This window comes from Dendrobates tinctorius, unplaced genomic scaffold (genome assembly GCF_039654945.1).
Source record: "Dendrobates tinctorius isolate UK_male_01 unplaced genomic scaffold, ASM3965494v1 ptg000213l, whole genome shotgun sequence".
NCBI lineage: Eukaryota > Metazoa > Chordata > Amphibia > Anura > Dendrobatidae > Dendrobates > Dendrobates tinctorius.
The window spans coordinates 6191231-6335409 of record NW_027361880.1 but is presented as its reverse complement, the minus strand read 5'-3'; the positions used below and the strand labels follow the sequence as shown (position 1 = coordinate 6335409).

The window sequence follows — 144179 nt, the reverse complement described above, 5'->3', positions numbered from 1 at the left end:
TAAGTTCAAATAAAGGACAAAAGATCGTATTCCCTATTGAGACCCCTTGGAGATAGGGTCTCCAGCTCGTGTATCCAGTAAGCCTCTCTCTTTTTTAGAGTCTGGATCCGGTTGCCCCCTCGTCTTGGCAATGGGATCTGTTCAATAACCTGGAATTTCAATTGGGGTATCGTATGTCCTGCACTAATGAAGTGATGGGGTAGGGGTAATAATGTGTTGCTGCATCTTATGGTGGACTTGTGTTTACTTATGCAGTCTTTTATGGATTGTGTGGTTTCACCAATATAAAGGAGGCCACATGGGCACTTGATCAAATATACCACGTACGACGTTTCGCAGGTGGAATAGTCCTTAATCTTATAGCGTTTACCTGAATGTGGATGATGGAAGTAATTCCCCTTGAGGACATTGCTGCATTGATTACAATGTAAACATGGGTAAGTACCTGTTCTTGGTTGTGATAAGAACCTCTGTGTGGAGGGGCGTGGTCCTGATCCTATATCAGCTTTGATCAGAGTGTCACGTATGTTACGAGGACGTTTGTAACACGGTAGGAAATCTTGTTGAAATTCTGGTATATCAGTATTTGTCACGTCCCGACCCTTCCTTCTGGATCCCTGACCTCTCCTCATCTCGTTTTTCTATTTCTCCTATCTCCTTACCCGCTGCCTTATATATACATTATAGTTTGCTCTAAATATCGTATTCTTCCCAATAAATAACATTTCTCATACACTCCTTTGTCTGTGTTTGTGCCATTGTGCCATGTACACTACTTATCATGAGGGATCTCATGTTTACATTCCCTTTCGAGTGTCATTTGACACTATCACATAGCGCGACGTCACTTCCGGTGACGTACTTCCGGTTTTACGGCCGGATTGTTAGTCCCGCCCCTAATGTTTAAAAATGAGCGCCTTTCACTGTCACCTTGCCCATGAACAAACGGTGGATGCCGAGTTACATTGTGGCAGGAGACACTACTATCTACTACTGGTAAGGGACCTCACTAGTTTACCTTTTCATATATTGTCATTCCTTCAGTAGGGTCGCATTTTGACCCACATTCTCTTATATAGACCGCATTGGTAATCAGAGTTCTGGACCCGGGCCTCATTACCAAGTTCATTGATGGTGGGTACACATTTTTCTTGGGACATGCTCTTTTACGCTGAATGTCAGATATTTATGACTTATTCTGGCTGAAAGCCAGACATCTAAGACGTAGAGGTTCTTATCACAACCAAGAACCGGTACTTACCCATGTTTACATTGTAATCAATGCAGCAATGTCCTCAAGGGGAATTACTTCCATCATCCACATTCAGGTAAACGCTATAAGATTAAGGACTATTCCACCTGCGAAACGTCGTACGTGGTATATTTGATCAAGTGCCCATGTGGCCTCCTTTATATTGGTGAAACCACACAATCCATAAAAGACCGCATAAGTAAACACAAGTCCACCATAAGATGCAGCAACACATTATTACCCCTACCCCATCACTTCATTAGTGCAGGACATACGATACCCCAATTGAAATTCCAGGTTATTGAACAGATCCCATTGCCAAGACGAGGGGGCAACCGGATCCAGACTCTAAAAAAGAGAGAGGCTTACTGGATACACGAGCTGGAGACCCTATCTCCAAGGGGTCTCAATAGGGAATACGATCTTTTGTCCTTTATTTGAACTTATAACAATGGGGTATCTTCATTATTTGCAAATCCCTAACGGACTTATTTCACCGATGTGAGGACGTTATAGATACTTAACTCATGGGTAATGCATAGTTTTGTGTTTTACCAGGTATATTCTGCAGCATATATATTATACATTGGAAACACTGATATACTACTACTATGTAGTCATTTATACATATCCCCTTTTTTTATATATGTTCATTGACATACAGTTTTGTCTTTTACAGAGCCGTCGCTATTGAATAGACAACATGCAATTTGTCACGTCCCGACCCTTCCTTCTGGATCCCTGACCTCTCCTCATCTCATTTTTCTATTTCTCCTATCTCCTTACCCGCTGCCTTATATATACATTATAGTTTGCTCTAAATATCGTATTCTTCCCAATAAATAACATTTCTCATACACTCCTTTGTCTGTGTTTGTGCCATTGTGCCATGTACACTACTTATCATGAGGGATCTCATGTTTACATTCCCTTTCGAGTGTCATTTGACACTATCACATAGCGCGACGTCACTTCCGGTGACGTACTTCCGGTTTTACGGCCGGATTGTTAGTCCCGCCCCTAATGTTTAAAAATGAGCGCCTTTCACTGTCACCTTGCCCATGAACAAGCGGTGGATGCCGAGTTACATTGTGGCAGGAGACACTACTATCTACTACTGGTAAGGGACCTCACTAGTTTACCTTTTCATATATTGTCATTCCTTCAGTAGGGACGCATTTTGACCCACATTCTCTTACATAGACCGCATTGGTAATCAGAGTTCTGGACCCGGGCCTCATTACCAATTTCATTGATGGTGGGTACACATTTTTCTTGGGACATGCTCTTTTACGCTGAATGTCAGATATTTATGACTTATTCTGGCTGAAAGCCAGACATCTAAGACGTATTTTTTGATCATGGTTTCAGATAGAAAAAGGAAATTACGGGGCAATACAGATTTGAATTGACAAGTACTTACAAGGATATCATGATCAGGGACATACAGACTTATCTCTAGTGTATTTATGGTCCGGGTCCCATCACCCTGCATATAGAGACATATATGGTACGGTTTTCACTATATATCCTCTGTATATATATATATTTTTTTCAACAATCAATGTATGATCTGGAGAGATCTATTCACACCTTATTTATTGCCTAGGTACATTTATACCAGTGACCCATGTCGCAGGACATACGAAATTTTGTATGATATACCACAGGTTGGTTATTTTCCTCATACACAGATTGCTATATATACTTAAACCGATGCTCCTACCATAGTCAACATATAATAAGGCTTATTTTTTCATATCGACTTAGGCCTCATTCGGACCGTAGGCAATCGATTCACGGACCCTTTTGCTCCCTGTTATACCTTTATGTAAGTGATCCCATATACTGAACATATTTACCTCACCCCGGTTTCTTGTTTTGACTGACATGAACATATGTTTAAATCTAGATATCTGCCACACAATTTTTCTCTACATCTCAAGAGCAGTCGGGTATGTTTCATACTTTATTTCCCCCCCCTCCTTTTTTTCGTTTTCTGTGACTTTTACCTCTTGTTCACATTTTATATCTAGGTCTTCCCACCACTCATGCACATGATTTTGATGTCTTTATTTCTTGATGTGATGATCATACATTATTGTTCATAGTTTTGATTTATTGTTATTATATATTCTTTTCAACTTCTGTACCGTTGCAGTATATTGAGAAAGGTCAGAATGAATTGACCGAAACGTCTATTATGACTGCGAATAAAATTCTACCAATCATTTCAAGTTGAGTGCCAAAAATTTATTTTTTATATATTCTCTGGTGTGGGAACCTTTTTTGTGCACCATTTCAGCTGTGCCACGGTATACATATCTATAATACTAAAACTATTGTCACATAACATATGGGGCTGATAAAATAAGGAGGAAAGACAGACAAATGGGCGTCCCCATTAATGCCTTATGGATGTCAAACCAAACAAAATATAAAACCCATAAGAGATTCAAGGTAGATCAGACCAGAAACCTCCCACAATCCATGCTATATATGCAGGTTCAATACAAAAATGTGGCACTGATAAGCAATATGATCATAATAGAGAAATATACAGTTAGGTCCATATATATTTGAACAGAGACAACATTTTTCTAATTTTGGTTCTAGACATTACCACAATGAATTTTAAACAAAACAATTCAGATGCAGTTGAAGTTCAGACTTTCAGCTTTCTTTTGAGGGTATCCACATTAAAATTGGATGAAGGGTTTAGGAGTTTCCGCTCCTTAACATGTGCCACCCTGTTTTTAAAGGGACCAAAAGTAATTGGACAGATTAAATAATTGTAAATAAAATGTTCATTTCTAGTACTTGGTTGAAAACCCTTTGTTGGCAATTACTGCCTGAAGTCTTGAACTCATGGACATCACCAGACGCTGTGTTTCCTCCTTTTTGATGCTCTGTCAGGCCTTCAACTGTATGGTTAGCAATATCTGCAATACCAGAAAAGATTCATTTGAAAGAATACAAACATGCCACATGACCTCAAAGTTGCTCAGAGGTTGCTGCCAAGTTTATTTCATGAGGCCTGGGAGATACATGAACTCCTGTGAAGGGGACCCATGGAAGGAGAAAAAGTAGGTGATGTAAATGGAAACACAATCCAGTTATATTACCATCTTTATCTCTTATTTATTAATCATTATAAAAATATAAGCCAATAACTCTCCCCCAACCTCCCCCCAGATAAAATACTAGCACAAACTACGTACATATTTCAATATACCACATGTATCCTGAATTGACTGACATTCAAGAGTCGGCCCTGAACTTTATGACCTGAAGCAACCCCTTTTACCATTATCAGGGAAATAGTAGGAGTCTTTTAATCAGTCACAGTTAAGGCCCCGTCTCACTAAGCGACTTACCAGCGATCCCGACACCGATATCAAGGTGTCAGGATCGCTAGTAAGTCGCTATGTGATCGCTGGTGAGCTGTCACACAGACAGCTTCACCAGCGATCAGCACAGCGATGCCGAGCGCCCGGCATCGCTGGCCATCGCTGTAAAAAATAGAATCAAAATAAAAAATATAGTTATTCTCACCTTCCGACATCGCGTTCAGTCATCCTGCCTCTCTCCACCCTCCGGTCCCAGTGATCCTTTGCACGAATGACCGTGAGATGTCACGGTCTCGCGGGATAACAAAGTCTCGCGGTCATTCGTGCAAAGGATCACTGGGACCGGAGCGTGGAGAGAGGCTGGATGGCTGAACGCGACGTCGGAAGGTGAGAATAACTATATTTTTTATTTTTTTTATTATTTTTTTACACCTGATCGCTGGTCTCCCGCTGTCACACACAGCGATGTGTGCTGGCCAGCGGGAGACCAGCGACCAAAGAAATGTCCAGAGATTTCTTGCAGCGATCAGCGATACCGGCAGGGGGGCCGCTCGCTGATCGCTGTCACACACAGCAATCTCGCTGGTGAGGTCGCTGTTACGTCACAAAAGTTGTGACTCAGCAGCGATCTCGCTACCGAGATTGCTTAGTGAGACGGGGCCTTTAATTGGCTAGGACTGACCCCTCAGATTCCTTTTGTCACTAATAGCCTTGTGGGGTTTAATTTTTGTTGTCTACTCTTTTTACCTATATTATACAGTATTTTGCAGATGGAATAGTATAGAATTAACACACTCCCATTTATCGTTCTTATCACTGTCTGACAATGACTGCTCCCAGTCAATGTTCTGAAGTGCAGCCTTCAACCTACAAAAATTGGCCTGTTTAAAATAAAGTTTTTGCCCCTCTGCCAGAGTATTTTAAAAAAAATTTTTTTAGTGTATACAAAATGAAATTATATCATTGTCACATTTCCACTAAACTCTGCGTGGTTAGAGCATATCCTCTTATCGGGTCTTCCACAAACTGTCCCAAAAAATTATCCTACTAAAAGCTAACTAGAATTTCTCCCCTTTGCAGCTAAGGTAGAATCATCACCTCTCAGTATCTAGGTAGTTAACATCTCCCATAATCACTACTGAAGCAGCCTGGGCAACCCATGCCAGCTGATTGCTTTCAGATCTTTCCAAACATGCTCCTCTTCCTTTTCTATTTGACCTTTCTTTACCAAAGAAACGAAATCCAAGAAGATTTAAACCCCAACAATTTGAAGAGTCTAACCAAGTCTGAGCAAAACCAATTACATCAATGTGCATCTCTCTCTTTCTCCATATTCATATCTACTAAACATAATCTGTTTTCCTTTATCTCATTCTCATTTGTCTGCCATCAGATGCATAACAATCACCGGTGCTCAGTAATTGGTCGTAATTTAGTATGTAACATCAAGTGTCTATGTAACAAGAGTATAATTAAATAAGAGAATTTATTGCTATCAGAAAGGATATGTGCAACACACCAGAAAAATATGGAAAATTACTAGATAAATTAAATTAGGAAGGAAAAGGAAACTTAGAATGAACAGTAAAAATAGTTTTATGACAATGATGGCTCGTTTGTATCAGATAGAGATAAGGTTTTATAATAGAAACAATCCCCACTTAACTCTGGCTCTCCCGAGGCAGATACGGTAGTAGAGAAACCCAGTACCAAAGAGCAGTAGCATAGCTACCAGGGACGGTGACCACAGGCCTACTTACACAATGGAACCCACCTGGATCGACCTCCACTCATAACTGTATTAGCTTGCATAGAACACTGATACAGTTAAGCCCTTCAGTAGAGTAGGGAGCCATGGGCTCAATATCCTGCCACTTTCCATTTTGTAGACTGCAGGTGGCATACAGAATCGCAGGGGTATGCACACAACATGTCCTGAAGCAAGTGGATAACATCACTGCATCACTTTGCCTCCATCAGGAATCTGACTGTGCTATTGGATGGTCAGGATCTGGCGTTAGTTGAATATATAAAAATAACATATTATGTTCTGGCCGGGCTTCAAGGCAGTTTTCAACTGTCCTGTTCCCACCTGAGGCGAATGGAGATGTGGTTGATAGGGGCTGAGAGAGTTCCTACCTCCTTTTCCTCAATGCAGAGCAGACAGGACCGATGCTGTTCAGCATCCGGAGAGATGATGCATACCAGGGAGTGTGCAGTCCAGACTTGTTTGTTTGGAAATCTAGACATACAGCGTATGATTGGTAATACAGTAACTTCTCCAGGAATGCAGGTGTGAGCAAAGTGGTACAGCAAAGTGTGACAGCAAGTGTGTGGTCGTAAACTGATGCCTTCCTCTACTCTGCTCAAGGGTGTCTCTTCCACAGATAATGAAACTAAAATGACATGGCTGCTAGGAGGAAAGGTGACTCTTGAACCGGAAGTGAAAATCACTCCCATAAGAATTAATAACAGACTGCTATGCAGGAAAAGATCAGTAGGTGGCAGTAGAGCAGCATGTAAGAACAAATACCATACACAGCACGAAAACAACACAATACATAAACCAGTCAAACAAAACAGCACAGCGCAGGAACTGGTGTAAGGAGCTAGGGCCCACAATTCTCGGCGGCGGTAGCACATGTGCCTTCCCAGGGTCCAAATCAGTCCCAGCATCCACAAGGTTTACCCTGTGTGCCATCATTGAAATGTAGCATCCCTGGCCACAAGCACTTGTCCACGTGTCTGTCATTAAGTGGACCTTCCCAGTAACTGCGTTGGTCAGGGACTGTTGATGTTATGGGACACGTACTGGTGTAAGGTGGGGACAAAAAAAACCCAGAATATTAGTGGCAGCTGAGGAATGAGCACTGAAGGACAGGCGCTGCTATGAGGTTGCTGCGGAAAGCCTCTGTGTCCACAAGCCTAAATGGCAACATTTCCAAGGCAAGCAGTCTGGAAATATACCTGATTAATGTTTGGGCATGTGAGTGGGTGGCTGGATATTTGCATTTGGGTTCCAAGGCTTGGTGTAGTAATAGCTGAATGCTGTGCTGAGACAAGGTATTGAACGTGGTTGCTGATGGTGGGCGTGTATGTGCAATGACAGGTACAGGGTGGGAGGTATCCACGCCTGCATCCTGGACAGGGGATTAGCAAGCATGTAGCACAGGGGAAGAGGCAGTGGTGTCTCCCACAGACACTGATTGTGGACTGAGGAATCCGGCTCACCTAGTCGAGTGCTTTGATGACATGTGCTTAAGCATGCTGGTGGTGATCAGGCTGTGAGTGGTCAGATCTCTGCTGATCTTGGTACGGCACAGGTTCAAATGACCGTTCTTATATCCTCCACAGTCTTTAAAAAAGCGCCAAATAGGGGAACACCTAACCCTTTGCCTGGAAATTTGCTATGTGAGAGTGCTCTGGGGAACAGTTGCCCGCCTTCTCCGTCTGGCAACCCCACTGCCTCTTCCTGCCTATTGCTGTGCTGCGGATCCCTCCCCCTCTGTGCTGCTGTTCTTGCTCTGCATGGCACCTTGCCAAGGTTGGGCCAGTGAAATCATTGTCCACCATCTCATCTTCCACTTCCGCACGCTAGTCCTTCTAACTCGTTGACTTAAAATCACTTGTTGGCAACTGTGTCTCATCATCATCTACCTATTGCGACACTAATGGCTGTTCCCCACCGTCATTTTCTTCTGAGTGTCGCTGCTGAAATATTTGGTCATCACTACACAAGATCTCTGCCTGTCCCTCGTAAAATGTGCAGGGTGAGAGGCCATAATCAATAAATGGAGATGTAAGGAGTTTCTTCGGAGTGTCATCCCGGAATGGAGTCACTTGTCTTCTGGGACTCGCCGTGCTGGGAGGAAGGAGGATCACAGTGATGATTTTGTGGTCCAGACTCTTGGTTAGTGAGACTGGACTGTTGTGATGCTGAGAAACAGACTGAAAGCATTATCTGCCACGTAACTGACCACCTGCTCGCACTGTTTTGGCTTAAAGAGTGATGTTCGGCCCCCCCTGCACAGTGAGACAGGAAGCTATGTCTGGTGGATGAACATGATTGTTGTGCTCCCGCAGCAGGCAGAGCTTCACCTGGCCCATATCATCGGCCTATGCATGTGTAACAAGGACGACCGGGGTGGTAGTCCTGACCAAGTTAACCCACAAAGCACAATCCACAAACATCCCGGCCCCTTGTACATGTGTAAGGGGGTGGGATATAATGTCTTTCATGCTTCCCTTCCCTCTGATTGTCTTCTGGCTCTTAATGTTTACAAATGTGTTTTATGATAATTGTCTGCAGTACTGCTACATGTATAACTATGTATTACCTACCGCTCATTGTTTATGATATTGCCACATGAATGTGTTACCATTTTATAGAAAACTGTAATATATTGCCTTGTATTTCTGTATTATAGTATTTCACATATTGTATGCCTTTTGTACATGTACAGTTAGGGAAAGTTAGTGCATCCTTACTTGGGACATTAGAGGAGGGCACTCTTAGTACATAGTTTCCCCATAGACCGGGTAGATGTAATTATGTTGTGGGCCACTAGATGGGGGTATACTAGTGGGGCCTGATAGGATGTTCAAAAAGGGTTAATTTTAGGAGGGGCTGCTGGGAGTGAAGGTTAGTGCTGAAGAGTAATTTAGTCAGACGGGGCCAGGGCGCCCAAGTGTCCATATGGGCTATAGGAGCGGACAACTTGGCAGCTACGTAACGTTAAGTCGTTATAGCCAACATTACCCACGGCCACTGCGGGTCTTGGCAGTGGGCCAGGACAGGAAAAGGAAGATGTGGTGTCTGATCACCTGGGGCAATGCTTTTAGGGCAGAAGATGGCTGGACTAAGGAGATGAAGGGAGTTGAAGCTTCAATGGGAACGGTACAGACGGGCTGGATGCTTCACCAGGGGCCACCAAATGTAGTGACTGATGAATTTGTGTCTGGAGTGAAACAGGCTGAAGGAAATGTCATTAGAGCGAGGTCAGGCCAGGAAGGAACTGGGAAGCAGTCTTGATGGTCCGGTCTGGGGTGTGTACTGCACAGAAGTGACAGCAAGCAAGGGAAAGATGAGGAAGCAAGCAAATGTTATAATGTACCAACTATGGATGTAACGTGCAAAATCCTAAGTACAGTGTTAAAATTGTCTCGGACTGTGCTTCCATTGATGGGGGTCACCTAGAAGAGGGACCTTTTATGGCCTGGGAAGTGCCCGGGTGAAGCTGAGTATGGAGAGGCAGGCATGCCGAGGAGAAGAGTGCTGTTTCATGTAGGGGAAGGACTGGACACAGCTGTTACAGTAAAACAGGTCACGACTACAGTCCTGGCCCTCCCTTACACATGGATGGACACAGCCTCCTCACAGGTTACCTCTTCTTCCCAGCTACTTCAGTACAGGCAATCACAGTCCAGGGTCACAGGAGTAATCCAACAGGGATAACTTTTATTATTCTTTGTAGGATAAACGAGGTAGAAAGAGGTAACTGAATAAAATACGATCTGCGGCCGTCTCTATATCAGCCACAATAGCAGCCACAGTCTACAATCAGAGGTAGTGACGACTCACTCACCGGAATTTGGATGCTTATAATCCTTTCGGCGGGGCACTCGCACAGTCCTGTGCCCACCTCCCTGTCCGTGGGTCTCGAGACAACAGAATTTGTCCCCTCCTGGGGCTCTGGCAATGTCCCGGTCGGGGTTGCATGCATCCTCTGGGCAGAGGTGCCTGAGGAACTGCTCCAGCAGCAACTTCCTGCTGCCTTTTCTGGCTGCTAGTCCAGCCCACATGTTAACCCTTCCTGTCCCTGCCGCTAACATGTACAGGGCAACACAATACAGTTCAACAGTGATATATTACAGACATCACACGTTGCATTAACACACGGGAAACATTGCAAACACAGCATATTACAATACAAGTACCCCACACGTGTACCGCATAAAGTGCTTGGGACCAGCACACGGGAGAGGGGAAGCAATGAGATTCTTCACCATCTCCTTACACCTACTTCCAGTCAGTTGCCTGGGCACGTTTGCCCTGTGCAGGTGCTCAGGACTGTGATGAGGAAAAGGCTCCCCTGGAAGGGAGAGAAGTGCTGGCCTAGACCCATGGCCAGTGAAGAGGGCAACAGGACTTTGTGAGAGCTCTGCCGAAGGGACTATAAGCATCCAGATACCGGCCACTGAAGAAACTCCACGTCTGCTGCTGCTGACACTGCAATGACTAGCAATAGGGACAAAGCAGGAACTTGTATTGGATTTATTGCAACTCCTTTTTTTACCCTTTTCTACATCGTTTGTTCACAAATAAATAATCTCCCTGTAGGGTCATAACTGTGCTTCTGGATCCTGAATGCCTGGGCTACAGTGAGCGAGCATAAGAGGTAAATTTCCTGGGGTTGTATCCGTCCTGTATATTCATGTGCAAGGGGCCGGGGTGTGGACTGATTGTGCCTTAGTGACCTCGCCTGCGACTACCACCCCATGCCACCTTGTTACACGTGCACCATTAGAATCTCCACTCCCCCATCCCTTACTTCATGCCTTGCACATTTTAAATTAGGTATATAATATATTCCTGCAAAAAAAGAATATATGTAGCCCTGAAAAGGAATTTTTAGGTTGCAGTAGCAGTATACCTACAGGATGACTGTAAGGCAATAAACCCTACATACTGTATTTTACTCTAATCCTAAACTATCCCTCCTCCACCAGCTATCCCTAAACTGAATGCAGTTAACAGTGAATTTACCAGAGAAAGAAAAAGAACAGTATGTAGCCCTCAAAAGGCTTTTGTTTTAATGGTGCAGCGGTATATAGTACAGCAGTAGTAATATTGAATATTGCCTATATGTCTGCTCTAAAATAAGCTCTCTCTCCTGTAACCACTCTCCGTCCTTGAACTTCTTCCAGAGGAGAATGTGCCGAGCATTACGTCACAGGGACTTTTATAAGACCCAATGCGGCCAGCAAAATCACAGCAACTAACATAGCTATGGCATTACTGTATATGGCAGGTAAATCCCGCATGTTTATTGGCTAACAGCTGCAAAATATGCAGGCGGGGACTTGAGCATGGCGCTCCAGCACCCGTGATACTCGATTGCGAAATGCGTGTACCCAAGCACCCCGATGCTTGATTGAGTATCGAGCAGTAGTGAGGACGCTTGCCCATCACTAATCAATGTATCATTTTATTCAGCTTCCTCTGACCTACATGCCCATATAGACTGCTTAGGAGTATCTATCCTACTGACAGATTCCTTTTAAAGGTGAACATATATAAGTGGTAAAAATTAAGATACTAACTCATAAATTACATATTCAATTTTGTTTGGTGTGCTTTCTGTAATCTAATAGGGCAAAGGGTAACATTGACAAGCATTGAACAGATATTTATGGATCAAACGTAAGAAGAGCACAACATAGAGTTAGGTAAGCATACTATACTATACAAGAACACAAGCAATAAGGAGAAAAGACACTGACATGGCTACAAAGTTATTGACTACAATACAGTGGGTAGGAAAAGTATTCAGAACCCTTTAATTTTTCTCTTTGTTTCATTGCAGCCATTTGGTAAATTCAAAAAAGTTCATTTTTTTCCTCATTAATGTACACTCTGCACCCATCTTGATGGAATAAAACAGAAATGTAGAAATTTTTGCTAATTTATTAAAAAAAGAAAAACTGAAATATCACATGGTCATAAGTATTCAGACCCTTTGCTCAGACACTTATATTTAAGTCACATGCTGTCCATTTCCTTGTGATCCTACTTGAGATGGTTCTACTCCTTCATTGGAGTCCAGCTGTGTTTAATTAAACTGATAGGATTTGATTTGTAAAGGCACACACCTGTCTATATAAGACTCACAGCTCACAGTGCATTTCAGACCAAATGAAAATCATGAGATCAAAGGAACTAGCCAAGGAGCTGAGAGACAGAATTGTGGCAAGGCACAGATCTGGCTAAGGTTGCAAAAGAATTTCTGCAGTACTCGAGGTTCCTATGAGCACAGTGGCCTCCATAATCTTTAAATGGAAGAAGCTTGGGACCACCAGAAGTCTTCCTAGACCTGGCCATCCAGTCAAACTGAGCAATTGTGGGAGAAGAGCCTTGGCTGAGCTCCGCAAATGCAGTAGGGAGATGAGAAAGTTCCACAAAGTCAACTATCACTGCAGCCCTCCACCAGTCTGAACTTTATGGCAGAGTGGCCCAACGGAAGCTTCTCCTCAGTGCCAGACACTTGAAAGCCCGCATAGAGTTTGCGGAAAAAAACACATGAAGGACTCCCAGACTATGTGAAATAAAATTCTCTGGTCTGATGAGACAAAGATAGAACTTTTTGGTGATAATTCTAAGTGGTATGTGTGGAAAAAAACAGGCACTGCTCATCACCTGCCCAATACAATCCCGACAGTGAAACTTGGTGGTGGCAGCATCATGCTATGGAGGGGTCATTCAGCTGCAGGAACAGGACAACTGGTTGTAATTGAAGGAAACGTGAATGTGGCCAAGTACAGAGATCTCCTGGATGAAAACCTCTTCCAGAGTGCGCTGGACCTCAGACTTGGCCGAAGGTTCACCTTCCAACAAGACAATGACCATAAGCACACAGCTAAAATAGCAAAGGAGTGGCTTCAGAACAACTCTGTGACCATTCTTGACTGGCCCAGCCAGAGCCCTGACCTAAACCCAATTGAGCATCTCTGGAGAGACCTGAAAATGGCTGTCCACCAACGTTCACCATCCAATGTGACTAAACTGGAGAGGATCCCCAAATCCAGGTGTGAAAAACTTGTTGAATCATTCCCAAGAAGACACATGGGAATGATACTACTCAATATTGAGCAAAGGGTCTGAATACTTATGACCATGTGATTTCAGTTTTTCTTTTTAATATATTTGCAAAAAAATCTACATTTCTGTTTTTTTCAGTCAACATGGGGTACAGAGTGTACATAAAAAAAATGAACTTTTTTGAATTTACCAAATGGCTGCAATGAAACAGAGAAAAAATTTAAAGGGATCTGAAAAATTTCCTTACCCCACTGTATGTGGAAAGGATGTACAGAACTAATCTCCTGCATTCAAAATTAATTTTAGAAGTCAACCCTAAATCATTGTTCTCATGGTACAGTTTCAATGCTGTATAGTCCATTTCTTCTGTTTTGGATCCTCACTGGTATGAAATTAAATAAGTAAATAAAAAAATAATAAGGTGCAGTAAGGCTGTGTGCCCATGTTGCGTTTTTTAAGCATTTCCTCCGCGTTTTTGCTGCTGTGGAAACGCTTAAAAAACGCATCACATTATTTTCAATGCAATCCGCAATTGCTGTGCCCATGCTGCGGATTTTTGCGCTGCGGAATTGCATTGCGGAAAAATCTGCAGCATGTCCATTAATTTTGCGGAATCGCGGCGATTCCGCCCCCATAGAATTGCATTGAAACGCTCACTTTATGCATGTGACTCTCCTCCAGGCCCTGGGTACCATATTCCTTTAAAAAATAGAATTAAAATAAAAAATAGGGATATACTTACCCTCTCTCGGCCCCCGGAGTTGTCTCGGCCCTCAGTGGCGCTGCTGACAAGTTCCGCTCCTAGGGATGCATTGCGCGAATGACCTCTGATGACGTTGCGGTCACGCGACTTCATCAGAGGACATTCGTGCAGCGCATCCCTGGGAACCGAACTTGCTGGCAGCACCGCTGAGGGCTGGGAGGACTCCGGGAGCTGACAGAGGGTAAGTATATCCCTATTTTTTATTTTTTTTCCATTATTTTTAACATTCTATCTTTTACTATTGATGCTGCATAGGCAGCATCAATAGTAAAATGTTGGTCACACTTGTCAAGCACTATGCTTGACAAGTGTGACCAACCTGTCAATCACTTTTCCAAGTGATGCTTCAAATCGCTTGGAAAAGCGCTAGCATTCTTGCAAGCTAAAAACGCTTGCAAAACGCTTGTGTTTTGCAGGAAAATGCATGCGAATTCCGCATGCGTTTTACCCGCAGCGGGGAGTTGTGGAAATGCTGCGGACAATTCCCATTTCTACAACGTGGGCACATAACCTAAAAGTGCACTTTGTGAACTTGGACATACATGTAGGAAACAGCTGTGTATACTTCATCCATATGGCAACATAAACATATACTGTGTGCACAATTATTAGGCAAGTGAGTATTTTGATCACATAATTTTTATGCAGATTTTCCTACTCCAAGCTGTATAAACTTGAATGCTTATTGGATGAAGCAAATCAGGTGATTTGTATTTGTGTAATGAGGGAGTTTGTGGCCTAAGGATATCATACAGGTGCTTCTCACAAAATTAGAATATCATCAAAATGTTAATTTATTTCAGTTCTTCAATATAAAAAGTGAAACTCCTATAATATTGTATATAGAGTCATTACAAACAGTGATTTATTTCTAGTGTTTATTACTTTTAATGTTGATCATTGTGGCTTTCAGCCAATGAAAACCCAAAGGTCATTATCTCAGAAAATTAGAATACTTTATAACACGAGCTTGAAAAATGATTTTAAAATCCAAAAAGTTGGCCTACTGAAATGTATGTTTAGTAAATGCACTCAATACTTGGTCGGGGCTCCTTTTGCATCAATTACTGCATCAATGATGCGTGGCATGGAGGCGATCAGCCTGTGGCACTCCTGAGGTGTCATGGATGCCCAGGTTGCTTTGATAGCAGCCTTCAGCTCATCTGCAGTGTTGGGTCTGGTGTCTCTCATCTTCCTCTTGACAATAACCCATAGAATCTCTATAAGGTCAGGTGAGTTTGCTGGCCAATCAAGCACAGTGATACTGTTGTTTTTAACCCCTTACCTACAATTGACGTAATATTCCGTCCATGTGACCATGGACCTAATTACCATGGACGGAATATTACGTCACCATGATCAGCGGCGCCCACGTGGTGAGCGCCGCTGATCGCGGCCGGGTGTCAGCTAATTATCATAGCTGACACCCGGAACAATGTGTCAGGGGCGGTCACGGACCGCCCCCGACACGTTAACCCCTTGCACACCGCGATCAAACGCGATCGCGGTGTACCGGGGGTTAAAGGGAAGCATCGGCAGGGAGGGGGCTCCCTCCGTGCTTCCCTGAGCCCCCCACAGCAGCGCAATGTGCAGCGTTGCTGCGGGGGGCTCCTTTCCTCCAGGCCCCCGAATCCAAGATGGCGACGGGGGCCTTCGGGGGCCTGAGGAAGCTGGCTTCCTCAGTGCCTGCAAAGCGCAGGCATGAGGAAGTCTGCAGCAATGCCTGTGACAGATCGCTGATCTGTCACAGTGATCTGTGATGTGACAGATCAGCGATCTGTCACAGAACAGTGATGTCCCACCTGGGACAAGGTAATAAAGTAAAAAAAAAAAAAAAAAAAGTGTTAAAAATAATTTAAAAAAAATCGCTAAATAAATTAGTAAAAAAAAAAAAAAATATTCCCCAATAAATCCATTTTTTCAAAATAAAAAAACCCAAAAACAATAAAAGTACACATATTTGGTATCGCCGCGTCCGTAATGACCTGCCCTATAAAACTGTCCCATTAGTTAACCCCTTTAGCGAACCCCTTAAAAAATAAAAATAAAAAACGAAGCAAAAAATAATGATTTATTATCATACCAACGAACAAAAAGTGCAATAACGCGCGATCAAAAAGACACATATAAATATCCATGGTACCGCTGAAAACGTCATCTTGTCCCGCAAAAAACGAGCTGCCATACAGCGTCATCCGCAAAAAAATAAAAAAGTTATAGCTCGCAGAATAAAGCGATACAAAAATAATTATTTTTTATATAAAATTGTTTTCATTGCAAAAAACCGACAAAACATAAAAAACCGACCTAAATGAGGTATCGCTGTAAGCGTACTGACCCGAAGAATAAAACCGCTTTATCAATTTTACCGCACGCGGAACGGTGTAAACGCACCCCCCCAAAAGAAATTCATGAAATGCTGGTTTTTGTTCATTCTGCGTCCCAAAAATCGGAATAAAAAGCGATCAAAAAATGTCACGTGCCCGAAAATGGTACCAATAAAAACGTCAACTCGTCCCGCAAAAAATAAGACCTCACATGACTCGGTGGGTCAAAATACGGAAAAATTATAGCTCTCAATATGTGGTGATGCAAAAACTATTTTTACAATAAAAAGCGTCTTTTGTGTGCGACAGCCGCCAAACATAAAAACCGCCATAAATAGTAAATCAAACCCCCGTTATCACCCCCTTAGTTAGGGAAAAATAATAAAACTAAAAGAAAATGTATTTATTTCCATTTTCCCGCTAGGGTTAGGGTAGGGTTAGGGCTAGGGTTAGGGCTAGGGCTAGGGTTAGGGCTAGGGTTAGGGCTAGGGCTCAGATTAGGGTTAGGGGTGTGTTGAGGTTAGGGTTGGAGTTATAATTGGGGGGTTTCCACTGTTTGGGCACATCAGGTGCTCTCCAAAGGCAACATGGCGTCTGATCTCAATTCCAGCCAATTCTGCGTTGAAAAAGTCAAATGGTGCTCCTTCCCTTCCAAGCTCTGCCATGCGCCCAAACAGTGTTTTACCCCCACATGTAGGGTATCAGCCTACTCAGGACAAATTACAAAACAACTTTTGGAGTTCAATTTCTCCTGTTACCCTTAGGAAAATAAAAAATTGGGGGCAAAAATATAATTTTGCGGAAAAAAATGTTTTTTTTATTTTCACGCCCAGGCGTTATAAACTTCTGTGAAGCACTTGGGGGTTCAAAGTGCTCTCCACACATCTAGATAAGCTCCGTGGGGGGTCTAGTTTCCAAAATGGGGTCACTTGTGGGGAGTTTCAATAGTTTAGGTACATCAGGGACTCTCCAAACGCACATGACACCCGCAGACCAATCCATCAAAGTCTGCATTCCAAAACGTCACTACTTCCCTTCCGAGCCCCGACGTGTGCCCATACAGTAGTTTTCTCCCACATATGAGGTGTCAGCGTACTCAGGCCAAATTGGACAACAACTTTTGGGGTCCAATTTCTCCTGTTACCCTTGGGAAAATAAAAAAATTGGGGACTAATTGATCATGTTTGTGGAAAAAATACGATTTTTTTATTTTCATGCCTGGGCATTATAAACTTCTGTGAAGCCCTTGGGGGTTCAAAGTGCTCACCACACATCTAGATAAGTTCCTCAGGGGGTCTAGTTTCCAAAATGGGATCATTTGTGGGGGTTTTTTACTGTTTAGGTACATTAGGGGCTCTCCAAAGGCAACATGACACCCACAGACCATGCCATCAAAGTCTGCATTCCAAAACGTCACTACTTCCCTTCCGAGCCCTGACGTGTGTCCATACAGTAGTTTTCTCCCACATATGGGGTGTCAGCGTACTCAGGACAAATTGGACAACAACTTTTGGGGTCCAATTTTTCCTGTTACCCTTGGGAAAATAAAAAAATGAGGACTAAAAGATGATGTTTGTGGAAAAAATACGATTTTTTTATTTTCACGCCCGGACATTATAAACTTCAGTGAAGCACTGGGGGGTTCAAAGTGCTCACCACACATCTAGATAAGTTCCTTGGGGGGTCTAGTTTCCAAAATGGTGTCATTTGTGGGGGGTTTCTAGTGTTTTGGTACATCAGGGGTTTTCCAATCGCGACATGGTGTCCGATCTCAATTCTAGCCAAAAACGTCAAATGGCGCTGCTTCCCTTCCGAGCTCTGCTATGCGCCCAAATAGTCATTTACACCCACATATGGGGTATTAGTGTACTCAGGACAAATTGCACAATAACTTTTAGGGTCCTGTTACCCTTGGAAAAATAAAAATTGGGGGTGAAAAGATCATTTTTGTGGAAAAAATATGATTTTTTAATTTTACCGCTGTACGTTATAAACTTCTGTGAAGCCCTTGTGGGTTCAAAGTTCTCACCACATATCTAGATAAGTTCCTTGGGGGGTCTAGTTTCCAAAATGGGGTCACTTGGGGGGTTTCCACTGTTTAGGTACATCAGGGGCTCTCCAAACCCGGCATGGCGTCCGATCTGAATTCCAGCCAATTTTGCATTGAAAAAGTCAAACGGCGCTCCTTCCCTACTGAGGTCTGCCATGCGCCGAAACAGTGGTTCCCCCCCACATATCAGGTATCAGCGTACTCAGGACAAATTGCACAATAACTTTTGCAGTCCAATTTGTCCTGTTACCCTTGGTAAAATAAAGAAAATTGAACCTGAAGTATTTTTTTTGTGAAAAAAAGTTAAATGTTCATTTTTTTTTTAATATTCAAAAAATTCCTGTGATGCACCTAAAGGGTTAATAAACTTCTTGAATGTGGTTTTAAGCACCTTAAGGGGTGCATTTTTTAGAATGGTGTCACTTTTGGGTATTTTCTATCATATAGACCCCTCAAAGTGGCTTCAAATGTGAAGTGGTCCCTAAAAATAAAATGGTGTTGCAAAAATGAGAAATCACTGGTCAATTTTTAACCCTTATAACTTCCTAACAAAAAAAAATTTTGGTTCCAAAATTGTGCTCATGTAAAGTAAACATGTGGGAAATGTTATGTATTAAGTTTTTTGTGTGCCATATCGCTGTGATTTAAGGGCATAAAAATTCAAAGTTGGAAAATTGCGAAATTTTCAAAATTTTCGCCAAATTTCCGTTTTTTTCACAAATAAACGCAAGTTATTTGAATGCAATTTTACCACTAACATGAAGTACAATATGTCACGAGAAAACAATGTCAGAATCACCGGGATCCATGGAAGCGTTCCAGAGTTATGACCTCATAAAGGGACAGTGGTCAGAATTGTAAAAATTGGCCCGGTAGTTAACGTGCAAACCACCCTTGGTAGTGAAGGGGTTAAACCAGGTATGGGTACTTTTGGCAGTATGGACAGTTGCCAAGTCCTGCTGGGGAATAACATTTTCATATCCAAAAAGCTTGTCAGCAGAGGGAAGTATGAAGTGCTCTAAAATTTCCTGGTAGACGACGGCGCTGACTTTGGTCTTGATAAAACACAGTGGTTCTACATCAGCAGATGACATTGCTCCAACACCATCACTGATTGTGGAAACTTAACATTAGACCTCAAGCAGCTTGGATTGTGTGCCTCTCCACTCTTCCTCCAGACTCTGGGATCTTGATTTCCAAATGAAATGTCAAGTTTACTTTCATTTGAAAACAACACCTTGGACCACTGAGCAACAGTCCAGTTTTTTCATCCTTGGCCCAGGTAAGACGCTTCTGGCGTTGTCTATTGGTCATGAGTGGTTGACACAAGGAATGCAACACTTGCAGCCCATGTCATGGATACGTCTGTATCTTGAAGCAATGACTCCAGCAGCAGTGCTTGTGAATCTTTGCCAAATTTTTTGAATGGCCTTTTCTTAAAAATCCTTTCAAGGCTTCGGTTATCCCGGTTACTTGTGCACCTTTTTCTACCACTCTTTTTCCTTCCACTCAACTTTCCATTAATATGCTTCGATACAGCAGTCAGTGAACAGCCAGCTTCTTTAGCAATGACCTTTTGTGACTTATCCTCCTTGTGGAGTGTGTCAAGGACTACCTTCTGGACATATGTCACGTCAGAAGTCTTCCTCATGATTGTGGAGCATACTGAAACAGACCTTTTTAAATGCTTATGAAGCCTTTGCAGAAATTATTATAATTTGCTGAGATAATGACTTTTGGGTCTTCATTGGCTGTAAGCCATAATCATCAAAATAAACACTTGAAATAGGACACTTTGTTTGTAATGACTCTATAGGAGTTTCATTTTTGCATTGAAGAACTGAAATAAATTAACTTTTTGATGATATTCTAATTTTGTAAGAAGCACCTGTACCCTTGATCAAGGTGTGCATAATTATTAGTTAACTTGCTTTTTTTTCCCGGCAAAATGGGCCAAAAAGAAGATTTAACTGACTCTAAAAAACAAAAATAAAAAAATTGTTAAGTCTTACAAAGCATTTTTGAAATTGCTAAAATATTGGGGTGTTATCACAGAACCATCATAAGAATTTTTGCAAATAGTCAACAGGGTATGTGTTGGGGAAAAAAAGATGCACATTAGCTGCCAAAGATTTAAGAGGAATCAAACGTGAAGCGACCAGGAACCCATTATCCTCTACTGTTGTCATATTCCAGAACTGCAACCTCCCTGGAGAGCCCGGAAGTACAAGGGGTTCAGAGACAAGGCCAAGGTAAGAAAGGATGAAACCCGACCACCGCTTAACTAGACACATAAGCTGAAATGTCAAGACTGTGCCAAGAAATATCTGAAGACAGGTTTTTCAAAGGCTTTATGGATTGATGTGGTGAGATTGAGTCGAAGTGGAGGTCTCTACCCATAACTGATCCAACCACAGACAAATCCATCTGGTTTGTCAAGAATTAAACACCAGCAAGGTGGATGTGAGGTACTGCTATGGTCTGGTATTATTAAAGAGGAGCTAGTTGGACCTTTTTAGGTTAAAGATGGACTTAAAATCAACTCCCAAACCTACTACCAGATTTTAGAAGACACTTTATTCAAGCAGTGGTACTGGGAAAAGTCTACATCTTTCAAGAAAACCATGATTTCTATGCGTATCAAGGCTCCACTTCTTGGCTATCCAGTAAAGGCCCCTTCCTCACTTGACCTAAACCCTATTGAGAATTTGGGAGTCAAGATTTCTTAAATGGGAAACCAGTACACCTTTCTGAACAGAGTCTAGGTGGCTAGGGTTGGTGCTGCCTAAAAAGTCGATTGTAAACAGATTAAGAAACTGACAGACTACATGGATGGAAGGTTTATGACTGTTATTGAAAACAATGGTGGCTATATTGGTCACTGATATTTTTTATGAAATGTCAGAAATGTATGTTTGCACATTTTGAGTATGGTTATTATTCTCATATTAACAGATGAAAATACACAATTGAGATAGGGAAATTAAAATTTTTCATTTAGTTGCCTAATAATTCTGCACACTCATAATTGCCCAATAATTACGAACACACAGATATTCTAAGAAAGACAAAACCTCACGTTTACTTTCTTAAATATCAGGTTTCAGGTTTATTAACCTTTTAGATTGACCAACAGCATTGTAGTTGTTCAATAATAAAACGAGTTATCAAAAATACAAATTTCCTAATAATTGTGCACACGCTGTGTTCTTTCCTGTCCAGAATTTCTAATATTCACTACATCTGCACTAATAAGGTGAAGCAATATATGATAAAATATTTGTTTCAAAAGGAAGCTAAAATTAGGATTTTTAGGGCAATGTTCTTTTTCCAAATCACCATCTGTATTAAAAATAACAAATAGAAATCTTAGAATTTATTCGGACTCCCATGACAGCACCACGAGAGAGGGGATCCGCCCTATAGGAACAGGAAACCTACAGATACAAAAGGGCGGCATCTCTCCCACGCATCAGTTGGTTTCCTGTTCCTGAGGGGACGGGATCCTACAGAAGAATTGGATCCCAGGCGGGCCAGCCGACACAGGTAGCGAGGGGGTCTCCTACCTCGGCCTGGTTCGGATCTCCTGGAAGGCGCCACGGTGGCCCAGGATGGGTGTCACGGCGGTGGCATGGACAGCAGGGAGCAGCGTCCGGAGGATGTCCGTCTCCGGAATTAAGCCGCCGCCGGTAAGTATACCCCCCCGGGGATTCCCGGCTCCGGCGGCGCAGATATGTTGGCAGCGCTGTGCAGGGGGCTGCGACCGGGCGCTGCTCCGGAGCTCCCGGGCGTCCCGCGGGGCTTCCGGCGTTTCCGGGGTAGCGGTGACGTCAGGGGGCGGGCGGAGGAGGCGCTTCCGGGTCAGCGCGCCACTGCGCATGCGCGGCGATTCCAAGATGGCGGCGCCCATCGGAAACACCGATGGCGCGCGGTCGGGCGCCAGCTGGGGTAGGGAGCTCCGTTAAGGGGGGGGGCGCGGCATGGATACTGCTGACCGGAGGAGGGGTGTTTAGGCGGGACCCGGGCAGGGTACCTTGCCTTGGCCACATTACTACATGCAGCAGTGTGCAGCAGCAGCAGTGGTAATGGAAAGCGATCGAGAGCAGCAGCAGCAGCAGCGGCAGAAGCAAGGGCAGCAGCGGCAAACATCACTGCCGCCCCTGGATGACCTTCGGCAGGTCAAACAGAAAAAGAAAGGGTCCCGTGACAGTAATGCGGGACGAAGTGACCAGTCCACTCGTAAGAGCTCCTCCAGGCAGACAGGAGCATCGACCAAAAGAAATCCCCCTCGTTCTCCGGTACTTGATTGTGGCACTGATAAGTGATCTTCGTGAAAGTTCACTCAGTGACGGGACCCCCCTTCTGTGTTTTTCTTTTTCTAGGGAAAAAAAGCTACAAGTAAAAATAAGCATAAGGAATGCGCACTCTGTGCATGCCCATTACCGGACGCGTGCCTCAAAAGATTGTGCCCCCCCTGTATTCAGCAGACGGTGGCGGAAGAGTCGCCCGCAGTAGCGGCGAGTTTGAGAGACATTGTCAGGGTAGAAATGAGGGAAACCCTAAAGTCCTTGTCTCAGCCGCAAAGTCTAAGGGGCGAGGTCCCGGCGGAGTCTGATTCCTCGGTAGAGTGGAGAAAAAGCAGAGACTCCCAGGCTTCATCTCCCTCGTCCTCCTCAGGAGAAGAGGACTCGGGGCGATTTTGTCTGCCTCTTGACCGGGTAGACAAGCTGGTCAAAGCAGTCAGAGGGACAATGGAGGTAGAGGAGCCTAAGCCCCATTTATCCATGCAGGATGTCATGTTCTGTGGGCTGGAACAGAGGAAGCGGAGAGTCTTTCCGTTAAATCAAAAGATACAGGATCTGATCCACAGAGAGTGGAAAAAAACGGACAAAAGAGGGTCGCTACCACCAGCCCTCAAAAGGAGATACCCCTTCGACGATCCGGCAGTAAGTTCTTGGGACAGAGCCCCCAAATTAGACGCTGCCATTGCGAAGGCATCAAAAAAATCCTCGCTCCCCTTTGAGGACATGGGATCCCTTAAAGATCCCTTAGACAGGAAAGCTGATACTTTCCTGAAAAACACCTGGGAGATGGCGGCCGGGTCCTTAAGACCAGCAGTGGCTTCAACGTGCACGGCCAGGTCCATGATGGTCTGGTTGGACCAGTTGGAGTCACAACTAAAACAGGGTACATCAAGACAGACAATTCTTGGGGCCCTACCGACCATCCAAGAGGGAGCAGCCTTCCTGGCAGATGCCTCAGCGGATGCAGTGAGAATGGCCGCCAGAGCAGCAGGTCTCTCTAACGCAGCTCGCAGAGCCCTGTGGCAAAAGTGCTGGCAGGGAGACATCCAGTCCAGAGCAAAGCTCTGTGCGATTCCATGTGAGGGCGAATATTTGTTTGGAACTGTCCTAGACGAGCTGCTTGAAAAGGCGGGAAACACAAGAAAAGATTCCCAAACCTTTCATCAGCGTCCTACCGTCGCCCATTTGGTAGAAGGAGATTTGACCAGGGGAGAAGGCGCAACTCTTCGCCTGTTAGAGATCGACCCAGATGGGAAGACAGAAGGAGACGAGGTACGGGCTATATGTATACACGCTCGTCGAGAGATCAAAAGAAACCAAATCAATGACTAGCGGTTCCCGTGGGGGGTAGACTGTCATCCTTCTTCCCGGCATGGTCACAGATTACGAATAGTGACTGGGCGCGTAAGGTAATATCCACCGGGCTTAGGTTGGAATTTACCCGGATCCCGCGGGACACCTTTAAACTGACCCCCTTAAGATCTTCTCATCTCGAACAAGCGGCTTTAGAAGCGGAAGTCTTGAGCCTATGTCAGAAAAATGTCCTGGTAGAGGTTCCAGGGGCTGAAAGGGGAAGAGGGTTTTACTCTCCCCTGTTTCTAATTCAGAAACCTGATAACACATTCAGAACGATTATAAACCTTCGTTCCCTTAACGAGTTTTTGATTAATCATACATTCAAAATGGAGTCCATTAATACAAAAATAAAAATATTGTTTAAAGGTTGTTTTATGGCAGTCATAGATTTGAAAGACGCGTACTATCATGTACCTATCCATACAGACTTCCAGCAGTTCCTGAGGGTGGCAGTTTCAGTAGAGGGCACAGTACGTCATTTTCAGTATAGAGCCCTTCCCTTTGGTCTCTCAGCAGCACCCAGGGTTTTTACAACGTTAGTGGCCGAAGTTATGGCTCACTTACGAGAGGTTGACGTCTTAATCATTCCATATTTAGACGATTTCTTGATTGTAGGAAAATCGGTGGGTCATTGTAAATCCCAGATAGAAAAAGCTAGATCCAGGTTAGAAAACCTGGGATGGATTTTAAACTACGAGAAATCCCGACTCCAGCCCTTAAAAATACAGAAATTTTTAGGGTTGATACTAAATTCAGACACTCAGCGGTGCCTGCTACCACTAGATAAATTACAAAAGATACAGGAGCAGGTTCTTCGGGCAATGGATAATCCATCTATGACCCTCAGACAGGCCATGTCCCTGTTAGGTTCTCTAACTTCATGCATCCCAGCAGTAAGGTGGGCACAGTTCCATACCAGAACCCTTCAAAACGACGTCTTGATTAATAGCAGGGCCCTTGGAGGCTCCTTACAGGGTCGGATGTGTCTAAGCCCCTCAACAGTTACATCACTGAGATGGTGGCTTGAGAGCGAGAACCTAGCGTCAGGGGTGCCCTGGATAACACAGATAACCCGTATTATAACCACAGACGCAAGTTCCTTCGGTTGGGGAGCCCATATGGGGGACATAATGGTACAGGGCCAGTGGGATTCTAATTATGAAATCTCATCCAACCAGAGAGAACTATTGGCGATAGAGCGAGCAGTCAAGAAACTCATTATCTACCTGCAGGGCCATCATGTGAGGATACACTCGGACAACCAGGTAGCGGTAGCATATGTCAACCACCAAGGTGGAACCCGCTCCAGCGCTCTGATGCAGATAACAGAACGGCTCCTCCAGATAGCAGAGAGAAATTGTCTATCTTTGACCGCGCTCCACATCAGCGGAAAGGACAATGTAAGAGCAGACTTTTTAAGCCGCAAGGCTCTAAGACAAGGAGAATGGGCTTTGAACAAAGATATTTACCGCCAGATTGTCCGCAGATGGGGCCAGCCAGAGGTAGACCTCTTTGCCACCAGAAAAAACAGAAAAGAAAGATTGTTCTGCTCTCTGAACCCCAGGGAAAATCCCCTGGCGGTGGATGCCCTACTGATAAGATGGGACTTTTCTCTGGCATACGCCTTCCCACCATTGAATCTTCTTCCTCTGGTAGTCAGGAAGATCAGAGAGGATCAGGCAAGAGTCATACTGATTGCCCCCTTTTGGCCCAGGAGGACCTGGTTCGCGTGGTTGAGGACCATGTCGGTAGGCGATCCCTGGGTACTGCCGAACCTTCCGGATCTCCTCTACCAGGGGCCAGTCAGCCACCCACAAGTAGCGGGACTTCATTTGACGGCGTGGTATTTGAAAGGTCACTATTAAAAAATAGAGGGTTCTCCAAGAACTTAATTGACACCCTCCTAAGAAGCAGAAAATTAACCACCACTAATATCTATGCTAGGACCTGGAAACGCTTCCTGTCCACCTTTCACTTTGACATCAGAGATGGAATTCCCACGAAACATATTCTGGAATTTCTCCAGAAAGGTTTCGAATTGGGTCTCTCCACAAGTACGCTAAAAGTACAAGTTTCAGCCTTAGGGGCCCTGTTTGCAGCTGATATTGCAAAAGATTATTGGGTAGCAAGGTTCATCAGAGCAGCGGCCAGATCGAGACCTATACACAAAGACAGATGCGTACCGTGGGACTTAAACTTAGTCCTTACAGCCATGACAGAAAGTCCGTTTGAACCTTTAGATTCCGCCTCACTAAAGATTATATCTCTTAAGACAGCATTCCTGGTAGCAATAACATCCGCGCGTAGGGTGAGCGATATACAGGCACTTTCCAGATTGCCTCCTTACACAGAGTTCTTACAGGATAGAGTAATCCTAAGGCCAGATCCAGCATACCTTCCCAAGGTAGCAACACAATTCCACAGGACACAGGAGATAGTTCTGCCTTCCTTCCTCCCTAACCCAACCAACCCTAAAGAGCAGAAACTCCAGGCGTTAGATATTAGAAGATGCTTACTGACATATTTAGCAGCCACGGATCCTTGGAAGAAGGAGAACACATTATTCCTATCCTTCCAAGGTTCCAGGAAAGGATACAGAGTATCAAAACGCACATTAGCAAGGTGGATTAGGGAGGCTATCTCTCTTGCCTACACAGCAGGTGGCGGTCCGGCTCCACAGAACCTGAGGGCACATTCCACTCGGGCCATGGCATCATCCTGGGCGGAGAGATCTGGAGTATCAATTGATCAAATATGTAAGGCGGCCACCTGGTCATCTCCTTCCACCTTTTTTAACCACTATCGGTTAGACATGGGTGCCTCTTCAGACCTCACCTTCGGGCTAAGGGTGCTGCAGGCTGTAGTCCCTCCCTAAGTTAGTTTACATCTCTGTAATTCTCTCGTGGTGCTGTCATGGGAGTCCTAATAAAGTATTAAGTTACGTACCGGTAACGGTATTTTTCGGAGGCCCATGACAGCACCCTTAGTTCCCTCCCTTGTTCACATATAGGGGTGCACTCCTTAGAAGATTGTTCATAGAATCACCTTATGTGGGAGATGGTATGAAATAATTCTGTTAAATAGGGTAGATAGGTTGTATATATCATATGTTGTGTACTAACCATGGTAGCCTCTCAAGCTCTGTAATCCAACTGATGCGTGGGAGAGGTGCCGCCCTTTTGTATCTAGGTTTCCTGTTCCTATAGGGTGGATCCCCTCTCTCGTGGTGCTGTCATGGGCCTCCGAAAAATACCGTTACCGGTACGTAACTTAATACTTTTCACACATGGACCATGGAGCTTTTTAAGACTGAAACTTCCTGTTCTTTCAGGAAACCCGCATGTACATTCGCTACAATGAACAGACTCTGACCCCATCTTTTGTATTGAAGCATTTAGAAAGCATTGTGAAGGGAAAGGTAGGAGGGTCAAGTGTAAAACTATTGTGATTGATGGATCTTGTGTTATCAGCTGTGTATAGAGGTGTTACTTGTCATAATAATCTTGCCTGTGATGATATGAAACCTGCTGAAAACTCTTCCTGGAAGGACAGGAAGTATGTCTGCTATGAAAACTGCAAGGTTCCTAATTTTGTTTTTTTTTTTTTAATAAAAATTGAGATATAGAAAGAATGGCAAAAATTGAATAAAAATACATGTGCTACAAAAACATGATTAATACAATAGGTAATTTCCAGATGATAGCTTCCGTTTAAGCCCAAAAGTATGAAAGGGAGCTTTGCCAAAACATCAATAAAGTGTATATTGGTACTAATATGTTCAAGTAAGCAGAGTATCCCTAAATAAATATTAAGATATACCATATATACTCGTGTATAAGCCGAGATTTTCAGCCCATTTTTTGGGGCTGAAAGTCCCCTTCTCGGCTTATACACGAGTCATATACCTGGGGGTCAGCGGGGGAGGGGGTGGGGGTGTCACAGGTCATACTCACCCATCCTGGCACTCTCTGCAGCCCCCTCGCTTATCCACTGTCTCCCTTCCTGCCTTCAGCGGTCACGTGGTACCGCTCATTAAACTCATGAATATGCGCATATTCATGAGTGGTAATGAGCGGTATCACGTGACCGCTGAAGGCAGGAAGGGAGACAGTGGAGAAGCGAGGCTGCAGAGACGTTCCAGGACAGGTGAGTATAGCAATATTCACCTGTCCTCGTTCCCACGCTGCTCACCGCCGTCTGCTGCTTCCTGTGTCTGTGATGTTTAGCCAGCAGGGGGCGTGGTGACGTGGTTAGTGCGCGCCGTGCCCTCTGCTGGATGAACAGTCACTGACAGAGGACGCGCAGACAGTGGTGAGCAGCGATGGACCCCGGACAGGTGAATATCACAGGTGCCGGGTCCTGAGCAGGAGAGGTGAGTATGGCATTTTTTTTTTTTTGCAGCAGCAGCATATGGGGGCATAATATATGGAGCAGTATATGGGGGCATATTCCATGGGGCAGCGTATGGGGGCATAGTCTATGGAGCAGCGTATGGGGGCATAATCTTTGGAGCGTCTTATGGGGGCATAACCTTTATGGAGCATTATATGGGGCATATTATTCTATGGAGCATCTTATGGGGCCATTATTAACCTTTGTGCAGCATTAGGCCTGTTTCACACTTCCGTTTTTGTGTCCGCCAAACGGATCCGTTTCCGTTTTTTTTACGGTAACCGCTATGGGACAAAAACGGATCCTGCAAAAAAAATGGCGGATCCGTTTTTTTACGGAAACCAACGGATTTTGACGGATTTGAAAAAACGGAAGTGTGAAACAGGCCTTATATGGGGTATATTTTGTATGGAGCATTATATGGTGCTCCTGATTCAATATGGATATTCAAAAACATTTAACCTACTGATGTCTCAATTAATTTTACTTTTATTGGTATCTATTTTTATTTTTGAAATTTACCAGTAGCTGCTGCATTTTCCACCCTAGGCTTATACACGAGTCAATAAGTTTTCCCAGTTTTTTGTGGCAAAATTAAGGGGGTCGGCTTATACACGAGTATATACGGTAAGTCAACCCTTACTGATACACCGTACATAACACGACTTACACAATCCTGATTGTATGACGACTTTCAAAATTCAGTTGTCTCTGCTATAAACTACCACTTAAAGGAGTTGATCACTTTTGAAAAAATTTGATAAAAAGATATGGCATAGTTTCTCTCATTCCATACTGTAGATGCATTGTTGCCCATGGGTACATATGTAAATACTTGACATAGTGATTGCCAACTCCATATAGAGTAAGTCAGCATATTGGCAGCCATCAGATTTGCCCACATGATCCCCTTTTCTACTGCTTCCATTAGTGCACAGGCACTGAAACTATTCAAAGCATTCACAAATACAAGTGATTTTTCTGCCAGTATATGTGCATGTGTGGCATCCCACAAAGTGGCCATCTCCATAGGATACGGTAAGTATGCTGTGTTCCATGTAAATACTCAGATTTCAGTGTAAACTGTATGTTGTAACATCCTGTGAGACTTGTTGACAAGCAGCAATCAAATGGTTAATTTTACCTCTGATATCAAATAGATGAAGTGAGTTCATTGGCTGTGAACTCCAAGGACCTTTCTTACGGCATCGCGAGCATGAAAACTTTCTCGCGCTCGTGGTGCCATCAGACAGGTAATAGCAGTTCACTGGGAGACACTGAGCAAATGCTGCTCAGTGTCTCTTCTGGATGGCAGGCTGTATGGTTGCATCATGCAACCTGCCATCTAGATGAAGCAGAGCTGGACCCATCGTGGGACAAATGGATTATCATCTTCTCTACGGAAAGGTGAAGAATATTGTTGTTTGTTATTTTAACTCTTTTGAAGGAGACAATGGCATCTGTGGAATGGGTGATTTCATAAGTATGGTTTAAGATTTTTTAAAGGAGTCTGTGTCATTCTTTCAATTAAAGGACTTTTTTCTGGGTGTCTTTGTATTTATACAATATGACTATGGGGTTAGTAATGAGGGCATCTTATTGATGCCTCTCCATTACTAACCTCTGGGCTTGATGTCATCTGACAATACAAAGGTGACATCAACCACCCCAACTATCACCCCATTTGCTACTGCTACAGGTCAAGTGGGAAGAATGAGGCTAAGTGCCAGAATTGACACATCTTATAGACGCACCTTTTCTGGGGTGGCCGAGATCTGATGGTTTTTAGCCTGGAGGCAGTATACATGGCCCCTTCCTTGGATATTAATATCAGCCCACAGCTGTCTGCTAGCCTTTGCTGGTTATTAATTATAGGGGGACCCTATGTCATTTTTTGGGGCTCCCCATTTTAATAGCCAGTAAAGGATAATTATACAGTTGTGACCTGATATTAATAGCCTGGGAAGCTCCATGGGAATTACACCCTTCCCAGGCTATAAACATCTGCCCCCTGCCATCTGCTTTCCCTCTGCTAGTTAAGAAAATTACGCTGGAGCCCACGTCATTTTTTTCAGAACAATAATGTTTTAATAATTAAATGTACAGTAAGCTGCACACGCACTGTACTAATTGTATGTGTCACTGACATCTATATATTTCTATTCTATGAGTATATACTGTTTGTGATCCATCTATTCTATCGGCTCCTGCTGTGATTTTACTGTACACAGCAGATAGATATGAAAAGCAATTCATCTATCTATCTTTCTATACATCTATCTCTCTATACATCTATCTATATGTGTATTTTTAAGAATATTTCCTTTGAAATTGATGTGTAAATGACAGAGAATTGCTCCATGTAAAAGCTCATGTTAAAATCACATTGCAATCACATAGCAATTGCACTGCAGTTGGATGTAAATCGGATTCTAGGTGTGAGAAATCGGATTGTACTCGCATGAAAAACGCATGACACTTGCATGGCACCCGTCCAACTTTGCAGGAAAACATCAGACCAATTTTAAATTCGCTAGTGTGACGCCACCCTAACAAAAAGCTTGGCCACCGTGACGCAGTTTATAGAAAGCCAAGAACACAACCCCCACCTTATGCCATACACCACATGAGGTTACTGCACAAATACAGAAGAAGAAACAGCCAAAGAAGTGGTTGTGTGGGTAAATTATGTGACCATCATCATGGTAAGAGATAGGGTTGGCGTCAGGTTATGTCAAAGCTGATGCAGCTAAAATAAGTGATTTTTACTATGTCAGTACACATGATTTTATATAATTTCAGAAAATCCAGTGCATATGCCACAAGTACTTAACATAGGACTATGCATTCAAAGGGATTGTATGGTTTAGAAAAATAATTGTGAAATCCTAGTTTGGGATCCTAATCTATTACCCAGAGCAGATATAGAGTGTCTCCTACTCTGAAGGATCCGCATTCATTACAAGACCAGTACAGTGATCGGCAAACAATGTAATAATCATTTACAAAAGTGTAACATCATTAGTGGTAAACAATGTATAACCAGTGACGTACCCCCAATGGCGCAGACCATGTGGCTGCTATGGGGAACATGAACTGGGGGGGCACCGGCACCGCCCCCCTCATGCAACATGTTTTCAACTCTCGGCATCCTGGATGTCTATACAGTTGAAAACAATCATGAGAGAGCAATCAGCTGTTGCTTCCGCTTCCATAATTTCCCCTCTGAATCTGAACTCTGAGACATCTCAGCGCAGACGTCGCAAAGAAGTCACTACAGCGCTCCCTTCTGTACCGAGCAGTGCAGAGGATCAGAAGACGCTGAGAAGACCGCAGCAGCGGGGAACTGGGAGAAATGAGTATTTGTTTATTGTTTCTGCATGGAGCATTATATGGGGCCCATCATACTGTATGGGGCAATATATTGGGTATATAATACTGTATGGGGCAATATAGGGGACCCATAATACTATATGGGGCAATATAGGGGGCCCATCATACTGTATGGGACAATATATGCGGTCCACAATACTGTATGGGGCAATATAGAGGGCCCATCATACTGTATGGGGCAATATAGGGTACCCATTATACTGTATGCAGCAATATATAGGACCAATCGTACTGTATGGAGCAATATAGGGGGTCCATCATACTGTATGGGGCAATATATTGGGCTCATCATGCTGTATGGAGCATTAGGCGGTCCATTATACTGTATGGAGCACTACAGGGACCCATTATACTGTATGGAACACTATATGGGGCCCATTATACTGTAAGGAGCACTATATGGGGCCCATTATAATGTATGGAGCACGATGTGGCACCCATAATTCTATATGGATGACTATATGGTTACCATAATACTGTACGGAGGACTATGTGGTGCCCCTAATACTGTATGGAGGACTGTGTGTTCCCCATAATACTGTATGAAGCACTATGTGGTGCCCATAATACTGTACGAAGGACTATGTGGTGCCTATAATGCTGTTCAGAGGACTATATGGTGCCTATAATACTGTACAGAGTAATATGTGATGCCCATAATACTGCATGTAGGACTGTGTGGTGCCCATAATACTGTATGGAGGACTGTGTGGTGCCCATAATACTGCACTGAGGACTGTGTGGTCCCCATAATACTGTATGGAGGACTGTGTGGTGCCCATTATGCTGCATGGAGGACTGTGTGGTGCCCTTAATACTGTACGGAGGACTACATAGGAGAAAAATGACTTTGCAAGGGCTACAAAGTTGTGAGATATGCTCTTAGGTGACTCCGCCGAATATTACAGGTTATTTTTTGAAGAGGGGGGCAAATAGAACTTCCGCTATGGGGCTCCATGATGTCAATGTACGCCCCTATGTATAACCCAACTTAAATAATAAAATGGTATTCATATATTTTTAAATCTCAATTAGCATTGACATTCTATCAGTATTATATGTAGTGAGGGACATCATTGTAATATGCTATTTTTTCTAAATCTATGGCACACTTACATAAAACAGTGATTCAATACATCTATCCTATAAGTTACCACAGCGGAGATCTATGAATCGTTGAGGCAAGTTTGTACAATCTCTGTAATCATTTGGTGTCTTTAGTTAATACTTGTGCTTAGAAGTTCATTATGGGCACTCTAATACCACAAGCAACTGGATAATTGATTTATGGAAAGTTCTCGGCACTTACTACATCTCCTGATAATATCCCTCCGAGGCACCCTAATATACAAGGCTTTCACATCTCGTGTAAGATGAGATGGAAGGATGGGTTGAGCAGTAATTAGATTACAAAGTAATGGAGGTAAATCTGAGACCACAGGTCCCAATCTTTATAATTACAGTTAAATCTTGTTATCTACTGAGAAAAATCATTACTTATTACTTCCCTGCTCATGAATCCCCAGAGAATGGGAGTCCAGGACTCTCAAACCGAAAGAAAGTAAGAGAGGGAGGTCCAAAAGAAAGAAGATTGTAGAATGGATATGAAAAGATACATAGATGAGAAGACCTAAACCCAGAAGTAATAAAAAGTGATGAAAAGATGGATAGTAGGATCAAGGGTCACGTAAGAATGTTAATCGCGACCGGCACCCATATTAGTAGGGGGATGAAGGAGATGCTAAAACATATAAAAGTTGTAAGGATGAACAAATGGAAATACATTCTGTTTTACATGTATAAAAAATCATGAGGTGTTAAGGTGCAGTAAGTATGACTAAGGGTTAAGAACATAGGTTGATCATTGTCTAAAAGAGTGTGGCATTGGTTAGCGCTGGTGGTCCAAAGTTGAGTGTCTTTTCCTTGATTCCTTTGACTTCAGTCCAGTTTTTCTGAAGGCAAAACTCTGATAACGCTATCCAGCCCAAATGCTTATCCTATAGGTTCCCATAAAATGGACGGTGCCAGTGATTTTTTTTTGACTACTAGACCATTACAGACAGTTTGACACCTCTATGAAATGTCAGCTTCCTGGTGGGGGGCTTGTCCCATCACTCCATGATTGGTCTTGCTTCTCCTGTTGTGTGATGTCTTTAGATGACAGGCTACTGTCTTTGTATGGAGGATCATGATTGGTGCAGAGAGATTCAGAGATAGCGGGTGAGTCCTGGGGAGAGCTAAGTGTGGTCATTGTTGCAGTATTTGTCTCCTCCAATTTCCAAACCTTTAAAAAGTAAACCAAAGTTACTACTGTGAGAAAACAATGTTAAAGCAACAATATCCAGCAAAACCACAAAATTGTAGTCCAGTAATATACAGAGTAAGTGAAATACTGGAATACCAGACTTTTAGAGTTGGGAATAGTGGTATCTCAGACTTTTGTTCACATCTGCATTTATTGCAATAATTTGTCTGATAAAATGCTGGATACCATGGCACAGTCCACAAAACATAGAGTTCATGTGCTGCCATTGATGTCGGACATGAAAGGTGCCTGACATATCTGTTAATTTCATATTTCTGTCCCTATAATGGAATTGAAGCACTAAACTGAAGATCTTAAATGGTTGTCCCACAAACAAAGTAGATTTTAATCACTAGATCTTGGAATAAAAAGAAGCTCTAAAATTGGATGTGTTAAAAAAATGTTCCTGTGCTGAGATAATCTTATAAATCTGCCCCTATGTACTGTGTAATGGCTGTGTCTCACCATGCCATACATGGTCTGATCATGCCATATCTCCTTTTTTAAACACATCCAGTTGTTGTCCATCTTGAACTATCCTCCCACCTCTCTTCTTGCTCCCTCCTTGACCACTTGCAATCCGGCTTCCGGTCACACCACTCCACTGAAACTGCCCTAACTAAGGTCACCAATGACCTACTAACCGCCAAGGCCAAGCGACACTACTCTGTCCTCCTCCTCCTGGACCTGTCCTCTGCCTTTTGACACAGTGGACCATTCCCTATTACTACAGACCCTCTCATCTCTTGGTATCACAGACTTGGCCCTATCTTGGATTGCGTCATACCTAGCAGACCGGACATTCAGCATCTCCCTATCCGTCGGAGTCCCGCAAGGTTCAGTCCTAGGGCCCCTGCTCTTCTCCATTTACACCTTCGGCCTCGGACAGCTCATAGAATCTCATGGCTTTCAGTATCATCTCTATGCTGATGACACACAGATCTACATCTCTGGACCAAATATCACCTCCCTACTAAACAGAATCCCTCAATGTCTGTCTGCTATTTCATCCCTCTTCTCCGCTAGATTTCTAAAATTAAATATGGACAAAACAGAATTAATCATCTTTCGCCCATCTCACGTGACCCCACCCAACAGACCTATCAAATAAAGTAAACGGCTGCCCACTCTCTCCAGTCCCACAAGCTCGCTGCCTCGGGGTTATCCTTGACACTGATCTCTCCTTCAAACCACATATCCAAGCCCTTTCCGCTTCCTGCTGATTTCAACTCAAAAATATTTCATGGATCCGTATATTCCTCAACCAAGAATCTGCAAAAACCCTAGTCCATGCCCTCATCATCTCCCGCCTTGACTACTGCAACCTCCAGCTCTGTGGCCTCCCCTCTAACACTCTCGCACCCCTCCAATCTATTCTTAACTCTGCTGCCCAACTAATCCACCTGTCCCCCCGCTATTCCCCGGCCTCTCCCCTCTGTCAATCCCTGCACTGGCTCCCCATTACCCAAAGACTGCAGTTCAAAACCCTAACCATGACATACAAAGCCATCCACAACCTGAGTCCTCCGTACAACTGTGACCTAGTCTCCCGATACTTACCTGCACGAAACCTCCGATCCTCACAAGATCTCCTTCTGTACTCCCCTCTTATCTCCTCTTCCCACAATCGCATACAAGATTTCTCCCGCGCATCACCCCTACTCTGGAACTCTCTACCACAACATATCAGACTCTCACCTACCATCAAAACCTTCAAAAAGAACTTGAAGACCTACCTCTTCCGACAAGCCTACAACTTGCAGTAACCACCGATCCACCAAAGCGCTGCACGACCAGCTCTACCCTCGCCTACTGTATCCTCACCCATCCCATTGTAGATTGTGAGCCCTCGCGGGCAGGGTCCTCTCTCATCCTGTACCAGTCGTGACTTGTATTGTTTAAGATTACTGTACTTGTATGTATTATGTATACCCCTCCTCACATGTAAAGCGCCATGGAATAAATGGCGCAATAATAATAACTTATTTTTATTCCAAGATCTATTTATTAATATGTAATTTGTTTGTGGGAAGACCCCTTTAATAGCTGACTAATCTGACTATCAAAAAGAATACTGAACTTCATCTAACTTATTGGCCTCAAATTGACTAAATGGTCACAAAATTGGAAATGTCCTTCTGACATGTCTCTACACTTCCTAGGACATGTCAGAAAATTGGAAATGTCCTTCTGACATGTCTCTACACTTCCTAGGACATGTCAGATTTTATAAAGCTGGAAGCTTTGATAAATTATATATTTACCTTATCGTATTTCCTGATACTGTACATGTGATCTTTGTTCATGAAGGTCAGCAGTATCCAGTCACAGAAGACAGAACCCTAAAGAGACAACACAAAAAACACACACACAAGGCCTTAAGATGGATTTATGGGATGTGGGGTGTATGAAGGGATCAATCCCTAGATGGAATACTTGATTTTTGAATCGAAAATCTGAATAGAATATAATAGCAAACAGCTAAAAAAAAAAAGTCCCCTCCCTAAGTGCTTCTAGACCCATTGTTATATTTATCCATTTATGATTTATAAACCATTTGGGTTTATCCCAAAACAGTAAGTTAACTCCTAGATGGGGAATAACTGACTGATCGCTGCAGATCCAACCACCAGATCCCCCAGCGATCCTGAGAATAAGGGTCTGGAACCCAGAAACCAGGTTCTGCAGAGCGCTGTCTTTAATGGTGAAGAGGAGTATGCTCAGTCCCTCCATTATTATTCTCTGACATTGCTGGAAATAGCCAAGAGTTGTTATTTATTATTATTTATATTGCGCCATCATATTCTACAGCACTTTACATGCATTATCACTGGCCCTACAATCCAAATACCCTATTTGTATGTTCTTGGAATAAGTGGAAACTTGATTACCCAAAGGAAGCCCACGCAAACATAGGGAGAACATTCAAACTCCTTGCAGATGTTGTTCTTGGTGCGATTTGGTCCAAGGACCCCAGCACTGCATGGATACAGTGTTAACCACTGAGCCAAAATGCCTGGTCTGTCTGCCAGCATCCTAACGAAAAATAGCACTGTCAACTGGACAACCAACTGAACCCCCCAGAACAGCTGTGGTCGCATCAAACTATCAATCATTACGGTGTATATACTAATTTATATGTGTGGAATATACTGAAATCACGAATTACTAAGTATAAAAATAGAAACATTAGTGAATGTATAAACTGTAACAGATGAAACATAACATAGCAAATACAAGTTATAATGAAAAAAAAAATACACAGAAGGCCAAGGTTCAACAGCATTACCACTTTAGGAAAATTAATTGCGTCCATACATATGGTGTTTTAGTGGTATGTATCTGTGAGCTGCCAGGAGGGGTGCAAGTATTGAAAAGTAGCATATACTGCTAAACTAGCCGATCACAAGAAATTACAATGGCAAACATGACCATTACAGACAGAAATGTTTCTAACATTTTCTTGGTGGTAAATGACCCACTGAAATGGTCACATTGCATGGTATCATCCAGTCATCAAGGAAAACCAAGCAATTTATAGATATGACCAGGCATACACCGACCACTGCACCATTTTCTTGAAGACCTGTTGTTTTATCAGAGAGCATAAAAATGAGAGATTTCAAAAAGCAGGCAGATCACTGATGTATCAATGCCCTGTCATTAGTGATGAGCGAGTATACTCATTGCTCGGGTGACCTCCGAGTATTTGGATGTGCTTGGAGATTTAGTTTTCATTGTCTTATATTCATGATTTGCGACTGCTAGACAGCTTGAACACATGTGTGGAATGCCTGTTTGTTAGGGAACTCCCACATGTATTCAGCCGGTCTACAAGTCGCAAATCATGCAGCTGAGACTACGAAAACTAAATCTCCGAGCACATCCAAATACTCGGTCACCCGAGCATGCTTGGGGAGATCCGAGCAATGATGCTACTTGCCCATCACTACGCTGTCATTCAAACACAGGAGGCAGATGGAGGAGCAGGAAAAGGAAGAAAAGACCCTACCCTCAGTCCCTCCCTGATGCATGAAAATATCATTACAAGAAAACTTCAAACACAGATTGAACAAGAACCACAAAACAGATTTCTTTACTACAAGTATGATTTAATCAGTATCAGTGTTAGCATGGCCATGTCTTTTAATTACTTAGTAAAGTCCTGCTGACAGGTTCACTTAACCATTAAAGGGAATCTGTCACCCTTTTTAGCCCCTATTAGCTGCCGGCATAGACATCGGGGGCTTATCTACAGCATTCTGTAATGCTGTAGATAAGCCCCCGATGTAACCTGAAAGAGAAGAAAAACACGTTATATTATACTCACCGGGGTGGGCGGTCCGGTCCGATGGGTGTCGCCGTCCCTTCCGGCGCCTCCCTTCTTCATGCGATGAAGTCCTCTTCTCCCGTCCTGTAATGGCTCTGGCGCAGGCGCACTGCTCTGCTCTGTTGAGGGCAGAGCAAGGTCCTGCAGTGCGCAGGTATCGGGAGAGGTCTGGCGCCTGCGCACTGCAGAATTCTGCTCTGCCCTCAACAGGGCAGAGCAATGCGCCGGAGCCGGAGCCATTACAGGACGGGAGAAGAGGACGTCATCGTATGAAGAAGGGAGGCGCCAGACTGGACGGCGACACCCATCGGACTGGACCGCCCACCCCGGTGAGTATAATATAACGTGCTTTTCTTCTCTTTCAGATTACATCGGGGGCTTATCTACAGCATTACAGAATGCTGTAGATAAGCCCCTGATGGCTGAGGCCGCATCTTATAGGCCAAAACCGGGTGACAGATTCCCTTTAAAGGGACTCTGTCAGCACAGAATGACTGTTCAATCCAAGTACAGGTGCTCAGTGCTTCATGGCAGGGCCAATCACCTTCCCGCCTGCTTCGTTTCTATCTATCGCTACCCTTCTCTGGCCCTATGAAACCAGAGCTGTCAATCAAATAACATGAGGAGTAGAGATTGAGGGAAAACAAGCAAGTGGGAAGGTGGATTTAAATGACTGGCTCTGCCATGAAGCACCGATCAGCGGGACTTAGTTTGAAAAGTCATCCTGTGCTGACTGAGACCCTTTATTGGCAGTTGTTTCTATTGGGATCTGATAGAGACAAAGGCCTTCATGTACATCGGAGACCTAGCTACACAGATACTATGTTTTTGTACTCGAGGTCCAAACATTTAGTTCATGCATATCTCTGAAAAAAAATGTTTACTTACTACACCAATTGATGTCAAGGCTGTGGCCAAGTTAATGATGGTCGGGATAAGGCTAAACTTTCCAGCCTGGGTAAAGAGAAACAATTATTCTCCTTAAGTTTTCATTAAAAAAAGGAAAAGTCTAAAAGCATTAAAAGGGTGTCACACATCAGCTGCTTGCATGGCATGAAAATCGATTAACTTCTAATTTTGTGGATACATTTTGGAACTTGTTTGTTCATATATGTTGTGCTTTACAGATTGTTAACCCCTTGGTGACCGAGCCAATTTTTACCTTAATGACCAGGCCAAATTTTTTAAGTGGCGCTTTAGATGTATGTTCCCTGCCCCCAGTCATATACTCACCCTCCAGCGTCTTCACCAATGTTAGGTGCCGCTCCTTTCCCGCTGCGCCATCTTGTGACAGTAGCGTCTGACTGGCCAGAAGTCAGAAGCTACGTCACAAGCTCTCAATACAAGTCTATGAAAGCCATAACCTTGTATTGAAAGTGATCTCCGCCACGCTCCATGAAACACTGGAGCTGTAAGCAGGTCACTTTTCACCGGAAACCGGCAGGAGAGGTGGCAGCGAAAACAGATGAAAATGCTGAAAGTTGAGTATCGTGCAGGGAGCAGGTCACTTACATTTAAAGCAATAAGAAAAACGCTGGAGTAGTGCTTTAAGTAAGAAAAACAAATGTCTACACAGTTGGACATCCTCTTTAAGGCTGTTTTCACAAAAAGTGTATCACACCATTTAGAGAGAGATTGTATGCCTACCTTTAAATACAGTAGATATTAAAGGGGTTGTCCTGTGAAAACAAGTTATCACTTATCCACAGAACAGGCGATTGCTTGCTGCTACCCCCACTAATCAGCAGAATGAGCAACTTTTATCCCCGTTAGGCTAGTTTCATACTAGCGCTACCGGGCGCAGCGCACGGCTACCGCTAAGCTCCGCCCCCAGCTGCGCCCCCTCCGGGCATGCTCCTCCTGTCTTGTATTTTTGTGCGCTAGGCGCAGCGCCAAAAGGGTGGATGCGTCGGCAAAAGTGTGCCAGCGCATGACCAGCGTACCCAACGCTAAATATAGGGTACGCTGATCGCATGCAGCGTCATGCGATCAGAGGAGGAGCTGACCGGAGGGGGTGCGGCCGGGGGCAGAGCTTAGCGGTGGCCGTGCGCTGCGCCCGGTAACGCTAGTGTGAAACTAGCCTTACAATAGAATGGCAGTGTGCATGCTCGACTGCTGCTACAATCATTCCCTATGGTGTTGCCAAGCGCTGTGCAGCCCCATTGAGAATGTATGGAGTGGCAGTAGGGAATCCGACCTGGTGCGCAATTTTGTAACAGGGATAGCCTATCCCAGTGACCACCCACCAATGATCTAGAGATAAGGGATAAATTGTTTTAAATGTAAAACCCCTTTAAGGAATGACAAATCTATATGCTGTAAAATGTAGTACCGTAAGTTGCATCATAAACATCAGTGCTGATATCCTTAGTGTAAGTAAAATTACCTGCCCATGCACAATCACATCAATGCGGATCCCATAGACCTTTATTAGAGTGCGGGCCTCTGTACCATTTATATTGTAATATTTGGCAAACCTGAGGGTGATAACATACCAGAGCAGTCATAATGGAATAAAAAGAAAACAGTTATTAATAACATCTGTTATTTACTATAATTATATTTATTATAAAACAACATACAAAAACATTGAATCCAATAGTATATGATTCATTTTTACATAACACTGAACAAGCTTTAGTGGTAACATGGGTAACATTTGGGAGTTATTAATGCCGCGTTCCTACTCTCTTCTTGCCCCATAGCACCCTATGGTCTGCATTACTAATATGTTTGACCTAATACTAGAGATGCCAGGAGTGATGAGGTACGTAGAGGCTGCTCACACTGCAGTCCACCCTGTCCATCTAATCTAATACTGGAGATATAGGGATGATGAGGTAATAAAGGGTTGCTCACCCTGCCTTTCTGATCTATTATTAGAGGCCCCAGGAGTGCTGAGGTAAGAATAATATGCTCACAATACTGTCCATCCTGTCTTTCTGATATAATATTGGAGACACCATAGGTGCTGAAGTAAGAAGAGGCTGCTCACACTGCTGTTCACCCATTGATTCTAATCTAATACTGGAAATACCAGGGGTGCTGAGATAAGAAGCTGATCACACTGCTATACACTCTGTCTCTCTGCTCTAACATTAGAGACAACATGTGTTCTGAGGTAAGGTTAGGCTGCTCACACTGCTGTCTACCTGTTGGTTCTAATATAATACTGGAAATACCAGGGGTGCTGAGATAAGTAGAAACAGCTCATACTGCTGTCCTCCATCTGTTTCTGATATAATACTGGAGATACTATGGGTGCTGAGGTAAGAAACGGCTGCTCACATTGCTGTCCGTAATATCTTTTTGATCTAATATTGGAGGCACCAGGTGTGCTGGGGTAAGAAAAGGTTGCTTATACTACTGCTACCCTGTCTTGTGTAATACTGTAGATACCATAGGTGCTGAGATAAGAAGCAGCTGCTCACACTGCTGTCCACCCTATCTTTTTGATCTAATACTGCCATGGGTGCTGAAAATTAGAGGACAAACACTAGTGTCCCCCCCCCTTGAGCATGGTGCTTTGTGGTTGGCTTCTCTATCTGCTGAGCCACATAAATTACCGTATTTTTCGGACTATAAGACGCACCTCAAATTCTCAGAAGAAAAATAGCGAAAAAAATTAATGCGACAAATGAGGGTCCGTCTTACAGTCCGAATTATTCAGATTACCTGGGTGGTAGAGTGTGATATGGAGCGCTGGTGGAGTGGGGTCACAGGAGGTGGTCAGGATCATCCCTGGCTGGTGCAGCTGTTTCGGTGGTGTGGGGGCTCTGCCATTTTGTGAAAGCCCCCACGCATCTATCCTAGGCTGATGGGCGGTGATTTGGCAGATGATCGGTGATGCGGGGGCTCCGCCGGCATTGGTGGAAATCCCGGAGCCCCCGCACATCCATCCCGGGCTGGTGCGGCACTTTTGCAGGTGATCGGTGGTGCGGGGGCTCCGCTGGCTTTTTGGAAAGGCCGGAGCCCCCGCACTTCCATTGTTGTAATGCTGAATTGAGCTTCATGAAAATGGCCTCGCATAGTGAGATCTTGGGAGACGAGATCTCGTCTCCTGAGATCTCACTCTGCGCATGCGCCACCTCCGGCGTCCATTTTCCTGAAGCTCAACTCAGCATTACAACAATGGAAGTGCGGGGCTCCGGCCTTTCACAAAATGCAGGTGGAGCCCCCACACCGCAGATCACCTGCAAAGGTGCCGCACCAGCCCAGGATGGATGTGCGGGGGCTCCGGGATTTCCACCAATGCCGGCGGAGCCCCCGCAGCACCGATCATCTGCCAAACCGCCGCCCATCAGCCTCAGATGTGTCTCCTGGTAAGTGCATCCGGACCATAAGACGCACACCCATTTTCCCCCAAAATTTTGGGGGAAAAAAGTGCGTCTTATGGTCCGAAAAATACTATTTTCTTCTGGTGTTTATTATCTGGTTTACTTGCTTTAGTCTCTTTAGGTTGAAAGGTGTGCGTCTATATGTACTTTCACCCTGTTTGTATTTCCTGATACTGCTGTTATTTATGTCAGTCAGTGAAAGCCCAGCTAGGGTTTATGTCTCTGGTGATTATACTTTTCATCATGCACCTATCTTCTGTTTCTTGTTTAGGAAGTAGGCAGCATGTACTTTATCTTTTCATTTTGTATTTAGTAGTTTGTTGTAGCTCACTCTGGCGTCTCTTTCTATCTTGGCATGCCTTCCCTTCTGTTGGTAATTTGCACTCTGCTTTGCCCAGAAGTTCCTTAGGTGGAACGTGAAGCACTCTATGGTCTTTCAGGCAACATAGGTCCAACCTGCCGTCGCTTACGTTGTTGTTAGGGCTATTCCAGCCCACGTAAGAACCGCTAGGGACTATTGGGTTAGAATCTCTAGTCTGTATAGGAACTGGCTGGGTCAGTTGCAATTATTTAGTGTTTTAGCTATTTTCCTGTGTAAGTTGTTACACAATCATTACAATATGGTATAGATTATCTCCAGATCACTGCAGTGAAGTTTGCTACGGCACATGCTCACAGACACGGGTCCTAACATTCTAGGTCAAAGAGAAAAAGGGGATTCCAGCATCCACTTAATGTTGAGATCAAAACATAACTTTTAATGATAACATTTAAAATGAAAAAAATCATAATGATATTTTTGTTTATTCCTGGAAAATCCCTTTAACAATTTACCAACATCTGTTCTATAGAAAGGGCTCAAGGGGTGAGCCTGCCCCATATCCAGCAGATATGTGACACACAGCCAGAATCTGCCTCTAACAGCCACAAGTGGAGCAGAGTTCTGCCTGCAACAGTCAAACTGTTATAGATTGGATGCAGCATTAACAGCACACTGGTATCGAGGTACGTCATTCTACGTGATCATCTGCTGCCCCATGACATGATTATGGGGCGCCGATGGTTTGGTATGACACTTGAAGGTCCATTGGAGCCTGGAGACCTTTGTGCCTGTGGGTCGCCCTCCCAGGGCCGTGGGGTAGTCGGTACCGGGCCGGTGTCGGCGGGATGTGTCACAGTAGTGGTGACCCGGTCCATGGCCCTGGGCGCCCAATCAATGGCGGGAAACGGAAATGGTGTAATGTAGTTAATGGAATAGTTTGTGACGCCACCTGTGATGTTCTAGAAGGGAGGTGTTAAACCGACGCTGCAGACAGATCCTCCGGGACAGATGGTGTGGTGCAGCAATGATGTTATAGCCCTCCACAGGCAGGGCTGTTGTCCCAGGGCAGGATAGGTGAAGAGACACTTAGATGGTGTAGTGCTTGGCGCAGGGGATGTAGCAGTGCCAGGCAGACGGACGCAGGAAGGAATGGAGGACACCAGGGCATATAGTTCCAAAGCTTTATTCACAGTCTGTAGTGCCCGCTTCTGTGCCGTGTCCTCCGGGTCAGGGACTCAGTCAACCTCCAGGCAAGATGGAATGCTCCCTTCCACACTCCACCAACTTATGTGCCTTTTCTGAACGTCTCCTCTATAGCGCCTTTAAGTGTGAAGATCTCCTAGTACTGAGTTACACTGGAGTTCCTCCTGACAGATGTTCCCAAGAACTCTACTTGTACGGCAGACAGCTGTAGCCTGCTTCGGGGACTCTCTACTCCTGAGTCCCGGCTCTCTATCCGTGTTGCTGTTGTGCCCCCAAGTCTCAGATGGGAGTAGTGCATTTACAGCCCACTACTCCATTGGTGTCTGCTGCAGAACCATTAGTGTCCATACAACCTCGGGGACCGGGCCCCGGCCTTGCACTTGGAACTTCTAGGCAAGGTTCTTCCTCTAACCCACGTCCTCTGTGTTCTCTTTCACTCCTACGTTCAGTACTTGTCTTTCCCTCCTATGGAAGCTCAGGCTTCGGTTCAATGTCTTTCTTCTTCTTTCCTTTCCCGTGCCAGCTGGCTCAGATCACTGAGGCAGCTGCAGCACTCCTTCCTCCATCCCTCTTCCAGGGATCTCCTTTCCTCACCCCTCTCTGAGTGACTTCCTCCCTCAGACTGGCCTGTAATCCTAAACCATCCCACTCTTTTATGTATTCTAAACTCCACCCACCTCCCAGCACGTTTAGTGTTCCAAGCAGGGAACCACCAAAGGTGCTCTGCTACTCACAAAGCAAGGAACCGCAATGTGGCTTTGCTGAACTACTCTATTGTGTGGGGTGCGAGTGTTGGAGCGTGGTCAGGAGCCTCCAACTTACCTGGATGGTGGGGCACCACACCTTAGGAGAAGGTGCAGTACCTCTGTGGCGACTGAGCCTCAGGGGCGCCACGCCTGTAATTACACAGTTCCACTGAAACCGAGCCTCTGCCCGGGCTTCAAAGGAGACGGTGATTTTCGCTGTATCCTGTTCAGCAATACTATATTACACAAGAGATCAGACAATTGCAAGTTCAAGTCCCCTAAGTGGACTAATAAATACAGCAAAAAGTTAAAAAATAAATTAATTAAAAAAAATAGAAAAACTCCATAAAAGTATGAATTAGACCCCATTTTCCCTATTAAAAATAAAGATATTAAAAAATAGTAAAAATATATATATATGTGGTATCGCGAGTCAATAAAAGTCTGATCTATCAAAAGTTAAAATTAATTAACCTCATGGGTAAAAACCATAAACAGAAAAAAATTCAAAACACTTAAAATTGCATTTGGTTTCTGCACTACCGCAAAATATCATATCTATCCCAAAATGGTATCCAGAAAATGGTGACACAGCCAAGACACGTATGCCATAATTGTACTGATGAGAAGAAGCAAATTGCCATACCTCCCAACTTTTGACGAACAGAAACAAGGACAAATCATGTGGTGCACTGCCGGGTCAAAGTTTGGCCAGCCACTGGTCACACCCCAATCTATGCCCATTTACCATTTCTTTCATCCAATACAATGTTAATCACAGACAACACAGGTAATGCATACTGATGTCATCCAAATACTGTCAGTGATTTTCACAGACCCATAGACTTGTATGGGTAATCTTGATACCTAGCTCAGATGCCATGGCCCACAAAAACACATTGATGTGTGTATATATCTATAGACTACAGTATAATGGGTCCAACATGTTCTATATGTGAGAATCTTGGATAGAACAAGTACACGATACACATTGTCCTTTGATTTCCAACACTACACATAGTTGTTACGGATGCATAGGTAAATATAAACCACTATTCACGTCAATACTTGCCTCCAAGGAAGACAAATGGATTTAATGAGATATGTTTGAACATGGATGTATTTTCTGGTATATAATTTAGACTAGGCCTCTTGGATCCACTCACCTGGTTCAGTTGTGTGGAACACAACAACCATAAGCACAAATGGGTAGGATCCGATGAACTGCAGCAATCAGCCGGTCACTAGAATTGCATACATAGGAAGGAGAGAAGTCCGGCTTTTTTTGTGATTTTACATTATGTTGATAGTTATGTGTGAATTTTTTTAAGTGCAATGAGCACCTACCTCACTTCCTGGGGGAGTTAGTATATAAGGAGAATGGAATGTGATGCCAGTGTAACTTTGCTCCTGAGGAAGTGTACAGTGTGTACACGAAACGCGTAGAGTTTATGGAATAAAAAGAAAGTTATAATCACAGCTTGGTCCTTGGATTAACTCCTTGTGAACTTTGGACTGGAACAGCGCGATCCTGAAAGCCGGACTACTCTCCTTCCTATGTATGCAGTTCTAGTGACCGGCTGATTGCTGCAGTTCATCGGATCCTACCCATTTGTGCTTATGGTTGTTGTGTTCCACACAACTGAACCAGGTGAGTGGATCCATATCTGTGAAACGTTTATATCATTGGATAAGACCCTATTGTGCGCTTCTGTCTCCCCCTTTTTTATAGTTCACATTGGAAATTGAGTTTCCTCTTTGGATAGCTGCACTAGGGCAGAAATATGGAATATTTTCCTCATCGCCTTTCTTCCCGGGAACGACTTATTGTACAGACTATTGGGACTGGAGCAAATAAGACTATTAATGTGGATGATACGACACCCTTTACAGGGGAAGACACGGCTAAAATGAAAAAACTGTTTAATCAGTTAGAAGATTTTCTGAAGGATGAATTGCATTTTTACACTGATGCTAGGTTTCTCTCTATAGATTTAGATGAGAATTTATGCCCAAGGGGATTGAGGGTTAATCATTCGTCCCCTTTTCCACATGATTTAAGTTTTTGTTCTGAATGGAATGAGGTTTTATTTAAATGCATGCAGGGTTTACTGCAACTACTTTTTAAAAAAAGAACGTCTTTGGCAGAGACATTAGTAGAAAGGATTTCTAATTTATCATTAGAACTCCTTCATTTTGGGACACACCCGGAATATAATAGGATTAACACAGCTATTACATCTAGGCTCTTACAAGCTGAACAAGAAATAATTAAGAGAAAGGCACGCAAACTATATAGAGATAGAGATGATTATAAGAAAGCGAATAGTGTTGATAAAACACACTAGATAGTGGGAACAACAATATAATGAATGTGAATAAGGGAGATGGGAGTGTACAGAAAAACACCCCACAAATTCCTATGGTGCCTACACGTACACCCAGAAATGGAAATAAAAAATTTTTTTATAGTGAAAATACTCCAAATTTTACAAAGACTAATTTGAAGATTAGACGGGTTTATGTGCAACAGTGATTACTGAAAATTACACTAATAAGAATAAAAATGAAAATAAAAATGGAAATGAAAATATTAATGATATGACAGCTGAAATAAGCGAACCGCGTATCAATAGTGACAATGACAAAATGGATGTGACGGATAATTCAAGAAATAATGATTTGGGTGCACTAGTAAAAATAGTTGATATAAATACCACCAATAATACTAATGTTACTGGGGAAGTTATAGACTCACAGATGCAGATTAAGAAAATAATAGAACAATTAGATGCAATAAAGAGAAGTGGGAAAAATCAGGATAAAAAACATGTGAATAGGAAAGATGGAAATAAAAGCTTGCCACCTCCTATGACTCCTATGAGGATTGAACTCCCGGATATGATTAATTTTTCAGATGATAACATGAAGAGCAATCTCCTGGATAAAATTGATGATCATAGACAAAATATTTATATTCTCCCCCAAGTGGGGTTGGATGATAATTTAATTGTGGGAGCGACAGATATTGCAGTTGCAGAGAAGGAGTCCATTGTATGTGACAACTCACAAGAGTTGAACAAAATGTGTATTATTGATAACTCTAAAAATCAGAGCAGTTTGGTCCCTTTTCTTCCAAAATTTAACAGTAGTGAACAAAAGAACAAACAATCCTTTCAAGATGATATACCGTCTTTTTTAGTGAAAGGAAAAAACCAGCAGAATGTAATAACGCATTTTTTTTCAAACCAGCCAAGAAAAAGAAAAAGTGTTACAGAGGCTGTAGAGGGGGGCAAACGCAACAAAACAGAATAAAGATACCGACACCAGAAAATAAAATAACAAATAATATTTTTAATTTATCATCTATCATATTAAATACAGCAGAAATTTCTGTGTTGCAAAAAGGATTATCCTTTTGTCCTGTCACGAATTCACAGGAACTGGATCTTTTTATTGATTTGCAAACTTTTATCAGAAAATTAACGGTAAAAAGACACTTCCTGATACAGGATAGCAAAAAAGTGACTTCAGATGAGGAAGTTTCATTACAGCAGACTGAAAATGGAATATTACACACTACATTGAGGAATAAATCTAATTTTTACCCGATACAGAACCAGGGACACCATTTAAAAACATTTTCTGATTTAGTACTGAAGGATTTTGAGAATATAAATCCTGCAGATTATAAAAATGAAAGAAATATGACTAAAGCAGAAAGGGAGACTGTTAAAAGTCTGAAAGAGAACACAGAGGTGGTTATTAGACCAGCTGATAAGGGTGGGGGAGTTGTAATCCAAGACAGGAAGGAATATTTGAAAGAGACATATAGAATATTAAATGATGAGAATACATATAAAGTGGTCACAATGGATATTTATAAGAGTGCGGTAACTGAATATAATAAATTAATTGCAACTGGAAAAAAGGAGGGGATTTTAAATAAAAATGAATATAATTTTCTGACTATGAAAAATCCCCCTAGGGCTTTTTTCTATCATCTTCCTAAGATTCATAAGGATCAAAACAACCCCCCAGGGAGGCCCATCATTTCTGGCATAGGTTCTCTCACGTCAGGATTGGCAGCGTATGTAGATAATATAATGTATTTCCATGTGATGTCTGTGAAAAGTTTTCTTAGGGATTCTGCCCAGCTGATTCATTTGATGAAGGATATAGTGTGGAAAGATTCATACATGTTTCTGACTATAGATGTTGCATCCCTCTATTCAAATATTAGACATGATCTAGGATTGTATTGTTTTGGGAGATATGTGAAAGAAGATGCCCGTTTACCATTGAATCAGAAAGCCTTTTTAATGGATAGCATGAAGTTTATACTGCACAATAATTTTTTTGACTTTCAGGGAAAACTATATCACCAACAAGTCGGAACCGCAATGGGTTCGAAAGTAGCGCCAACTTTCGCTAACCTATTTATGGCCATTTTTTAATTCATTTATATAGAAAATTCCATTTTTTCAGAGCATATTATATTTTTTAAACGGTACATAGATGACCTAATGATAGTCTTTGATAATAAATGTAATAACATAGAACAATTTCTGGAGAGCATTCAGAGGAATGATTCGGGTCTCACCTTTTCATAGGTATATGATATGGAGAGTATAGATTATTTGGATCTGACCATTTTCCATTCAGAAGGGAAGATTTTTACTAAAACTTTTTTTAAGAAGTGTGATGCAAATAGTTTGTTAGATTTTAATAGTGGCCATTATTATAAATGGTTAATCAATGTCCCGAAGAACCAGTATAAAAGGATTAAGAAAAATTGTAGCAGATTTTGTATCACAAGCCAAGGAATTGAAAAATAGGTTTATTGAGAAAAACTACCCAAAAAAACTGCTAGAAAAAGCATATAATGAGTGCGCAGGTTTGGAACAGATGGACCTAGTAAATCCTAAGAAAAAAGAAAAAGAGAATGATAGTTTCTCCTTAAACTTTTTAACTAATTTTACTAAACAAAATAAAAAAATTAGGAATATTTTACAGGATCATTGGTCTGTTCTTCTTAATGATCCAGTGTTGGGGAGTATGCTACCAAATAAACCAGGACTAACCTTTAAAAGATCCTCTACTCTTAGAAATATACTGGCCCCCAGTCGCCTGAAAAAAGGAAAAATTAGGGATGAACAATGCAAAAAACCAGGAGTTTTTAAATGTAATACCGCTCGGTGTCTGTGTTGTGGCATGATTAAGCATAATATGACCACATTCAGATCAATTCAGAATAATAAGGTGTTTGATATAAAGTTTTCCCTGAATTGTAAAAGTAGTTTTGTGATATATCTGATAGAATGTGAATGTGGTTTACAGTATGTGGGTAAAACCACACAAGAACTGCATAACCGCATGAATTCGCACAGACACAATATAATTGAAGGTTTTATGTTCCATGGAGTATCAAAACATTGCACTATAAAACATGGGAAGAAACCATGTATTAAAGTGGCCCCAATTGATTATGTTTCAGAAGACACTGTGAACAGGAGTGTCATTCTGATGAGAAAGGAAATTTACTGGATTCACAGGTTGCAGACTCTGCAACCATACGGTTTAAATGAAATATCTGACATCTTTAAATAATTTTGGGTGCTCTGCATATTTGTCTGCTAAGGATTAGAGTAGTATTGGCATCTGATAACTGTGTGATGTCCATGCTATAACATTACAGCAAGGGAATGATCATATCGCTAACATATAAAGAGATATAATCGGCGGTATTTTCTTATGATTGGAATAGTTGGCTGGTGCCTTGAAAAGGAACTGACAGGTCTGGAGATGTGGAGCCTTTGGCTGAGAGAACAGAAACGTTTCTTGAGTGCAGAGCATGGGTCTGCTGTGCAGGATCGAATCCGCATAGGAGAACATACATTAATTAGTATATGATCATCTGCCTGAAATATAAGGAAAGTAAAAGTATAATATGTTGAATGAAGGGTTAATACTGAAAGGAAAATATAAGTGCGGTTATATAAGAGATTTGTGTATGTTGTTCTGCTAATTGATATGATGTACCAAGAATTTTAGATTTTTATTGAGTATAATCATAATTTTATTATAATGTTTTACATTTTTTCTAGTGTGAAGTTTTACATATGTGTGTTTTTATAGAAGTGTGTTTTATAGATTAATTTTAGTGATTTTTGTGATTTTACATTATGTTGATAGTTATGTGTGAATTTTTTTAAGTGCAATGAGCACCTACCTCACTTCCTGGGGGAGATAGTATATAAGGAGAATGGAATGTGATGCCAGTGTAACTTTGCTCCTGAGGAAGTGTACAGTGTGTACACGAAACGCGTAGAGTTTATGGAATAAAAAGAAAGTTATAATCACTGCTTGGTCCTTGGATTAACTCCTTGTGAACTTTGGACTGGAACAGCGCGATCCTGAAAGCCGGACTTCTCTCCTTCCTATGTATGTGATCCATGTGACAGACAAACCCCAGTTTAAAATGGATTTTTAACGCTGTAATATGGAAAGGATCTGGCTGTATTCTGCAGTGACAACAAGCAAATGGAGCAGAGAAACGGTGTTCTCTGGATTGATTTCAAAGCAAATGCTCAGGATTAAAATTAAAAAAAAAAAATATCCCTAGCCCCTGATACCTGGGGCTATGTCTAAAAATATCTGTAATAGGCAGCAACAGACAGAACTGGAATGGACTCTCTTGCTATATGCACTGAATTTTGCCACATACACTGCCTGCCTGCCTAGCACTGATATCTATGCATCTTTATTAGTCCTCAGAAGAACTGTTAGTTGAGATGGATATGTGTATTATTTATGGTATTCCCACACTAAGTACAACGCAAACAAATCTCTCCCTAGCTCAGCAGCAACTCTCCTTGTGTGGCCAGCCAATCACTGTAATGCTACAACCAACATGGCTGCAGCATTACAGTGTGTGGCAGACAATTCCTGCATGGTTTTTGGCTCTCTAAAGAGAACCAAACATGCAGGGCTTTGACCCGACCTCCCGCCGAGCAAACATGGAAATACTGGGCAAGCTCCAAGCTTCACAAGCACTGCGATGCTTGGGCGAGTACCGAGTAGTGGCGAGTATGCTCGCTCATCACTAGTTAATATGATAGCGTTCACAATGGAAGAAGAACACTAACCTGTAGTTATAGCCGGTGGATATATTATTCTGCAGGTCAAGGCGTCGGAATGAATACTGAGGGCGACACTTTGAGGGATGTAAGTCCAAATTGCAGTTCCAGTTAATGATCACACCAATGATTCCTCCCTTTAAAAATAAAAGAAAGCTGCTGAGCACCAGTTAAAAAATAAAAACCAAAGGCACAATGCTTTTTTGAGAAATGTTAAAATAGCAAATTTGTAATATAATAAATTTAAAACAGCACAAGGGTTTTAAAAACATGGAAAACATTTTTTACGGGGAGGGACAAGTATAGGAAAAGGAGTGGGTATGGCTAAAAGTAAAAGGCATATAATAAACATAGAGGAATGTACAGTATAATTACATAAGATACAAGTGCAGATGGTAATATAGGAATAACATGGAAAGCATAAGTGCACATAAATGCATAATAAAAGACCATCAGAGTGTAATACAGATGCTCATTCTATAGAGAGAACCTATGCACCATAAAAGTAATGTAGTATTAATAATAATAGAGTGAGAGATATATACTAAATAAATGGGGATAGTGCATGACTCACACTAAGAACAGAGCAGATATAAAATAAGCACACAGTGCATATGAACTTATTATCAAAACCACATTGTATTCCTTGAAAGCCAGGGACCCACCACACCTGACGCGTGTTTTGCTGTGGAAAGCTTTGTCCAGGGGCAAGCGTTGTGCCTTTGGTGTTTCTTATATATATTTTTTTTTTTCCATTTTGCTGTGATGCATAAGACTGAGGTCTTTTTGGTGTTTGAGCACCAGCTAAAACATCAATCTTGTCAGCCAGTAATGTCTCTCCTTTTAAATTTTATAACTCACAATATCTGCTTTTCTATAGGATCCTGCGTTTGCCTAATGAAATTGATTGACGTATCAGTGCATATGTCGGTATTATTTTCCAAAGTATATTGTTAGCACAGAGTCCAATCAGAGCATGAACGTTTCTAATTTATCAAGCACACTGTTTGCCCCTTTGTTTTTAGGTAATAGTTTGCACATCATATAATGACATAATGAGCATTTCCAGGTCAATGACCTTCATCAGGAAATTCTTTTCCACTATTCACATTTATCACCCACCTAAAGAATTAGTGATAAGTGTTAGATCCAACTATTTGCCCCCCCCATCACCTATTTGTCTGTGCACAGCCATAGAGGTGAAGAGTTGGGTGGAATAGAGGATGATTATGAGTTTAAACACTTCTCTATGCATACTTACCAACTCTCTGAGAAGAGGGTTGCATTGACAATCCAACACAATGGGCAGCACTTTGTACACATTTTATAAGTGGTCATAAACTTGCAAATATCTCATGAAATAATAAAGTTACATTAAAACCAAGCACACCATTGTTTTTCTTGTGAAATTCTCAATAAGTTTGATGTTGACACATGACCTTCTTCCTAATGGAAAAAATAAAGTTGGATCCAAAATGGCCGACTTCAAAATGGCCACCATGGTCACCACCCATCTTGAAAAGATTCCCTCCTCCCATATACTAATGTGCCACAAACAGGAAGATGATATCACCAACCATTCCCATTTTATTTAGGTGTATCCATATAAATGGCCTACCCTGTACTATGATTAAGGGAGTCCTGGAAATGCTTCAGTTTTTTAACCCTGTTTGTCTTTTTTTATGGCTTGCTAAATAAAATCCTTCTTTTATTGAACCGCTGGAAGTGCCGCTTTCCCTCTTTTTTCCTTCTATTATTGTGGTGCTGCACCAGCTGGGGACAAGCCATCAGGTCTACAAAGGAGGCTAACAAATACTGTGAAAGTAAAAGAAAAAAAAAAAAGATTTTTTAAAAAAAATAAAAAAGCATAAAAGTTCAAATCACCTCGTTTCCCTCCATTAAAAATAATGATATTTTAAAAACTATAAAAATACACATATGCGGTATATGCACGTTCATAAATGTCTGATCTATCAAAATATATAAATAATTAACCTAATCGATAAACACTGGAAGCAAAAAAAAAATCAAGAACGCCAAAATTACAGGTTTTTTTGGCAATTCCACAAAAAAAATGCTGTAACAAGTGATCAAAATGTTACAACTATCCCAAAACGGTGTAAATAAGATAACGCCTTGCCTCGCAAAATATAAGCCATCACACAGCTCCATCTCCAAAAATAAAAACGTTACGGGTCTCAAAAAATGTCAACACAACCCACAAAAATTTTGTAGGGCTAACTTCTGATTTTTTTTACACCACTAAAATAATTTAAAAAAAAACTGGACATGTTTGCTATTGCTATAATTGTACTGATGAGTAGAATCACTCTGCAAGGTATTTTTTTTACCACAAAATGTACACAGTAAAAACAATTCCCAAAAAATCAATGTCAGAATTTATTGTTTTTCATAATTTCTTCCCGTTTTGAATTTTTTAAAAATATTTTCCAGTACCCTATGTGATAAAATAAACGGTGTCATTCAAAAGTACAACTCGTCCTGCAAAAAACAAGCCTTCATATGTCTATGTGGACAGAAAAATAAAAATGTTGTAGCTCTAGGAAGAAAGGGGGGGGGAACGCAAAAATGGAAATTGGCCACATCATGAAGGGGTTAATAAAATGCTTTACTCAAGAATTGTCAATTCAGATGCAAATTCCATCATTTAGAATCTGCAGTTCATCCTTCTAGACTAGGAGAACTTTGCTCTTCTTAAAGCACAATTCTATCTCCAAATCAAAGGAGATGTCGAGCCTTAGGCCGGGATCACACACAGCGAGATACGGCCGAGTCTCGCAGGTTAAAAACAAGCTCTGGCGCCGGCACTCCGGAGCGGAGCGTGCAGCCGTACAGGAATACATGGAGCTGCACGCTCCGTTCCGGAGTGCCGATGCCAGAGCTTGGTTTTAACCTGCGAGTCTCGGTCGTATCTCACTGTAGTGTGACTCCGGCCTTTGGCTACAAGTCTGCATTGACTCTATATGACCGCAGACTTGTGAATCCTCACTTTGAGTGCACTGTGAGGATTCTCCGGTGGTCATGTGACCGCTAGTGTGCCATTTCCTACTTTCCAAATAGATGTGTCCGGCCTCACTCAATACTACATTTACATTGAATGAATGCACATAAAGTTGGCATGCAAATCATATCCTTGTGGTCATGCGCCCCCTGCTCTCTGCGCCGGCATCGGAGAATCCCCAAAGTGCGTAGTGAGTTTGAGAAATCTCTGTAAACATGCTTTAAAGGGGTATTCCCATCTCAAAGATCCTATCCCAATATGCAGTAGTGTAGTAATAATAATAATATTAGCAAATACCTCCAATTAGAAATGTAGTATAGTTTTTCTGACTCGCTATATCTCTTTCCTCATCTGCAGCCATTGCAGGATCTTAGGTATCCATGGTTACGACCACTAGCTACTAGCTGTCACTATATCACTGGTCGTAACGATGGATACCTAAGGTCCTAGTCTCCCCTCCTTATAGTATCTTCCCATAAGTCTAAATGTATTCATGGGTTCAATATCCCTATCAGTCCTCTCTATTATCTTGGGCTTAAGTGAAAACTCATTCTCAATCAGCCCCTGCATTAATAGTACTATCTAACAATCCTTCTGTACAGTCTATATGAATCACTGACTGAGATTACCCAAGATACCATTCTGTAATTAGAAAAGGGATTTAGACTTTTTCAATAAAAGGAGTAAAAGAAATAGATTCATTAAGACCTAAAGTGGCTATTGTTTCTAAGCAGAATATCCATTATGCTTCTTTATATATAATTCTGTTATTATGATTCCCACCCCTTGGGAATGCTCAAATTTTTTTAATTTCCTTGAAATTTTATCATTCGAGCATCTCCTCTGTGAGCCAACCGCATATGTCTCAATGAGGGTACCCTCCTTCCTCCGATTGTCCCCAATGTATTTGAGTGGAACTCCAACCTATTGCCCACTGTGACTCATAAACTGTGACCAGCTGAATTTCCTGAAAGACCACTGTATTCTGTCCTTTTTATTTTTTTTACTTCTTTGCCACTCGTTCTCTTGCTGAAATATAAGCTTACCTTATATGCAATTTCAGTAAAGTTAATACCAGCCTCTTTTACCATAAAATCTATGGTGAAAATTGGGCAAGATGGTGAGCGGATGGGGTGATAATTACAGTTCTTCAAGGCATTTTCCCCTTCAATGTTACCCCTAGGAGACACAAAATAAAATCAGAAGATGAGTTTCTATATTCACGGCACAGGTAAAGCATATTTTGCTGCAAACTCCAAACAAAATCAATATAGTTAACATATATTCTTTTTTATTCTTCATAGATATGTTAAGTGTATTATTTATTATTACTACACATAACTACCCCTATATAAACCAGTTAACAGTGATGTAACTTTAAGCTTGTGGGTCCCCATGCAAAATCTCTTACAGGGCCCCAAATGATCAAAGGTCTATGATTGTAATGGTCTTCTCATATCGGCCAAAAGGACCTTTTGCGCACCTAAGCTCCAGGGACCAAGTTAGACTGAAACCCCTGTACTCATTGTCTTTATGCCATTACCAGTTAAAGGGAATCTGTCACCTATTCTTTTGCCCTATGAGATGCGTCTACCACCATTAGGGGCTTATCTACAGCATTCTGTAATGCTGTAGATAAGCTGATGTAACCTGAAAGATAAGAAAAACGAGTGTCATTATACTCACCTGGGGGGGGGTTCGGTGCGGTCCGGGTCCGATGGGTGTCGCGGGTCTGATGCCTCCTATCTTCTAGCAATGACGTCCTCCTCCTTACTTCATGCTGTGCTCCAGCCGCAGGCGTACTGATATGCCCTGTTGAGGGCAGACCAGAGTACTGCAGTGTGCAGGTGCCAGGAAAGGTCAGAGAAGTCCGGCACCTGGGCACTGCAGTACATACTGTCAGAGAACCCCTGTAAGTACATTCTTGTGTTTATCTGGTCACTGATGGTCTGAGCTATCCTAGACACACTAGAAATATCCGGAAAGGCCAATCACTGACTGTGGATAATTTCTGTTCTCTGAAACACCCTTTAACGGCCAATTGGTATTATTCATTACAGAGACCTTTAGACTTCCTAATAAACAATTATCTGAACAACTAAAGAGTAACAGATTGCGTCTCATGACACCAATTTCATGGTCCTGGTCAGTATTCTCTGGCTGTGAACAGGAACTGTTCGCAGGTGACATCTCGCCAGCAGCTAATCATAAGCCAATCCTGGAATCCAGGAAGGTAAGGAAATTTAGGCACCTCCTTTCCATGGCCAGAGACTACTGACCTGAACTATGGACCTGATTCATAAGAAGCAATGTGCTTATCTCTACAAACAGTATGTAGTCTTCTAGAAGTCATGGAATCTCTACAATTTAATCATTGATTAAAGAGGACCTTTTTCTTTATTTTATTTTTTTAATTAATAACTTCTAGACTAGTTTTTTTTTCTGTACCCCCTCCGTTTCAAAGTTATACCCCATGGTAATAATAGTGCGAGATTTTGCTTCAATTCACTGGGTGTATACCACAGAACTTTTCTGTAGGCATGGTCATGTTTTGATTGGCCACCATCATGGTACAAAAAGCAAATGCTAACGGAGAAGTGCTATGGTATGCGCCCAGTTGGTTGAAGGGAAAATTTGCTCCATTATTTCCGGGGTCATAACTTTGGAACGGAAGGGGCACAGAGCAAAAATAAGTAGTGTTCCAGAATCAGTGGAAACTCCCCAAGTTGAGGAGTGTTGTGAGTTCATTTTCCCCTTCGTCACTGAGGTCTGGTGAACTCCCTATTCTGGTAAAGGAAGGTAATGAGCCTGATTATCAGGCACCTGAGCCTAATGAGGATGACTGGCTGAGTGGAGTCACGGACTGGATATAAGGCTGCCGACGCCCTTCTGCCCTGCGGGTGATTTCTCTGTGGACTTCTAGGACACCAGTCTGAATCCTAAAGCTAAGTTTTCTGCTTTGCCTGTTAGCATTTGTTTTTTGTTTTTGTTTTCCTTGCTTTTCTGGATTCTGCCATTCCCTGCTGGGGTGAGCTGAATCTCCTTTTGCCGGTTGCTCTGTCTTCAGAATATTCCTGAGTACTGACATAGCTTTTTTGAAGCCTAGCGTCTTCAGGGCCTTTTTCACTGTCAGTCTGTTGGCTCTTATTTTCATAGGGTTTTTCACGGATTGCAGACAGCAGCCTTCCTGTCCTTTCCTATCTAGCTAGCTTGAACCCCGTTTTTGCTCAGTCTATCTTTCTGTCTGTGTTAGTGTTTTCATCTTGCTTCACCGTCATTATATGTTGGGGGCTGCCTATTGCTTTGGGGTCTGCTCTGGGGCAGTTTAGATTTCCCCTTTCGTTCTTTAGGCCTATTTAATTCTCCGGCTGTGATCGAGGGGTCTAGGGCATCGTAGGAACCCCCCACGGCTACTGTTAGTTGTTGTGGATAGGATCAGGGGTCTGCAATCCGATAGCTGCCAACCTCTCTGGTTTTCTGGACTTAGCTAGCATTTCTGTTTTTGCCTCCTACGGTGACTCAATCATAACAGAATCACCCGCCATACCGCAGATCCTAGGGTACTCAATAGCAGGAAAGAATTGTGTTTAAAAAAAAAAAAAGTGTGTGTATATTCTTTCCTCTATATCTCTGAGGCCGTAGGGGGATTTTTTTTCTCTCAATGGAGATAAAGTAATTGTCTGATCGTGTGGAGCAGCTCACTGCGGAAGTGCGGGGAATTTCCGCCTACCTTGCTCGTTCGCATGCTGTTGAACCAAAGATCCCTAAACCTGATGTATTTTTTGGGGATCGATCTAAATTTTTGAGTTTCAAAAATAATTGTAAATTATTTTTTGCCTTGAAGCCTAACTCGTCAGGGAGCTCCGCACAGCAGGTTAAAATTGTCATCTCTTTGCTGCGTGGCGATCCCTAGGATTGGGCGTTTTCTTTGAAACCAGATGATCCTATTCTGACTAATGTGAACGCATTCTTTCAAGCTTTGGGGTTGTTGTATGACGAACCTAATGCTATTGATCAGGCTGAAAAGACCCTGTTGGCATTGAACCAGGGTCGAGATTCTGCAGAGTTGTACTGTCAAAAGTTCCGAAAGTGGGCGGTCCTTACTACCTGGAATGATAATGCCTTGGCTGCTCTCTTTCGGAAGGGTTTGTCAGAAGCCGTAAAAGATACTATGGTGGGATTTCCTGTTCCCTCTCGTCTGGACGATTCTATGTCATTAGCCATTCAGGTTGATCGGCATTTACGTGAATGCAGGATTGCACGAGAGGTGTTGCCACCGGTTGAACAGACGTCTGAACCTATGCAATGTGATAGAGTTTTGTCTAAGGCGCAACGTCAGAAGTTCAGAAGGCGTAATAAGCTGTGTTTTTTCTGTGGAGATGCCTCGCATAATATTTCTGTTTGTCCTAAACGAGAGAAACGCTGTGCACACACATTTTCTGTTGGTGGTGTTCAACCTAAGTTTCTTCTGGCAATTACTCTGATCTGCTCCCTGTCCACATTTTCCGCCAAGGCTTTTGTGGATTCGGGAGCAGCGCTAAACCTAATGGACTTGGATTTTGCTAAGCGTTGTGGATTTCCGATTACACCTCTGCAGACGCCTATCCCTTTGAGGGGGATTGATGCTACTCCTTTGGCTAAAAATAAACCTCAGTTTTAGACCCAGGTGGTCATGCGGGTCACCCCAGACCATCAAGAAAATTGCAGATTTTTGGTGTTGCATGGTCTGCATGATGCCGTTGTTCTGGGGTTTCCTTGGTTGCAAATTCATAATCCAGTTTTGGATTGGAAATCTGTGTCTGTGGTGAGTTGGGTTTGTCGGTGTGCCTTTAGTGAGGCTCCAGTTTTTTCCACCTCTCCTCAGTCGCATGATGTTCCTGACTATTTGGCCGACTTTTATGATGTATTTAGTGAGAATGAGTCTGCGTCCTTGCCTCCTCATAGGAGTTATGACTGTGCAATTGAACTAAGCCCAGGGTGTAAATTTCCCAAGGGTCGGCTCTTCAATTTATCTGTACCCGAGCACGAGGCTATGCGGTGGCGTTGGAGAAGGGTCACATTAGACCATCCTCTTCACCCTTAGGTGCCGGTTTTTTTTTTGTGGCCAAAAAGGATGGTTCTTTAAGGCCTTGTATTGATTATCGTGCCCTCAATAAAATTACTATTAAATATCAGTATCCGTTACCCCTGATTTCGGATCTATTCTCTAGAGTTAGAGGTGCTTGCTGGTTTACCAAGCTTGACCTCAGGGGGCGTATAATCTTATCCGCATTAAGCAGGGGGATGAATGGAAGACGGTGTTTAATACTCCAGAGGGACATTTTGAGTACCTGGTGATGCCTTTTGGGCTCACTAATGCCCCTTCTGTCTTCCAGTGCTTCATGAACGATATTTTCCGAGACTTTGTCGATAAATTTTTGATTATCTATCTGGATGATATTTTGATCTTCTCCAAGGATTGGGATTCTCATGTGGAACATATTCGGACTGTGCTCCGGATCTTGAGGGAGAATTCCCTGTTTGTCAAAGGATCGAAATGCCTCTTTGGAGTACAGAGGATTTCATTTTTGGGATTTATTTTGTCTCCGTCAACTATTGAAATGGACCCGGCCAAGGTACAGGCCATTTATGATTGGGTTCAGCCCACTTCTTTGAAGGCCCTCCAGAAGTTTTTGGGTTTTGCTAATTTTTATCGGAAATTTATAGCAAAATTTTCTAGTATTGCCAAGCCATTGACTGATCTGACTAAGAAGGGTGCTGATGTGTTGAATTGGTCTCCAGAGGCTGTTGCTTCCTTTCAGGAGCTGAAGCGAAGATTTACCTCTGCCCCGGTTTTGCGGCAACCTGATGTCTCACTCCCGTTCCAGGTAGAGGTGGATGCTTCTGAGATTGGTGCAGGAGCTGTTTTGTCCCAAAAGGATCCTGTAACATCTAAAATGAATCCCTGTGCTTTCTTTTCCCGAAAGTTCTCTCCATCTGAACGTAACTATGATGTGGGGAATCGGGAACTGTTGGCCATGAAATGGGCATTTGAGGAGTGGAGACATTGGTTGGAGGGAGCTAAACATCAAGTTGTGGTCCTCACTGACCACAAGAATTTGATTTACCTAGAGTCGGCTAAACGCTTGAACCCTAGACAGGCTAGGTGGGCCTTGTTTTTTACACGTTTTGATTTTGTGGTCTCTTTTCTTCCTGGAACTAAGAATGTCAAGGCAGACGCCCTCTCTAGGAGTTTCTTTGCTGATTCTCCTGTGGTGACCAAGCCTGCTACCATCTTAGGCGAAGGGGTAGTTCTTTCTGCCATCTCGCCCGATTTGAGACTTGCTCTGCAAGAGTTCCAGGAGGACAAACCTGAGCGTTGTCCCAGTGGAAAGTTGTATGTTCCTGACCAGTGGAAGAAGAGAGTGATGTCTGAAGTTCATTGCTCTGCATTGGCTGGTCATCCAGGTATTTTTGGTACTAGAGATCTGGTGAGTCGCTCTTTTTGGTGGCCCACCTTGTCTCATGATGTCAGGAATTTTGTGCAGTCCTGTGGGACTTGCTCCCGGTCTAAATCTTGTTCTCGCTCTAGTGGGTTGTTGATGCCTTTGCCGGTCCCCAGGAGGCCATGGACCCATATTTCAATGGATTTCATCTCTGATATGCCGGTCTCTCAAAGAATAACTGTTATTTGGGTGATTTCTGATAGGTTCTCTAAGATGGTTCATCTTGTACCACTCCCTAAGTTGCCATCTTCCTCTGAGTTGGTGCCCCTGTTTTTGCAACAGGTGGTTCGCTTACACGGGATTCCTGAGAACATTGTATCTGACAGAGGAGTTCAGTTTGTGTCTAGATTTTGGAAGACCTTCTGTTCCAAGCTTGGAATTCAGTTGTCCTTCTCCTCTGCTTTTCACCCTCAGACCAATGGGCAGACAGAGAGAACAAACCAGACCTTGGAGTCGTATTTGAGATGTTTTATTTCCGCTGATCAGGATGATTGGGTTTCATTTTTGCCCTTGGCCGAATTTGCTTTAAATAATAGAGCTAGTTCTGCCACTTTGATGTCACCTTTTTTTTGTAACTTTGGGTTTCATCCTCGATTTTCTTCAGGGCAGGTGGAGCCTTCTGCCTGCCCAGGTGTTGACACTGTGGTGGAGAGAATGCACCAGATCTGGGACCAAGTGGTGGATAAGTTATCTCTCTCCCAGGAAAAGGCCCAGCGGTTTTCCAACCGACATAGGACCATTGGTCCCCAGTTTAAGATTGGTGATATGGTGTGGTTATCATCAAAAAATATTGCTATGAAGGTGGCTTCTCCTAAGTTTAAGCCTAGATTTATTGGACCTTACAAGATTTTGGAGATTATTAATCCGGTCTCTTTTCGTTTGGCTCTTCCTGTCACATTTAAAATCCATAATGTGTTCCATAAGTCCTTGTTGAAGAGGTTTGTTGAACCAGTTGTTCCTGGGGTGGCACCTCCAGACCCTGTATTGGTTGAAGGTAACATGGAATATGAGGTAGAGAAAATACTGGATTCCCGTCTGGCTAGACGGAGACTCCAGTATTTGGTTAAGTGGAAGGGTTATGGTCAGGAGGATAATTCCTGGGTCTCTGCCTCTGATATTCATGCCAAAAGATTGGTTCGTGCCTTTCATCGGGCTCACCCTGATCGCCCTGGTGGCGTGGTTGAGGGTTCGGTGACCCCTCCTCAAGGGGGAGGTACTGTTGTGAGTTCATTTTCCCCTTCGTCACTGAGGTCTGGTGAACTCCCTATTCTGGTAAAGGAAGGTAATGAGCCTGATTATCAGGCACCTGAGCCTAATGAGGATGACTGGCTGAGTGGAGTCACGGACTGGATATAAGGCTGTCGACGCCCTTCTGCCCTGCGGGTGATTTCTCTGTGAACTTCTAGGACACCAGTCTGATTCCTGCTCCTCTAAAGCTAAGTTTTCTGCTTTGCCTGTTAGCATTTGTGTTTTGTTTTTGTTTTCCTTGCTTTTCTGGATTCTGCCATTCCCTGCTGGGGTGAGCTGAATCTCCTTTTGCCGGTTGCTCTGTCTTCAGAATATTCCTGAGTACTGACATAGCTTTTTTGAAGCCTAGCGTCTTCAGGGCCTTTTTCACTGTCAGTCTGTTGGCTCTTATTTTCATAGGGTTTTTCACGGATTGCAGACAGCAGCCTTCCTGTCCTTTCCTATCTAGCTAGCTTGGGCCCCATCTTTGCTCAGTCTATCTTTCTGTCTGTGTTAGTGTTTTCATCTTGCTTCACTGTCATTATATGTTGGGGGCTGCCTATTGCTTTGGGGTCTGCTCTGGGGCAGTTTAGATTTCCCCTTTCGTTCTTTAGGCCTATTTAATTCTCCGGCTGTGATCGAGGGGTCTAGGGCATCGTAGGAACCCCCCACGGCTACTGTTAGTTGTTGTGGAGAGGATCAGGGGTCTGCAATCCGATAGCTGCCAACCTCTCTGGTTTTCTGGACTTAGCTAGCATTTCTGTTTTTGCCTCCTACGGTGACTCAATCATAACAGAGGAGATACTCAGTTCAAATAAAAAAAATCCAGTGAAAAGTCCCTCAAACAGCATTTTTGTCTAAGCATTCTGGCAAATACACAAAAGTATCTTTATCAATACCACCTCCTTTTTTAATATATCAGCTTTCTTTTGTGGTAATATGTTATAGTAAGAAGTTATTTGTTTATGTTCTGCTGATTATCTTGGGTGATTTAACACTAAGAGCACTTACTCTACGGTCTGAGGCTTAGCAACAAATTGTTTTAAGCATACATTAAGAGCAGTGGAATCACCCCACTGAGCAATCGAAGTCTCTGAACTTCATTTATACATGCATTTTGGACAAGGTTTTTGTACAGCAGGAGGTGAGCTAGACAACTATCGATTAAAGAAATCTTACTTGGAGAATCCAAACTGAGGAAAATGGATGTTGTTCTTGATGAGGATGGTGAAGCTTGGGATAAAGTCATGCAATGACTCACTAGAAACAAAGAGACAATAGAAAGAAATGAACAGAAAGACAGAGTAGATTATATTATGGTGGTGGGTAGAGGAGATAAAAGCCAGCTGAGAAATGACTAGTAAAGACCCTCTGAGAATATTGCATGCTTCCAGGATATTAGTAATATTTCTGAGCTCTCCTCAGGGAAATTAAGTATAGGATTTCCTGGCACCGAACAATTTATCTCAAGACTCGTCCTCTGAATTACAATGGGGGAGATATATAAGATATAGAGCAAAGATTAAGAAAAATGGTAGGTTTTCCGTATCAAGCAAGGAAACCTATGTAGATTGTGGTTCTAATAAAAACTTTATAATCTACTGTTCAACACTTGAGACATACAGACAAGAAGCCCTCAAAACCCTTTAGTAGCTGCCATCTAAAGCTGAAGTCTGAATGGGCAATACAACATAACTGGGCAATGCTGCCATGACACCCTTAGATGCTGGCATAGGAAAATAAGCTGCTGCAACTGGTGACCAAAAATGTTTGTAGTCGTGGATGTAACAGGGCTTGAACAGTTGAATCCATGTTGTCAGTTTGGTGGAATTCCGGACAAATTAGGCTGCTCCTTTTGCATGTTGGGTTGATTTAGTGTCCTTAGGAATGTTGGTTGCACTGTACTTGATATTTAGTAGACATATAGCAATCAACCTGTGGCCAATCTCTGCTCAGCTAATAATGCATCCTCCCGCTCCTGCTAAAGAACAACAGTGGAGTGCAGGAGGTTTGTTATACGGGAGGAATACAGTGCCCTGCGAAAGTATTCGGCCTCCTGGAACTTTTCAACCTTTTCCCACATATCATGCTTCAAACATAAAGATACCAAATGTAAATTTTTGGTGAAGCATCAACAACAAGTGGAACACAATTGTGAAGTTGAATGAAATTTATAGGTTATTTTAAATTTTTGTGAAAATTCAAAAACTGAATAGTGGGGCGTGCAATATTATTCGGCCCCTTTAACTTAATACTTTGTTGCGGCAACTTTTGCTGCGATTACAGCTGCAAGTCGCTTGGGGTATGTCTCTATCAGTTTTGTACATCGACAGACTAAAATTCTTGCCCATTCTTCCTTAGCAAATAGCTCGAGCTCAGTGAGGTTGGATGGAGATCGTTTGTGAACAGCAGTTTTCAGATCTTTCCACAGATTCTCGGTTGGATTCAGGTCTGGACTTTGACTTGGCCATTCTAACACCTGGATACGTTTATTTGTGAACCATTCCATTGTAGATTTTGCTTTATGTTTGGGATCATTGTCTTGTTGGAAGACAAATCTCCATCCCAGTCTCAGGTCTTTTGCAGATGTCAACAGGTTTTCTTCAAGAATGGTCCTGTATTTGGCTCCATCCATCTTCCCATCAATTTTAACCATCTTCCCTGTCCCTGCTGAAGAAAAGCAGGCCCACACCAAGATGCTGCCACCACCATGTTTGACAGTGGGGATGGTGTGTTGCCTTTGCGCCAAACATATTGTTTGGCATTGGTGCCAAAGTTCGATTTTGGTTTCATCTGACCAGAGCACCTTCTTCCACATGTTTGGTGTGTCTCCCAGGTGGCTTGTTGCAAACTTTAAACGACACTTTTTATGGATATCTTTGAGAAAAGGCGTTCTTCTTGCCACTCTTCCATAAAGGCCAGATTTGTGCAGTGTATGACTGATTGTTGTCCTATGGACAGACTGTCCCACCTCAGCTGTAGATCTCTGCAGTTTATCCAAAGTGATCATGGGCCTCTTGGCTGCATCTCTGATCAGTCTTCTCCTTGTTTCAGATGAAACTTTAGAGGGACGGCCGGGTGTTGGTAGATTTGCAGTGGTATGATACTCCTTCCATTTCAATATGATCGCTTGCACAGTGCTCCTTGGGATGTTTATAGTTTTGGAAAATATTTTGTATCCAAATCCGGCTTTAAATTATATTTATCATCATTAGTCATTAAGGACAACATTGGATCATTCAGAGATCCACAATGAACTTCTGGAGTGAGTTTGAGGCACTGAAAGTAAAGGGGCCGAATAATATTGCAATCCCCACTTTTCAGTTTTTGAATTTCCACAAAAATTTAAAATAACCAATAAATTTTGTTCAACTTCACAATTGTGTCCCACTTGTTGTTGATTCTTCACCAAAAATTTGCATTTGGTATCTTTATGTTTGAAGCATGATATGTGGGAAAAGGTTGAAAAGTTCCAGGGGGCTGAATACTTTTGCAAGGCACTGTAGCTTGTACACTTCAGTTGTATTTGAGGTCTCCTGTAGCTGGCATTTTTCTTGGGGCAAAGTGACTGAAAGACAATTTTTTTCTGCTTTTTTTCACTTTTTATTTAAAGTTGCAGTAAACTTTTTCTCAAGCCTAGGACACTTGAACCTGTGATTCCAGCCTCCCAACAATTGCAGGGGGCTTACAGCTCTATAACACAGCTGGCACCCACCATGCTCCATTTGACTTTTATCACGTATGTATGGTGGATATCAGGAACAGTTAAAAAATTGTTACAAAATTCATATAATTTAATGAATGTTACCAACCTAGTCACAGTTTCATCTTCTAAAGGACACCATGCAAAGACCTCACAAGTTTTAAGAGATCCACGAGTAGCATTGACACATCGCCCAGTCTGCAATCCTAAGAAAGAAGAGAAAGTGTTGTTATTAATTCAATTTAAGCAGTGCTGACAGATTCTTTAGCTTTTTGAAATTAGAGAAATGACATTAAACCCTTAATGACCAGGCCAAATTTTACAATTCTGACTACTTTCACTTTATGAGGTTATAATATGATAGTGGTAACATTTCTTCAATATGACTTGTGTTTATTTGTGAAAAAAATGAAAATTTGGCAAAAACTTAGAAATATTTATAATTTTCAAACTTTTAATTTTTATGCCCTTAAATTGGAGAGTTATGAACACAAAATCGTTAATAAAAAACATTTCCCATATGTCTACTTTACATCAACTTTTTTTTTATTTGTTAGGAAGTAAGAAGGGTTAAAAGTTGACCTGGAATTTCTAATTTTTCCAACAAAATTTACAAACCATTTTTTTTTAGAGACCACTTTAGGGATCTCATTTGAAGTGATTTTGAGGGGCCCATATGACAGAAAAGAACCTAGAAGTGACACCATTCTAAAAACTGCACCACTCAAGGTGCTTAAAACCACATTCAAGAAGTTTATTAACCCTTCAGGAGCTTCACATGAAATGAAGCCATGCGGAAGGAAAAAATGAACATTTCATTTTTTTCACAAAAAATTTACTTTAGACTCAAGCTTTTTTTTTATTTTCACAAGGGTGGTAGGAGAAAATGGCTCCCCAAATTTGTGTGCAATTTCTACGGAGTATGCCGAAAACTTATTTGTGGGGGAGATCTAATGTTTGGGTCACACGGCAGAGCTTGGAAGGGAAGGAGCGCCATTTGACTTTTTGAATGCAAAATTTCCTGGAATGTTTAGCGGACGCCATGTTGCACTTGGAGAGCCTCTGATGTGCCTAAACAGTGTAAAAACCCCACAAGTGACCCCATTTCGGAAACCACACCACTGAAGGATAGTGAGCATTTGGGCCCCACAGGTACGACACAGAATCTGATAACAATAGGTTGTCATATTGAATATGTTGTCATTAGGGTTCAGCGCAAGTGTTTGGTACTCCAGTTTCGGATATGCACCAAGTCCTTGCCCCACATATTTTGCGCTTTTAAACACACACAAAAAGTGTGGGGAGCCACAATACTTCGTGCATATGTGGCGTCCCTGAGGGTCCAGTCGCCACAGAGTTACTGCACCTCATCCAGAGGTGTGGTATCACACTCTCAGGTAAGGAGGGAGCACTACCCAGGATTCTAACTCTCTCAACCAACGCACACCAGTTCAGTCAGGGCATCTGGGTGTACCCTGCGGGAGGTTGGCCTCCTCCCAGGCTGGCTAGGGAAGGGTGTTTGGGGAGTGAGTGGGGAAGGTAGGAAAAAGGAGAGGAGCTTAGAAGGTGAGAGTGAGTGAGCAGTGACAATTAATGGCAGGAGTTAGGGCTGATGTAAGAAGATTGTTCTGGAAAGGACTGCAGACTTCAGTAGTATGAGTTTGAGAGAGAGTTGTGAGGGGAGCCTGAAGGAAGCTCCTGGGAGGACAAAAGGGGTCCTTGGGGCACAGGAAGTGGGGGTGCCGGCCCCTAAGACTAGTGGAGGACTACAAGACAGCTAGCAAGCTGGAGGCTGAGTGACCCTGGATACACCGCCTCCAGTTGGGCGAATTTAAGTAATAACACATGCAGCTGGATACGCCGCCTCCAACAGGCGAATTTAGGTAATACACGTAACACGTAAATCTGGAAACCCCGCCTCCAGTAAGGCGAATTTAAACAATAAGGGAAAACCTGGGTAACAATAACAATGGTGGCCCTACGATAGGGAAACGGGGAAGTGGAGACCTCCTGCACTCCCCTGAGTCAGTGTCTCAACACTCCTAGCGTTCCCTAGGCCGGTTCCGCACCGGGCGCCACTCAGGATAACTTTAAACCCTAGCTTGCCCTGCACCTAAACCCTCACTAGGGAAATGGTTGGTGCGGAAACTAATCCCACCACTGCACTAAACACATAAGGAAAAGTGACAAAACAGGGGAACACCACTTAGCTTTGCTCTGTTGCTTACGTTCCCAGCAACAGAGCCCACCACCTGCGTGCATCTTTTCCTCCGACCGGATCCAACACCATAGAGCAGCCTTGGCGCAAACAGAGTCCACCACCTATGTGCAGCTGTCCAGAAAACAGAGTCCAGCATATGAGTCCAGCTTTCCGCAAAAGAGTCCAGCATGTTGAGTCCAGCTTTTCAGCAACCGAATCCAGCATCATGAGTGCAGCTCTACACCATAGTTGCCACTCCCCCAAGCCATGCGAGAACTCCTTGCTGACACCATAGCTGCAACTCCACCAAGCCATGCCAGCCCTCCTCGCAGACACCATAGCTGACACTTCAGGACTCCCACTGAGCTGCCCGGGACTCTCTTTCAGCTCCATCCTTCACCCAGGCTTGCTTGTAACTGAGGACTAATCACCAACACTGATTGACACACCTGACACTCTCTTATAGAGCAATCACACCTGTTACATAATTGCGTGCACAAACTAGAGTAACCAAGTGCAATGACGCTCACCACCACCGGGGGGCAAATTTAGAACAAAAGACACCACCGTGCAATAATCCTAATGACCACCGGGGGCAAAAACCAAACCTTGGCACACAGCCACAGGAAAAAAAGGTTACTTTGTGCATTTAATCTGTCAGATCCAACCTGGATCATGACACTGAGGTAACTGTATGTACCTCAGCCTTAACCACATCCATTCACCAAAAAGGCAGCTATATAGGATCCCGGGGCCGTACCAACGTCGCCCGACAAGGTCCGTGGCTGCTGGCTTGGGGACACTGTTTGTGAAGGTGCTGAGCAGAAGAAGTGGAAACCAGTACAGTGAGATGGCCAGGAGAGACATACATAGAAGGAGTCCTGGAAAGGTGTATCCCAATCTACCTGGGAGTTTGCTGGACCCCTCACCTGGAGGATATGGCACCAAGCGGGCACCTGTGTACACAAGAACTGTGAATAAATCTCTGGAAACTACCCCCAGCTGTGTCCTCTGTGTCAGTCGCGTCTCACCTACCCTGCACTGCACTCACCACCACGGTCACCATCTTTATTTATATAATCTTAACTGCCCTGGAACACAGCTCTGCCTATGGAGAGCTTAACCATCTTTGCTGCCATAATACCATCCCAGAGGATCTGCATTACAGCGTCGCCTACCTTTGCTGAATACCACTGGTGGCGTCACGACTACATCCCCGACAAACTACCCCATCATCTTCATCTTTTATTAATTTTACTGGATGCCCAGGACCACGGACCGGGTCACTGCTGCCGTGACATCCCCTTTAAAAACTGACCGGCCCAGTACCGAGTAACCTAAGGCCCTGTGGGGCGCTCCAACTGGCGTCACGAACAGGATCCCCTACAAACTACCCCATCATCATCATCTTTTATTAATTTTACTGGATGCCCAGGGCCACGGACCGGGTCACTGCTGCCGTGACATTCCCCTTTAAGAACTGACCAGCCCAGTACCAAGTAACCTAAGGCCCTGTGGAGCGCTCCACATACTCGAATAGTGAGCACTTGCGCTCAACACTAGCCATCATATCATAATTTTTTTGTAACTTTAAAAAAAAAAAAAAAAAAAAAAGCAGAACTCCAACCCTAACAATAACCCAACCCATACACCAACCCTAACCCCAATCTCAACTCTAACCCCCAACCCCAACCGAGAAGAATGGAAAAAAATATTTTATAATTTTTGTCTAACTAAGGGGATGACAAAGGGGAATGACGCCGGCTGGGAGAATGATCAGGAGGGTTTGGGGATGGAGGAGGTACTGGGGGGTCTCACGGGTCATCATTCTCTCTGCTCTGACATGTATATCACGTCAGAAGAGAGAGAAATCATTGTACCTGCGGTACACCTTTTTTTTTTTTCTTTTTTTTTTGTTGTGATCGTGGACTGGAAAATCTGGCTCTGATCATGTTCTCCGGTATCTTAGCTACCCCCCCGGTAGATTTTCCAACTGTAGGGGGCGCTACAGTTTTTTTCCCCGATCGCCGTTTTAAAATAGCGATGAGTAAATAAGTACCCTTAGCGGCTGCCATTTTAATGCATATTGGCGGTCGTTAAGGGGCTAAACTGACAAGAAATCAAAACAAATCAATAAACAATAAGACAAAAAGAGAGGCTTCCTTGCCCTTAAGAACTTGCACTACAAATGGAAAGAGTTCCGGGAGATCATCCCTCTGTGTGATGGCATGAGAAAACAATTAAAGCTGCATGAACCCATTTCCCAGCCAGTATTTGGGGAATCAGAGATATAAAATGCAGAGATGGGGCAAAGGTATCTAGCTGAAGACAGCATGAAGAGAAAATATTTCTGCTCATGTTAGGTTACGTAATTGCTATAGATCATCATAAGGGCGTTTACGTCCTTGGAAGCTACAAAAGCATTTGACAACGTAGAATGGAGTTACCTGTGGGCTATTTTGAAAAACATGGTCTTTGGTCCTTACCACATTGCTATTACCCAGCTGTTATACCACTCCCCAGTTGTTAAAATGCGAGTGAATGGCCAACTCTCTGAAACTTTTAAATTACAGATGGGCACTGGAAAGGGATGTCCATTGTCGCCCTTTCTCTTTGCCCTGGCCATTGAACCCTTGATGTGTTACCTAAGAGAGTTAAGAGATTTTACAGTGTTTAAATGTGGAGAAATAGAGGAGCGAGTGAGTCTCTATGCAAATGATATGCTGCTTTTTATAGATAATGTAACATTCTCAATCAATAATGTCAATCATAACAGACTTTGGAAGCTTGTCAGGTTTATCAATTAATTAGAATAAATCTGGCCTGATGCCAGTAGATCCTCTTCCCCATGGTCCAATAGTGGAACCATCTCAGTTACAAAGTGTAGACAAGTTTAAATACTTGGGAATAACTGTCAGTACCAAGCCTAAAGAATATGGACATTAAAAGTAGACTTTTTGCTAGATAAATTTAGAACTAAGGTGAATGCATGGTCCAAACTCACGGTATCATTCATAGGTAGAGGAAATCTTATCAAGATGATCCTTATGCCACAATTGTTATATGAACTACATAACGCTCCTTGTTGGCTTCCTCCCCCATATTTCGAAAAGTACAAACCATGTTTAGGGAATTAATATGGCATAAACAGCATGCTCAAATAAAACTACAAACTCTCCAACGTAATGAGGAGAAGGGTGGACTGACTATTCCAGATCCGTGGCTGTATTTTATTGCATCCCAATTACAACATCTCCATGGATGGTGATGTAGAGTTGAAATGGGAAAGTCGGGTGCTCTTCTTTTACAGAATATGAAATGGGCCTCCACTCTATTTTCTGGAGTGTGGGATTTCTCCCGGAGGTAATCCTTTTACTCTCGCATTGGCACTAGTGTATAAAGTGTGGGACAGAGGAAAGAAACTTACAGGTATTAAGGGATTCATCAAATACACACCTGATTAGGAGCAAAAATTGATCTGGTCGATAGAACAATTATTTACAAATTCTGTCCTTAAATGTTTTCAACAGCTCCAAGAGGAATTCAATACATTTTGTACAAATCCAACATACTCTTTCAGCTCAATCAGGTCTGATGGGTCTTAGCATACAACATCATCCCCTAATAGATATTATTGCTTCTTCAGGTCATACAAAGGGTCTAATTTCTATCATATATAAGTGCCTAATGTCATTCCAACTGGATAATCATCCTCTGACAGTTAAAGCTAAATGTGGGGCGGATGTAGGCCCTATATTGATGGAGCAATAGCGAGAGATTCTGGAGCTGTTTTCAGACTATCTCCCTGTGAGGCCTGATGACTCTCTCAACTGTTTAATTCATAGAGTATACAAAACTCCAAGCTTTTTACATAAAATAGGGTATCACCATGATGCAAAATGCCCTAGATGTGGGATTGATACATTCCAAGCAAAGGATGTGGGAAAGTAGACAGATTGAGTGAAATTGTTAACAGATCCTCGTATATGTACAGGGCCGCCAACAGGGCATTACTGCCCTGACTGGCGTATGCGGCCCGATGAGCAGAGGGGGCCTGCATCGGGCCCCGTCTCTTCTGCTTTTCAGGCCCCAGCGGCAGGATTCTGCCGGTGTAGAAACTGAACCTGTGTCTGAGACGCAGGTTCAGTTAAACTCTATTGCCATGCGGGCCCGCACGGCAATAGTTACAAACTGCCAGCCAATCAGAGGATGGCAGCTGATGTTAGGGTGCATGCCGCTGGCATATGACATTATTGTCATTCGCTAGCGAGTCCGCACTTCAAAAGGGTTTTTTATTTTCATTGAAAAGCCGCAATATGTTTAACAGCAAGATGGAGACACATGGACCATGTGTCTCCATCCTTCTTGGGACATAATGGTGACATGGGGCAGGATGGCGACACAGGGCAGGATGGACATACTGGGGCAGAATGGAGACAAGGGGCACAATGGGAGACACAGGGGCAGGAAGGGAGACACGGGGGCAGGATGTAAACACATGTGGCAGAATGGAGACATGGGGCAGAACGGAGACACGGGAAAAATGGAGACACGGGGCAGAATGGAGACCCAGGGGGCAGGATGTAAACACACAGGGCAGGATGTAAACACGGGGAGCAGGATGGGGACATGGTGCAGGATGGAGACAGATGGGGCAGGAAAATGGGACAGGATGGAGACAGATGGTGCAGGATCATTGGGCAGGATGAAGACATATAGGGCAGGATGAAATCAGATGGGGCTGGATCATTTATTTTATTTATTTTACTCATTTATATAGTGCCATTAATTCCACAGCACTACAGACATTATTTGGGCATTATTGGGGCATCAGAGGCAGGATGGAAAAACATTGTGTAGGATCATGGGCAGATAGGGAAGGATCATGGGGCAGGATGGGGAGATCATATGGGGCAGGATGGGAGAACATATGGCTACAGCCAGGAATGAGACACACGGGGGCCCAGGATGGGGAATATTATTACCATAGGGGCTAATTAAGGGATATTATTACTGCAGTGATGTATTTATTTTATTTTTTGACAATACTGTTTTAAATGGGGGGGAGGTGGTCCTGTTACTGTGCAGAGTGACACTATGTCACTTTTTTTCTTCATCTGGTGTAGTTTAGAAGTTGGGAAAAAATGAAGTAATGTGTTCTGCAAGCGATGCTCTAGATAAATGTGTTATTTCCTTCAGAGCCGAGCCCTGGCTGGAAGAAGTGATGGCGGTCTTTGCTGAATGAAAGATGTAAAGCGGAGATGAAAAACTTCACCTAGAGACGTCACTGGTGAGTCAGTGTGTTGCCTGTACACTGACACTATACCCTGTATACTATATACAGCGGTCCTGTGCACAATGTCACAAGTGATCACTGTATTACCTGTACATTGATACTGTATAAAGAGCTCCTGTGTATAATGGCATTTATGGTGATATTAGTATTGTGGGTTTTTTTTATTAATGATCAGTATTGTAGTATTCAGTCACTATGTGGTGGTAATATGTTGTCCGAACATGGTGTGGCAGTATTTGTTCCTTGTATGTGCTATTATTTGGTCACTATGTGGAGGTAATATATAGTGTGGTCATGCTGTGGTGGTATTTGTTCCTTGTATATGGTATTATTTGGTCTTAGTGGTGGTAATATGTGGTCTGGACATGGTGTGGTGGTATTTGTTCCTTGTATGTGGTATTATAGGTCACTATGTGGTGGTAATATGGTGTCTCGTCATGGTGCGGTGGTATTTGTCTCTTGTATGTGATATTATTGGTCATTTTAAAAATTGAAAAATAAATAAAAAATATACCTAAATTGTATTGGATTGTTTAACAAATGTTTAACAGGTTAGAGTAGAGTAGGGCCCGACCAAAAGAGTCTACCTTGTCGTGTTGGCTGCTTAAAAAAATCTTTTGGCCAAAACAAAAGCTGCTGGCTATATGTGTGATGTGATGATGGGAACTGTTAATGTGTGATTGGTGATAAGTGGAGTTTTTCCAACAGAGAGAGGTGGGACTGTGGACAGTTCGAGGGGTAGAGGCGGGGCTGGGGTGGAGCCTGGGCAAAGTCTCAAGGGGGCTCAAAAAATTTTGCCAGTACGGGGCCCCGAAATTCCTAGTGGCAGCCCTGTATATTGGGTTTATTTGAAGATGGAGTGGTTGCTGACTTGCCCTTATTTATAGGTATCTCTCAAATCTTATTTCAAGCATGTAACCTTCTTGCATTTCATTGGTTAGACACAGAACATCTATTTATGGGAGAACTGCAAAAAAAGATAAATAATATAATCTAGTTGGAAAGAGGAGTCTATCAAAAACGTAACTCGATTTGCAAATTTGAAAAGATATGGAGTCCTTGGTTGGATATTCCAGGGCTACCTGCAAATCTTCTAATTACAGATAGAATATTTATGATGCTGTCCCTTAATAGTTAGTCTTTTTATACTCAGTTATTCTAGAACTGCTCTGAAAATGAAAATGGTCTTCTCTGGAATGTTCGGATTTGGGTTTAGGGTGGGTTAAGGAATTGAAGTTAAAATACTTTGCTTGTCTTTTATACTATGGAATTATTATGTTATTTATGTTATTTGAAATATGGAAAATTTGTATTTGGAGTTTTTCCATAAAAATTATTTGATTTTAAAAAATTGCTATAGATTCTGGGTATACCACATATGGCTCCTTAAAGTGAGTTTATAAAGAATGCTGAAAACTGGGAATATTAGGAATAGGTCCAATGGACCATGGCAGTGAGTACCGCAGAAAACTGCATGTGCAGACAAGTAGGATGATGTAATGGTGAATGGAGATGTATGATGGTGCAGCAACGTGGAGATTTGAAGATTAGTAGCATTTATCTCTGCAATAAAAAAGTAAGCATAATGTTGGAATATGTTTGGTGTAACAACTCCATTCCTGTCTGAGTGTTCAGTTACTAGATTTATTAGATTTATATGCTGTTCATAAAGTTAGAACAAAAAGAACTCACAGAGGCTCACACGGGAAGAGCATGTGACTGTTTTTCCTGTGTCTGTATATGTGAGAAGCAGCCTGCTGCAGATGATGCACAGCTAGAGACACACAAATGATTTATTCCTGATCTAATAAGCTTATCATATATTATTCCTGATTGTTCCTGAATAAAGAAAGCTCTGTTGTCACACGCTTGGAGAGTATCCTGAATAATACGCTGCCAACAGGTTGTGGGCCCAGAGTGACACAGAACCCCAGAGTAACACAGCAGCAGAAGCCCAGAGCAAAAGCAGCACAGAGCAACAGAGAAGATGTCCACTAGCGGCAATCCTGTCAAGTTCTCAGTGCCAAGCCTCACTAACCAGAACTACCAGTCCTGGAAATTCAAGGTGAAGATGCTTCTCATAAGAGAAGGTACGTGGAAATATACTCAGGAAAGAGTGCCTCATCCATTACCAGATGATTGGCCAGAGAAGGATCAGAAAGCACAAAGCACGATCTCCCTCATTGTAGATGATGATCATATATGCAAGTGTGCAACTGCAAAGGAGATGTGGGATGAGTTACAGAAAGTGCATAGAATCATAGAATCGTAGAGTTGGAAGGGACCTCCTGGGCCATCTGGTCCAACCCCCTGCTCAAAGCAGGATTCGCTAAATCATCCCAGTCAGATGTCTGTCCAGCCTCTGTTTGAAGACTTCCATTGAAGGAGAACTCACCACTTCTCGTGGCAGCCTGTTCCACTCATTGATCACTCTAACTGTCAAAAAGTTTTTTCTAATATCTAATCTGTGTCTCCTCCCATTCAGTTTCATCCCATTGCTTCTAGTCTTTCCTTGTGCAAATGAGAATAAAGTTGATCCTTCTACAATGTGACAGACCTTTAGATATTTGTAGACAGTTATTAAGTCTCCTCTCAGTCTTCTCTTTTGCAAACTAAACATTCCCAAATCCTGCAACCTTTCCTCATAAGACAGGGTTTGCAGACCGGTCACCATTCTGGTCGCTCTTTTCTGAACTTGCTCCAGTTTGTTGATGTCTTTTTTAAAATGTGGTGCCCAAAACTGGACACAATATTCCAGATGAGGTCTGACCAAAGAGGAGTAGAGGGAAATAATGACTTCACGTGATCTAGACCGTATGCTTCTGTTAATACATCCTAGAATTGCATTTGCCTTTTTTGCTGCTGCATCACACTGTTGACTCATATTCAGTCTGTGATCTATTAGTATACCCAAGTCTTTTTCACAAGTGCTGTCACTTAGCCCTATTCCTCCCATTCTATATATGCTTTTTTCATTTTTATTGCCCAGATGTAGTACTTTGCATTTCTCCCTGTTAAAAACCATTCTGTTAGTTGCTACCCACTTCTCCAGTTTATTTAAATCTTCTTGAATCCTCTCTCTCTCTTCTTTAGTATTAGCTATCCCTCCTAGCTTTGTGTCATCAGCAAATTTAATCAGTTTACCCTCAATTCCTTCATCTAAATCGTTGATAAAGATGTTGAACAATACAGGGCCCAGGACAGAGCCCTGTGGTACCCCACTTGAGACATTCTTCCAACTGGATGTGCAGCCATTTACGACCACTCTTTGGGTCCGATCACTAAGCCAGTTATGAATCCACCTAACAGTTGCCATGTCCATTCCATACTTAGTCATTTTTTCAATAAGGATTGTATGAGAGACTTTGTCAAATGCTTTGCTGAAGTCAAGATATACTATATCTACAGCATTTCCTTGATCCACCCAATCAGTGATACCGTCATAGAAGGAAATTAAGTTAGTCTGACATGACTTATTAGTTACAAACCCATGCTGACTCTGTTTGATCACTTCATTCTTATCCAGGTATTGACATACATGTTGTTTAATAATTTGTTCAAAGATCTTTCCTGGTATAGAAGTCAGACTCACCGGCCTATAGTTGCCTGGGTCCACCTTCTTCCCATTTTTGAAGATAGGAACAACATTTGCTCTTCTCCAGTCTTCTGGCACTTCTCCTGTTCTCCAAGAATTTTCAAAGATTATGGAGAGGGGTTCAAAAATTTCTTCTGCTATCTCCTTCAGTACTCTGGGGTGTAATTCATCTGGACCTGGAGACTTGAATTCATTTAGGTTAGCTAAGTGTATCCTCACTATCTTTCTGTTTATAGATATCCTGGATTCTTCTATTCCCTTAATAGGACAGTGAATAACAGTTGGTGTTACATTTCCTTTCTGAGAGAAAACAGATGCAAAATAGGAATTTAAAAGTTCAGCCTTCTCAACATCCTGTCTTACCATTTCATCATTTTCATCCTGTAAAAATCCTATAGCATCTTTGACTTTTCTTTTACTTTTGACATATCCCCAAAATCCTTTATTATTGCTTTTGACATCTCTTGCAAGCCTCAATTCATTTTCAGCTTTTGCTAATCTGATTTGTGCCCTGCAGGTTCTGCAGACAGCATTATATTCTTCTTTAGATATGCCTCCCTCTTTCCATTTTATAAACATTTTTTTCTTCCTTTTTAGCATGTGCTTAAGTTCTGTGTTCACCCATCCTGGTTTCCTTAAATGCTTCCTATTCTTCCCTCTTTTCGGAATTGTTAACAACTGTGCTTTGAGAATTTCATTTTTCAAGATTTCCCATCCTTCCTGGACATTTTTGTCTTTAAGGATATCCAGCCATTGGATCCCTCCAATTATCTTTCTGAATCCCTTAAAATCTGCCTTTCTGAAATCTAACCTTGACGTCTGAGTCTTCACAGGTCTTCCGCCTCTAGTTATCCAAAATTCTAAAATAGCATGGTCGCTACCTCCTAGGGTTCCAGCCACTTTTACCTCCTCAACCATTTCCTCCCTGTTTATAAGGATTAGATCCAAGGTAGCAGTTCCCCTTGTTTTCTCCCCTACCTTTTGGAAGATAAAGTTGTCAGCAAGAGAGGATAAGAATTTCCTTGACCTGTTAGTTTTGCCTGAGAGAGATTCCCAACAAATGTCTGGACAGTTGAAATCTCCCATGACAACTATGTCATATTTTTTGGAGAACTTGGCCATTTGATGCATAAAGAGTTCATCCATATCTTCAGCTTGCACAGGCGGCCTGTAGTAAATGCCTACAATGGTGTCCTTTCCATTGTTCTGTCCTTGTATTCTTACCCAAACAGTTTCCACAGAACTCCCAGTCTCTGAGGCTTCAATCTCTGTGCAGATATACGCGTTTCTAACATACAATGCAACACCCCCTCCTCGTTTATCAAGTCTGTTTCTTGCAAATAAGTTGTATCCTTCTAGTCTTGTATTCCAATCATGTGTATTGTCCCACCAAGTTTCAGTGATTCCAATGACATCATATTTCTTTTCCTGTGTTAGTAGTTCCAATTCTCCTTGTTTGTTGCCCATGCTTTGTGCATTAGTAAAGAAACATTTTAGTTTGTGATTGGTTTCTCTTTCTCCAATATTTTTATTAATTAGATTCTTTCGTCTTTGTTCTTCCTTTCCACTTCTAATAGCAGAGTTCTCAATAGCATTTGTCAGGTGTATGGCTTTTTCTGGTCTTTTGCTTCCCTTCCCATGTTGTTCTAGTTTAAAGCTCTCCTTACAAGTGTAGCAAGGCGAATTCCAAATACATGCTTTCCAGTCTTCGTAAGATGCACCCCATCTCTAGCAAGTAGTCCATCGTATAAGTAGTTCACTCCGTGATCCAGAAATCCAAATCGTTGCTGACGGCACCATCGACGTAGCCAGTTGTTCACCTGCAGAATCTTATTCCACCTCCTTGTTCCATGGCCATCCACTGGGAGGATGGAAGAGAAGACCACCTGCGCTCCCAGTTCTTTCACTTTCTTGCCTAAGTCTTCAAAGTCTCTGCAGATGGTTTCCAGGTCGTTTCTTGCGGTGTCATTTGTCCCCACATGTAGTAGCAGGAATGGGTAGTCATCTGTAGGTCTGAAGAGTCCTGATATCCTGTCAGACACATCTTTAATTTTTGCACCTGGAAGACAGCACATTTCTCTTGAAGTTATATCCGGTCTGCAGATAGCGGCCTCTGTTCCTCTCAACAGGGAATCCCCCATGACCACCACTCTCCGTTTCTTCTTCACAACATTTTTCTTTCTCCATCCAGGAGGACTCTGAAGGCGTACAAGGTTGCTGTTTGTTGGCAAAGTCTTATCCTGATGTATTTCTTCATCGTTTTCCTGCGTGAGAGCCTGGTACTGGTTTCTGAGCAGTATGGGTGCTGACTGCCTCCTGATCCTCCTGCTTCTCTGGGTCACATGTCTCCATTCCTCTGTTTCTTCAGGTGCACTTCGAATTTCTTCTCTTTCTGTAACATGAAGAGATAATTCTGCTCTGTCCAAGAACTCTTCACCTTCCTTAATGATCTTCAACGTAGCTAACCTCTCTTCGAGATTTTGCAACTTTTCCTCCAACAGGAACACAAGCTTGCATTTGTGGCATGTGAAGTTTGGCTTTTCCACTGGTAAATCTGTGAACATGTAGCAAGAAATACAGCTCACCAAATGGCTCCTGGCCTCTTCCATCTTGAGATTTCTTAAAAACGATGAAAGATGAGCCAAAATTCGCGAGCCGATTTCCTCTTTTCAGCTGCAACGGCCAAAACCCAGTGATCGTTGAGCTCGCGGAGACTCTTCACTTATCCCAGAAGGCACTGGGAATATGCAAATGATCTCCTCAAGACTCTTCCCCTGGTTTTGAAAGAAAGATCAAATCTCAGCAATAAGCTTTATCACATGAGAAAGCTGTATCAGTCTAAGCTAAGTGATGGACAGAATATGCAGGACTATATAAGAAACACCCTAGAGATTGTGGAATGTCTCAGGGGTATTGGAGAAGAAATTAAAGATTTTCATGTTGCTGCACTTCTATTAAGTGGTCTTCCAGAAAGTTATGACACACTCATGACTGCACTAGATGCACGGCCAGATGATGAGCTGACACTAGAGTATGTTAAAGGCAAACTTGTGGATAAATTCAAGAGAAAAATGCAGCATGTAAGGAGTAGTTATGAATCTAGAGCAGAAACAGCATTAAAGATGCAAGATTTCCCTAAATATAAGAGCAATCTAGAGAAACTCGTGAATGTTTTGTCTGTAAAAGCCTTAAAGCAGACTGCAGAATTTTGAAAGCAAGAATGAGTCAGCTTAAAAAGCAGAACAGTCATAGATTCTGCATGTGTTGAAGCTGCATTTAATGCCAGTACTGGCCCAGCCTATATGGTGTATAGATTCTGGTGAAAGCAGCCATATGACAAATAACAAGGATTTCTTCACTGACCTTAATGAAAGCAAGTCAGAAACGGACATCTTAGCTATTGGTCACTATATGACTTCAGAAGGAGTATCAGACTGCTACCTCCACTGTCCAGTTTCCTCAGCACAAAGCAGAAAGATCCCAATAAAGGATGTTCTTTATGTTCCCAGCTTTGAAAGCAGTCTTCTGTCGTAAGGAAGCTCACACAAAAGGGGAATGTAGCTTCTTTTAAAGATAACAGCTGCATCATCTCAAAGAAGGGTCACACTCTTGCAGAAGGAAAAATCCAAGATGAATTTTATCAGCTAAAATGCAAAGAAAGAGTGTACAGTGCTAGACAAGAACTACATATGAAATGTATCCATGTTTGGCACAGACGTCTTGGGCACAGAGACCCAGAAGCAGTAAGTAAGCTAGCTCAACTTGCATATGATATTGAAATCAACCAGTGTAATCAAATGATGAAGTGCACTAGCTGTCTTAAAAGGAAAATGTCCAGAAAATCCTTTCCTAAAATAAGCACCACTAGACCTGCGCAGCCTCTGGATCTGATACATACAGATGTATGTGGTCCAATGAGTGTTCAAACGCCTAGCAAGAAGAGATATTATCTCACATTTATTGATGACCACTCCAGATATCCAGTCGCCTACCTGCTTCACAGTAAGGATAAAGTTCTACAGAAGCTTGAAGAATATCTTGCTGTAGTGTTTAACAAATTTGGAAGAATGCCAAAAGCCCTGCGTGCAGATAATAGAACCGAATATACAAGCAGTAAGGTGCAAACCATTTTGAAAAAGGATGGAATCGTGTTCCAGACTACCATTCCATACAACCCAGAACAAAATGGCATTACAGAGAGAAAGAACGGTACTCTCTGTGAAAGTGGAAGAAATATGTTGCTTGATGTGAATCTACCTACATTGGGGAGAAGCCATCATGACAGCTTGCTATCTTCAAAACAGAGTGACAGGTAAGCCATAAATAAAACTCCATAGCTATGGAACTGTGAGAAGCCTAACCTGAAGCACCTCAGGATATTTGGAAGCAAAACGTTTATGTATATTCCCAAGAAAAACGTTCCAAGTGGGAATCACGTGCAAAGCAAGGAGTCCTGGTGGGCTATAGTGAAACTCAAAAGGGATACAAAATCCTGCACCCAGCGACCAACCCAGTAACAATCAGCAGAGATGTAGTGATTGATGAAAACTCTGCAACACTCAAATTCCATGAAGTTACACCTGTTATTCTACCTAAAAAGCAAGAACAAGAATCTGAATCACCAAACCCAGATGCCGAAAAAGAAAACACTGAAGTGTGGATAAGCTCTGAAGCCACCAAGGAAGACACAGAAGAACCAAGTCAACCTCCAGTCAGGAGATCAGAAAGACCAAACAAAGGTATCTCAGCTAGACACCTTTCTTATATGTGCATGGCCCATGTGTTTGTTTTCAATTGGTTTCTTGTTTTTGCAAGATTAGGGAGATTTCCACCCCTCCCTTGTGGGCCATGCACATAAAAGCTGTCTTCTACAGTGTGTCCACATCAGACGTCACCTGTCTGAATCCTGCTCATATAGGTACTATACACATAATCAGGTTTTTAAATACATCAGTTAGGGACTGCTCTGATGGGGTTACCTTGACATTTGGTAGAGAGGCTTAGTATACATTTTTTTCAAAAAACATATCAACCAAATACCCTGTTTTGTTATCTTTTTACTAGCACTTGCTGTTTACTGTTACTTTTTTACAGCAGAGTATTTTTATACATTTGTTTTACTGTGTTTTTCTGGGTTTAAGTCTTCTGGTGGTGTGAACACTGTCTTACAGACTTGTTCACTGTGTCCATTTGTTTGTATTCAATTGGTTTCTTGTTTTTGCAAGACTAGGGAGGTTTCCACCCCTCCCTTGTGGGCCATGCACATAAAAGCCGTCTTCTACAGCATGTCCACATCGGACATTACCTGTCTGAATCCTGCTCATATAGGTACTATACACATGGTCAGGTTTTTAAATACATCAGTTAGGGACTGCTCTGATGATGTTACCTTGACGTTTGGTAGAGCAGCTGTAAGGCAGCGCTCACTGAGTGCATTGGGGAATGCCCGCTTGGCAGCGCTATAACATACAGGAAGACTCAATTTCCTTAAAAGTTCTCCTGGGTTTATTGCTCCATATCCCCAGCAGCACAAATACAGAGTAGTCAGCCTTTAGGTCCGGCAACATAAAATAATAATGTTCATAAACAGGGCTTTGCTCCCTCAGACACTGTTCACACACAGGCCAGGGCAATGTCCGTTAAACACTCAGTTCCATAGGACAGTACAGTCTCTTTCTGACCGAGGTCAGTGCCACTCACGGTTGTCCAACCGTCCACTCTGGAGGTATCTCACAGACCTCGTTCCTCTGGTTCAGGAAAGCCAGCACTGCTTCCCCAGGCTGTACGATATCCAGCACTGCATTACAGGCTTAGTATACACTTTTTACAAAAAACGTATTAACCAAATACCCTGTTTTGTTATCTTTTTACTAGCACTTGCTGTTTACTGTTACTTTTTTACAGCAGAGTATTTTTATACGTGTGTTTTTTTGTGTTTCACCTTTCTTATATGGTCAGAACACTTCCTGAACCAGAGCCACAGTCATGGCAAGAGATGCAAAAACTGCCTGTTCACAAGAAGCAGAAGAGGATAAAGGCTGCTAATGAAGAGATGAAATCCCTTTGCAACAGCCCTGATATGGGGCTATTACGTTCACTGTCATCCACCCCCACACAGTGTCCACAGCCGATTCAATAACCACAGACAACACGTCTTGGGGATAACAGCTGCTTTACTTCAGCAGAACGGGGAGATATAACATGGAGTAATGGTTTACAGTTCACATGGGGAATCCATGGCCAATACAGTTCAGGATTGGATTCTGACACAGAATTGAGGTTCCGGAGCTTTAAGAACCTGTATTAGTTAGGAGCAGTACTTGCAGGTAATTTTAAGAGAGTTCAAAATCTCTTGGTAGCATAAAGGCAGAAGAGGAAATATATGGCAATATGTACAGACCTGAAATCCCGTATTCATTTCCTCAGCTGGTCACGGTACATGCAGAAATATACTTGAAGTAAATAACGGATAATTTGCGGTGAGGTGGGGGCCCTCGATTTCCTCAACACACAGAGCAATAGGTTCTTCTGTACACATTTAGTGTGACCTAATGCTGGAGAAGCACGCCTTAAACCGGACAGCAGGGATCCAGGGTTAAAAAAAGGTTAAAAGTCTTCAGCCATCTGGGCTGTAGAAGTCAGGGGAAGATCCAAGGCATTAGGCCTGGCTGTAAGATGTGATGAAGAGAAGGATAAATCTCCAGGCTTAGAGCCTGGAGGGGATCGGAAGACCCCTCACATGAGGTCTGCTCTTGGTCACATCTTGAACCAGACTCCTCAGGGAATCTTCCAGAACCCTGTCTTGTCTCCACAGAGACTGGAGGTAGCTCCTCCCATTGAACTTTGGTGACAGGGTCACTGACCAACAGGATAACTCTCAATTCTTGTGTCAGACTTCACATTTTGAGAATAATATAAATCATGAATATATGAGATTAGTGAGTAATGGATTCATTTAAACCATATAACAGTAAAAGGATAACTTAGGGGTGAGTTGATGTGTACAAAAGCTACTCACGGTCCAGAGTTACTTAAAGGGACATACCCAGTCTGGACCTGGTCACTACACCTTCACTAACTCCAGACATGGGAGCTTACTGAGCTGGCACAAGGAAAAAGATCTATCGGATGTAAGTGGGTCTTCAAAAACAAATATGACTCAGAAGGTAAAGTTCACCGGTTTAAGGCAAGATTGGTTGCAAAATATAATTAGCGCCTTGATTTCTGTTTATGCACTGTCTGTGGTGAGTCTGGAGTTCCAATACTTTGATGTTGTATGATCACAGATGACAACGAAAATATGTCTATATTGTCCTTGAGTGACAGTAAAGATGTAGTGAAGACTAGTAGTATCAGGAGACTTACCATGACCAAGCACATGCATCTGTCCATATTTACAGTCTTCAGCTGAGACGCAGCGAGCATCAATTACACTCTTACTCTGGAAAAAAGATAAATATATTAGATATATTCGATATTGTGCAAACGTTTTCAGCAAGTGTGGCAAAAATGCTGCAGAGAAAGAATGCTATCAAATATAGAAGTGTGAATAGTTAATTTTTATTGAATAACAAAATGCAAAGTAAATGAACAAAGGAGAATCCAACATATATATTAAATCAATATTTGGTGTGACCATCATTTGTCTTCAAAACAGTATTAATTATTCTAGGAACACTTGGCTTGCACAGAGTTTTTGAAGGAACTAACTACAGATCTTCTGAGGATGTATGCTTGTGCAAAGCCTTCATTCTTTTCCAGTAATCCCACACAAACTTGAGGACATTCAGAAATTAGTGGAATCCAGCACTTTAAATGATGAATTTTTATTGAAATCAAGTAATAGTGTATAAACATTTTGACTTTTTGATCTAATCGACCTTCCAAAGATATACAATAGAGACATATGACTTCACAAATGCATAGAAATTAAACTCCGGCTGTATAAATTTCAAATGCCTGGTGCAGTGGCGCAATGACGACATTCGTCGCAGTGGTTGCTGGATCATGTAGTGTCAACATTAGGTTCATTAGCACGGGGGCTGCTATTTGAAATGTATACACTATTTCATTATTTCAATAAAAATTAATCTTTAGAGTGCCAGATTCCACTAATTTTGTGTTTGATAAGCGTTAGGACCCTATCATTGCACCTATTTATCAAGGGAGTGCCATTCTTCTCTTCAAATTTGATGATGTTCAGATTAGGGCTCCGGATGATAGGGGCTTTTTATTACTTGCAGAACTCCTTGTTCTTCTTTATACTGTAAATAGTTCTTAATGACATTGACTGTATATTTAGAGTTGTTTTCCTGCTGAAAAATACATTTGGATCAGAAGAATCCCTGATGATATTGCATGATGGACAAGTATCTGGTTGTATTTCTCAGCAATGAGGGCACCATAAGATAGTGAACACTGAGGATTGCAGATGCAGGGGTCAGCCAAGGAAATTTATTAACGTACATGAAAGACACATCATGCTTACTTTCCTTTGGAATCAGATGTCCAGCAGGGTCATCAGCTCAGAGCTGGTAGCAACCATTGGGACTCAGCTACACTCATCTAGTGTTCACAGATGCCTGGCCAGAAGTGGTCTTTATCGAAGAACTGTAGTCAAAAACCATACCATCAAAATGGAAAAGTACAAGTGACTCAACTATGCACAAAAACTAAAGTGGTATAATAATGAGGGTCTGCAGAAAACCATGAAACATGGTGGAGGTTCCTTGTAGGTTTGGGGATCCATTTCAGCAATGGATTTGATGATTTAGTCAGAACTATGGGTGTCCTCAATGTTGAGAAATATTAGCAGTTACTTAATGCATTATTGAATAGCATAAGAAAGGCGTCTGATTGGCTCCATATTTATTCTGCAGCAAGACAACGACCCTAAACATACAATGTCATTAAGAACTATATTTAGTGTTAATAAAAAAGGAATTCTAAAAGTGATGACATGGTCATCACAGAGCTCTGACCTCAACATCATTGAGTCTGCCTGGGATTACATGAAGAGATAGAATGATTCGCACAAGCCTACATCCACATAGGATTTGTGGTTAGTTCTCCTAGATGTTTGGAACAGCCTCCCTTAGCAAATTTGTTAAAAAAAAAATGTGTGCAGGCGTGCATAGAAGAATTTAAGATTTGATGCCATTTTGAAGGCAAAGGGTGGTCACAACAAATAATGATTTGATCTAGATTTTTCTTTTCTTCATTCACTTTGCATTTTGTTAATTGATAAATAAACTTTTAACACTTCAATTTTTAAAAGCATTCTTACTTTGCAGCATTTTTTCCACACCTGTCTAAAACTTTTGCACAGTACTGCATAAAAATCATATCATCCGTTATATACAATTTGACTTTTACCAGTTAATAAATTGTTGCACTATTAACTATTAAGGAATTAACTTTTTCTGACTTTTAAGAAATTATCTGCAAATCTGCCCATGGTGTTCTACATATTGCCAAATGTTTGAATTGGGTAATCTTGCAAAATGACTCTATTTGCATAGTCATATTTGAAAGCTTGAAAACTGTACAGATTTAACAGACCGTGAAGTTGTCACAGTTTCAGGAAGGCCTCGTTGATACTTATATGTACTATTTTAAATTATTGGAATGGCATAACAAATGAATTTATGCTTCAGAAATAAATTTTATTCTGTTCTGTAATGTGAAAAATATAAAAAAAATACTCTTTATTCTTAAAGGAACAAAATAATAATTGCTAGAGTTGTGACGCTGTGTATAAATGTAGACAAAACAAAATGCAATGATTTGGAAATGTCTTATAGCCTTATTTTTTCACAACAGAACAGAACACAGATCAGAAGGTGAAAGTTAAACGTTTTCCCATTTCTTTGGAAAATTTGCCTCATTTAGATTGTTATGGCATCAACACATCTTCAAAAACTTGAAAAGTTGAAAAACTAAGTGGTGCTAAAGAGGGTCAATTTTCAACTGCCATATTTTTTGGACTATAAGACTCACTTTTTTCCTCCATAAATTTTGAGGAAAATGGGTGGTGCATCTTATAGTCTGGATGTAGCTGCTGTGTCTGTGGATGGTTGGGTGGGGGAACGGCAGCAGCGGATGACCAGGTCACAGGAGGCAGGAGCCGGCTGCTACAACTGACCACTGCTTCCAACGCCGATAATCTCTCCCACCTCTATGCACTGAAGCTGGGAGGGACTATGGTCGTGGACAGCAGTGAATATTCATTCTTTTTAATAGTGGGCACACGTGATCATCCAGCCACTGCAGGAATTTTTAAGCTGGTGATATATATTGGCCCTCAATTTGCACTGTATTAAAAACAGGCATTATTCGGTCATGCAAATCACTGCATGGTCTCAGAAATACCTACAGAAATCATTCTGTGGATACAGTTTTCTGTGCAATCCAGAAATGCAACTTAAAGCTCTATCTTGCAAAAAAAGCCAAATATCAATGCAATCCAGAAATGCCGACGTCTTCTCTTGGCAAATGCTCATCTAAAATGGTCTGAGGTAAAATTGAAAACTTCTCTGTGGTTGAATTAATAAAAATTGTAAATTCTTTATGGAAGCCACAGACACCGTATCCTGTGAACTCAAGAGGAGAGGGACCATCCAGCTTGTTATCAGCAGACAGTTCAAAAGACTCCATCCCTCATGGTATGGAGGTGAATTAGTACCTATGGCATGAGCAGCTTAGACATCTGGAAAGGCACTATAAATGCTGATCCCCTAAACAAACCAAAAAAAAGCTTCCCTATCCACCCCCCCATCACGCTTCCAAAATCTTTGTCTATGTATTACATATTGTACACATTCTTACAACCCTAGTATCCTAGCTCTGACAAAATCTACAGAGGCCAGCCCAGGAAAATCTATCCAGCCCCCCCAGATGTCACACTGCACCCCATCTTGATTGAAAAAAAAGAAAAGTAGAAATTTTTGAAAATTTATTAAATAAGAAAAACTGAAATATCACATGGTCATAAGTATTCAGACCCTTTGTTCAGACACTTATATTTAAGTCACATGCTGTCCATTTCCTTGCGATCCTCCTTGAGATGGTTCTACTCCTTCATTGGAGTCCAGCAGTGTTTAATTAAACAGATAGGACTTGATTTGTAAAGGCACACACCTGTCTATATAAGACTTCAAAGCTGACAGTGCATGTCAGACCAAATGAGAATCATGAGGTCAAAGGAACTGGCCAATGATCTCAGAGACAGAATTGTGGCAAGGCACACATCTGGCAAGGTTACAGAAGAATTTCTGCAGTACTCGAGGTTCCTAAGAGCACAATGGCCTCCATAATCCTTAAATAGAAGAAGTTTGGGATCACCAGAATGTCTTCCTAGACCTGGCCGTCCATCCAAACTGAGCAATCATGGGAGAAGAGTCTTGGTGAGAGAGGTAAAGAAGACAGTGGCTGAGCTACACAGATGCAGTAGGGAGATGGGAGAAAGTTCCACAAAGTCAACTATCACTGCAGCCCTCCACCAGTCGGACCTTTATGGCAAAGTGGCCCAATGGAAGCCTATCCTCAGTGCAAGACATATGAAAGCCAGCATAGAGTTTGCTAAAAAAAAACACATGATGGACTCCCATACTATGAGAAATAAGATTCTCTGGTCTGATGAGACAAAGATAGAACTTTTTGGTGATAATTATAAGCGGTATGTGTGGAGAAAACCAGGCACTGCTCATCACCTGCTGAATACAATCCCAACAGTGAAATATGGTGGTGGCAGTATCATGCTATAGGGGTGTTTTTCAGCTGCAGGGACAGGATAACTGGTTGCAATTGAAGGAAACATGAATGTGGCCAAGTACAGAGATATCCTGGATGAAAACCTCTTCCAAAGTTCTCTGGACCTCAGACTTGGCCAAAGGTTCACCTTCCAATGAGACAATGACCCTAAGCACACAGCTAAAATAACAAAGGAGTGGCTTCAGAACAACTCTGCAACCAATTTTGACTGGCCCAGCCAGAGCCTTGACCTAAACCCAATTGAGCATCTCTGGAAAGACCTGAAAATGGCTGTCCATCAACGTTCACCATCCAATGTGACAGAACTGGAGAGGATCTGCAAGGAAGAATGGCAAAGGATCCCCAAATCCAGGTGTGAATTGCATCATTCCCAAGAATACTCATGGCTGTACTAGCTTAAAAGGTGCTTCTACTCAATACTGAGCAAAGGGTTTGAATACATATGACCATGTGATATTTCAGTTTTTCTTTTTTTAATAAATTTGGGAAAATTTCTACATTTTTTTTTCAGTCAAGATGGGGTGCAGAGTGTACATTAATGAGAAAAAAATGAACTTTTTTGAATTTACCAAATGGCTGAAATGAAACAAAGAGTGCAAAATTTAAAGAGGTCTGAATACTTTCCTTACCCACTGTATAAATACACTGCTCAAAAAAATAAAGGGAACACTTAAACAACAGAATATAACTCCAAGTAAATCAAACTTCTGTGAAATCAAACTGTCTACTTACGAAGCAACATTGATTGACAATCAGTTTCCCATGCTGTTGTGCAAAAGGAATAGACAACAGATGGAAATTATTGGCAATTATCAAGACACACTCAATAAAGGAGTGGTTCCCCACGACCACAGGCCACATCTCAGTACCAATGCTTTCTGGCTGATGTTTTGGTCACTTTTGAATGTTGGTTGTGCTTTCACACTCGTGGTAGCATGAGATGGACTCTACAACCCACACAAGTGGCTCAGGTAATGCAGCTCATCCAGGATGGAACATCAATGCGAGCTGTGGCAAGAAGGTTTGCTGTGTCTATCAGTGTATTGTCCAGAGGCTGGAGGCGCTACCAGGAGACAGGCCAGTACACCAGGAGATGTGGAGGGGGCCATAGGAGGGCAACAACCCAGCAGCAGGACCGCTACCTCCACCTTTGTGCAATGAGGAACAGGAGGAGCACTGCCAGAGCCCTGCAAAATGATCTCCAGCAGGCCACAAATGTGCATATGTCTGCACAAACGGTTAGAAACTGACTCCATGAGGATGGTCTGAGGGCCCGATGTCCACAGATGGGGGTTGTGCTCACAGCCCAACACCTTGCAGGACGCTTGGCATTTGCCACAGATGAACAGGATTGGCAAATTCGCCACTAGTGCCCTGTGCTCTTCACAGATGAAAGCAGGTTCACACTGAGCACATGTGACAGACGTGACAGAGTCTGGAGATGCCATGGAGAGCGATCTGCTGCCTGCAACATTCTTCAGCATGACCGGTTTGGTAGTGGGTCAGTAATGGTGTGGGTTGGCATTTCTTTGGAGGGCGGCACAGCCCTCCATATGCTCGCCAGAGGTAGCCTGACTGCCATTAGTTAACGAGATGAGATCCTCAGACCCCTTGTGAGACCATATGCTGCTGCGGTTGGCCCTGGGTTCCTCCTAATGCAGGACAATGACAGACCTCATGTGGCTGGAGTGTGTCAGCAGTTCCTGCAAGATGAAGGCATTGAAGCTATGGACTGGCCCACCTGTTCTCCAGACCTGAATCCGATTGAGCGCATCTGGGACATCATGTCTCACTCCATCCACCAACGTCACATTGTACCACAGACTGTCCAGGAGTTGGCGAATGCTTTAGTCCAAGTCTGGGAGGAGATCCCTCAGGAGACCATCCGCTGCCTCATACAGGCCATGGAGGCCACACACAATACTGAGCCTCATTTTGACTTGTTTTAAGGACATTACATTCCACTTTAATTTTGTGTTTGACTCCAAATCCAGGCCTACATTGGTTAATAAATTTGATTTCCATTGATGATTTTTGTGTGATTTTGTTGTCAGCACATTCAACTTTGTACAGAACAAAGTAATCAATGACAATATTTCAATCATTCAGACCTAGGATACCTAGGATGTGCTGTTATTTGAGTGTTCCCCTTATTTTTTGAGCAGTGTATAATTATATATATATATATATATATATATAATAACTTATCCATACACACACTTTCACTGCGGTCAACAAAGCACTCACCTCAGGGCATGTTCCCAGAGTCTGGAGTTTGGTACTTTCAGTTCGGGTTATGATAGTGAAAATGCTTCCACCCTAAAACAGAAGGTAGTGATTAACCCCTTAGTGATGGAGCTAATTTTGACTAATGACCAAGTTTTTTTTAAATCTGACCACTGTCACTTTATGTGGTAATAACTCTGTAATGCTTCAAGGGATTCCAGTGATTCTAAGACTGTTTTTTCATGACATATTGTACTCCATAGTAGTGGTAAATTGTGGTCGTTTTAATTTGTTTATATTGAAATTTGACAAAAAATTTAAATGTTGCGATTTTCAAACTATAAATTTGTATGCCCTTAAATCAGATACTAAGTTATACCACACAAAATTAGTAATAAATAACATTTCCCACGTGTCTACTTTACTTCAGCACAATTTTTGAAACAATTATTTTTTGGTAGGAAGTTAGAAGGGTTCAAAGTTGATCAGCAATTTGTACATTTTCCAATAAAATTTATAAAACCATATTTTTAGGGAGCACATCACAATTGAAGTGACTTTGAGGGGCCTATATGACAGAAAATACCCAAAAGTGACACCATTCTAAAAACTGCACCCCCTCAAAGTCTTCAAAACCACATTTAAGACATTTATTAACCCTTCTGGTGCTTCACTGGAATTAATGGGATGTTGAAGAAAAAATGAGTATTTTCCTTTTTTTTTTTCTGCAAATTTTGCTTTAGCCCACAAGGATAACAGCAGAAAATGGAACCCCAAATTTTTTATGCAATTTCTCCAGAGTATGCCGATACCTTATATGTAGGGGAAAGCTACTGTTTGGGCACAAGGCAAGGCTCGGAAGGGAAGCAGCACCGTTTGACTTTTTGAAAGCAAAAATGGCTGGTATCGATAGAAGACGCCATGTCTCATTTGGAGAGCCCCTGATGTGCCTAAACAAAGGAAACCCCTCACAAGTGACACCATTTTGGAAACTATACAACTCAAGGATTTTATCCAAGGGTATAGTGAGGATTTTTAACATAATGTTACTACATAGAATTTGATAACATTAGGCTGTCATATTGAATATGTCGTCAAAAGTGTTGAGTGCAAGTGCTCGCTACTCGATTTTGCTTCAGGGTGCTCTGATATGCACCAAGTATTGCAGTTGCTCGGTGATGCAAACTCGAGTAACGTTTTATAGACGCCTCTCCATTACTAATCCATGTGCTTGATGTCACTAGGCAATACAAAAGTGACATCAACCCCACAAATATGAACCTGACTTGCCACCGTTACAGGGCAAATGCCAGGCAAGGTGCCAGAATTGACACATCTAATAGTTGTACCTTTTCTGGATGGCTGTGGGCCCCCAACTCTTTGCTTTAGCAAGGCTGGTTGTCAAAAATGGGGGGGACCCCATGCCGTTTTTTTAAATTATTCATTTAAATAATTAAAAGAACAATGTGGGGACCCCTCTATTCTTGATAACAAGCCTTGTTAACGTTGACAGCTGAGGGTTGCAGCAGTTTTGCCTGGCTGGTTATCAAAAATGCGGGGGGAGCCCATGCCTTTTCTGGATGGCTGTGGGCCCCCAACTCTTTGCTTTAGCAAGGCTGGTTGTCAAAAATGGGGGGGACCCCATGCCATTTTTTTAAATTATTCATTTAAATAATTAAAAGCACAGTGTGGGGACCCCTCTCTTCTTGATAACAAGCCTTGTTAACGTTGACAGCTGAGGGTTGCAGCAGTTTTGCCTGGCTGGTTATCAAAAATGCGGGGGGAGCCCATGCCTTTTCTGAATGGCTGTGGGCCCCCAACTCTTTGCTTTAGCAAGGCTGGTTGTCAAAAATGGGGGGGACCCCATGCCGTTTTTTTAAATTATTCATTTAAATAATTAAAAGAACAGTGTGGGGACCCCTCTATTCTTGATAACAAGCCTTATTAACGTTCACAGCTGAGGGTTGCAGCAGTTTTGCCTGGCTGGTTATCAAAAATGCGGGGGGAGCCCATGCAAGTTTTATTTTTAATTCTTTATTTACTGCGCAGGAGCGGCTGATGAATACTCCCATCAGCCGCTCCTGCTCTCAGTTATTGGAGGCAGCAGGTATCAGATGATGGGAGCAGTAGTCCCATCAGCTGACACCAGTAAACTGTATGCCTCCAATTACAGCTGCTGGCACACACTATGTTTTGACAGCTTGGGAACCGCGGCTGTCTGACCGGCGAGATGATTTAAAGCCGATCAGAAGCAGTGTTTGCCGTGCTGTCATGCATATGGCAGTGTGTCAAACACTGTATTGTCGGCCCCCCCATTCAAGTGATTGGTGTTTGGGTCCACTCTGCTGGATGAGAGGCTACATTGACGCATCATGCAACCATGCAGCCTACCATCTAGATGTAGCGTAGCTGACTGTGAGGTCACATCCTGCTGTCCTTGACGTTTCTGCAGCAAATACACTGCAAAAAAATTCAACCTGCGTATTTGCAGCTTTTTTTTCACCATCCAATCAAGACAATGGGTGAAAAACACTGCAAACATGCTAAAAAATAAAAAAAAAAAGCACTGAAAGAAGTGACATAGCTCTATGTAAAAAAAAAAACGCTGCAAAGCACAAAATCCTAATGACAAAAAAATCAATTTGTGTGCATGAGATTTCTGAAATCTCATTGGCTTTGCTGGTACTATGAAAAGCAGCTGAAAATTAGCATAAAAAATGCAGCAAAAATGCCCAGTGTGAACATACCCTAACTGTAGCGCTCTGCTTCTCTCTATGATGTTAAAGCGACATTATTGGAGTGCACTGTTTCTCTCTATTATGTTACAATGACATGACTGCAGTCCACTATTTCTCTCCATCATATTACGGTGACATGACTGGAGTGCACAGGTTCCTTCCGACATGTTACGGTGACATAACTGGAGTGCACTGCTTTTCTCAAACAAGTTAACTGTAGTTATATCACTGTTATTTGATGGAGGGAAGTAGAGAACTTCAGTTTTTGTCACTGTAACATGACGGAGAGAAGCAGTACACTCCAGTTATGTCACCGTAACATGACGAATAGAAATGGTGCACTCCAGTTATGTCACCATAATATGATGGAGAGAAACAGTGCACTTTGTTATGTCACCTTAACATGATGGAGAAAATCTTTGCACTCCAGTCATGTCACTGTGCCATGATAGAGAGAAGCAGTGCACTCCGGTTATATCACTGTAACATAATGGAGAGAAGCAGTGCACTCTAGTAATGTCACCTAAACAAGATGGAGAGAAGCAGAGCACTTCAGCTATGTCAGTTTAACACGAAGAAGAGAAGTAGTGCACTCTAGTAATGTCACTCTAATACGATCGAGAGAAGTAGTGAACTCTAGTAATGCCACTCTAACACGATGGAGAGAAGCAGAATGCTACAGCTATGTCACTCTATCATGATGGAGAGAAGCAGAGCGCTACAGCTATGTCACTCTAACACGATGGAGAGAAGCCGAGTGCTACAGCTATGTCACTCTAACACGATGGAGAGAAGCAGAGCGCTACAGCTATGTCACTATAACACGATGGAGAGAAGTAGTAGTGCACTCTAGTAATGCCACCATAACATGGAGAGAAGTAGTGCACTACAGCTATGTCACTCTAGCACGATGTTGAGAAGCAGAGGGCTACAGCTATGTCACTCTATCATGATGGAGAGAAGCAGAGTGCTACAACTATGTCACTCTAACACGATGGGGAGAAGCCGAGTGCTACAGCTATGTCACTCTAACATGATGGAGAGAAGCAGAGCGCTACAGCTATGTCACTATAACACGATGGAGAGAAGTAGTGCACTCTAGTAATGCCACCATAACATGGAGCGAAGTAGTGCACTACAGCTATGTCACTCTAGCACGATGTTGAGAAGCAGAGGGCTACAGCTATGTCACTCTATCATGATGGAGAGAAGCAGAGTGCTACAACTATGTCACTCTAACACGATGGGGAGAAGCCGAGTGCTACAGCTATGTCACTCTAACATGATGGAGAGAAGCAGAGCGCTACAGCTATGTCACTATAACATGATGGAGAGAAGTAGTGCACTCTAGTAATGCCACCATAACATGGAGAGAAGCAGAGCACTACAGCTATGTCACTCTAGCACGATGTTGAGAAGCAGAGGGCTACAGCTATGTCACTCTATCATGATGGAGAGAAGCAGAGTGCTACAACTATGTCACTCTAACACTCTAACACGATGGGGAGAAGCCGAGTGCTACAGCTATGTCACTCTAACATGATGGAGAGAAGCAGAGCGCTACAGCTATGTCACTATAACACGATGGAGGGAAGTAGTGCACTCTAGTAATGTCACCATAACATGGAGAGAAGCAGGGCACTACAGCTATGTCACTCTAGCACGATGTTGAGAAGCAGAGGGCTACAGCTATGTCACTATAACACGATGGAGAGAAGTAGTGCAATCTAGTAATGTCACCATAACATGATGGAGAGAAGCAGGGCGCTCTTGTTAATTAAATTTCTCATTGTAAGACATTGTATGTTTAATTGAATTAGCAAGGAAGGAGTTATGAAGGTGAAACACTTTGCTATGTTCTGGAGAATTAATGCACGATGATTGACAACTGAGTTGGGAAGTGAGTAAACAGAGAGAAAACTATGAATGTGGACAGAACAAGGAAATTGGGAATGTCAATAAAGATTAACAGATGTTTAATTTTCATTAAAATAAATAAATAGTACACATGAAAATAAGCAACTTTGTAATATATCTTATCAGAGAAATCTGCTTCTTTCTCTGCCGGAATTGATTAGTCATTATCAAATTTCTCAATTCCCTGGTAAAATCTGTATTCAGTGAAGCATGATGAAAACAAGTCAAGACAAGTACGGATGGACATACACTAGACCTGCTCTTCACCTGCCTCTGCTCTCTATCTAACTTCACCACCTCCCCTCTCCCTCTATTCGACCACCGTCTACTCACTTTCTCATCCCTGTCCTCCTCTCCTCTCACCCATGTCCAGCAACTTGCACACACCCGCAGCAATCTCGCATAACTAGACACCCACACGCTCTCTGATTCTATTCTACCACTGGCATCCATATCCTCACTCCACAACACAGACAGTGCCACTGCTTTCTACAATGCCACTCTAGCACCAGTTCTTGATGCGGTTGCCCCTGTCGTTCATGGCAGAGTGCAACGTATCAACAGACAACCCTGGCACAATAACACCACTAAAAAGCTCTGGCAAGTGTCCAGAATTGTAGAGCGGGGTTGGAAGAAAGCAAATTAGCGAGACGACTTCACTGAATTCAAACAGGCAACATTTGCTTTCAAATCTGCCCTCACCACTGATAAACAGGCCTACTTCACAACCCTCATAAGTTATACCACACAAAATTAGTAATAAATAACATTTCCCACGTGTCTACTTTACTTCAGCACAATTTTTGAAACAATTATTTTTTGGTAGGAAGTTAGAAGGGTTCAAAGTTGATCAGCAATTTGTACATTTTCCAATAAAATTTATAAAACCATATTTTTAGGGAGCACATCACAATTGAAGTGACTTTGAGGGGCCTATATGACAGAAAATACCCAAAAGTGACACCATTCTAAAAACTGCACCCCCTCAAAGTCTTCAAAACCACATTTAAGACATTTATTAACCCTTCTGGTGCTTCACTGGAATTAATGGGATGTCGAAGAAAAAATGAGTATTTTCCTTTTTTTTTTTTCTGCAAATTTTGCTTCAGCCCACTAGGATAACAGCAGAAAATGGAACCCCAAATTTTTTATGCAATTTCTCCAGAGTATGCCGATACCTTATATGTAGGGGAAAGCTACTGTTTGGGCACAAGGCAAGGCTCGGAAGGGAAGCAGCACCGTTTGACTTTTTGAAAGCAAAAATGGCTGGTATCGATAGAAGACGCCATGTCTCATTTGGAGAGCCCCTGATGTGCCTAAACAAAGGAAACCCCTCACAAGTGACACCATTTTGGAAACTATACAACTCAAGGATTTTATCCAAGGGTATAGTGAGGATTTTTAACATAATGTTACTACATAGAATTTGATAACATTAGGCTGTCATATTGAATATGTCGTCAAAAGTGTTGAGTGCAAGTGCTCGCTACTCGATTTTGCTTCAGGGTGCTCTGATATGCACCAAGTATTGCAGTTGCTCGGTGATGCAAACTCGAGTAACGTTTTATAGACGCCTCTCCATTACCAATCCATGTGCTTGATGTCACTAGGCAATACAAAGGTGACATCAACCCCACAAATATGAACCTGACTTGCCACCGTTACAGGGCAAATGCCAGGCAAGGTGCCAGAATTGACACATCTAATAGTTGTACCTTTTCTGGATGGCTGTGGGCCCTCAACTCTTTGCTTTAGCAAGGCTGGTTGTCAAAAATGGGGGGGGACCCCATGCTGTTTTTTTAAATTATTCATTTAAATAATTAAAAGAACAGTGTGGGGACCCCTCTATTCTTGATAACAAGCCTTGTTAACGTTGACAGCTGAGGGTTGCAGCAGTTTTGCCTGGCTGGTTATCAAAAATGCGGGGGGAGCCCATGCCTTTTCTGGATGGCTGTGGGCCCCCAACTCTTTGCTTTAGCAAGGCTGGTTGTCAAAAATGGGGGGACCCCATGCCGTTTTTTTAAATTATTCATTTAAATAATTAAAAGAACAGTGTGGGGACCCCTCTATTCTTGATAACAAGCCTTATTAACGTTCACAGCTGAGGGTTGCAGCAGTTTTGCCTGGCTGGTTATCAAAAATGCGGGGGGAGCCCATGCAAGTTTTATTTTTAATTCTTTATTTACTGCGCAGGAGCGGCTGATGAATACTCCCATCAGCTGCTTCTGCTCTCAGTTATTGGAGGCAGCAGGTGTCAGATGATGGGAGCAGTAGTCCCATCAGCTGACACCAGTAAACTGTATACCTCCAATTACAGCTGCTGGCACACACTATGTTTTGACAGCTTGGGAACCGCGGCTGTCTGACCGGCGAGATGATTTAAAGCCGATCAGAAGCAGTGTTTGCCGTGCTGTCATGCATATGGCAGTGTCAAACACTGTATTGTCGGCCCCCCCATTCAAGTGATTGGTGTTTGGGTCCACTCTGCTGGATGAGAGGCTACATTGACGCATCATGCAACCATGCAGCCTACCATCTAGATGTAGCGTAGCTGACTGTGAGGTCACATCCTGCTGTCCTTGACGTTTCTGCAGCAAATACACTGCAAAAAAATTCAACCTGCGTATTTGCAGCTTTTTTTTCACCATCCATTCAAGACAATGGGTGAAAAACACTGCAAACATGCTAAAAAAACAAAAAAAAAGCACTGAAAGAAGTGACATAGCTCTATGTAAAAAAAAAAACGCTGCAAAGCACAAAATCCTAATGACAAAAAAAACAATTTGTGTGCATGAGATTTCTGAAATCTCATTGGCTTTGCTGGTACTATGAAAAGCAGCTGAAAATTAGCATAAAAAATGCAGCAAAAATGCCCAGTGTGAACATACCCTAACTGTAGCGCTCTGCTTCTCTCTATGATGTTAAAGCGACATTATTGGAGTGCACTGTTTCTCTCTATTATGTTACAATGACATGACTGCAGTCCACTATTTCTCTCCATCATATTACGGTGACATGACTGGAGTGCACAGGTTCCTTCCGACATGTTACGGTGACATAACTGGAGTGCACTGCTTTTCTCAAACAAGTTAACTGTAGTTATATCACTGTTATTTGATGGAGGGAAGTAGAGAACTTCAGTTTTTGTCACTGTAACATGACGGAGAGAAGCAGTACACTCCAGTTATGTCACCGTAACATGACGAATAGAAATGGTGCACTCCAGTTATGTCACCATAATATGATGGAGAGAAACAGTGCACTTTGTAATGTCACCTTAACATGATGGAGAAAAGCTTTGCACTCCAGTCATGTCACTGTGCCATGATAGAGAGAAGCAGTGCACTCCGGTTATATCACTGTAACTTAATGGAGAGAAGCAGTGCACTCTAGTAATGTCACCTAAACAAGATGGAGAGAAGCAGAGCACTTCAGCTATGTCAGTTTAACACGAAGAAGAGAAGTAGTGCACTCTAGTAATGTCACTCTAATACGATCGAGAGAAGTAGTGAACTCTAGTAATGCCACTCTAACACGATGGAGAGAAGCAGAATGCTACAGCTATGTCACTCTATCATGATGGAGAGAAGCAGAGCGCTACAGCTATGTCACTCTAACACTCTAACACGATGGGGAGAAGCCGAGTGCTACAGCTATGTCACTCTAACATGATGGAGAGAGGCAGAGCGCTACAGCTATGTCACTATAACACGATGGAGAGAAGTAGTGCACTCTAGTAATGCCACCATAACATGGAGAGAAGCAGAGCACTACAGCTATGTCACTCTAACACGATGGGGAGAAGCCGAGTGCTACAGCTATGTCACTCTAACACGATGGAGAGAAGCAGAGCGCTACAGCTATGTCACTATAACACGATGGAGAGAAGTAGTGCACTCTAGTAATGCCACCATAACATGGAGAGAAGCAGAGCACTACAGCTATGTCACTCTAGCACGATGTTGAGAAGCAGAGGGCTACAGCTATGTCACTCTATCATGATGGAGAGAAGCAGAGTGCTACAACTATGTCACTCTAACACTCTAACACGATGGGGAGAAGCCGAGTGCTACAGCTATGTCACTCTAACATGATGGAGAGAAGCAGAGCGCTACAGCTATGTCACTATAACACGATGGAGAGAAGTAGTGCACTCTAGTAATGTCACCATAACATGGAGAGAAGCAGGGCACTACAGCTATGTAACTCTAGCACGATGTTGAGAAGCAGAGGGCTACAGCTATGTCACTATAACACGATGGAGAGAAGTAGTGCAATCTAGTAATGTCACCATAACATGATGGAGAGAAGCAGGGCGCTCTTGTTAATTAAATTTCTCATTGTAAGACATTGTATGTTTAATTGAATTAGCAAGGAAGGAGTTATGAAGGTGAAACACTTTGCTATGTTCTGGAGAATTAATGCACGATGATTGACAACTGAGTTGGGAAGTGAGTAAACAGAGAGAAAACTATGAATGTGGACAGAACAAGGAAATTGGGAATGTCAATAAAGATTAACAGATGTTTAATTTTCATTAAAATAAATAAATAGTACACATGAAAATAAGCAACTTTGTAATATATCTTATCAGAGAAATCTGCTTCTTTCTCTGCCGGAATTGATTAGTCATTATCAAATTTCTCAATTCCCTGGTAAAATCTGTATTCAGTGAAGCATGATGAAAACAAGTCAAGACAAGTACGGATGGACATACACTAGACCTGCTCTTCACCTGCCTCTGCTCTCTATCTAACTTCACCACCTCCCCTCTCCCTCTATTCGACCACCGTCTACTCACTTTCTCATCCCTGTCCTCCTCTCCTCTCACCCATGTCCTGCAACTTGCACACACCCGCAGCAATCTCGCATAACTAGACACCCACACGCTCTCTGATTCTATTCTACCACTGGCATCCATATCCTCACTCCACAACACAGACAGTGCCACTGCTTTCTACAATGCCACTCTAGCACCAGTTCTTGATGCGGTTGCCCCTGTCGTTCATGGCAGAGTGCAACGTATCAACAGACAACCCTGGCACAATAACACCACTAAAAAGCTCTGGCAAGTGTCCAGAATTGTAGAGCGGGGTTGGAAGAAAGCAAATTAGCGAGACGACTTCACTGAATTCAAACAGGCAACATTTGCTTTCAAATCTGCCCTCACCACTGATAAACAGGCCTACTTCACAACCCTCGTATCTTCCCTATCCTACAACCCCAAACAGTTATTCAAAACTTTTATCTCCCTCCTCCGCCCACCACTGCCCCCTCCAACCTTCCTCATCTCTGATGAGGACTTCAAAAATAAGATCGACCAAACAAGGCAAGTCTTCATTGTACAACCACTACAACCCCTTTGTATACCAGACCAATGCCCAAACCCCATAACCTCCCTCTCCAACATTACTGAAGGGGAGCTTAATTGTCTCCTCTCCAAATCGCACCTCACAACCTGTGCACTCGACCCCATCCCATCCCACCTCCTCTCCAACCTCACCACCACACTTATCCCATCCCTAACCCACCTCTTCAACCTATCACTAACATCCAGTACCTTCCCGTCTGCTTTCAAACATGCCACAATCACGTCTATCCTTAAAAAGCCAACCCTCGACCCAACCGCTATGTCCAGCTATCGCCCAATATCGTTGCTTCCATTCGCTTCCAAACTCCTGGAACAGCACGTCCACGCTGAACTTTCCTCCCACTTCTCATCTAACTTGCTCTTTGACAATCTACAATCTGGTTTCCGCCCCCATCACTCCACTGGGACAGTGTAAGAGGGTGACATAGGATTACCGCCTTGCTCTGCTCCCCTAATGGTCCTTAATGTGTAACTGTGTACATATGTTAGTTACTGTAATGTTGTAGTTAATATTTGGTGGTACTGCTACATGTAAAATATATGTTACCCCGCATAATCAAAGGTACTGCCACACTCTTTTTCAGTGTTATTTTATGTACAATATTATATATGCGTTATGTTTCTGCAGTATAATATTGTGTAAGATATGGAAAGTAAAGTACACCCTTCGGACATTAAAAGGTTGCACCTTAGTATTATAGTTCTCATGGCTAAGGGTAAGTGTAGTTTCCTTGCAGGCCACTAGATGAGGGCATACTAGTGTGCACGGTTAGAATAGGTCATAGCTAGTTTGCAGGGGGTTAAAATAGGAGGGGCTGCCGGGTGGTAAGACAGGAGTTTTAGGAAATTAAGTTAGACGGGGCCAGGGTGCCCGAAGTGTCCACATGGGCTATAGGCCCCTGTCGGCTCAGCAGCCACGCAACGTTAGGTAGCTTCAGCCCATGTTATCCATGGCCACTGGGCATCATCGCAGTGGGCCAGTACAGGAGAAGGAAGATGTCGCGACTCATAGCCTGGGCAGATGCCTTTAGGGCGGGAGTCGGTTGGAGTGAGGAACTGAAGGAAGTTGGAGCTTCGAAGGGAACGGTACAGACGGGCCGGATGCTTTTTCAGAGGCATCCAAACCGGGTGGCTATTTATCACAGTTAACGACATCACACTTACCCCCGTACCAGAAATCCGCTGCCTTGAAGTAACCCTTGACTCTGCCCTGTCCTTCAAACCACACATCCAAGCTCTTTCTACCTCCTGTTGCCTCCAGCTTAAAAATATTTCCAGAATCCATCCTTTCCTCAACCCTCCATCTACTAATATGCTTGTGCATGCCCTCATCATCTCCCGCCTCGACTACTACAACATCCTTTTCTGTGGCCTCCCTGCTAACACCCTCGCAAGTGTCCAGTCCATTCTTAACTCTGCTGCCCGACTAATTCATCTCTCTCCTCGCTACTCCTCCGCTTCTCCCCTCTGCAAATCTCTTCACTGGCTCCCATTCCCTCAGCGTATCCAGTTCAAATGACTAATACTGACCTACAAGGCCATCTATATCTTTTCTCCTCCATATGTCTCTGAACTAATCTCCTGATACTTTCCCTCACGTAATCTCCGGTCCTCCCAAGACCTCCTTCTCTCCTCCACACTTATTCGCTCCTCACCCAACTGCCTCCAAGACTTCTCCCGAATATCCCCCATCCTCTGGAATTCTTTGCCCCAACACGTCCAACAATCAACCACATTCTGATCCTTCAGACGGAACCTGAAAACCCACCTCTTCAGGAAAGCTTACAGCCTGCAATGACCCCGCTACCTCGTCACCACTACCGGAGCTACCCCTTCAACCAACACTGGAACTGCTGCAACCCTCCAACCTTCTGTCTACTTCCCCGCCATCTTGTAGAATGTAAGCCCGAAAGGGCAGGGTCCTCTCTCCCCTCTGTATCAGTCTGTCATTGTTAGTTTGCTTATTGTAAGTGATATCTGTAATTTGTATGTAACCCCTTCTCATGTACAGCACCATGAAATCAATGGTACTATATAAATAAATAATAATAATAATAATAATGTAAGCTGCTAAAGTTTTGAAATGTTAAGGTCAATTGCCATGTGTCGATAATAAGCTAGTGAATAAGAACAATCATTCCCCATTATAATTCTTATAATATTGTTACAATATTATTATAATAATTGCATAATAATTATCATCTGGTGTAAACATGCTATTGTTTATTCTAGCATGAAAATCATCCTTGTTAGCAGTATATCTCCTTACGTACACAAAAGATGTGTTGCTGATAACATAAATGTTGATAGGGACAAAACAACTGTATTTATGATCATTCTGTGCTCATACAGTTTTTGTGGGACCATGTGAACTGTGAATAGTCTATATGCATTCATTTACAGGCATAAATATGAATATTAAAAATGGACCTTTGATTCAGGGACATTTCCAGCTAAGGAAAAAAAGGATATACATGATATAAGGAGTTTCTACAAGTCAGAAATGAAATCAATAAAATAATCACTGAAATAATGAAATCAATGAAATAATCATTGCTTTATTGCTATGATAAAGGAGGATAAAAATACTATAGCAATTGAAGCTTAGGGTTATATTGATGGCGTTATGACTAGAGTTGAGTGACTTTGGTCAGATCGGGTTTCGTGAAACCCGAATGAAACAAAATTTGAGTGGGATGAAACTGGCCCGACTAGGGCAAAAAATGTCGGAGTTTCGTCCGAAACCCGACCCCAATGCAAGTCAACGGGAAATAAAAGTCGGCATTGAGCGGATGACATTCATCCACTCAATGCCGACTTTTATTCCCTATTGACTTGCATTGGGGTTGAGTTTCGGACGAAACTCCGACCTTTTTTTGCCCTAGTCGGACCAGTTTCATCCGACTCAAATTTTGTTTCATTCGGGTTTCACGAAACCCGGTCCGACCAAAGTCGCTCAACTCTACTTATATGATATCATTTTTATCCTTTTATTTCCTTAGATAGAAATGTCCCTATGTCTATTTAAATATTCAAGTTCCTGCTCGCAAATGAGTGCCGACTGACTATTCACAGCTAAATTAGTGCTTCTTTAATGGACAGTTCACATGGTCCCACAAAAACTGTATGAGCACAGAACGATCATTAATACAATTATTTTATACCGTCATCATATATGCTGTCGGCAATACATCCTCTGTGTACATTGGGAAATGTGCTGCCAACAAAGATGATTTTTATGCTGGAATAAACAATGGCACGTTTACACCAGCTGATAATTATAATATAATTATCATGATAATATTTTAATATTCTTAGTATTATAATGGAGAATGATGGTTCTTCAACACTTGTTCATTGATTACCGACTCATGGAAATTGACCTTAACATTTCAAAACTTTAGCAGCTTACATTCATGATCTCTTTGCATCATGCTTTGTCTACAGCAACTTTCTGTTCATGGATAATTACATGTATCATAATCATATCATTCATATCATAACGTCGTGTCATATAATCATCGCATTATTCATCTGTTCCTAGTACAATCTTTCCTCACTGACATCTCTTAAATGGATAACAAGATGTATTTATCGTCATTTCACTGCTCATGCTATATAGAATTATAGAATCTCATTGCTCACGCTAAACGCCTTTGTCTGTATCTGCATTAATTATAGTATTCGGTTGAATTCACACACAGGTGATATGCTAAAGAAATTTCTGTAAGGGTAAATCAATAATCTGAATGGAATTATGATGGCTTCAAGCACATTCATTTCTGAAAGCCCTTTTCCAAGAAAGGTGATAGAAGCAAAAATGTGTGCAGTAGATCTGCTACCTGTGAATTTACCCCATACCATAGTGGGTCTCTCCATGATGAAACATTCTTGACTTAATCATAATACAAGTAATATCTTTATATTGGTTCTCATTAAATCCCAACCACAGCTCACCTCTGGTGGCTTCACATACTCAGCAACATCCCAGATCCTCTTAGTTCCTCTGGAAACTTTAGACATAGAGACTCCTTTGACTTTAGTGATGACTGCGCTCTCTGGACCAGTCTCCCGAGCCTGGTATCCCTTCTGTATCCCAAACACATACCTGTCAACGAAGAAGAAGTCATCAGACACCTTAGAATGAGGAAATTCTAACAATACTGAAATGTTGCAATATATATAGACACTAAAAATCTATTGGTAACACCAACTAACGTATGTCACTTTCATGAAAGTCTGCTCTTTGTGTCCTCTCTTGGATGACCACTCACCAACCAAAGTACACAACGATCAAAAGCTGCAGTAGTCTGTAGATGGTTCCTAGATGACGATTCTTGACCACAATCACTTTGGGGGTCTCGTACTCCCACAGTTGCCCGATCCATGATAGGAAGAAGTTTCGACTGCCAGTCATCGGCCAACGTCCTGTCCACGGGCACAAGCTGGCACGTGGTCCCAATACTCCTATATTTTGGCTTCAATAGCAATATCCTTAAAATATAGGTGGTAAAAAGAATATACAGCACATAGGTCTACAAGACTGAGGTTTATGCATTGTCTTCTTGCTTCTTAGAATGTAAAGTAATTAGTGGTGATCTAGTGAGGGGAGGGTAAAGTCACAGCACAGGGGGCACAAGAAGCCATTGGATTAGTAAATTTTATGTATTGGTTCCCTCTAGTGGTACATGTAGAGAATACATTCGCTTTCTGGTCTGCGTATTTCATGACTTAAGTCAATGGGACTTAAATGACCTTTCTGGACCCTTGAATATTTTTACCAAAAGTTTAGAGTTGTGTAAAATAATTACCTGAGCAATAATAACTGTATTGATTTTCAACCACTTTTACTTCCAGAGTCCTCTGCCAGTCATCAACATATATTTCTTAGCTTTGAAAGAAGAAGGTTCTCTTCTGGTTATTCGTTTTCTTCCATACTCCAAACACAACAGATTAATTAGTGTTTAATGACATTGAACCCAGTGTGTGCATCTGAGATAGGGAATTAAGATTGTGAACCCCATTAGGAATAGGACTAATGCATTTAGTTCTGCCTTCGTTTTGCCGTACACTAAACATCACAACTCATCATAGTTAGGGGATGAGGGGAGTTTTGATATATATTTTTTGTAATGGATGAAAAGCATTGAAAGAGGAGGGGATGGGTTTCATTTTCATTGTTTAGGCATACCATGGGAGCATTTTTATTATGTAGAGATGTAGAGGCACTATTACTATATGGAGGCTCAAAGGGTGCACCAATATTGTGTGAAAGCACAAATGGGACGCTTTTAAAATATGGAGACACAATAGGGGCACTATTACTATGTGACAGTATGTAGGGGGCACTATTGTTTTGTAGAGACACAGAGGTGGCACTATTACTATGTGAATGCATAGAGGGGAAACAATCTACTATAACATTGCCAATTGGCTCTGTCACAGCTTCCGGCGATTGTGTCTCTATCCCACAATCCACCATGGCCAGAAGCGGTGACAGAGCCGACCGCCATATTGGAACACCCAAGCAGGGGCGTATCTGCAGCGGACGCAGCTGCGACGGGGCCCGGAGTGCTTAGGGGCCCGATCGCGGAGCTGCAGCCGCTCATTGGCTGTGCAGCTCCGTGGCTGCCAGGCTGCAATTGGCCTGATGCGATGGCTGCTCTGTGTGCACAGGACCTGTGATGAGGTCACATGAGGGGGAGTCAGGGGTCACATGATCAGGGGCCTCGGTGTGTGCAGGCCTCTGCTGTGCTGGTTGTTATGGTGCTGGATGAGGGTAAGTTTATGTGTGGGGTCAGGAGGGGATAACAGGGTGGTTGTAGCAGAGCCGTGTGTGTACAAGGTGTACGGTATGGAGCGGAGCCGTGTTTGTACGAAGTGTATGGAGCGCAGCCACGTGTGTATGGAGCGGAGCCGTGTGTGAACGAGGTGTACAGAGCAGAGCCATGTGTGTACGAGGTGTATGGAGCGGAGCCGTGTGTGTATGAGGTGTACAAAGCGGAGCCGTGTGTATACGAGGTGTACGGAGTGGAGCCATGTCTGTACAAAGTCTATGGAGCACAGCCGTTTGTGTACGAAGCGGAGCCACGTGTGTACGAAGTGTACAGAGAGAAGCCGCGTGTGTACAAAGTGTACGGAGAGAAGCCGCGTGTGTACGGAGAGAAGCCGCGTGTGTACGGAGCAAATCTGCGTGTGTACGAGGTGGACAGAGTGGAGCCACGTGTGTACGAGGTGAGCGAAGCCGCGTGTGTACGAGGTGGACAGAGCGGAGCCACGTGTGTGCGAGGTGAGCGGAGCCGCGCGTGTATGAGGTGAATGGAGCGGAGCCGTGTGTGTACAGAGCGGAACCGCACGTGTACGAGGTGTACGGAACGGAGCCACATATGTGCGAGGTGTACGGAGCAGAGATGTGCGTGTATTTTGGCATGGGGGGCCCTATTTGAAAGTTTGCACCGGGGCCCATAACTTTGTAGTTAACATCACGCACCCAAGTTATGGGTATTCCGATATGGCGGCCAGGATTCATATCCACCGCCTCGCCGGCTGAGCCAATGAGCGTTGCCGTACGGGATTTGAATCCCCCGCCAAGCTGCACCCCTGGCCTCAGCCAATGAGTGGCGTGAGATTCAAATCCCCCGCCAAAGCCGCGTGGCACCGCTCATTGGCTCAACCGGCTGGGCAGGGATTACTTACTTACATACTTACCTGACCGGGAGAGCATTGCCGCGGCGCTTCTCTTCTCACCCCAGACCGGTGCAGGAGTGAGTTGTCGGAATCGTACAGCCGCATAGCGCTATCGGGCGCCATTTTACTGAAGAAACATTTGCAGTGTGTCTTCAGCATTATGGCACCAGACAGCGCGGTATGGGCATGCGCGTACTCCTGCGCTCCTCCCCCGGCCTCCGGCAGAACGGGACAGCGCTGGAGCACAGGGAAGAAAGGTGAGTATAAATGTTTTTGTTTTTTTATGTGTGCAGTTTAATAGGGGTGAGAGGAACCTACATATCAGGATAGGGGGGTGAGAGGTAGCATGCATACTAGGATGGGGGGTAAGAGGACCATGCATATCAGGATTGGGGGTAAGAGGACCATGCATATCAGGATTGGGGGTGAGAGGACCATGCATACCAGGATTGGGGGTGAGGGGGACCATGCATGTCAGGATTGGGGGGTGAGAGGACCATGCATACCAGGATAGGGGGGTTCGGGGACCATGCATATCAGGATAGGGGGGTGAGAGGACCATGCATACCAGGATTGGGGGTGATAGGACCATGCATACCAAGATAGGGGGGTGAGAGGACCATGCATACCAGGATAGGGGGTGAGAGGACCATGCATACCAGGATAGGGGGGTGAGAGGACCATGCATGCCAGGATAGGGGGGTGAGAGGACCATGCATACCAGGAAAGGGGAGGTGAGGAGACCATGAATACCTGGATGGGGGGTGAGAGGACCATGCATACCAGGATAGGGGGGTGAGAGGACCATGCATACCAGGATAGGGGGGTGAGAGGACCATGCATACCAGGATAGGGGGGTGAGAGGGCCATGCATACCAGGAAAGGGGGGGTGAGGGGACCATGCATACCAAGATAGAGGGGTGAGAGGACCATGCATACCAGGATAGGGGGGTGAGACGTCCATGCATACCATGATAGGGGGGGGTGAGAGGACCATGCATACCAAGATAGGGGGGTGAGAGGACCATGCATACCAGGATAGGGGGGTGAGAAGACCTTGCATGCCAGGATAGGGGGGTGAGAGGACCATGCATACCAGGATAGGGGGTGAGAGGGCCATGCATACCAGGAAAGGGGGGTGAGGGGACCATGCATATCAGGATAGGGGGGTGAGAGGGCCATGCATACCAGGATAGGGGGTGAGAGGACCATGCATACCAGGATAGGGGGATGAGAGGACCATGCATACCAGGATAGGGGGGTGAGAGGGCCATGCATACCAGGAAAGAGGGGGTGAGGGGACCATGCATAACAGGATAGGGGGGTGAGAGGACCATGCATACCAGGATAGGGGGGTGAGAAGGCCATGCATGCATTCAAATCCCACGTGGCAACTGCTCATTGGCTCAGCCGGCGGGGCAGGGGATTTGAATCCCGCGCCACTCATTGGCTGAGCGCCAGGGGTGCTCAGCCAATGAGCAGTGCCGCACGGCTTTGGCGGGGGATTCAAATCCCACGCAGCACCACTCATTGGCTCAGTCGGCAGGGCGGGGGATTCAAATCCCCCGCAAAAGCTGCGCAGCACCGCTCATTGGCTTAGCCACCCGCTGGCGGATGTTCATTTCACCGCACTCCCGATGCAATAGCATCGGGCCTATTTCTAGTTAATATATGAAAGAATATAGGGAGACTCTTACAATATGGAGTCACAGATGTGGGTACTATTTGGAAACCATGTGGAAGCACGAAGGGACACTATTACTATATGGAGGCATGAAAGCAGCACTACTAGTATGTAGGAGTATGAATCATAGTATGCAGGAGTATGGATCAGTCTTACTATGTAAATACTATGTGGATGCACAGAAAGAGCAGTATTACTAACTGGAGGCACAATAAGAACAGTAATACTACGTGGAGGCTCAAACAAGGGCACTATTACAATGTGCGGGCAAAATTGAAGCTATTACTATGTTTAGGCTCAATTGGGGCAGTATTACAATGTGGACTAGCAAAGTGTTTAGGTTCAAAGGGGGCAATATTACTATGTGAACGTAGTAAAGGGGCACTGTTTCTAGGTGCAGGCACAGTAGGTGCACTGTAACTATATCAAGGCACAAATAGGACTAATAGTATGTGAAGGCTCAGAGGGGTCACTATTACTATGTGTTGGCACAATAAATATTTTGTTTTGCAGTAATAGCTTGGGAGCACTCAATGAGAATGGCTGGCTGAATTTTAATTTTATGGGGCTATAATGGGAGCCTTATTACCATGTAAAGGCACAATGAGAGCACAAAAGGGACACTATTAAAGTGTGGAGGCAAAATAGGGACAATATCACTGTGTGTCAGCATGGAGGGGGCACTATCACTATGTAGAGGTACAGAGAAGACTATTACTATGTGAAAGAAGAGAGTTAGCACTATAGAGGCACAGAGAGAGACAATTACATATAGAGGCACTGATGGGGTTACTATTGTTATGTAGTGACACAGAGGGGGCATTATTACTATGTGGAGGCGCAGAAGAGTCTCTATTACTATGTGGTGGTACAATAAGGGTATGTGCATACGTTGCGGATTTGCCTGTGGAATTTTCTTTGCAGATTCTTCCTCTCTTGGCAGAAAATGCAGGTAAAAATCCACATGGATTTGATGCGTTTTTTATGCGTATTTGATGCAGAATTGATGTTGATTTTCATGTGTTTTTTAATGTGGATTTGTATGCGTTTTTGTCAGCTAAAAAAATTTAAAAAAAAGAATTGTGATGTCATTTCATTGTCCAACCTCTTCTTTTACATACTCCATTGAAGAATAATGTTTACACACAGATAGATCTATAGAGCAAGAAATGTGCCAAATACCTTAGTGGGAAAAACTGGCAGACTTATATATAGATATACCGCCATATTAATAAATATTCCACTCCTTAGACATAATATCAAATTGGAGAACAAAACGGAGTTTCAGATTCAAAAAATAGTAAAAAAATCATCAGTTTATTGGATAACACTCATATAAATAGAGTACAAATATAGCATTATAGCAAAAGACACACAGGACATGGAAGTAGATGGGGATCAATAACCCATGCACAGAGCGCTCATGCTCATAAGTTAGGTGAAAAAATACAAGCAACACAAGGTGGCCATCTCTTCAGAGATAATACAATACATCAGGCACGCAACCGTCATACAAGTGTACCCTTAATAGGGAATGTTGCGCAGCCAGCATGAAGCACTTACCAATGGTTAATGAACGGGCACCCACAAGAAAAATAAGGGTCCCTGACGCGCGTTTCGCATAGGACCTTTTGTAACGCTGTTAACAGATCACATGGTAGGTCACATGTTAGCGACCGACCAATCCGAATGGCATAAGCGGCGCATGCGCCGTGTTTACCCCAAGGTCCTTCATGAGTCTCGGCGTTCATCTTCCAGATGGACGCACAATGAAGTGCACACGCGTGGAGGCAGCAAAAACGCCAAGGCCCAGTGAGAGACACGAGAGGACAGCGTGCAAGCGCTCTGCCGAGGATATAAAATATACCTCAATAAATAAATAGCATATACAAAAATATATCGGCATAATATACAAATGTAAAATGGTTGAGTAACACACGTACAACATCAAGTCCCATACACATATAATAAGTAAGTTACAAAAAAAGTACATAAATCTGATAACAAGTAGTCAGTAATGATAAATCAGATGACATACAGACAGCGCACATAACTGAGGTATAATAGGGTGCCATATGGATGATAACTATTGAATATTCCTTCACAAGGCAGTTACAGATGACAAAACGGATTAGCCCATCCGACTATGGGCACATAGCTGGATGGGCTAATAAACATCAAATTGAATCCGCCAAAGGCGTGCTGCTTTCATTTCTGATGGATATATCTATAGATAGATATATAATACCAAGGCCAATGTTTAGTAATGAACAATATGTTTAATTTAAAAAAAGGGAAAAAAATGGCATGGGCTCCCACACAATTTTCTGCACCAGACAGGGAAAGCCAGCAACTGGGGGCCGATGTTTATAGCTTGGGAAGCGGGTAATATCCATGGATCTTCCCAGGCTATGAATATCAGCCCGCAGCTGTATATTTAGCCTTCCCTGGATATTAAAATAGGGGGACCCAAAAAAAAATGATTTTGGGTCCCCCTATAATTAATAGCCAGAAAGGCTATGCAGACAGCTGCGGGCTGATAATCATAGCCTAGGAAGGGGCCATGGATATTGCCCCCTCAGCTACAAAACACCAGCTCACAGCAGCCCCAGAAAGGGCACATCTCTAAGATGCACCAATTCCACCACTTAGCCTCTCTCTTCCCACTGCCATGTAGCGGTGGCATATGGGGTAATAGGGGGTTGATGTCACCTTTGTATTGTAAGGTCACATCAAGCCCGGTTAGTAATGAAGAGCCGTCAATAAGACGCCTATCCATTACTAATCCTATAGTTGGTAATGGGTTAAAAAAGACACAGCCAGAAAAAAGTATTTGAATGAAATAAAACACCACACACAGTTTGCCATCTTTATTATACGCCTAATCCATGCAACGCCATCGATGTCCTGCAAAAAAAGAAAAAATAAACAAACACAAATACTCCCTGTCCGACGTAATCCTATTAATAACGAGTGTCCCACGATGATTTCCCCTGTAGAAAAGTGACATCGGGTGATGTCACTGCTCTACAGGGCCTCCCACGATGCACTGACAGGGGATAATGGCTCCTGCAGTGCATCACTGAAGAGGTTACCTGAGTTCAGGCTCTCACTTCACGGCCATGCTGCTTGAGAATTTTCTCACAGTGTTGCCGGTGAGAGAATGAACTCAGATGACCTCTCTCCCAGCGGCCGGAGGGATACAACGCGGAGGATTACCTCCGCCTGTCAGTGCATCACGGGAGGCCCTGTAGAACACTGACATCACCCAATGTCACTGTTCTACACTGGAGATCGTCGTGGGACATTCGTTATTAACTGGATTACGGCGGAAAGGTAAATATAGGTTGGTTTATTATTTTATTTTTATTAGAGGAGATTGGGGGCGTCAGGGACTAGGTGATTGGTGAGTATGTACTGTATGTTATATGTTGTGTGTACTGTATTTTTTTTTGCTTACAATTGAACACATGCATCATGTGATGGGACTACTGTCCCATCATTGGCTACTTCTGTCACTGTCATATATGACAGCATTCATAGCTGGATGGGAGCAGTAGTCCCATCAGACAACAGTTGCCTACACAGACATGTACACACCAGTACACGCACAGGGACACACGCACCCACATATACAGAGACACACGCAGACCCCCACACACAGTCTTCACCCACACTCCACCCACACACTCTTCCTTCTCCCGATTTGCAGCGTTTCTCGCACCCACATCTGCAACAAATCCGCAAATCTTTTTACATCTGTGGTTTTGCTGCGGATGTGCCTGACTCAATGGAAGTCATTGGGTGCAGAACCGCTGCAGATCCACAAAAAGAATTGACATGCTGCGGAAAATAAAACGCTGCAAATCTGCGCAGATTTTTATGCAGCATGTGCACACCAATTCTTAATTTCACATAGATTAACATTGGCTGTGCACTACACTGCGGATTTGATGCAATTCCGCACGTCCAAAAACGCTGCGGAAATGCATCAAAATCCGCAACATGTGCACATAGCCTAAGGGCACTATGACTATGTAAATACTGTATGGAAGCACAGAATGAGCACTTCTGCTATGTGTAGGCATAGTGGATGTACTATTACTATGTGTAGGTAAAATACACACGTGGTCAAAATTGTTGGTACTCCTCGTGTAATGACAGAAAAACCCACAATGGTGACAGATATAACTTGAATCTGACAAAAGTAATAATAAATCAAAAATCTATGAAAATGAACATATGAAAATCAGACATGATGTCACTTGAGGTAACTGAAGCGGGAGACAGGTTTAAGAAAGGGAGGGTGTTGAGGAGAGTGAGCGAGCCCGGAGACCTAGGTAAACAGTAAAAGCAAACTTTTACTTGTTTCACAGCCCAGAGGTGGTACAGTCAAAACAAGCATGTGCTGTTGACAAAAGTTCAATTTCACAGACAGCATTTGGAGGCAGGGAGATGGGTACAGATGAGGAGCAATACCAGTAGGTCTCGCCAGTGTCGAGGCTCTACTGCATCAATGTGGTGTGACAATATCCCATAGATTTTCTATGGGGTTAAGGTCAGGCGAGTTTGTGAGTCCCAAGGGAGACAGAGATGAAGATGTCTGTAAAGCGCTGTGGAATATGATGGTGCTATATTAGCTAAGCATAAAAATAACTTTAAAAAAATGGTGCGAGAATGAAGACTAATCCATCCTAACTACGGTATATTGGAACTTTTTTATTTTCTCATTTTCAATCTGTTCTTCAATTATATGAGGCTTTATTTTTACCTTTTTCATAATTTTGTAGCTTTTTAAAAGAATCTTGTAATATTATAAGTTGTTTTATTGAAAATGTTGACGAGGAAATGGTTATATTTTCCAGATATTTTATGGAGATGCTTGGAAATTTAACCAGTTGAATCATGCTGTGAATACATACAGTATACACTCTGAGTTAATGTCGTTGTAATGTGATTGCATTCTGTCATTTTTTAAGTCCTAGCAATGTAATACTGATCCATACAAATCTGATTTCACATGTGCGCCTATACAGTAAAGATGAGATAATTCTTCTGCATAATCTTCTATAATTGTATTTCTATTTTCCAGTTACTGTCACATAATAACTAATTGGACATCATATACAATTGTATCATCCAAAGATTAATAATGGAAACTTTACTCTATGCATGGCTAGCTTGTATTCCACATCACGGGGAGTTATTGTGAATATCCTGTTAAATAATTATCAATAAAGACCAATTGTGTGTATTACACCATCAATTAAATATTTGCATAAAAATCTGAAAATTAAATGATCTAGTTCTCAGAGATAGAGTAAATTAAGGTACCATAAAAACTGCATAAGTTCAAGGGTCCAGTGCAAGGTGTAGTAGATACACATCGACCCCCTTCCTGGAAATGTCATCACCTTTGGCATTTTATGTTGAAGAGGATTGTCCACGTATGGAAACTTGGTACTCCACCAGTAATCGTCCAAATACAGTATACTCCAAAAGCATATTTTTTGACATCTAAAATTACAATAACATTTGTTGTATTGTGTTTTGGGGGAAAGAATCTCTCCGACACCAAACACCAATCTTGCTTAAAGGGATGAATCAGATTGTTTATACATGCCTGCTAGTTGGTACTTCCAAAAACAATACAGAAATCCAAGAAAAACAGGGAAGTTTTTGACAAAAATATTCAAATATTTTATTTCAATTAATAAAAGCCGCAAAAAAAAGTCATGATATAGTGTAAACATAATATATATCTATTGCACAAAAGTAGGATTTACAAATGGGCATAAAAGCAATGTTCCAAATACTATAAAAGCCAAATGCCAATCAATGATGTAAGGAGCAAAAAATGCTTCCCAGCATAAAAGGTATCACTTGTATAAGGTGCATGTGCAAAAAAGTGACTGATGCAAAAAGGCAAATGCATAAAGTGCTGAAGAGATACAATAGTTGCCCAATTATAAAAGTCCATACATGTGCTAATGAAGGGTTAAATAACTATACCTGAGAGCGGCAGGCACCCCGACGCGCGTTTTGCACTGAGCTTTATCCAGGGGATGTGTGATACCTTTTAGGGAAGCATTTTTTGCTCCTTACATTGTTGATTGGCATTTGGCTTTTATAGTATTTGGAACATTCTTTTTATGCCCATTTGTAAATCCTCCTTTTGTGCAATAGATATATATTATGTTTACACTATATCATGACATTTTTTTGCGGCTTTTACTTGTATTGTTGTCCCTGTGTATACTCTTGTTGCACTATTGCCTTATATTAATTGAAATAAAATATTTGCATATTATTGGTAAAAACTTCCCTGTTTTTCTCTGATTTCTGTCTTGCTGAAAGAGAACCTGTCAGCAGGATTGTGCACAGTAACCTACAGACACTGTCAGGTCAGCGCCATTATATTGATTAAATTATACCTTGGTTGATGAAATCTGTCTTGTGGTTGTTGTTTAATCTTTATTTTTAGTTTTGAGTTGATGAGTTAATGATATGCTCGAGCTCCGGGGTGGCCTGTGGGAGTGGGGGGTCTTTATCTTTATGTAGTGCTCTGCTTAGGTATTTATAATGCAGACTGCTGACAGGTCAATGATCCCTCAGTCAAACAAATAAAGCAGCACTCTGTAGCGCTATAGCATGCAAACATGAAATATGAAAATTGAATTGTATTACTGCACTAGAAATATGAAAAATTGAGAATGCTTAGCGCTTAAATTGGCCAATTTGTGTGTACCTGGCAGCCACGATAAGGCAATTCTTGTTGCCAGGACCTAATGCCAATCCTCTCTTACACTGAAGTCTACATCTCTATGGGAACCTAATGTGAATCCTCTCTTAGACTGAAGTCTATATCTTTGTGGAGGGGTAAGATCCTGCCATAATTAAAAATGCCTCAGTCAGAAGGCTAATGCACACAAATATCAAAAGACTGACCATCACATCCAAACATAAATTAGGTCTGAAAAGTTTATTACTAAGAGCAGCCAACTCATATATAATCAAACAAATAAAGCAGCACTCTTTAGCGCTATAGCATGTAAACAAGAAATATGTGCAGTAGCATCTATGTCTTAGCAACAGATGCTACTACGAAAGCGCTGCCATCGGTGCCATTTTGCTGCAGCCAAATTTTTTTCCTAGAGAAAAACAGCGCTGATGGTGATGCATGTGCAATAACATCTATCGATTGTCAACAGATGCTACTGCGCATGCGCCAAATTTCTTTTTCCTTCAAAACAAAGGCGCCGCTGCAGCCGGTGCTATTTTTCTGGATATAAATTTTTTTTACTAAGCCTCACAATAGCAAAAAATGTTATATGCATTGTCAACAATATCAACAATATTATGTACATTATGTAAAATCGGAGGCAGCCCATTCAGTCATAAGCCCATACAGATGAATATATAAGCAGAGCACCACATAAAGCCCCTCCACAAGCCGCCCCGGAGCACGATAATCTCATTAACTGAAAACTACAAATAAAATTAAACATCAACCAAGGGATCATTTTAAACAGTATAACAGTACCAACCTGACAGTGTCTGTAGTTTTCTGAGCACAATCCTGCTGACAGATTCACTTTAAATAGATGGCGCCAAATTCAAAAAGAGGCATACTTTGGTGCCTCTTCTAAGTGGTATAGGCGTCTTTGTGCTACACCAGAATTCTGGTGTACAAACCACCATCATTTCCAATGTATTAGAGGGGAGGACATGGCCACGTCCAGTCCCACCGCAGCTCTGCCAAAATTAGTGGAGTAGAGTCAAACTGGGGTAAAAATACCAAAAGATGCAAAATGTTTTGTGACTTTTCAAAGCTATTATGCCAGTTTTCTGACATACACACGTGGTCAAAATTGTTGGTACCCCTCATTTAATGACGGAAAAACCCACAATGGTCACAGAAATAATTTGAATCTGACAAAAGTAATAATAAATCAAAAATCTATGAAAATTAACAAATGAAAGTCAGACATTGCTTTTCAAACATGCTTCCACAGAATTAAAAAAAAATAAATAAAACTCATTAAATAGGCCTGGACAGAAATGATGATACCCTTAACTAAATATTTTGTTGCACAACCTTTTGAGGCAATCATTGCAATCGATCCCTGTAATTGTCATTGAGACTTCTGCACCTCTCAACAGTTATTTTGGCCCACTCTTCAAGAGTAAACTGCTTCAGTTGTCTCGTGGTTGAAGGTTGCCTTTTCCAGATGGCATGTTTCAGCTCTTTCCAAGGATGCTCGATAGGATTTAGGTCAGGAGTCATAGAAGGCCACTTCAGAATAGTCCAATGTTTTCCTCTTAGCCATTCTTGGGTGCTTTTAGTTGTGTGTTTTGGGTTTTTATCCTGTTGCAAAACCCATGACCTGCGACTGAGACCAAGCTTTCTGACACTGTGCAGCATATTTCTCTCTAGAATCCCTTGATAGTCTTGAGATTTGATTGTACCCTGCACAGATTCTAGACAACCTGTGCCAGATGAAGCAAAGCAGCCCCGGAACATAACAGAGCCTCCTCCATGTTTCACAGTAGCGACAGTGTTCTTTTCTTGATATGCTTCATTTTTCCATCTGTGAACAAAGAGCTGATTTGCCATGCCAAAAAGTTCAATTTTTGTCTCGTCTGTCCATAGGACATTCTCCCAGAAGCTTTGTGGCTTGTCAACATGTATTTTGGCAAATTCCAGTTAGGCTTTTTTATTTTTTTTTAACAATGTTGTCCTCCTTGGTCTTCTCCCATGAAGTCCACTTTGGCTCATACAATGACGGATGATGCGATCTGACACTGCTATTCCTTGAGCTTGAAGTTCACCTTTAATCTGTTTAGAAGTTTTTTTGGGCTCTTTTGTTACCATTCATATTATCCGTCTCTTTGATTTGTCATCAATTTTCCTCCTGCGGCCACGTCCAGGGAGGTTGGCTACAGTCCCATGGAGATTAAATTTATGAATAATATGAGCAACTGTATTCACAGGAACATCAAGCTGCATGGAGATAGCCTTATCACTTTTACCTTTAACATATTTGTCTATACTTTTCTTTCTAATCTCCTGAGACAACTCTTTCCTTCGCTTCCTCTGGTCCATGTTGAGTATGATACACACCATGTCACCAAACAGCACAGTGAGTATCTGTAGCCCTCTATACAGGCCCACTCACTGATTCCAAGATTGTAGACACCTGTGATGCTAATTACACTTCAAGCAAAAACAGAGGCAGTATATGCCACAATTTTATAACAGACTTTCAAATTTGGTTAAAACCAACATTTATTTGGTCACATATAAAATAAATACTCATTGTATAAGTCACACAAAATATAGAGATAGACGGTGCACAATATAACCACCAACAAGAGGTATCACAATAGACAATTCAGGGAAAAATAACACTAGTATTGTGCACAGGATATATGTCTGCAAAAAATACACACTGATAATGACATCATGCGGCTTATTTTTGACACCTATGCACCACTCACAAATGTAAGGTTTAATAAAATTATTCCCAAATCTTGTAGAACAATGTATAAAAAAAATTTTTATTGCCAAAAAAAAGGCTAATTAAAGAAAAACTGTCAGAAATGTATATCTTGTGTGAATTTCATGCTGAATGTTCTCTAAACTGCTGCATAAGGGCAAAAATTAACAGGCTGAGAATTGGCTATCAGAAATATAAATCTTAAAGTGCTATGTGCAAAGTGCCAAAATATATATAAATATATCTCTTGTGGCCAAAGAGGCAGATAAGTGCCGACAAGGTTATGTATAAGTTACCTAGGAGTAAAATAGTATCCTTAATTAAATTAAACTCAGTCATATCCAGCCATGGTAAGCGTGTTTTCATGTGGAAAAAGCCCAACCAATAATGCAGTGAGAGACCAATATATTAAATAGGCATGGCAGCTAAAAAAAGATACCTGACCTGTTAGTGGCAGAGGTTCCCCGACGCGCGTTTTGCGTAAGCTTCTTCAATTGGGGGGTGAGTAGATGCTAATTAGTAGACACACCTTGATTTAACATGTCCCTCTTATCACATTATTTTCAGGGGTACCATCATTTCTGTCCAGGCTTATTTCATGAGTTTTATTTTATTTTAAATTCTGTGGAAGCATGGTTGAAAAGCAATGCCTGACTTTCATTTGTTCATTTTCATATATTTTTGATTTATTACTACTTTTGTCAGATTCAAGCTATTTCTGTGACCATTGTGGGTTCTCTGTTATTATAGAGGGGTACCAACAAATTTGAACACGTGTGTAGAAGCTTTGTTGAATCAGCCACATAGTATTTGGAGGATTACTGCTGGTGCACCAAGGATCCATACGTGGACAAACATATTAAAAAAATATTGGGTGATTGGCAGCCTGTTTACACTGCTAGATTATCATATAATGAGTATTTACGATTACATTTCAGTGTGAATGCAGTTTTACTTGCAGAGAGATGATGGAAGTATACTGTATTCATTTGTTATATATAGTGTGGTCCCTTTTTACAGTGTCCTCTATTGTCATGTATAGCGATGTTCCTTATTACGTAGTGTCCTGTCTTGGTGTGCATAGCACTGCTCCTTATTACATAGTGTCCTCTCTTATTATATTAGACGCGCCGCATGTTTGTATCCACGGTTGAGCCGCGGACACCTCTGGACACATAGTGACCATGGTATCCACTATGCTGTAACAGCTGGATGCTGCGAGTTGGATGCTGCTCAAGTACGCAGCGCTCAACTCGCAGCGTTTACTGATCGTGGGCACATACTCTTAGAGGTATTAAATTTTGTCTAGCTTCTTATACTCCAGTTTTCACCCTATAAATTGAATGAGTCGTTGCAAAGAGTATGGGGTAGTATGACACAAATAAGTGGTTAGGGAAACGGAAATTTCATCTCCTAGAATCTGTAGATAGCACTATTTTCCCACTCAATCAAAATAATTATTTGCTGCAAACACATGCTCCTAATTCCTGTTGTTCAGGGTGTTTATGGTCATGTTAATTGGATTATTTAATGTAACATGTGCATTGCTGATTATTGTGTCTCTGGTTTCCGGTGGTTAAACACAGAGGTTAATGTCCATTATGTGCTGTCTATGGACTCCTGGAAATGGAAATTACATGAAACGAATTTTCACATCTTGGGATTTCTATTTCTTCTTCTCCTTTACAATATTGGAAATTAAATCTTGATCCTATGGTGCACAAAATAAACAAAAAATGAATGTTTTGAAGCGATTGCCTCTTCCTTTTTCTTTAAGAGCGGTTCAAGTTAAAATGATTTTTCTGCCCCATTTACTCTATATTCTTGATAATGCTTCATATTGGGTTGTGAATAAATACTTTAAATTGATCCTAGGTACAATAAATGATTTAATCTCAAAGGGAAAGGTTACAGTATTAAACTAAAACTTATTTGTTATCTAGTAGCGTAACTAGAGTCCGATGGGCCCTGATGCAAAATGTGGACCTGGATCCTCCCCTGCAATTACTATGTAGTCATGTCTCCCATCCTGTACTAATGTCCCCGATCCTAGGCCCCTCCAGGTATATACGTCCTTGTATACTGTACATGTCCCTCATCCTAGGCCCCTTAATGGTAAAATGTCACCCATCCTAGTATATACACACGTGGTCAAAATTGTGGGTACCCCTCGTTTAAAGACAGAAAAACCCACAATGGTCACAGAAATAATTTGAATCTGACAAAAGTAATAATAAATCAAAAATCTATGAAAATTAACAAATGAAAGTCAGACATTGCTTTTCAACCATGCTTCCACAGAATATTTTAAATAAAGCTCATGAAATAGGCCTGTCAGAAATGATGGTACCCTTAACTAAATCTTTTGTTGCACAATCTTTTGAGGCAATCACTGCAATCAAACGATTCCTGTAACTGTCAATGAGACTTCTGCACCTCTCGACAGGTATTTTGGCCCACGCCGCAATAGCAAACTGCTCCAGTTGTCTCGTGGTTGATGGTTGCCTTTTCCAGACAGCATGTTTCAGCTTTTTTTTTATGATAATGGCACCCCGGCTTGATGGCTGCTCTCCCTTACTCACTTGGCATTAGCCTAAAGCCCCCGTCACACACAGCGATCTCGCTAGCGAGATCGCTGCTGAGTCACAAGTTTTGTGACATCTATCAGCGAGCGGCCCCCCTGCCGGGTATCGCTGATCTCTGTTGAAACGTCTGGACATTTTTGGGGTCGCTGGTCTCCCGCTGGCCAGCACGCATCGCTGCGTGTGAGAGGCGGGAGACCAGCGACCAGCGAGCAGGAGCTGGTAACCAAGGTGCACATCGGGTTTCTAAGGGGCGCGCAGGGGAGTTTTTAGGGGAGTCACAATACACCCCTAAAAACACTTCACCTATTAATCCTGAACAGCCACTAGACTCTTTATAGGCTAAACTCAGATTCGGAAAATCCCATTAACTCAGGAATAGCTCCCCTATTGGTTAATCATTAAAGTATAATAATATATAATAATATGGACGGTATCAGATGACGCACAGGTGTGTGTGGTGCAGCGCGCACGGCTGTGCCTGGAGGAGCGATGACATTGGATTGTTTAATAATATAGTTACTGTTGCAGAGAGAATGCACCTGGATTCATCGGTTGGAGTCCATGGCGCCAAATGGCCTGAATGAGAGCTTATCCTATGCTTGTTTTTTATAGGTGTCAGTGTGTCTTTGGGCTACGTCATGTTAGACCAGATATTTCCCACTGTGGTGGGATGTACAAATTATTCTGCGATATCTATATTTAAATAGTCTTTTGGGTACCAATTTATACCTTTAATGATATTAATGTTTAAATCACCCCCTTCCCTTTACCCACCTTCCTTCACTAGTTTATAAACATAAAATATGAAGTTTGATGGGGCATATACTGATATCTTAAGGATAATGTTATACTTGATAGCGGCGATTTGTTTATCTATAGTGTATATATATATATTTATATCATCATCTTCATTTATGATTGACATAGGTCTACTTAATATTTAATATCGCTTGCTTACTGGATGTGGTTTTATTGGGGCTTGAACATGCAGGCAGTGAGATATGCTTGCTGTTCTGCGCTATATTGTGTAGCACGGTTCACCTTGTTGTCCCCTACATGTAGCCTCCTAGCTGGGAGAAGGAATCTGTTCATCAAGGGAAATTAACATGACGCCCATTGTGTGATGTCACTGCACAGTCCGGGGCATGCGCAATATGACAGTTGCAGGAAGCTCAGGCGCTGCCTTGCGTTGTCCCCTCCTCCACACTGCACATGCGCCACTTACAGCAGGAAGTATCGGTAAGCCCTGTGGAACGCACGCCCACCTATTACATCGCTGCTTATGGAACGCACGCCGGCCCATTGTGGTGGTGGTGAACGGTATCAGATGACGCACAGGTGTGTGTGGTGCGGCGCGCACGGCTGTGCCTGGAGGAGCGATGACATTGGATTGTTTAATGTGAGACTCGGTCTGCCATGAATGATGTCATCTGATGTGCAGGTGTGTGTGAGGTTGAACGCACGCCTGATACTAAGGGAGTGGCGGCGTTATCACATTGGTTATCTCAGAATGAGATTGAATGACAAATGAAGTGGCCAACCACGAGGGGTTCATTGTGGTTGACAGAGCACAAGCCGGTGTATATCCTGAAGTATGAGGTTTGTCCTGATTATATTGCTTTGAATCCATTGTGACACTCAGTATCTGGGACCTCTATGGTATACAGGAAGTGGGCGTCGTTTATTGGCTGTCATGGCTATATATATGGGGGGAGTTTGGTCATTCTTCCACATAGCATCTATCAATCTATCTACCTCCTGATGATCCTGTTGGGAGAAACGCATTGAGGTTTTGCCTATCCTGCATCAAAATCTGATTATCCCTCTATTTGTTATCAACAATGTTTTTTATATTGATGTAATAGGGATCACTTGTCCTTCTGTATGTATGGTTTTTCTACCCGGTGTTGTATCTAAGGTTATATCAGGGTATTCCCAGGGTAAGCCGTCGTGGAGCGGGGGCGCCATTCCGCTGACCAGTAGGGTGCCAACCTCCACTGATAGGAAGGTATTCAGATACAGGGGACAAATAGTGAGATACTCTAAATGCACTTGTCACTTTTTGTCTTGTCTTCTTTGCACTATTTTTGCACTTTTTCTATTGTTGCTGACTCAGCTACCTACTTGGCAACCCCTGTACACTCCTTTTCTGAATAATTGATTGACTATTTGTGGCACATATTCAGGGCCATTTAGGAGTTTTAGGGTACAGCCGCCGTGGAACGTGGGCGCCAATCTCTTGTTAGGCAGCTTTAATATCAGGACCCCATAGTAGGGCAGAATTGGTGACACGGTTGTTTGTTTATTTGTGTGGTTGTATGGTCTACTATTTAGGCTTCATTAAAGGTTTAGTTTTTATGCATATCTATATCTATAAATTGTTGTAAGGGTCCCTGGTTAATACAAGTGAAGTTGTTTGACCTTACTGAGGTTAATTTGCTTTGAAAATTTAATCATTAAAGTATAATAAACGAAGATACACTATGTTCGTTTTTATAAAAGACTAGTCCACTAACTGTGTATAGGAGCTGTGAGTCAGAAGTGCCTACCGCGTGTCCTTTACTACACTCCCTCTCAAAATAGCCCACTACATAGCATTCAATGTTCATAGTGCTTATACGGATCACCCAGACAGCATGATTACACACATCCCCAGTCTCCATCATGATATTGCACTTGTTCCCTAACAAATCATAGCAAAGCTCATTATTAGACGCTACTGATGGTACATACAGATCCTGCCATAGCACATAACAATCACACTGTCAGCGTGTTAGCAAGCTAACCTCCTCTCCGGAGAAACCGGAATTCTAATAGTTTAACGCCATCCCTAAACTCATGCTGGCATTGTTCGCTGACATCCCTAGAGTGGCTTGTTCGGTGTATAACTTCACTAAAAGGAGCATGTACCACGTGTATCCCAATCAAAAGTTATAGTCAGTGGCGCCGACCGGACGACGGACATTTAAAACCATAACCACACCCCCTCAGCGACGTCACACCCAGAGTCGGATGCGATTGGATCCACCTGGACCAATCACATCCTAGAATGGGGTCCATACCTCCATGACATCACGAAGGAGTTGGCTGTATTCACTTGTACTGTGTGTAATACAAATGCATCTGTGGAAAACATAGTAGGTCCTGAATCCAGAAAAGTTTACCATGAAAAATTTACTCTTCAAAGCAGGCAACCACGCCTGTATCACATAAGATTATTACAAAATTCAGCCACAGATCATGGTGCACAATACCCCCACAGAAGAAGTTTAAAAATTTCAGCCTCAAAGCATGGGTGAACAATACCACCACATAAGATTTAAGTAAATTTCACCAACAAAAGATCTTTTCACATTTCCCTAAGAAAGCTGATCACAAGTTTCACACCCATACAATGGGTACAGCACCCCCACAGCTCAAAATGTCTGCTCCAGTAGCATATGTTACAAATGCTGCCAATAAAAAGCTGGTAGTATGATCTTGGATCGAGCTAGCGGTCATCAGCAGGGCTTGCTATCGGCAGTACAGTTAAAAATTTCACCCACATAGCATGTTTACATATTTCCCCACAAAAGCTGATAATAAATTTGACCCACAGAGCATGTTTATACATTTAAGACACAGAAGCTAATAACAAATTTCACCCACAGAGCATGAGTCCGAGTACCCCCAAAGAATCTGTTTTTTCACGTTTCCCCCTCAGCTCAAAAATTTCACCTCCAGTAGCATACAAGCAGCCACAGATAAAAAGCATGTAGTTTAATTCTGGATACAGCTGGCGATCCACAGCGAGTCTTGCTACTGCCAGTCCCAACCCCTTTGCCTTGGGACACCTCCCCAATGCTCTTGCCTAAGGGGCCCGAAATGTTTCCCTTTAGAAAATTAATGTTCAAAGCAGGCAACTACTCTTGAATATTTTAGGAATTGTACTCTTTTTATTTTCTTGTTTGTTTGATGAAGAGGGAAACCAGTGGAAGACAAAGTGAAGGAACTGGAGGCACTCTCAGCCATCCATTCTCAAACTGCCCACAGGCAGGGTTGCAGAGAGCACATGGGTAATGGAGTATCAGGGCTCTATTTCGAAGAGGTTCCACAAAGTGGGGTGAAAGAAATTTATATGGGAGTTCCTAAAGAACGATAGAAAACCAACACTAATTGAACTACCCAGATACAAAAGTATAAATATTAAAATGATTCAATCTTTATTATACAAATTATTAAAACATAAATAGCAAAAGGGAAAAACCCAGCAAAGACAAAAAGCGGTTAACAATCGATTTACAAATAAATAGATGAATGGATATACATAGCTTTGACAATATTTGTATAAAACATTACATCAACATTCTGTGTGTAAACATGATTAAGTTTAATACAGGTATTTTGATTCCATCTACTAGTAGAGGGTTTGCCCTTATTCTTTATGGATTCAACAGGCGTTCTTCAAAAAATAGATAACATAAATATGGAGGAAGATATGGGGTTGGTATGCTTAGATGTCGAAGCCGTATATATATATGCATCAAACATGAAGATGGCTTACAAGGGGTAAGATATTTTCTTTCTGTGAGCACACATGATAGAGAATTAATTTGCTTTCTTATGGATTCATTGGAATATGTTTTAACACTCAATTTCTTTACTTTTAAGGTGTCCTTCTTCCTGCAGCTACAGGGTACAGCCATGGGGTGGCGCCCTCCTATGCAAACCTGTTCCTGGGGCGATGGGACATCTTTCTTTTCAATCCCAAAAAGATTATTGATAAAGTTCACCTTTGGTTGCGCTTTTTTGACAATGTATTTTTCATCTGGCAGAGATCACAGGCGGAACTCCTGACATTTATACAGGATCTAAATGAAAATAGCCTGAATATTAAGCTGACCAGTAGCTATAGTCAATCCAGAATGGACTTCCTAGATCTGTCCATCTACAAAAATGTGAAGAACACCCTACAAACTAAGGTATTCAGAAAGGAGACTACATTCGATTTTCTTCTGTGTGCAAAATCATCACATCCCCAACCTCTAATCAATAATATCCATATAGGCAAATTTCTTAGACTTCGAAGGAATTGTTCAGACAAAAAGACTTTCATGGAACAATCCAGAGAATTATTCAATAGATTCAGGGAGAGGGGATACAGCAGAAGGACTATTTGTAAAGCCTTTAATAGGGCAAGAGATACACCCAGATTAGACCTTCTGAAATCCAAAACTAGAAGACAATCAACAGGTTCATTTCATTTCACATGGCAACACAAAACCCATTCATGCAAAGAAAAACACAACACAATCCTTGGAAGAAATGGCTGTGATATTTATTTAGGGTTACTTAAATTAAATAATATAATACTTAAATAAATTAGCTCACAAAATAGACCAGAATTCAACCACCAAGAACCAATCTGCCCATAGCCTGGGCAATTTTCACACAAATAAACATCACGACAGAACATAGAAAATAAAATAGGGAGGGAGGGTGGGATCTTCTTTTCTTCATCCAAAACGGAATAAGGAAAAACCAGCTAGAACAGGGCTTTATATATCTTAAAACATCCTGCCAATTCACAAATTAGCCAATAGGCAGCCTTCAAAAAGGGCACCAGAAAAATGGTCAAAACTAGTTTGAACTGCTTGTGGATAACCCCAGTTAACATAATGACCTCAGACTGACCTCGACCCGACAGACCGTATAATACAAGTAGTATAGATAAAAATTGGATTTATTCAGGGTCTCTGTTGCCATGAGACCCCCCCCTTTATTATTTTATTATGTACAGGGGAGGGCTGCCAATATAACGTCAACTGGGAAATGATGAGCGATGCACTGGACAAGTACTGGTCTTTACTTTCCTCAGACCCCGCACTCAAAGGATATGTCACATAGACGTTTTCAATCACCTATAGAAGATCAAAAAATCTCAAGGATAGGGGGGCGTGGCCTAGGCACGACTGGGAGAAGACATATGGTGGCTGAGCTCCCGGACCTCAGTCACAAAAAACAACTAAATCAGCCGTATATAAACCCTACAAGCACCTCAATTGCATCTGGAGGAACTCTAAGAGACACTTACATTGAAATGGGGCCCGGAGAGGCCCGTTTGCCTGATACCTAGACGGCTGCAGAGAGTGAGGCCTAGGGCGGGAGGAGAAGCAGTGCAGGCCGCAGAGCAGACGCGCTTGCTGAAGCCTGTCAGGAAGAGAGGCAGCGAGCAGGAAAGACCTCCCCCTCCGGTACGAAGATATAGAGAGGTGGTAGAACCGGCAGAGCCTGCAGCCGGCGGGAACCCCCGGGAAGCAGAGGTAAAGGAGACCGCCGCGACGAGATCCACCTGACAGTTGGAGGGCCTGGTGCATCCGGACGTCCTTGGGAGCCCCCGCGCTGAGCAAGGCGGCGACTCGTAGAGACTGGTGGGCGGCCGTCTGGAGCCCCGCGCGAAGGGTAGGAAATGGCCCGGCACCAAAGCGGTCTGTGACAGGAGAGGCAGAGCTGACAGGGCGGCTGGAGCAGACGCTAAGGACCTGGAAGTCCGACGAGACATAACCTCTCCCCCTCTGGCGTGATGAGTCCTCTGCTCTTATCTGGGGTGACGGCCGCCGTTCCCCCCCTCTCCCTACTGTGAATAGGAAACCAGGAGCGCCAGACCTTAGCAGGGGGAACAAGGGGAGAGAGTCTAGAGACCCCTCACACAGGTAACCCTTGAGGCAACTCTCATTACTATACAGGAGACTGGCCTCCAGCACTGGGACCCATCTTAGACTCCCATAAATATCTTTATTTAGCCGCTATCCCCACAATTGGCACCAAGGTGAGGGTAACAGTTTCTTCCGGCTATTAAAATTGTGCAAGCACCGAAATCTCTCACTGTTTTAAACAGACTAGATGCCATTTTTTTTTGCCACGTGCATTTTAAGGCTGATATACAGGGAAACTGCCCCATCTAGTGGCGAATCAACGCAACTGCGTTTTACCTTCCTATTTTTCCCTTCTACCCGTTCCCATTTATTTTTTTTTGGCTGTTTCTCCATCGCCATTAACCTCTCCCTTGCCAACACTTTTTATTAATAAGGGATGAATTAACTGCCTCCTCAACAAAAATTACCATACCAAAACCGAAAATGCTTCAGTAAACTTTTCTCATGTTCCAGTGGTGATTTTACGTAATTCACGCTCATAATCCGCCAAGGTCAAAACAAATAAGGAGTGTGTTAAAGCACTCCCTGATAGTGGCAAAGCCAATGCACAAGGAGAACTTGATAAATACCTAAAGAAAAAATCTTCTATCCCACAACCAGCACTGAAAAAAACTTTAAACCAGGAGATGGAACAACCGCGCTCCGAGTCTTCAGACTCAGATGAAGATAGCTCTGACTGCGAATCTCGACCTTCAGACAGCGCCCCCATCTCCAGGTCCTTCTTAAAGAAATTACTGGCCCAAGCTATGAAGCCTCTGCTGCAGGAGATATCTGGAATCAGATCTGACCTAAAACACATAGGAGGAAGAGTGGAGATGCTTGAATCCGCCCAAACTGACCTGACAGAGTTCTCAGAAACGCTGCGTGAGCAAGTCTCCCACCACCAAAAGCAACTAAACACTACCCGTCTGGCAATTGAAGACAAGGAAAACAGAATCAGAAGGAAGAATTTAAGAATAAAAGAAATCTCTGAGAGTTTTGCCAGTGAAGCTCTTGAAAAAGTTACAAAGGAAATCTTTTCGTCTCTGGTAGGCCAGGACAGGGCAGACAAAATAGTCATAGAGAGAGTACACAGAGCATTAAAAAACCAAAGCCAAAACCACAAGACCCACCAAGGGACATTATCTGTGGGCTTCTCAGCTTTGTAGACACAAATGCTATACTGGCTAAGGCTAGAGAAATGGCCCCTCTAATGTACGACAACGCCCCTTTCCAGATATTTCAAGATATATCCCCCTCGACGCTGGCCAAGAGAAGGCTGATGAAATCTCTGCTGGACACTTTGAGATCGCACAAGCTCCCCTACAGATGGCTGTTCCCTTTTGAAATTGCAATTATAAAAGATGGGAGACAGATAGCTATCCGCTCACCTGAAAATCTCCATAAGGCCTAGGACCTGCTACAGATCCCTCCAGTGGAGGTCCCCTCCTGGATGCCGCTGGAGGCGAATTTTACTTTCCCACAGCTACAGAAAGCAGGGACGTGGTCCACGCAGAAGAAGCTGGGCTCTCCCAGAACCAAGAAACAGGGACAAAGATGTTCTGCTGATTGATGTTTTATTTTCTGCGGTGCCCGTGGAGCCCTCAGCACCAACGCCTGGAGGGGATCGACGAGCTTATCCCACCTTGCTCAGGCTTTGAGTAGCATTGCTACTCCCTCTTGGCCAAGCGGGCCCTCTCCTTCTATTAACCTTTTTCTCCCTTAGGTCAACTGCGTTTCTCGCACCGTTACGTAGTCTTTGCCCCTGACTCTCCTGTTATTTAAGGAATCACCACTGGACGCTATTGCTATTTCCTTATGGACTGTCTTGTCTGCATTCAACTCGACGTTGGGTCCCCCCCCTGCTGCAGACAAGATCTATTATGTTGATAACAGTTGACATGTTGTTCATTTGTTGTTCGTACTGTTTTTTGATGTTTCTGCATTGGTACAATCTAGGCCTACTACCCCCATTTTCACGCTTACGCTCACCCTATGGCTAACCACTATGCTTCAGGTGGACTGACAATAGCCTCTTTCAATGTGAAGGGCATAAATGCCCCATCCAAGAGAAGCCAAATCATTTCGTTACTCAAGAAAAATAACACAAAAATTGCCTTCCTCCAGGAGACCACTTTAAAATAGGTCGTTCCCCAGACACTTCTCGTTCACCTTTCCCGACATGGTTTAATAACAATAGTTCCTCTGCTTCTAAAGGGGCCAGCATAGCCTTATCCAAGAACCTTCCTTTCCAATGGAAGGACTCGCTCTCGGATCCAGAAGGCAGATACATAATGGTAAAAGGCTTATTGGCCAACACAATGGTGACCCTTTACACCCTTTATGCCTCCAACAAACATCAGGACCTCTGGCTGGCTAAAAACCTGGACATGTTGGCATTATTTAAAGAAGGAATCCTTGTGGTGGGGGGGATCTGAACATCGCCTTAAATCCCTTTCTAGACTCGTCATCGAGCTCTAAAAACGTTTCTCAAAGAGCGATCAGGAAGATAATTACCTCTTTAAACTCCCTAAACCTCATAGAACCCTGGAGAACCAATAACCCAGAGACAAAAGATTACACCTTTTTCTCCCCTCCTCACAACTCATACCAAAGACTAGACTACCTGTTCGTCCAACATCACACTCTCCCCTTGGTAAATAAAACTCACATAGGACCCATTACAATCTCCGACCACGCACCAATATATTTAGACATTACCATCACCTCGCTTTCCAAAGCCATGGGGGCGTGGAGGCTGAATGAGACCCTTCTCGATAATGATAAAAACCTTGAAAGAATAAAAAAAGCCCTGGAATTATTTTTTAAAGAAAATATTCACCCAGATACACCGCAGCCCATGTTATGGGAAGCTCATAAGGCGGTGATTAGAGGAGAGTTCATTGCTCTTAGCTCTTACACAAAAAAAAATAGAGACAAAGAAATATTATCCTTGATCCATCAAATTAACACTCTTGAAACTATTCATAAAAAATCCCTCGCGGCCCAGGTCCAAGATTCTTTTGAAAGACTTAAGGAACAAACTAAAGGACATGCTAAACATCCGCACTGCCAACACCTACTTGAGGTGCAAGCAGAAATTTTATATCCATGGCAACAAAGGTAGCAAGCTTACTTCCTCGCTTTTAAAAAAACATATAGATCAAACATTCATACGGAAAATCAAAACTGGTAACTCTCAAACAGTCTCTAATACTACAGACATAGCACAAGCTTTCCAACGGTTTTATGAAAACCTCTACAATCTAACAAGACCTCCCTCAATGCTCGACCCTTTAGTGGCTGAAAACAAAATCTTAACTTTCCTTTCCTCACTTAATCTACCAAAACTTAAACCTACGGACAAGGAAACGCTACTAGCCCCAATCACGTCACAAGAGATCCTTGACACCCTTAGATCGATCCCTAACGGCAAATCTCCAGGGCCTGACGGACTTCCGATTATATATTACAAAAAGTTCTCAGAAATTTTATCCCCACACTTATCTAATTTGTTTAATGAGCTACTAAAAGGTACTCCACTACCCAAACAAACGCAGGAAGCTTTCATTACCATCATACCACAGGAGGGTAAAGTCCCTCAGCTCTGTGGTAGTTACCGCCCCATATCCCTGTTAAACACGGATGTTAAGCTTTGGGCAAAAATTCCTAGCTGCTAGAATGAGTCGCCTTCTGCCTGTCCTAATTCACCCCGACCAGGCGGGATTTGTTAAAGGGAGGGAGGAAAAAGATAACACAGCTAGGGTTCTTCATTCTATTAACTACGCCCTAAAAACCAAAACTCCATTGGCCCTCCTTTCAACTGACGCCGAAAAAGCATTCGACCACGTTAACTGGCACTACATGGAAAAGACTCTTGAAAAATTTGAGTTCCCCAACAACTTCGTTAGAGCAATATTCTCTTTATACTCAGCCCCCTCGGCAAAGATAAAACTCAACGGAATTTATTCTCAATCTTTTAACATACGAAACGGCACGCGGCAAGGCTGCCCCCTCTCACCCACCCTTTTCATATTAGTAATAGAAACACTAATCCAGGCTATCCGGCAAAACCCAGATATCAAGGGATTAAACATCAAGCATTCCGAGCAAAAATGCGCTGCATTTGCAGACGATTTACTGATCCTCCTTTTACTGAACCCAAGGCAGCAACACATAATCTAATTGCATTGTTAAGGTACTGTCACACTCAGCGATGCACCAGCGATCCCGACCAGCGATATGACGTGGTCAGGATCGCTGGTACATCGCTAAGTGGTCACTAGTGAGCTGCCACACAGGCAGATCTCACCAGCGACATTGCAGGGGTTGGGGGTCGCTACTTACCTGTCAGACGAGGCGATCCTGACATCCTCCCGCCCGCGTTCACGCGTCGCTCGTCGTCACAGCAGGAAGCCCAGCAGGAAGCTGACGACGAGAAACGGTCCAGGACTTTCTCGCGCGATCAGCGATAACCAGCGGGGGAGCGGTCGGAGGTAAGTATCAGACATAGCAATATCGCTATAACGTCACAAAAACCAGTGATGTTATAGCGATATTGCTAGCGATATCGCTTAGTGTGACAGGCCCTTTAAACAGATTTAGTGAGTTATCAGACTTTAAAATCAATTGGGACAAATCAGAATCTCTGAACATATCAGCCCCAGCTGAAGAAATAGCCTTCTTAAAGGAGACCACCCCTTTCAAATGGCCCATAAGTTATATAAAATATTTGGGGATCCTCCTTACCAAAAACCCTTCAGATCTTTATAGGGAAACCTTTGTCATTCTAACTAAAATAATTGAGAGGCAGTTAAAGTCCTATGATCACCCCTATCTCTCCTGGATGGGAAGAGTAAATGTCGTCAAAACTTATATTTCCCCTAAAATATTGTATGCCATGACCATGGTGCCTATTGCGCTTCCCAAGGTATTCTTCATAACTATCAAGAGACTCATCTCACAGTATGTTTGGAGATTCAAAAAACCTAGACTATCTCATAGGCTATTATCTCTACCGAAACTCTCAGGGGGCTTAAACTTCCCGGATTTTGAGGCCTACCATAAAGCCATCCACATTGCTAGATAGCTAAAGCTTGCATTAATCTACAATCCCCTTCTCACACCAATTTGGAACTTCTACTCCTGGAGAGAAATACGCTCCAATACATCTGGAATGACTTAGCACCCCCCCCGCACACCTGAATCTTGACCCAATTCCGCTAACTACTCTAAACATTAAAGAAGAGAGTAGCAAAAACCTCTCTACTACAGATAAACCTTCTACGATAATGCCTACCACTATCATCCCCTATCTCCTTAATCCTAATTACACTGACGTTTTTAATATATGGCACCAATTGCCATACCAAGCAATTTCCCAATTAAACTTAGGCAACATCTCTATGTCAGAAATCTGGCCTACAGAATCCCTCACTCACCCAGAAAACTTTTTACAAAAAGCACATATTATTGAAACCTTGAAATAATTCAATATTAAGTACACAGGGACAAGAAAATGGTCGTGGATCGAACTTTTGACTAAGCTCCCCACGCCTACTCCTAAACTACTTTCCAGAATCTACAAAAACATAATTTCCCCCTCCAGCACGGTGAAACCGGTTTTCTTGCTCTCGTGGGAAAAAGAACTAGGTATATCACTAAACGACTTAGATACTCATAAAACTGTAGCAAACTCGAAGGGCTTTTCTAAATGCACCTTATTACAAGAAAATGCATATAAAATTCTTACGAGATGGTACAGAACACCGGAGTTCCTTCACCACCTTGGATTAGTAGAGTCAAAATTGTGTTGGAGATGCAATTCGGGAGTGGGGAATATGTCACATATTTTCTGGAACTGCCCTCTTCTGAAAGACTTTTGGGCAGAGGTTAATAAAACTTTAATAGATTTGAAGCTGACAACTAGGAGTCTGACCCCCAAAGTTGTATTACTCTCCTGCCCTGTATTGATTACTTTGTTTATTCTTCAATAAAGAAATATATTACAAACAAAATCTCAAGACTCATCTGGTAAAAAGCCATTATGAAGGTGATAAGACTTTTTTGGTACAAAAGTCTCTAAATGGGGTTTCTTTCCATGCCACAAATGCATTGCTTGTCCCAACATGGAGAGGAGAATGGAATTTAGTTCAAGTGATGGAAAGAAAAACTATGATATCATCCATCATATAACATGTGAAATAGAAATTGTCATTTACCTGGCCTTGTGTCCTTGCAGGTTGATGTACATAGTCCTTACTTCAAGAAAACTCAAAGTCAGAATAAGGGAACATGATGTTATCTGGTGGAAATTGCTATAGTGTATAGATGTAGCCAAGCCCAATGTCTTTGATCATCTAACCTGCCAAATTATCCCAAACCAGCTCCCACAATACATCGCTGCTGACCCTGTAGTGTGGGCTATATATTTAGAAACATTCTAAAGGGAGCACGCATGTGTGGGGTTGCACGCATCCCATAAACAAAGCATCACAGAAGCTAAGCATCAAGAAAAAGCAGTTACTCCATTGCATTTAGTCACGGCAGGAGTCAGGTATCCCACACTTTGCACTCCCTTTTATCCATGTGCTTTATTTATATCCTCCTGTGTACCCTTGCCATCCACATTCACCGTCCCATCCCCCCTCCATCACGACTCATACACATCCACCTCTCTATACTTCCCTCTCCCATGTACAGCTCCCATGCACTTCTCACCTTCCTGAAAAACCTCAGCCCATCTTGCCCTACCACATTGCACAAAAAAACTTCTTACAATTCCAATAAAATCTCTCTCTTTATCTTCCTACTCCTACTGATTTCAGGTGACATTTCACTACCCCACCTCACATCGAAACCTTACAATCCTTATTAATATTAGTTGCACTCCTTCATCTCCTTCTTTTAATTGTGCCCTCTGGAATCCACGGTCTGTATGTAACAAACAATTACTTACTGAACAACTCTCTTAATGTGTTGGCCCTCACTGAAACCTGGATTCAGGATTCTGACACTGTCTCCCCTGCTGCCATTTCCCATGGTCGCTTACAATTCTCCCAATTCCCCGTGACCCACAAACAGACCTGGTGGTGGAGTTGGCATACGCCTAACCCCATAATTCACCTTCCAGGTCATCCGCCCAGTTCCATCACTCTCATTCCCTTCTTTTGAGGTCCACACCATCAGGCTTTTCCATCCCCTCTCCCTCAGAGTAGCGGTCATATACCGGAACCCCAGACTCACCCACCCACTTCCTTGACCATTTCTCTACCTGGCTGCCACACTTCATGTCCCAGTGCTCCCAACCCTTATCCTGGGAGACTTCAACATCCCCATTAACAGCCCCACTTCCACATCTGCATCCCAGATTCTATCACTAACCACTTCTCTCGGCCTCTCACAACTCTCAACCTCTGAAACACACAAAGACAGTAACAATCTTGACCTGGTCTTTGTCCGGCTCTGTTCAATCTCCTACCCAGATAACTCACCGCTTCCCCTCTCTGACCACAACATTCTCTCCTTCATGCTCATAAATCCTCTCCCACCCCAGCACACTCCTACCTACCACGCATTCAGAAATCTACAAGCCATTAACCCTCATACACTTGCAGACTCCCTACACTCATCATTGTCCCCAATCTTCTCTTTTTCCTGTCCTAATCTGACTGTACATCACTACAACAGCACTCTTAGAAACACCCTTGACCAAGTAGCTCCCCCACCCTCAGAACCACCAAGCACAGAGTAAAACAGCCCTGGCTCACATTGCAAACCCGATTTCTCCAGCGATGCTCTAGGTGTGCTGAACGCTTATGGAGGAAAACTTGCACCATAAGACTTCATCCACTTCAAATTTATGTTAAGAACCTATAATTCTGCCCTTCACCTTGCCAAACAGACCTACTTCACCACCCTAATCTCCTCACTATCCAACAACCCCAAGAAACTTTTTGACACCTTTCACTCCCTCCTCAGGCCGAAAGCACAAGCCCCTATCACAGATATTTGTGTTGATGACCTGGCCTCCCACTTCATAGAGAAAATAGATAATATCCGTCAGGAAATACGCTCCCAGACCCAGGGGCAGTGACTCCCATCCCTCCCTGCATTTCAACTGGCTCACTCTCCACATAAGATCCCATCACAGAAGAAGAAGTCTCCAGGCTCCTCTCTTCTTCTCGCCTGACTACATGTACTTCTGACCCCATTCCCTCATATCTCCTCCAGTCTCTCTCTCCAGTCGTCACAACTCACCTAACTACAATCTTTAATCTCTCCCTCGCCTTGGGCATTTTCCCCTCCTCCTTCAAACACTCTATCATTACTCCATTATTAAAGAAACCCACTCTCAACCCTTCCTTCACAAACAACTACAGACCAGTCTCCAATCTCCCCTTCATCTCTAAACTCTTGGAGCGCTTGGTCTACTCCTGCCTTACCCTTTACCTCTCCATTCCCTCCTTCCTAGACCCTTTACAGTCCGGCTTCCGCCCCCTGCAGTCGACAGAAACTGCACTCATTAAAGTGACCAATTACCTTCTGACAGCAAAACGTAACGGTGACCACTCTCTTCTCATTCTTCTCGAACTTTCTGCAGCTTTCCACACTGTTGACCACCACCTCCTACTCTCTAGGCTCCAAGAACACTGCTCTCTCCTGGTTCTCTTCCTATCTTTCGGACCGCTCCTTCAGTGTTCTGTTCGCTGGCTCCACTTCATCTCCTCTTCCTCTCACTGTTGGGGTACCTCAGTGCTCAGTCCTTGGTCCCTTTCTCTTCTCTCTACACGGCCCCAACAGACTATCAGCAGATTTGGCTTTCAGTACCATCTTTATGCTGATGACACACAACTAAACACAACTATACATGTCTTCTCCTGACCTTACGCTGTACTACAGAACACCAGTGACTGTCTGTCCACAGTCTCCAACATCATGTTCGCTCTCTATCTGAAACTCAGCCTTTCCAAAACTGAACTTTTTCTGCTCCCGCCGTCTACTAACCTCTCTAAATCTGACATTTCCCTCTCCGTGGATGGCACCATAATAACACCCTGGCAGCAGGCGCGCTGTCTGGGAGTTATGTTTGACACCAATCCCTCCTTCACCTCCCATATACAATCTCTTGCCCGCTCTTGCCGCTTACACCTAAAGAACATCTCTAGAATCCACCCTTTTCTCAACATGGAAACAACAAAAACCCTCACTGTCACCCTGATCCACTCCTGCCTGGACTATTGTAATGGTCTATTAATTGGCCTCCCCCTCACTCAACTTTCCCCCCTTCACTCCATCTTTAATCCATCTGGCCTATCGGTACTCGGACGCATCCACTCTTTGCCAGTCGTTACACTGGCTGCCCATTCACTACAGGATTCAATTCAAAGTACTTGTTCTCACCCACAAAACTCTCTACAGTGCGGCACCCCCTTACATATTCTCCCTCATTTCTCTCTATCGGCCTAACCGATTGCTGCGCTCTGCAAACGACTTTCGACTAACTTCTGCACGAATCCGTACCGCCCACTCCCGACTCCAAGACTTCTTCTGCGTTGCGCCATCCTCTGGAATGCTTTACCCCAAGACATTAGGACCAGCCACAACTTGCACAGTTTTAGGCGCTCCCTCAAAACACATTTGCTCAGAGCAGCCTATCACATTCCCTATTCAAAGTAATTTTATGTCAAAGTGTGCGTGTGTAGCCCATTCACTATCTCTATCTATCCCTCACCCCCTCAAGATGGCTGGTCCTTCATTGTAAATACATCACTGTAAATACACACCTGTACTTTGTATCTCCCCCACCTCATTGTAGATTGTAAGCTCTCATGAGCAGGGTTGTTTTATTTTGCTTTAATCATCATATTATTGTTAGCGTTGTTACTTATGACTGTTGTGTTTGAAACTGTTTAAGGCTAGGTTCACATTTGCATTTGGGTCTGCAGCATATCATCCGCATTGCCAAATGCATGCAAAAACGCATGCAAACGCATGTTTAAGCAGCATTTTTAATGGGACGGTTTAACTCCAAGAACTCATGTGATGCCCCTACCTATTTCTACACATTACCTACTTTTGCCTTTGCTCATAAGGACCACGATCTGCAGGAGGAAAGCTTCCGGCTTGGCCAAGAAACTTTAGATAAAGTGAATGAACTGCTTGCGCTCTACAAAGGGACACACAATTTCCATTATTTCACATCACAGACAGGACCTTGGGACCCCAGTGGTAAACGTTATATCATGGAGATGAATTGTGAGCCTCCTTTCCTGCAGGGCGGCCTGGAGCTGGCCGTGCTTAAGATGAAAGGACAGAGCTTCATGATGCATCAGATACGCAAGATGATTGGACTTGTTATTGTGGTGAAAGGATATGCTCCATCAGAGAGGAAAAAGTTGACATACCCAAAGCTCCAGGCCTGGGGCTGGTACTAGAGAGGGTCCACTTTGAGAAGTATAATCAGCGTTTTGGGAATGACGGCCTTCATGAGTCATTGGGCTGGGCAGATGAGGAGGAAAAAATTGAGGCATTTAAGTAAGCACATATCTATCCCACAATTATTCAGACTGAAATTGAAGAAAAGTCCATGACAAGCTGGCTAGCCACTTTACCCATTCATGACTACGATGCAACGTCTCAGGGGCAGAATATGGTCAACCATAAGGTAAATCATTTTTATAAATATATTAATAAGGGTGAAAGCGCGTGCAGAAATGGCTGTCAAATTAGGACCCCTAGTCCAGTCAAAATACGGTTTGACCCGGAACAAATTCCAAGAAAGCGTTTTATGATTTTTTTTATTACTATTATATGTGGGGAACAACATATTAAAAGTTTTCCAAAAATTGATCACCACAAAGGTCCTAACTATGACGTCATAAGACGATGACAGCCATCGCACTAAAAATAACGAATATTTCCCTATTTCAAAGCTGTAGCTTTAGGTTACAGAAGAGTTTGCATTTTGTATACCATATATTTTCATATAACAATTTTTATACAAAGTTTTATACTAACTACATGGACAGGCGAGGTCATGAGTCATGGCGTCATCAATGACATCTACATTTCTAGAAATTATAGAATTAATACACAGTGCATTTTAAGACCTACTTCATCACTGAATAAGCGTGTCAGGTCAATAGTCACTATTTTCATCATCAGACACTGCTTCCTCACTCATATTGTCACAATGCCCTTCTTGACATGGTCCGCATACCCGTGAACAGGTAAGTCCGTGTCTTTATGGCTTAGATCGTCTCATCTAATGGGGGCATAAGTCCTGAATGAGTAGAGATTTCAAAGAATAAATTGCAAGTTCTACTGGATTCTCCATAGACGCCCGTATATCAGTCTGCTTTGCTCTATAACAGATGTATGGCAAATCAGACGGCATCTTCAGTATGAGAGGTTTCCTACAAGATGTTGGTTCTGCTGCTGTTTTGAGAATCTTGTACAGCTGCAAATGTAATAATTATTTCTACTACCCTCCGCCTTTTCTGCTACCCTCCGCCTTTTCTACTACCCTCCGCCTTTTCTACTACTCTCCGCCTTTTCTACTACCCTCCGTCTTTTCTACAACCCTCTGCCTTTTCTTCTACCCTCTGCCTTTTCTTCTACCCTCCGCCTTTTCTACTACCCTCCGCCTTTTCTACTACCCCTCTAGTTCATCTGCATACATTCAGATACCTTATTCCGCATGTTTTGCACTTCTGATATGATGTTTTAGATATACAATTTGACAGTCAGTCTTGCATTGAAATATTTTAGTTAGAAAACGGTATATAATGGTATTCTCCCATTGTCTTTTAGGTGCTCTCATTACACAATCTGACACTGTCCATCCTTTATTGTTAGGCCATGTTCACAAGATCGTATTTTCAGTTCAAATTTTGTCCGTGAAAATAAAGACAGCACTCGGACCAATGTTATTCGATAGGGCTGTTCAGATGTGCCAGGTTTTTTTTACAGAACTGATCTGTGAACAGGAAGAAAATCGCTGCATGCAATAGTTTTTCTCTTATGACGGGATGAGACGTGTCTATTCAAGTCTATGCTTGTGCAAACAAATCGGATCCCACACGGATCCACCAGATAGCGTCCAATTTTTACAGATATATTGTAATTGTTTAACATATGAAACTGTATTTGGGTTAATATCTGCTGTTGTATAAAGATGGCTGCCATATGGAAGGCAAAGGATGAGAATAGAGATGACTCTCAGATGATTTCTTTTTATCTGCTCATGCCCACTTTGCCTTGGTGTCAGACTGCCCATTAGACACATCCTAATGGCAAAGGGAATTGCAATACCTAGTGGTCACTTCATTCATATATTTCCAGGATGAATGACGCACTGCATGTATTTACACATTAGATTTAATCTTTCCGTTGTTTAGGCTTTTTTTTGCTAATTCTGTAACATTTTACTTTAGGTGGAAGCAGCGGTGCACAGTGATGACAATGGAGGCTCTGACTGATGGTTCGTCATATCTAACGCTACATCATTCCACAAGTTGGAGACGTCTTACAGGAGGCACTTTGTGTAATACTGGGCACAGTAATGACTAGCAATTTAATTGGGGCCCGAGGTGTATAAACCGTGATCCTCTTTCAGGATATTGCTCGGTTTTATTTTGTTTTGTTTTTTTTTCCTTTCATGAAAGGTTTATACCTGTGGATAATCAGAAGGAATGTCTGATAACACATTCCATATCGATCTGGTAAGTTAGGTGAGAGTTGGCATAACAGAAGCGTAAATGCCAGTAAGGACTGAGCAGGGCATGATGGGTTCATAGCCTCAGCCAAGTAATGGCCTTCCAGAGGTCAGAGGATTTCTCTGTGCCGTGCCTTGGGCATAAGTGGTCTCATACAAAATGGGGTACATTTTGATTTATGACTTACAGGGGTTGTCCTCTAGCTGGACAACCCCTATTTAAATTAAGTAGTACTGCGGATTGACAGCAGGGCTCAAAAGACTGGCAGACCCAGTGTTGCTATAACTGGAATGGCGCTGGTCTGGGAGATGGGTATATGTTGTTTTTATTTAATGAAGGGGACTACTTCACTTAAAAAGAGGTGATCCAGGTACTGGATTTATCATTTAGAGAGCTGTTTGTAATCTCTAGGCTGGAGAAATCAACCATTAATGTAAGCTCTCCTACCATCTGATTGTAAATCCATGTGCCTAGTTCATCTGCAATTTGTAACTTGCATCCTACAGGACAACCTTGCTGTACCCTTACACAGGACTGCCCACTCGTATCACAATAGGAGCTGTATCGGATGAAATATCTTTTTATGCTTTCCTTTTTAATAAATGAATTATTTTACCATTTCGGCTTTGTGTTTTATTCACTGTTCTGCACTTTCTTGGCTAAGAAGCTTGAATAAACCTTGTTCCCAGACCCCCCTTCTTTGGGAAAATTGAACATTTTGTCATAGGACTTGAAAATGTGTCACTGACTCTCAGTTTGACTACATGACTTTCCCTTAGTGATTAAAGTTGTCGGGGTCACTTGCTTAGTACTAGAGCTCATGTTAGGGCAAGTTAAGATAGGACATGGGTTGAACTAGATGAATTTAAAGTCTTCCGTTAACCTTAATAACTATGTTACTATGTCATGTTGTAAAAGATGGGGAAAAAAAGTATCACGTACTGATTGATTAGGCACGCTAATTTGCCATCTCAAAAAAGTTCACACATTATTATTACACGTGTGAGAAATCAGTCATAAGACTCATTTAAAGTTCAATATTTTTGGCACAACATACAAGCCCTAAAATCTACAATATGATCTACAATATGTATCCGTGTCAATGACCTGTTATTCAAAATGCCATAACTTAAAATGCCATTTTTTTTCATTAAAAATGGTGATGTAATCATGTACAAAAAGCACTTTTTATTTAGTTGGAGTGTAGCTGCTCATTTATTCATAGGGGGGTGCCTCATTTCGTTCAGTCACGATTGTCGCCGGTCCAGGAAAGATGTTCTTGGGGTTGCGCCAACGTCACTCGAATTCGCTTTGATATCCAGCGCTTGCGCAGTGTGTATTGGGGAGCCGCACTTGCGCACTGTCGATTGGGGAGCTGAGCAGGCTCTTTGACTATTGGCTCCCAACGCGTGCACACTGAAGCTGCGTGTAGTACCCAGCTTTATTGACTGTTGGTGTGTGAGTACACAGTCAGTGAAGCTGAGTACTACACACAGCTTCAGTACGCTCACGTGGGGAGCCGATTGTAATGGAGCATCTGCAGCTCCACAATGCATAAGCGCGGGATTTCAAAGTGGATTTGAGTGACGTTGGCGCCACCCCGATAACGTCATTCAAATTGCGTGGGCAGTGACAAATGTGACTGAACGACATGAAGGACACCCTTATGACTAAATGAACAGATACGATATAATTTTGTAAAGTGCTTTTTGCACGTTTTTTTTTCCTTTTTTACTAAATTTGGATTTTTATTTTTTACCACTTAGATAAAAAAAAGAACCTAGACATAATCGATGCAAAAGGAGCCCCGACCAAGTTTTGAGTGCATTTACTGAACATACATTTCAGTAGGTCAACATTTCGGATTTTAAAATCATTTTTCAAGCTGGTGTTATAAAGTATTCTAATTTACTGAGATAATTACTTTTGGGTTTTCATCGGCTGTAAGCCATAACCATCAACATAACCATCAACATTAACATTAACATTTTTGTATTGAAGAACTACAATAAATTAACTTTTTTATTATATTCTAATTTTGTGAGAAGCACCTGTAAAATCAGGTGTTGGCATGGTATGTAGTTTTAAATGTTTTTTTAAATGTTCGTCCATTTTTCCCTAATAAAATTAATTTGCTTTTTTAAGATTCTTTAGGTGTGCTCATTGTTATGTGGCTCTTTTTTCTCCTCCATACTGCAATTTTGGTTAACTACAGTATGTAGCACCCGTACTGTATCTATATAGTTTAAGTATTTGTACTGCGCTCTCCTCTTATATCTGTTCAATTGTTGTTAACAGTCATCATCAGATTGCAGACCTTACAGGAACCACAGCACTGATGAGACTCAGTATCACAAATCAACATTCTCATCCAGGTACCTTATGGGTGAC

At 42.5% G+C, this 144179-nt stretch overlaps 1 protein-coding gene and 1 pseudogene across 1 annotated transcript; one reads left to right on the top strand and one right to left on the bottom strand.

The window, feature by feature from the left end:
* Positions 1–31064: 31064 nt before the first annotated feature.
* On the bottom strand, positions 31065–106488 carry P2RX2 (purinergic receptor P2X 2). The gene is made up of 12 exons (XM_073554801.1): positions 106214–106488; positions 105897–106047; positions 91935–92006; positions 85281–85356; positions 66934–67030; positions 64301–64381; positions 56456–56588; positions 52397–52524; positions 41027–41117; positions 39529–39594; positions 36575–36652; positions 31065–34289 (listed from the first exon to the last, which is right to left on the bottom strand). Exons 1-12 carry the CDS (start codon positions 106354–106356, stop codon positions 34089–34091), a joined length of 1317 nt encoding a protein of 438 aa, XP_073410902.1. The 5' UTR covers positions 106357–106488; the 3' UTR covers positions 31065–34088.
* A 32540-nt stretch (positions 106489–139028) lies between these two features.
* On the top strand, positions 139029–140350 carry LOC141058578 (pseudouridylate synthase 1 homolog; annotated as a pseudogene).
* Positions 140351–144179: the final 3829 nt, after the last annotated feature.

Coding starts and splice junctions, on each gene's coding strand:
- P2RX2 (XM_073554801.1), bottom strand. CDS start 106,356: ATGACTGGCAGTCGAAACTTCTTCCTATCATGGATCGGGCAACTGTGG. Junction 92,007..105,896: donor AGTATGTGAAGCCACCAGAG/GTGAGCTGTGGT, acceptor CTTCTGTTTTAG/GGTGGAAGCATTTTCACTAT. Junction 36,653..39,528: donor CCTTGACATCAATTGGTGTA/GTAAGTAAACAT, acceptor TTGTCTCTTTAG/GGTTCTGTCTTCTGTGACTG.